At 39.7% G+C, this 130,714-nt stretch overlaps 1 protein-coding gene and 3 pseudogenes across 1 annotated transcript; 1 reads left to right on the top strand and 3 right to left on the bottom strand.

Annotated features, from left to right (window-relative positions):
• Positions 1-27,533: 27,533 nt before the first annotated feature.
• Positions 27,534-48,054, bottom strand: CHRNA9 (cholinergic receptor nicotinic alpha 9 subunit). The gene is made up of 5 exons (XM_077137126.1): positions 47,699-48,054; positions 47,272-47,417; positions 46,167-46,321; positions 35,754-36,286; positions 27,534-28,075 (listed from the first exon to the last, which is right to left on the bottom strand). The coding sequence occupies exons 1-5, from the start codon at positions 47,763-47,765 to the stop codon at positions 27,534-27,536; spliced, it is 1,443 nt and encodes a 480-aa protein (XP_076993241.1). The 5' UTR covers positions 47,766-48,054.
• LOC143663722 (amidophosphoribosyltransferase pseudogene) lies at positions 30,387-33,701 on the top strand (annotated as a pseudogene).
• Positions 48,055-53,244: 5,190 nt separating the features above from the next.
• LOC143663572 (N-alpha-acetyltransferase 10 pseudogene) lies at positions 53,245-53,907 on the bottom strand (annotated as a pseudogene).
• Positions 53,908-57,074: 3,167 nt separating this feature from the next.
• Positions 57,075-58,214, bottom strand: LOC143663377 (uncharacterized; annotated as a pseudogene).
• Positions 58,215-130,714: the final 72,500 nt, after the last annotated feature.

Below are 130,714 nucleotides of genomic sequence, written 5' to 3'. Positions count from 1 at the left end.
GTTCATGGAAGAATTTTTTATTTTTGTACTGTTAATCACAGTTTTAATTTATAAAACAGCTTATTTAATATGCTAGGGCTACTATAAAAAGGTTCCACAAGCCAGAAGGCTTAAAACAACAGAAATTTGTTGTCTCACAGCTCTGGAGTGTATAAATCCGAAATCAAGGTATTGATATGGCCATGCTTTCTCTGAAGTTGGTAAGGTTCTGGCAGTAGCTTGTTGGCAGTCTAGCATTCTTTGGCTTGTGACATGATCCAATCTCTGCTTCCATCACATGGCCGGCTCTGTCTCTTTGCGTCCATATTTCCTCTCTCAAGACACCTGTCATATTGGGTTACAGCCTACCCTAATTCAGTTTGGCCTCATCCTTAACTTACAACATTTTCAAAGACTCTACTTGAATAGGATCATATCACAAACCATGGGCTAAGACTTGAATGTATCTTTTTCTTTTTCTTTAATTAATATTTTTATTGAGAAATCTTCATACACATATAGTCCATACATGGTATACAGTGACTCACATTATCATCACGTAATTGTGTACTGATCACCATCCTCGTTTTTAGAACTTTTGCATCACTCCAGAAAAAGAAACGAAAAGAGAAAATTCACAACATCCCATACTCCTTACCCCACCCTCTCATTGACCACTAGTATTTCCATCTACCCAATTTTTTACCCTTCATCCACCCTCCTATTATTTATTTGTCTTTATCCATATATTTTTTCTACTCATCTGTCCATATCCTGAATGAAAGGAGCATCAGACACAAGGTTTTCACAATCACATGGCCACATTGTAAAAGTTGTACTGTTATGCAATTGTCTTCAAGAATCAAGGCTACTGCAATACAGTTCAACAGTTTTAAGAGCTTCCCTCTAGCCACTCCCAATACAGCATAAACTAGAAAGAGGTATCTATATAATGTGTGAGAATAACCTCCGGGATAACTTCTCGACTCTGTTTGAAATCTCTCAGCCGCTGAAACTTTATTTAGTCTCATTTCTCTCTTCCTCCTTTTGATCAAGAAGGCTTTCTCAATCCCATGATGCCAGGTCCCAGCTCATCCTGGGAGTCCTGTCCCATGTTGCCAGGGAGACTTACACCACTGGGAGTCATATTCCATGTACTGGAAGGACAGAGGGTTTAATGTATCTTTTGAGAAGGCACAATTCAATCCATAGCACAACTTTAACAAGATATAATTCACCTATCATACAATTCACACATTTAAAGTGTACAATTCAATATTTTTTCACAGATATATGCAACCATCACCAAGTCAATTTTAGAACATTTTAATCACCTCAAAAAGAAACTCTGCACCCTTTACTGTCACCATCCCCCCATCTTCTAACCCCTCACCTCCCATCCCTAAAGAACCACTAATCTAATTTCTGTCTCAATTGATTTCCCTATCCTGGACTTTACATCAATTGAAACAGATGGTATGTTGTATTTTGTGACTGGCTTCTTTCATTTATGTTTTCAAGATTCAGCCACATTGTAGTATGTACTTCATTCCTTTTTTTGTGACTGAATAACATTCCACTGTATGACTATATCAAATTTTGTTTATCCATTCATCTATTGATGGCCATTTGGGTTGTCTCCACATTTTGATTATTAAAAAATAATGCTACTATGAAAAAAAAATAATGCTACTATGAACATTCATGTACAAGTTTTTGCTTGAACATATGTTTTCATTTCTCTCGGGTAAATGCAGAGCTACTGGGCCATTTGGTAACTCTATGTTTAATGGTTTGAGGAACTGCCAGACTGTTTTCCAAAGCAGATACACCCTTTTACACTCCCACCTGCAGTAGATGAAAGGTCAGATTTCTCTACATCCTTGCCAACACGTGCTGTTGTCTGAATTTTTAATTATAGCCATCCTAGTGGCTATGAAGTAGTAGCTCATTGTGGTCTTGATTTGTATTTCCCGGATGACTAATGATGTTTTTTGCATATGTTTCTTGGCCATTTATATATCTTCTTTGGAAAACTGTCTATTTAAATTCTTTGCCTGTTTTAAAATTCATGCTTTTTTTTTTTTTTTAAGTATTGAGCTGTAAGAGTTCTTTATATATTCTAAATTTAAGTCCCTTATCGGATCAATGATTTGCCAATATTTCCCCCCATTCCGTAGGTTGTATTTTCACTTTCTTGATGGTGTCCTTTGAAGATCAAGTTCTTAATTTTTAAAATAGCACTGCTTTTTTTTTTTTTTCAGTGTAAGCCCTTCTACTCTTTTTTTTTGCTTGGCTCCCTTCCTTCTCTCCTCTCTTTTTAACCCATATCAGTCAGCACCCCTACCCCACTTACCTTGTTAATACTATAGTATCTATTTTTCCATATTTTCCCCATGTTTATATAATCAATCATTTATGTATATATAGGTTGTCATTGTTCATTTTGCAAAAGTGTAACCATGTTAGATTTTCTGCATCTTGCTTTTCTCAGCCAGACCTTGTAAAAGACCCTCCATTTCAACTGATATAGCTCTAAATCATTTTTTTATTAATTGTATAATATTAATCCTGTAGATCTACCACATTTTAACCAACCATTCTCCTGTTGATAGATACACACTTTGTTTAATGATTCAGACCAGTATGAGAGTTGTTGCAATAGATATTCTTGGACTAGCTCCTGTTATTTCTGTTTCTATGGGTTCAATTCCCAGGAGTGGAATTGCTTGTACAAAGGATATGCTTTTAATTTTAAAAGATATTTCAGAACCTTTAGACCAAAAAGAAAAAGAGAGAAATGAGGCAAAGTAAAGTGTCAGTGGCTGAGAGATTCCAAACAGAGTTGAGAGGTTATCCTGGAGGTTATTCTTACACATTAAGTAGATATCACCTTGTTATTCAAGATGTAGTGGAGAGGCTGGAGGGAACTGCCTGAAAATGTAGAGCTGTGTTCCAGTAGCCATGTTTCTTGAAGATGATTGCATAATGATATAGCTTTTGCAATGTGACTGTGTGATTGTGAAAACCTTGCTTATGATGCTCCTTCTATCTACAGTGTGGAGAGATGAGTAAAAATATGGATTAAAAATAAATAAATAATAGGGGGAACAAATGTTAAAATAAATTTAGTAGCTTGAAATGCTAGTGTTCAATGAAAGGGAGGGTTAAAGAGTATGGTATGTATGAATATTTTTCTTTTTATTTCTTTTTCTGAATTGAAGCAAATGTTCTAAGAAATGATCATGATGATGAATATACAACAATGTGATGATATTGTGAGTTATTGATTATATACCAAGAATGGATTGATCATATGGTTAAAAAAAAAAACAGAAATCAAAGGACCAGCAGATGTTGCCATTTGCCCTCCCAGCTGACATGAGACTTTTTTGAGTCATGGTATCTTTACCTGGAAGCCTTATTTGTACATTTTTAGTCTTAGAACTGTAAACTTGCAACATTAAATTCCCTTTTTAAAAGCCCCCCCCCCCAAAAAAGAAGTTTCAGGTCACTTTCCAAAAATGTAATAAATTCTTTACACTTCCACTAGTGGCGTATGAGAGAAATCCATCCACCCAGAGCCCCCACCCCAATCCCCCATGCTCATTCCCAGCCACAGATGTCATTAGGACTTTTTCAAATATTTGTCACTTGGCTAGGTAACAAGTGAAATCTCATTAATCTGCGTTACCTGGATGAGTTATGTAATTTATGTTTTTCTGTGAGTTGACTTTTCATATTTGGGACAGTGTTTTTGAATAGGTTGTTTACTTTTGGGGAGGGCAGTATGTAAGAGTGCTTGAATATTAGCAAACTAATGGTATATTCAAGTCTTTTTTATAAAATCATTAGGTGTTTTTTTGTTTTGTTTTGTTTTTGCATGGACAGGCACCAGGAATCGAACCCAGGTCTCTGGCATGGATCATTAGGCTATTTTATTAACTATTTTCATTACATTTTTGGTCACTTTAAATGTTAGGTTTTATGTAGTTAAATAAGTTTATCTTTTCTTTGATGGCTTCTGGCTTTTAGGGGTTTTTTTGTTTGTTATTTTTAAAAAATTTCTTCTGCTCTGTAAATGTTGTCTTCTAGATTTTCTTATAGGTTTTATATATTTTTTATTTTGTTTTTTACATTTAAGTCTTCAATCCATCTTGAATTTTTTTTTTTGTATGTTCTAGGGGCCCAGTATTATTCATTTCCCCCAATTGGATAGCCTTTCCCCACTGATTTGAACTATCCCTATTGTGATATATTAAATTTTTAATACTGAGACCTATTTCTAGATTCTCTATCTGTTTCATTGATTTGAGATGAAGTATCTATTTCTAACCCAATCACAATTTTATTTGCTTACTAGAGTCTCCAGTTTCTTCCCAAAAGAAATTATCACATTTTAAAATTCTTTTTCATGTTTTTCTTGGCTGTTCTTTGCTATTTGTTCTTCCATATAAACTTTAAGATTCAAGGTTCCAAGTGAGAGTACACATCTAGCTCAGCCTGAGTCACACGCCTGGGATGGAAAGCCCACTTCCCTTTCTCTTTTTTCATGGTTATTTATTTCTTCACCCTTCCATGACAAAAGCTTTGTTCGTTCATAGGCATCTCAGACCCTCACAACAAAAAAATATCTATTTACTTCTTTTGAGAGAGGTAGGAGGAGGGTTACTTTCTATATCACGAAGATAATTTACACTCCTGGGGTGAATTTGGGAGCACTTCTTACTAAAGCAGCAGGAAAGAAAATACACAAACACTTTTAATCTCTGTTATATCATATTAAGGAAGTTGGATTTTATCCTGCAGATATTTAGTCAGTCATTTAAATGTCTTAGGTGAAAGAGTCACAGGACCAGTTTGGCAGTTGAGAGGATATGGTCTAGAGCTGGAAACAGGAGGCCCAGATAGGGGACAACTTCAACAATCCAGGCAAAGATGATAAAGCTTTAAAATTAGGCAATTGTCAGGGGGTACAGAGGCAATGGATAGATTTGAGAACCCTTAATATCTAGAAATGGCAGGTGATTAGATGACGAAAGAATCCAGAATGACTGCCCTATTTTGCCTGGGTGATGGCGTTGCTGGTGATATTGCTAACTGACACAGGAACACAGGAGGATCTGATTTAGGTGGCAATGGAGATGATGAGCTTAGCTGGAACATGTCAGGTTTGAAGGCCTGCAAGACATTCTAGTAGAGACCCATTGACATGAAGATTGTGTTGGGTCTGAAGCCAAGGGAGATCAAGACTGGACAATGTTTTTGGAAATCATAAGGATGTATAGTCAACCTCACGGGGGGAGGAGAGCTGAGGATGGAACACCAAGGAACACCAACCTTTATGGAATGAAGAGTAATCAAAGCCAGCTGGGGTTATGAGAAAGAGCCATTTAAGAGGCAGGAAGTGGTAATATAGAGTATAAGAGAGAAGAACTTCAAGGAGGAAGTGGTCAGCTGTGTTGAAGGCAGCGGGAGGCCTCAGAGGTATCAAGGGGGATCCAGCAATTAGCCAAACCATGGTGAACGTGGCAAGAGTAGCTTCAGTTGAGTGGGGTTAGAAAAGAAGCCAGTTCTTAAATGGAGAGTAAAAGCAAAATGTGAGGAAGTGGCAAATGTCTTCTTTGTCTCTCCAGAACCACCCTGTACCCTTTATAGTCTTGCTCTCTGTCATGGGAGCATGGACATCAACAGATTCCCAGGACTTTGTTTAGTTTGGATAATTAATGGTAAGTACTGAGCAAAGATGAGAGGGAAGGAAAAGGGAGGTGGGGCATTGATTTTCCTGACTCCCTCCCTGTGGGGCCTGTTGCATTCTCTCAGCAAGAGACCACCATTCTCTCTTGCTGGTAACCATTTTCTCTTACTTCCTCTCAGACCTGGGAGTGGTAGGTAATGGCTTGGCTTTACTAGACTTGGGGTTCTCCACCACGCCTTGTGTTTCTCTACATCCTGCCCACACCTATGTAGATAGTCCATCTGTGTCCTGCTGGAACCTCGAATGACATGAGGAGGGACACTGGCTGAGAAGAGAGAAATATGCAAAGGAAGGAGAGTCACAAGGTTTATTTTTTAAGGGTTGAGGAGGCTTTGAATATATGGACAAGCTCAAGAAGTTTTAACAGCCAGGTCCTATTTCAAAGGTGTGTTCTGAGAGGAAGGAAGAAAAAGGCAGACACAGAGCTCTTTGCTCACCTCTGGGGTTGGTGACATCACAGGTGGCCCCACAAAGGCTGTTCAAGGACGGTTTGGAACCTGCATTTCCAGTTTGGCTAGGACAGTCCATTCATTAGCCAGTTTTGCCCATGGCTGTGTTGGCAACTGTTGGTCTGAGCCATGAGCTCAGAAAAGTTGACACAGAGGCTCAAGAAGGAGAAAGAACAGAGGTCAGGACCTCAACAAATCCAGACACACCTCCATATACCACGTCAGACACAATGAACAAAGTAGCTGGTGTTTCTTCATACTTTGCCAGGCTCTGCAGGATCTGGCCCTGTTCATCTCTCCAACCTCCTTTCCTGCCAGTCTCTGATTTGCTGGCACTGCTCCCCCTCCTCCACCTTTCTCTTTCACAAACCTAATAAGGCCTAGTCTGCTCTTGTGCCTGAGCTCTGACCTTTCTACCAGCCTGGATCCTGAAGCATACATCTCCCAACTCCTAGCCTTGCTAACTCTTTCTCACCATCACATCTCATCTTAAAAGCCACTTCCTCTGCAGGCCGACCACCAGTCCAAAACTGTCCCATTTGCTATGATCCTTCAGAGAACACCAGACTCTTTTTCACTGCAGTTATTGTGTTTTAAAATTTATTGAGCTGGAGAATTTTGTTCAGAAAGTCTAGAATTTCTTACAAGCCTTTGTTTTTTTTTTTTTTTATCATTTTTTTTTATTAATTAAAAAAAGAATTAACAAAACAATTAGAAATCATTCCAATCTACATGTACAATCAGTAATTCTTAATAACATCACATAGTTGCATATTCATCATTTCTTAGTACATTTGCATCGATTTAGAAAAAGAAATAAAAAGACAACAGAATAAGAATTAAAACAATAATAGAAAGAAAAAAAAACAAAAACAAAAAACCTATACCTCACATGCAGCTTCATTCAGTGTTTTAACATAATTGCATTACAATTGGGTAGTATTGTGCTGTCCATTTCTGAGTTTTTATATCCAGTCCCGTTGTACAGTCTGTATCCCTTCATCTCCAATTATCCCTTCTCTTTTTTCTTTTTTTTTTTTTTAATTAACGGAAAAAAAGAAATTAACCCAACATTTAGAGATCATACCATTCTACACATGCAATCATTAATTCTTAACATCATCACATAGATGCATGATCATCATTTCTTAGTACATTTGCATTGGTTTAGAAGAACTAGCAACATAACCGAAAAAGATATAGAATGTTAATATAGAGAAAAAAATAAAAGTAATAATAGTAAAATCAAAACAAAACAAAACAAAACAAAACAAAAACCTATAGCTCAGATGCAGCTTCATTCAGTGTTTTAACATGATTACTTTACAATTAGGTATTATTGTGCTGTCCATTTTTGAGTTTTTGTATCTAGTCCTGTTGCACAGTCTGTATCCCTTCAGCTTCAATTACCCATTGTCTTACCCTGTTTCTAACTCCTGCTGAACTCTGTTACCAATGACATATTTCAAGTTTATTCTCGAATGACCGTTCACATCAGTGGGACCATACAGTATTTGTCCTTTAGTTTTTGGCTGGATTCACTCAGCATAATATTCTCTAGGTCCATCCATGTTATTACATGGTTCATAAGTTTATCTTGTCTTAAAGCTGCATAATATTCCATCGTATGTATATACCACAGTTTGTTTAGCCACTCTTCTGTTGATGGAGATTTTGGCTGTTTCCATCTCTTTGCAATTGTAAATAATGCTGCTATAAACATTGGTGTGCAAATGTCCGTTTGTGTCTTTGCCCTTAAGTCCTTTGAGTAGATACCTAGCAATGGTATTGCTGGGTCGTATGGCAATTCTATATTCAGCTTTTTGAGGAACCGCCAAACTGCCTTCCACAGTGGTTGCACCATTTGACATTCCCACCAACAGTGGATAGGTGTGCCTCTTTCTCCGCATCCTCTCCAGCACTTGTCATTTTCTGTTTTGTTGATAATGGCCATTCTGGTGGGTGTGAGATGATATCTCATTGTGGTTTTGATTTGCATTTCTCTAATGGCCAGGGACATTGAGCATCTCTTCATGTGCCTCTTGGCCATCCGTATTTCCTCTTCTGAGAGGTGTCTGTTCAAGTCTTTTTCCCATTTTGTAATTGGGTTGGCTGTCTTTTTGTTGTTGAGATGAACAATCTCTTTATAAATTCTGGATACTAGACCTTTATCTGATATATCATTTCCAAATATTGTCTCCCATTGTGAAGGCTGTCTTTCTACTTTCTTGATGAAGTTCTTTGATGCACAAAAGTGTTTAATTTTGAGGAGTTCCCATTTATTTATTTCCTTCTTCAGTGCTCTTGCTTTAGGTTTAGGGTCCATAAAACCGCCTCCAGTTGTAAGATCCATAAGATATCTCCCAACATTTTCCTCTAACTGTTTTATGGTCTTAGACCTAATGTTTAGATCTTTGATCCATTTTGAGTTAACTTTTGTATAAGGTGTGAGAGATGGGTCTTCTTTCATTCTTTTGCATATGGATATCCAGTTCTCTAGGCACCATTTATTGAAGAGACTGCTCTGTCCCAGGTGAGTTGGCTTGACTGCCTTATCAAAGATCAAATGTCCATAGATGAGAGGGTCTATATCTGAGCACTCTATTCGATTCCATTGGTCGATATATCTATCTTTATGCCAATACCATGCTGTTTTGACCACTGTGGCTTCATAATATGCCTTAAAGTCAGGCAGCGCGAGACCTCCAGCTTCGTTTTTTTTCCTCAAGATGTTTTTAGCAATTCGGGGCACCCTGCCCTTCCAGATAAATTTGCTTATTGGTTTTTCTATTTCTGAAAAATAAGTTGTTGGGATTTTGATTGGTATTGCATTGAATCTGTAAATCAATTTAGGTAGGATTGACATCTTAACTATATTTAGTCTTCCAATCCATGAACACGGTATGCCCTTCCATCTATTTAGGTCTTCTGTGATTTCTTTTAGCAGTTTTTTGTAGTTTTCTTTATATAGGTTTTTTGTCTCTTTAGTTAAATTTATTCCTAGGTATTTTATTCTTTTAGTTGCAATTGTAAATGGGATTCGTTTCTTGATTTCCCCCTCAGCTTGTTCATTGCTAGTGTATAGAAATGCTACAGATTTTTGAATGTTGATCTTGTAACCTGCTACTTTGCTGTACTCATTTATTAGCTCTAGTAGTTTTGTTGTGGATTTTTCTGGGTTTTCGACATATAGTATCATATCGTCTGCAAACAGTGATAGTTTTACTTCTTCCTTTCCAATTTTGATGCCTTGTATTTCTTTTTCTTGTCTAATTGCTCTGGCTAGAACCTCCAACACAATGTTGAATAATAGTGGTGATAGTGGACATCCTTGTCTTGTTCCTGATCTTAGGGGGAAAGACAAGCCTTTGTTTTTGCTTTTCTCTGTTTTTGTTTGGTTTTTACATCTAAGTCTTTCATCCACCTGAAATGTACTTTTGTCCGTTGTGAAAGGTAGAGCCCCATTCATGGTCTGGGTTCGATGGTGTGTTGGTGCATCCGCTCACAGCTCTTTCTTTCACTCCCTCACTCTCCCACTCACTCATCCATTCAATAATTAATTAATGACTAAAGACCATGTCCCAGGCCCTGTGTTGGGTACAGAGAATGACAGAGCTTCTGAACCCTGGACCTGGTGGTCTCAATATACTTGGGGAATCTGACATATGAATGGAAAAATGACTATACATCAAGGGAGATGCTTTAATGACTCACCACCCTGTATGACTGTTTGCTTCTAGGAAGGCAAGGAATGTGATGTTGTTTTTTAAAATTTGAGTCTTTCACATTCTATAGCACCATGCTTTACCCACTCAAATCAATTAACACATACTTTAGCATTTAACCTCAGTGTAGAATGTATGTTGTTTTCAGCTCTCCCTTTTCTTCAGAGTTCCCAACTCTTGCCCACTTACTAGATATCTCCACTGGATGTCATACAAGTATTTCCAAGATGTCCTAAACAGAATTTTTTCCTCTAAAACCTAGTCCTCCTTAACTCTTCACCTCAATTATCTGGGATAGAAAGCTGAAAATCATTCTCAAGGCCCTTTCCCTGACCTTCAGGTAGACCCAATTACCGTGTTCTATTGATTCTAGGTCATAAATATTTGGTGATCCATATTCTTTTCCACTTTCTTCTTCCTACTATCTTGGGTCAAGCCTTCATTATCACCTCCTTGAACAGATAAAAAGCCTTTCCACAAGTTTCCTTACCTCTCCTCCCTTTTCTCTACAGTCTTATAAACTGCCACAACAAGTGTAATTTCTAAAATACAAATCTAATACTGTCACTCTTCTGCTTAGAATCTTTTTGTGATTCCCAGTGCTTCCAGATTAAGTTCATATTACTTAGCATGGCTCAATAGGACTTCTCAATCTGGCTCTCGACAAATATATACCAATCAAATAATCTAAAATATGGAAAAAGTTATAAACACAGAGATGTGTGTTAGGTTACTATAAAAATTGAAGCAAATTGTATGTCTCAGTAAGAGGGGAACAATCTAGAAAATTATGGGAGAGGCACTCTCAAGAATATGCATCCATTTAAAAATAAATGCTTATGGGTGCACAGGTGGTTCAGTGGTAGAATGCTCGCCTTCCATGCAGGAGACCTGTGTTCGATTCCCGGACCACACGCCTACCAAAAAAAAAAAAAAAAAAAAATGAATAGCACTTACAAAATGGTAAATACATACAGTTACAATTACATAAAACAAAATACATACATATAAAAAGATTGGAAGGAAATATAGCAAATCAATGCTTGTTGCCATGACGGTGGAATTTGGGTAATTTTTGTCTTACTTCTATATCCTACTTTACAGTAGTGTGGTCCTTTCACTGAGGCAGGCACTGTTAGCTGTCTATTAAGTATTACTGCAATTTCTTCTTACTAAGATAATGCTGATTTGGGTGGGGTGGTGGGGAGAGGTAAAAATATTCACCTTCCAAGACTCTCTTGAAGTAGAAGTTGCCATGTGGTCCAGTGCTAGCTAATGATCCGAAGAGAAAGTCATTGATGCACTTTTAGAACCCTCTTTTAAAAACAGAGGGTAGACTGGCATGTCCCTTTGGCCTTTTGTCTCATCTTTTTTCTTCCTATTTGGAATATGGATGCAAAGCCTACGGATGCAGACTTTTTATGATCATGAGACACCAACCCTGAGCTTGTCAGACTACCCTGTAAGAATGGTTGAAAAGAAAGATGGAAAGATTCCTGGACTTTCTAATTTTGGATTTAGTTTTGTGTGAGATAAATGACCATTACCTGGTCACTGGATTTTTTTTTTTTTTTTTTTTTTTTTTTTTAAAGAAGGAAGGATGGAAGGAAGGAAGTGAGGAAGAAAGGGAAACATTTTTAAACATTTTCTTGTTTTATTATATTTTGTTTGTTTGTTTGTTTTTTACATGGGCTGGGGCCGGGAATCGAACCGGGGTCCTCCGGCACGGCAGGCAAGCACTCTTGCCCGCTGAGCCACCGCGGCCCGCCCCTGGTCACTGGATTTTATGTTGTCTGTGGCTGAATGCAACTGTAACTGATAAAATTACTTCTATAATGAAAATAAAATTAAAGAAGAAAAATTGCATTTTCCAAGTTATATTTCCCCAATTTCTTTTCTAGTCTATTTGATGAATAGACCCAGGCCTCTGTTCATCTCAGCTTGGATCACACTCTTTTCTTTCTCAATGGCTTTTGTCTCCTACCCCACTTCTTTCTCTGTCCAAACTCAAATATCACACCCCCTTTAAAAGCTTTCCCAAGTTTTCCAAACCGAAACCGATTCATCCTCATCATTCTCATAGTATTAAACAATGTTTTTACTGGAGAAGTTGAATATTCCCATATACCACCCACCACTAATACCTTCCATTGCTGTGGAACATTTGTGACATTGATGATGGCACTTTTTTGGTAACTATACTATTTTTTTAAAACAGTAGTTACATTTATTACAATTGATGAAAGATTATTAAAGTAGTACTATTTTAATAGTTTATGTGTATTTTTCTCATATGCCATGCTATTATTAGCACTCAGCATTAGTGTTGTACATTTGTTATAATTCATGAATGAACATTCTTATATTATTAACTATAGTCCATCATCTACAATAAGATTCACTATGTTACACCGTCCTATGCTTTATCTCTTAATTTTTATTCTAGTAACATATAGGACCTAAAATCTTCCCTTTTAACCACCTTTATAATTCAGTGATGTTAATTACACTCACAGTAATGTGCTACCATTGCTCCCATCCATTTCCAACCTTACATTCAACCTAAATAGAAATTCTGTACAAAGTAGGCATCCACTCCCCATTCTCTAGCACCAATCTCTCTCCTGGCAGCCTATATTTTAGATTCCAACTTTGTGAGTTTGCTTATTATAATTAGCTCATGTCAGTGAGATGATAATATACTTGTCCTTTTTGTGTTTGGCTTATTTCATTCAGCATAGTGTCCTCAAATTTCATCCATGTTGTCACATGCTTCAGGACTTCATTCCTTTTACAGCTGCATATTATTCTGTTGTATGTATATAGTATATTTTGTTTACTCATTCATTGATTGATGGACACTCAGGTTGCTTCCATCTTTCGGCAATTGTGGATAATGCTGTTATGAACATCACTGTGCAAGCATCTGTTCACATCCCTGTTTTCAGATCTTCTAGGTATATACCAAGTAGTAGGATGGTTGGGTGATAAGGCAATTTTATACTTAGCTTTCTGAGGAACTCCAGCTTCCTTCTTTTTCACAATGTTTTGCTGTTGAGGTCTATTACCCTTCCGAATAAATTTGATAATTGGCTTTTCAATTTCTCCGAAGACACATGTTTGAATTTTGATTGGTGTTGCACTGAATCTGTAGATCAATTTTGGTAGAAGTGATAGCTTAATGAATTTAGCCTTCCAATCCAAGAACACAGAATGTCTTTTCATTTGTTTAGATTTTCTTTCGTGTCGTTTAGCAATGTTTTGTAGTTTTGTGTGCACAGGTCATTTATATCCTTGGTTAAGTTTATTCTTAGATATTTGATTCTTTCAGTTGCTATTATAAATGGAATTTTTCTCTCAACTACCTCCTCAGATAACTTGTTACTAGTGTATAGAAACACCACTGATTTTTGCGTGTTGATCTTCTGTCCCACTACTTTGGTGAACTTGTAGTAGCTCTAGTAGCTTTGTCATGGTATTTTGGGGGGCAGGGTTCTGTCTAAATTAAGGTCATGTTGTCTGCAAATAGTGAAAGTTACTTCTTCATTTTTCATATGGAGGCCTTTTATTTCTTTTTCTTGTTTAACTGCCCTAGCTAGAACTTCTAGCACAATGATGAATGACAGTGGTGGTAGTGGACATCCTTGTCTTGTCTATTTCTTAGAGGGAAAGTGTTCAGCCTCTAACCATTAAGTAAGAGTTAGCTGTGGGTTTTCCTATATGCCCTTTATTATATTGAAGATGTTTCCTTCAGTTCCTACCTTTCAAATGTTTTTATAAAGAAAGGATGCTGATTTCTAGTGCCAGAGCATTAAAGACCTTTTCTCTTTAAAAAAAAAGGATGTTGAATTTGTCAAATTCCTTTTTTGCACCAATTGAGATGATCATGTGGTTTTCCTTTTTGATTTGTTAATGTGGTAATTACATTAATTTATTTTGTTGTGTTGAACCACCCTTGCATGCCTGGAATAAAGCCCACTTGTTCATGGTGTATAATTATTTTAATGTGCTAGTGTATTTGATTTGAAAATACTTTATTAAGGATTTTTGCACCTATATTCATTACAGAGATTTGGTCTGTAGTTTTCTTTTCTTGTAGTATCCTTATGAGGCTTTGGTGTCAGGGTGATATTGGCTTTATAGAATGAGTTATGTAGTGTTCCCTATTCAATTTTTTGGAAGAATTTGAGCAGGAATGGTATTAACTCATTCCTTTTTGGAATGCTTGGTAAAATTCACCTGTAAAACCATCCGGTCCTGGGCTTTTCTTTGTTAGGAGGTTTTCATGACTGATTCAATCTCTTTACTTGTGATTGGTTTGTTAATGTCTCTGTTGCTTCTTGATCCAGAATAGGCTTTTAGTGTGATGCTAAGAACTTGTCTATTTCTTCTAAGTTGTCTATGTTTCTTTTTATACCATCAAATAGCTCTTTAAGCTCACATAATGTCTTCTTGATATCTTTTATCTCTTTATGAATATTCCCTTCATTTCCTTGAATTGATTTAGGAGATTTGTTTGAATATCTTTGATTATTTTTTCCAAATTGTATGTCTCCTCTGAAGTTTTTTTTAAAAACATTTTTATTGTGAAATATAACATATATATAAAGAAGAGAAATAAAAAAGCAATACTTTTCAAAATATACTTCAATAAATAGTTACAGAACAGGTTTCAGAGTTGTTATGGGTCACCATTCCACTATTTCAGATTTTTCCTTTCAGATTTTCAGATTTCCTCCAAAATACTGGAGGCTAGAAGGAATATCAATATAGTGATTCAGTGGTCATATTCCTTTGTTAAATCCTATTATCTCTGTTATACCTCCTCTTTCTCATTTGATCGTTCTCCCAATCTATAGAGGTCTTCAGTCAGTACCCATTCTGACTTTTACATTTTTAGAAGAGGTGTTAACGCTAAGGGATTAGGAGATGTAATTAACTGATAATCTTGGAGAGACTGGTCCCTCTGGGTTTCAGGGCTTGTCTGGTGTAGTAACCATGTAGAAATTACAGGTTCCAGGAGAGCAAATTTAGTTCATGAAATTTTTGTAGAATATCAGTTCAAGTCCTAAGTATTCTTAAGAGTTAACAGGAGTGATGTTGGTTGGGGTTTATCAACCATGGCAATTAGCATTATCTAACTGAAGCTTTCATAAGAGTAGCTTCCAGAATAGCCTCTTGACTCTATTTGATCTCTCTTAGACACTGATGCCTTATTTTATTACATTTCTTTTCCTCCCTTTGGCCAGGAAGACGTTGTTGATCCCCGGTGCCAGACTCATCCCTGGGAGTCACATCCCATGTTGTCAGGTAGATTTTCATACCTGAATGTCATGTCCCATGTGGGGGTGTGTGGGGGGGTGTTAATGATTTTCCTTGCAGAGTTGGGCTTAGAGAGAGAGAGAAAGAGTGGGAGACCACATCTAAGCAATAAATGAGGTTTTCTGGAAGCAACTCTTAGGCCTTGTTATAGGTAGTCTAAGCTTCTCCACTACAGATATAAATTTCATAAGGGCAAGCCTCAAAATCAAGGGCTTGGCCTGTTTTCTTGGGTTGGCTTTCCCAATGGTTGAGAGGGTACCTTGGGTTTCCAAGATGGGAAATTTTAATAGCCATTTTTTTTCCTTTGGACCCTCAAGCATCTCTACCAATACTTTTAAATTATCAGCCCACCATAGTCTGAGATGTATCCAGGTATTACATTAAGCTATACAGAACTATAAGGCCTTGTACCTATTCTGGACTCCAGGAGTTTGAGTTGTTTAAATGAGCTATCCAGACAGGTTGATTTAGATTGTGTATTATAGAAAATTTAGATTCTAGACATAATAAACCTCTCTGCTTTGGTCTCATACAGTTGATGAAGGTCTAGAGTACATACACTCTCATCTTTTACCCTGTATTCTGATTTACCTCAGTCCCAGCCAGACTGGATTTGTTTTTCTCTCTAATTGAGGCTTGATCTCTTTTTGTTACTTTATCTGTTATTATATATAGCTATGCTAACCTTCAGGGCTGCAGCGCTCCATTTCTGGATCTTAGGTGTCATAGAGTTACTCAAAGTTCCAGAGAAATACCAGCTGATACCCATATAGTTCAGTGTAACAGAATCTAGAAATACACTTAAACTGTCAGACAGTTTAAGTCTATATGGCTGCAGTAAGGACTTACAATCTAGGCTTCAATTTTCTTACAAGTATTGTTTGAAAGAAACCTTAGCATATTTGTTCATTTCTGGCTTATTCTGCACAACACATTGTCCCTTAGGTTCATTCAGTTCAATGCATGCCTCTCAACATCCTTCCTTTTTTGCTGCCACACCATATTCTATCACATAAATGTGTCATAGTTTGCCATTCTGCTTCTCAGTCATACCCTTGGGCTCCCTCCATCTACTGGGCATCTTGGGTAATGTCCAAAAATAAACATACCATGTCTTATAGTATCCTCACTTGGTAGTAAAAATAGCAGCACTCTCAACTTTAGACAATATTCGCTGGTCCATTGCAGATGTTTTTTTCTTGGTCCACAGCAACAAAGAACCAACAAACACAGCATCATCAAATATTAAATGAAAACTATTTCTTGGTTCCCAGTGCCTGCCCATGCCAAGAAAAAAAAAACACTACCTCTTATCACATGTCCCTCTCCCCACAAATTAGTTACCCCTAGTAGTGCTGTGGTACTTTTGATGTTTTCCTGTTAACCATTGTCCATAGCATGCATTTTTACTTTCCCCCATACTCCTTCTACTATTGACTCTTTGTGCAATATCAAAACTTTGAAATAGTTCCTGCAAGAACTTAAAATAATTGTAGATTTAATCACTGAGATACTTGGCACAATACATTCCCTTTCAATCATATTTACCTTCAATATGGCAATGTTACTATAATCCCACTAATTGATTATCATTACTTCTATCCATTCTCTTGTATTTAAGTTCAACTTCATTGGGTAAACTTTGCCCCTCTCTAGCTTTTGTGTACCTCTAGGTCAGATATATTCCATCGTGTAACCTCTCAGATTACCTTTAACAGAGTCATAATAGTGAAATCACACAGTATCTGTGTTTTGTGTCTGACTTATCTCACTCAGCATTATGCCTTCAAGGTTCATCCACATTGTTATATGCTTCATTCCACATGTGTTATATGTTATATGCCTCATTTAATTTTAGTGCTGCATAATATTCCATTGTATGTATATAACACATTTTGTTTATCCACTTGACTGTTAATGGACACTTGGATTGTTTCATCTTTGGGCAATTGTGAATAGTGCTGCTATGAACATCAGCGTGCAAATGTCTGTTTATATCACTGCTTTCATCTTTTCTGGGTATTGCCGGCTCACAGGGCAACTCAATATTTAGTTTTCTGCGGAATCACCCAACTGTTTTTGATAGTGGCTTTACCATTACACCTTCCCACCAACATTGACTAAGTGTTCCAATGTCTCCACATGCTGTCCAACATTTGCAGTTTTCTGTTTGTTTAACAGCAGCCATCCTGCAGGTGTGAGGTGATATCTCATGGTCATCTTGATTTGCATTTTCCTTATAGCTAATGAAAATAAGTATCTTTTCATGTGCTTTTTAACCATTTGTATTTGCTCTTCAGAAAAGTAGTTATTCATATCCTCTGCCCATTTTATAATTGTGGTTTTTTTTTGTTCTTTTTGTTGTTGAGCTATATAATTTGAGCTATATAATTTCTTTCTATATATAGGATATCTGATATGTGGTTTCCAAATATTTTCTCCCATTGAATTGGCTGCCTCTTCACCTTATAGGCAAAGTATTTTGAGGTACAGAAGCTCTTGATCTTAAGGAGTTTCCATTTGTTTTAGTTTGCTAAAGTTGCCAGAACAGAACAGCTTTTAAAAAGGGAATATCTTTTTAAAAAGGAATTTATTAAATTGCAAGTTTACATTCCTAAGGGCATGAAAATGTCCAAATTAAGGCACCAACAAGAGGTTACTTTCACTCAAGAAAGGCTAATGCTTCTGGAACATTCTGTCAGCTGGGAAGGCATGTGGCTGGTGTCTCCTGGGGTCTTTGGTTTCTGGACACCTCTCTCAGGTGGAAAAGGCACATGCAGATATCGGCTAGCTTTCTCTCCCAGCTTCTTGTTTCATGAAGCTCCCCTGGGGGCATTTTCCTTCATCTCCAAAGGTCTCTAGTTGTGTGGATTCTGTCAGCACTGAAGCTTTTTCCAAAATGGTTCCTTCTTAAAAGACTGTAGTAAGCAACCCCACTTTGCATGGGTGTAGAAACATCCCCATGGAAACCACCTAAGCAAAAGTTACTACCCATAATTGGATGGGTCACATCTCCATGGAAAGAATGAAAAAGATCACTCCCAGCAATACTGAATGAGGATTGAAGAGCATGGCTTCTCTGGGGTACACAACAGTTTCAAACCAGCACACCATTTATCTACTATTTTCTTTTGCTGTTTGTGCTATAGGTGTAAAGTTTAAGAAGCTCTCTCTTATTACTAGATCTTGAAAATGTTTCCTTGCATTTTCTTCTAGAAAATGTTCTTACATTTAGGTCTTTAATCTATTTTGAATTAATTATTATATACAGTGTAAGGTAGGGGTCCTCTTTCATTCTTTTGGTAGTTGATAACCAATTCTCCCATTTATTTACATATTTATTTATTATTTTCTTTTATCATTAGAGAAGTTGTATGTTTGCAGAAAAATCATGCAGAAAATATGAAGTACCCATATACCTGCCAACAAACGCATAGATTTCCCTATTTTTTTTTTAGTTTTATATGTCTGATAAAAAGGGAAAACTTAGGAGCCCAATGGTATAATAAAATTCAACATTTCAACACATTACTACAATTGCCCAGTTGCCTTTACATTATATTGTGTATAGATGTATTTAGACATATGCATGTAAGTGTGTATGTTATTGTCTCAAATAACAAGAAGTCCAGAGAAAGGCATGCTAGCACAAAGGCAGCTACTCAAGGATGGCATCTGGAAACCGGCACCTTCCCTTTTGGTTCCACTCTCCTTTTTTTTTTTTAAACATTGTTTATTGCGGGATATAATATATATACAAGAAAGCAATGCATTTCAAAGCACACTGCAGCAATTAGTTATAGAAGAGATTTCAGAGTCTGGTATGTGTTACAATTCCACAATTTTAGGCTTTTCCTTCTAGCTGTTCCAAGACACTGGATACTAAAGTATATATTAATATAATGATTCAGCAGTCATACTCATTTGTTAAACCCTACCTTCTCTGTTATAACTCATCTTTCTCCTTTGTTCCTTCTCCCAATCTTTAGGGGTATTGAGGCTATGCCTATTCTAACTTTCTCACGTTTGAAAGGGGTGTCAATAATATGGGATGGGGGATGGAACTAGTTGATGTCCTGGAGAGGCTGTCCCCTTTGAGTTTCAGGACTTATCTGGCCTAGGAATCCATTTAGAGGTTGTAATTTCTGGAAAGTAATCTTAGTGTGTGAAACCTCTCTAGAGTCTCAGATAAAGCCCTAGGTGTTCTTTACAGTTGATAGGAATGATTTTAATAAAAGTAGCCTCCAAAATAGCCTATCAACACTATTTGAACTCTCTTAACCACTGATACCTTATTTTGCTACATTTCTGTTCCTCCTTTTAGTCAGGAAGTACCCATTGCCAGGGAGACTTTCGCCCAAGATGTCATGTCCCACATAGTGAGGAGGGTAATGATTTTACTTGCAGAATTAGCATGCCAATTTATTGAATACTATATTGTCTCAGTTCAGTGGATCTGGTGGCTTTATTGAAATCAATTTCCCATAGATTTGGTCGTCTATCTCTGCAGTCCCAATTCCATTGGTCAATACTTCTGTCTTTGTGCCAGTACCATGCTGGGTTTTTTGTTTGTTTGTTTGTTTTGTCATTCCTGCCTTTTCATTTTAACAAAATTGACTGGAGCTAGGGTTAGGTTTGGAGGGATGCTCTAGCCTAGCTCAAAGCAATTTTTGGAGGGAGCAGAGACATTGTATTCTTTCTTTAGCTACTTCCAGCTAAATTTGGAAAGTTAAGGAGGTGGGGGGGCAAATTGCTCCAAGCTGAGTGGGGGCATCATTAATTGGGTTTTGGTGCATCTTTTGTTGGAATGGGCTGATAACAATGTTTTTGCTGTAGCAGAAGTATGTTTTCAGAATTCTGATGTTTGGTCATGGCTGCTATTGACCTGTGAATAAATCTAGAGAGACATCATAAGAGGCAGGGGGCTAGGAGGAAAATTAATAGGAGCATAATTAAGGGCCCAATGAGGGAGAGCAGCATAGCTCATAAAAGGGGGGAGAAGAATGAAAGAAAATTTGAGAGAAAGACAAAGGAATGAATGATGAAACTAGCTGTTACTCTTGGAGAGTTTAGCATCTTTGGGTTTCAGAGATTCTTTGGCATTGGAACAATTTGGAGATTTTAAGTTTCTGAAAAAAAAACTTAACATGTAAAATTTCATAGAGCATTAGATATTTTTAGGGTTTATATGAATACTGTTGGTTTCCATATTGTAAGAGTAATTTCCAGATAGCCTCTTCACTCGAATTGAAATCTCTTAGCCATTGAAGCTCTATCTCTCTTCTGTCTTATGGTCAGTTTGTCCATGATGTCAGAGCCAGTTTTATTCTTGGAGCTTATGTCTTACCGTGCTAAGGCTGGTTATGCTCCATGGTGCCAGCACTAGTTACACCCTGCAATGTCAGGTCCAGCCATGTTCCACACTGCCAGCACCAGGCTTATATTGCTAGAAATTATGTCCCATGTTAGGGGAAAGTTCAGAGTTTGGCTTAGAGAGTGACCACATTTGAGCAACAGCAGAGATTTCCTGGAGATGGCTCTTAGGCACTAATTTTAAGTAGGTTCAGTTTATTATTATAGAAATGAGTTTCATAAGGGCAAGCCTCAAAATTGAGGTCTTGGCTTATTAAATTGGGAGTACTTGTGTAAAACATTAACTTGTATAAAACATTAAGATTTTGTTCTTTATAGTCCATGTTTCATATTAAACAAAGCTGAATTAGAGCAAAGCAGTACAACTGACACTTTGGCTGATTCTATGATCTGTAGCCTTTTTGGAATGATTAAAACCATGACTAACAACACCATATTATTGCTTAACATTGTACAGATTAGTATTAGAATATAACATCAACAGTGAGAATACTGTGAAATTTTTAGGAATTTATATAATTTTCAAATATATGAATATTTTACTTATTTAAATTTAATTTAGTAACAAGATAGAAAGTTCCTTTGAAAGACTGTAATATTTTAAAGCACTTTTTAATAATAGGTTAAGTTACTTTAGCACTTTTTGCCAGGTGAAAGAATAAATTATTTGTAGCAGTTTTCCATTAACAGTGAGAAGAGTTGTTTTCTGACATAAAGGTCAATACAAACATTAACAAGGATATTTTTCTGATGTAAAACATTCTAGACACAGTTCTTAGATGATTAAGAAAAATTGGTTTTTTAAAATACTTTACATTATGAGCATACTGACAATCCATGTTAATAGAGCACAGATAAAGAAAACTTAATTTTAGTTTTGTATGATACCCAGCTTAACACAAAAGATTTCTTTTTTTTTTAAATATATAATAAACAGACCTATTAAATTTTGGTTAGCACTGATTATGACAGACAGAACTCGCTTTCATAAACTCCTTTATAACTCTCTACAATCATTCTATGACAGACAGAATTCACTTTCATAAACTTCTTCTTTATAACTCTTTATATTCACCTAGAACTTACAGTCAGCAATGACTATGACAAACAAAATTCACTTCCTCCAACTTTCTTCTACTTTATTTATCCACTTGGGGAACAAATAAAATCCATTTCTTTAAACTCTCTATTATCTTCTGTATCCATTCTATCTATAGTTTTTATTTATCCAGCCTGCACATGATTAGAAATAAATTTGATAATAATTCCTGCATAATTCCTTTGAATAATATTCATGAAAAGGAGAACAGATAGAGATATTATAAAATAATAGAGGCAGGGAAGAAATTTACGCTTAGGTTTTAGAATGGAACACAGCCAGGCATTTATATATTTTATATTCAGACCATATAAATGACTATTTTATATATATATAAAATTTTTTCTGTCCAATTTAGCATTATTTTCAGAGGTCCAGAAAGCCCTAAGAGTGTGAGATAGGTCTTCATGATTGGATGTGGAGAGGGGAAAAAGGAGGAAGGAGGCAAGGGGGTGCAGAGAGCTGAGGGGGGGAATTGTAGGGAGGGGGGTGATCAGCCAGGTCAAAAGAGTTTGTGAGAGAGAGAGAAGAGAGAGAAGGAGTGAGAGGTTTTGGTCTTTCATTGAGGAGAAAAATGTGGTAGGTAGTGAAGAACAGAGTGAGGGTTTATTACGGAGCATTCAAAAAGCTTGGACATAGGGTACCTTGTCTCAGTTTGCAGATCACCATAAGAAGTTAATAAGGTCAGTAAGAATTTTAAAACTAAAAGTTCTGTTTTCTGGCCAGTGATTTTGGTTGTCTAGAGGGTATTAGGCCCATGCCACCTTTAGGTGTAGGTCTTTCAGGTGGGGCAATAAGCAACCTATTCCTTTTTAGGAGGAATAGATTGTGATGACCCCTTTATAAGAAAGGAGAGGATAAGGAAATAGAAAAGGGTGAGGAAATGGTGAGAACACATAGTGGAAATATTCTTTGGGGGTCAGATCTCTGAGGAGCAGAGGCAGGCATCCCTATATCTACACAGCAGAAAGAGAGAGAGATTGAGTCACTAAGTGGCTTCCAGGTGTCCCCCAAATCCACCCAGACTAGAAGTGGAGTTGTGATAGTGAGTGAGCCCTTCTGGCAACAGCAAAAACTGAGACCCTGTCCATCAGCTTTCATTGGCTGGGTAAAGAAGGTCTAAAATAGCTATGCTCCTAACAGGTTCTGGCTGAGCTCTCAGATTTTTAGAGAGAGAGAGAGAGAGAGTGGGGCCCCCAGGACCCAAAATGGAACACCCAGTGTGCCTGAGCCCAAACCACTGTGGACCCCGCAGAAGTATTCCATCAAAGTATTTTAGTAAACCCCACAGAAATTCCTCACTCTTACCTTATATAGAAGAGGACTGGTGTGAGCGAAGGGGGTGGCAAAGTGCAAAGAGGGGTGCTCAAGCTGCAGTGGGAAGAGGAAGGATGCAACCAGTTTCAGTCCAATACTCATAACCACACAGTGAGCCAAGGCATAAAAGAGGGCTTATTGTAAGGAGAGAAGGGGAAAAGGGTAAGGGAATACTTTCTTTAAGAAGCTGAAGAAAATGTCCTCTTGCATGGTGATGTGAAATGAAAAGGTGGGGGTGGGGGGTGGGGCTAGAGCTAGGGTTGAATTAGCTGTAGACGTTTGAATGCTGTGGATGTGAGCTGGCATCACATTGAGATGGTTTAAGCCTGTAGACTCAAGCCATTAAGCACGTGGAAACCTGAGTGACCATGCTGGTTCAGGGAATGGAGTGACCTGGAGGCTATTCCTATAGCTCCAAGGGATGAAAACTCAAACCTCAGTCTAAATCTCTACTCCTGGGTTTTGGCCCCATTATGTTAGGCACAGAGACATTAAGGAATCCACGCAGGACAGCAAGTTAAAGTTTAACAGGTTTATTGAAGGGAAAGAAAGCAGGGAGAAAGCAAGTAGGCAGGAGCCAGTGAAACCTGCCAGCAAAAGGAAAGAAAAATGGCTCCCAATACCATGCTGTTTTGACTACTGTGGCTTTATAGAAAGTTTTAAAGTCAGGAAGTGTTACTCTTCCCAGTGTGCTCTACTTTTTCTAAGATATATTGAGCTATTCAGGGTCTCTTTCCCTTCCAAATAAATTTAATTTTTTTTTTTTTTTGCATAGACAGGTACTGGGAATCCAACCCAGGTCTCCAGCATGACAGGTGAGAATTCTGCCACTGAGCCACTGCCACACCACCCCCTTCCAAATAAATTTGATACTAGTTTTCCAAGTCTTCAAAGTAGGCTGGCTGTTCGGATTTTGATTGCTGTTGCATTGAATCTGAATATCAGTTTGGGTAGAATTGACATACTAATGACATTCAACCTTCCTATACATGATCATGGAATGTCTTTCCATCTATTTAGGCCATTTTTAATTTCTTTTAGCAATGTTTTGTAGTTTTTGTGTTAAGTCTTTGACATCCTGGTTAAGCTTATTCCTAGATACCTGAATCTTTTGGTTGCCATTTTGAATGGATTTTTTCCTTAATTGTCTTCTCAGATAGGCCATTTCTTTTGTATAGAAATATTACTCTTTTTTTTTTTTCTCATGGGCAGGCACCAGGAACCAAACCTGGGTCTCTGGCAATGCAGGGGAGAACTCTGCCTGCTAAATATTACTTAACTTTGTACATTAATCTTGTATCCTGCCACTTTGCTGAGTTTGTTTATTATCTCAGGGTTTTCTAAGTATAGGATCATGTAATCTGCAAATGGTGAAAGTTTTACTTCTTTTCCTATTTGGATGCCTTTGATTTCTTTCTCCTGTGCAATTGCTACAGCTAGGACTTCCAGTACAATGTTGAAGAGTAGTGTTGACAATGGGCATCCTTGTCTCATTCCCGATCTTTGGGTGAATGTTTTCAATCTCTCACTGTTAAGTATAATGCTGGTAATGGATTTTTCATATATACCCTTGATGATATTGAGGAAGTTTCCTTTGATTTCTGCTTTTTGAAGTGCTTTTATCAGGAAAGGATGCTGAATTTTGTCTAATGCTTTTTCAGTATCAATTGATAAAATCATGTGATTTTCTTTTTGATTTGTTAATGTACTTTATTGCATTGATTGATTTTTTTGCATCAAACCACCCTTGAATCCTTGGTATAAACTCCACTTCGTCATGATACATAATTCTTTTAATGTGTCATTGTATTGGATTTGCTAGTATTCTGTTGAGAATTTTTGCATCAATTCATTAGAAAGATTGGTCTGTAGTTTTCTTTCTTGTGGCACCTTTATACAATATTAGAGTGAAGTTAGGTTCATAAAATAAGTTATGTAGTATACACTTTTCCTCAATTTTTTAAAAGAGTTTGAGCAGTATTGGTATTAGTTCTTTCGGGGAATGTTTGATAAAATTCCCCTGTGAAGCTATCTGGTCCTGATCACTAATCTTTGTGTTTAAAAAAAAAAATTTTTTTTAATGTTAACAAGCAAACATACAAACATTCTAGACACACAAACATTCTGTACATGGTGTACAATCAGTGGCTCACAATATCATCACATAGTTATGTATTCATCACCATGATCACATTTTTTAACATTTGCATATTTCCAGCAAAATAAAGAAAAAAGAAAAATCTCATGCATGCCATGCCCCTTACCCCGCCTTCTCATTGACCACTGGTATTTCACTCTACTCAATTTATTTTAACCTTTGTCCCCCCTAATATTTGTTTATTTTTAACTGTGGGAAGGTTTTTAATGACTGATTGAATCTCTTTATTTGTTATTGGTTTGTTGAGATCTTCTGTTTCTTCTTGAGTCAGTATAGGTAGTTTCTGTGTTTCTAGGAACTTGTCCATTTCATCTAAGTTGCCTGTTTTGTTGACATATATTTGTTCATAGTATTCTCCTATGATTTTTAAAAATTTCTTCAGGATCCATGGTAATGACCTGCCTCTCATTCCTGATTTTGCTTACTTGGGTCCTCTCTCTTTTTTTCTTTGTCAGCCTAGCTAGGGTTCCTTCAATTTTATTGATTTTCTCAAAGAGTTAACTTTTGGTTTTGTTGATTCTTTCTATTGTTTTTGTTCTCCAGTTCTTTTATTTCTGCTTTATTCCTTGTTATTGTTCTTCTTTTATTTGCTTTGGGGTTAGTATGTTGTTATTTCTCTCATTTTTTCCAGGCAAGCTCTTAACTCCTCAATTTTTACTCATTCTTGTTTTTTTGATATAAGCATTTAGGACAATAAATTTTGACCTTTGCCACATCCCATAAGTTCTGATATGCTGTATTCTAATTATCATTCATGTCCTGATATTTACTGATTTCTCTAACAATTTCTTCTAGTGTGATTTGTTATTTTTTGCTGGTGTCTAGGCATTTAACTCCCTTAATTAGTTTATTTTGGAGATTGCTTTCACTTCTTTTACCTAGGGTTTTCTTGCTGGATGAATTTATTGTCTATCCGTTCTTTGACATTCAGTTCAGTTTTATCTGGACCTCTAACTTAAGTTTTGCTTAACAGAGGAGAATTTTTCAGTTCTTGTTTTCTTGTTTCTTGCCCTGCTTGTGTGGTGCCTTTCCCCCCCACACACTTAGGAGGGTCTACTTAGGTATTATAGACCTCAGCCGGATTTTCCCAGACCAAACTGGCCTCCTATCAGGAGGAAGGAGTCACCTACATCAGTTTTCCCTGAGGGTGAAACCCAGCAGGTTGAAAGACTTTCCTGTGAAGTCTCTGGACTCTGTTTTTCTTATCTTGCCCAGTATGTGGTGCTTGTCTGCCTGCAGGTCCTACCAGCACAAAATGATGCGGTACCTTTAACTTTGGCAGATTCTCCCTGATGGGGGCATGGTGGAGACAGAGGAGAGGTTGTAGGTTGGTTTTAATGGCTTCAAATTACCAAGCCCTGGTGATTGAATTCCTTGAGGGAGGGATTCCACCTGAATTGGGCTTCACTCCTCCCCTGGGGAAGGCACAGGCTCCAGACAAGCCCTCAAACAAGTTTGTTTCTGCCTATGCCTGGGGCAGTTGCAGCCTGAGGAGCCCTGCCACTGTATCCAAAGGCAGTCAGGTCTTTTTAGAAACACAGCCACAAAAACCTCTGTTTCCTTCATTTTTCTTTTTCTATCAGCCCTGCCCTCTTGGCACCGGGACAAGAATGTACGGCCTCTGCTTTGACCAGGTTCACCTGAGCTGGGGGCCTATTTTTAGTAGTCAGAATTTGTTAATTAATTTCACAATTGGCATTTGGTTGGGCTCAGCCCCTGCTGCTGGTAAAGCCTCTTTCCTTCCCCCTCTGGGAAGCAGCCTGTGGGGGAGGGGCGCCAGCCGCTGCCGCTTGGGGAACTCAAGGTTCTGGGGGGCTCGCAGCTGGTCCAGCTGGTCCAGACTGGGGACCACTGTGTGTCCAGTCACTGACATGGCCCCAGGAGCTGTTCTGTACTGTTTCTTGTTATTTAGTAGTTGTTCTGGAGGACGAACTAGAATGCGCACATTGTTAAGCCTCCATCTTGGCCTGGAAGACTATATCTCCTTTTTTTAAAGCATGGTTTAATAGGAACAGAGGTGAAACAACTTGTTTTGTTTTGTTTTGTTGTTTCAAATTTTAATTGTAATGTGGTGTACTTTATGATGTGCACTGTTAAGGAGGAGAATGATTAATAATTTAGAGGTCAGCCACCTATCCCTCAGGCTATAAAATGGGTCCTCTCCTATTTCCTCCATCTTATTTCCTCTCCTTGAAACTGTGGATCTTCTGCTTAATTTAACCTCACAGGTAGCCAGTTACTACCAGCTGGACCACCTAAACACAAAAATCTGGACAGAAATCCGGCTTGGAAGAATATTGGGGTAGAGCACAGATAATTTTAATTATTTATTCCTGGATAGCAAAAATGCCCACTAATTTGCTCTTGCTATTATCAAAATAGTCATCACAAACACCATGATGAAAAAGATCCACATGAAGAATCGGTCTATGACTTTTGCAACCTTCTTCCATTCGCTCCCCTTAGAATGGGTGGCCTTGTAGTCCTTGAGGCACTTGGCAATGTACTCGATATTCCTCGTCAGTGCTTGGTACTGTGCACAGTAGCTATCAGCATCCTGAGGGCTCCCACCCTGGCACCCCAAGTCATTCTTTAGGAGTCTGTTCATTTCCTTCTTTCTGGAAAGATTTTTGTTCCTGGCTGCATTTAGATTAGGCTCTGGGAGTTTGCCATAAACCTTTGTGAGGTGGTCCCGCTCCTTGTTGTGGCTCGGGCTCAGGCAACTCTCGCCCACATCATAGACAAACAAGGCCCTGGACATGTATCTCAGGATGACCACCCTGGCCCAGTGTGGTACTGGCCGGGCCTCAGCCCCACAGAAGTGGATGTTCATCACCATGATGGTCAAGGCAGTGGAGGCTGTGATTAAGGCCATCGTGGCTATGTAGTATTTTCCTGGAAATAAAGTAAGAACAACAAGAAGAATGACAACCAAGTTAGTTTAAAGACTGTCTTGGTGTGTGGCAGGCTGAATTATGTACCCTAACAAAGATGCTTTGAATCTTAATCTCCATTCCTGTGGCCATTTGTGAATAAGATCCCTAAGATCCTACTTAAGTGTGGCCCAAATGAAACAGGGTGAAATCTACTCTTTATTACTGGAGACTTATAAAGAGGAGTTAGAGAAAGCCACAGGAAGGAAGGAGACTGAAGCTGGAAGTCAGTGGAAACCAGAAGAGCAAACACAAGAAAGGGAGATTGCCATGTGACACGAAGCAGAGATGCAAGCGCCAAGGACTGACTGTAGCAAGCAAGTACCAGAATGCTACTAACTTTGAGAAGAAAGTATGGTCTTGCTGATGCCTTGATTTTGGATTTCTAGCCCTCCAAATCATAAGAAAAGTTTGTGATGTTAAGCCAACCCATAGTGCGGTATTTGTTGAAGGATCCTGAAAAGACATCATGTTTGGCTCATAAAGAAAGAAACTCTTTTTCTAAGGAAATAGTATTCTCTAGGGGTTAATAATATAGACTTTTGAATCAAACTTCCTTGGTTCAAATCCCAACTCTTTCACTTACTAGACGTGTAACCTGGAGCAAATTATGACACTGAGGTTCCACTCCCCTCTCTGTAAAGTGGGTATAAAAATAGTATCTAACTCATAGAACTGTGGTAAGACTTAATTAAGAAGAAGCATGTAAAGTTCTCAGCACCATCCCTGGTGCAAAGTTAAAAGGTTTGCAAGTGTTTGCTGGGATCATTATGTAAAAAACCTTTCCATTCTCAAAAAACAAAGAACTTGACCAGTTCTCAGCGTAAGACAGAAGTCCATTCTTACTGGTTAAGATGGGAGACACTGTATCACTGTGAGTCTTTAAAATATGATTGCATAAAGCTAATGTTCATGAAAAAGGAAAGCAAAGGATGTAAACAATAAAAATAAGGATACAAGTCAATTAAATATAGAACAAATAATTAGGAAGATGAAGAAAAACAAAAACAAGTTATTTGAAAAACGTTTCCCACCCATTTATTGTTTGTTTAAAACTCTAAGACACTAAAATTAGATGGCTTTCCTAATATGATAAAAATCCATGTGTCAGAAATCTACATCAAATGTTACATTTAATCCAGAAAATTTAGACTTGCTTCTATAAGATTAGGAATACATTTCATGTGCACTATTCCTTGGCATAATCTAGAAAGTCCAGGCTTATGTTATTGGACCAGAGATGCAGTAAAATTGGAAGTGTGGAGATAAAATTGTCATGATTTTCAGATATTGCATTCATCTACATAGAAAATCCAATAGAATCAACAAACCATTCAAGCTAACAAAAGATTTTGTCAAGAAAATAGACAAAAGATTAATATATAGAAATCTATAGTATTTCTTTACATAGGAATAACTAATAACCTTTTTTTTAAAGCAATAGGCTGATCCCTCAAAAAAAAAGAAGGTTATTAAGAAGGGAAGAAGAATTAAACTAATGGAGGGATATGCCATTATCACAGATGGAAACATTTATTATAAGAAAGCTTATTAATTCTCTCCAAATTAACCTATAATTTCAATGCAATTAAAATCCACTTAGATTTTTCTTTTAAAGAACTAGAAAAATTAACTCAAGACTCATGTAGAAGAATTATGCCCATGCATAGCTAGATAATTTGGAAAAAAAAGAACCCACAGAAAAGAATCAGCTTATCAAAGAAAAATAAATCTGCAAAATCAAAATAACAAAAGAATAGTAGGAACAGGCAAATGACTAATGCAACAGAATAGTGAGCTCAGAATTGAACCCACATATATAAATGGCAGTTGTGGAGGAACCAAAAAGCAAACTAGAAAGTTGCATTATTTAGAAGATGTTGTAGTAGGTACACATAAGACTACGTAAACAAAAAAAAAAGCAAGGTCATGCGTTAATCCAAAAATGTAACATAATAAAATTGGGAAACTTGAAGGGAGCTGGGCAGAAACTGCTGTTTACCTATCCCATGATTATTCATTCTTCCTTTCCTTTTAGAAACAGAACCCTAATTTGTAGCAGGACTGAGTAATTCCAGATAAAAAGCAACATTTCCCAGCCTCCCTTACACCTTTGTATGATCAATGGAATATAAAAGAAAATGATGTGTGACACATCTAACATGTCTCTTTAAAAGGGTAAGGTGTTCCCCTTCTTTCTCCCTTTCTCCGATCCACTGTCTGGAAAACAGACGCAGTGGCTGGAGCTCTAGCAGTCTTCTTGGACCCTAAGGATGAGCACCAGATTCTGGATGGAGGAGAGGAAAGCTGAAGGGCTGGTCCTTGATGATAATGAAGATACTATGCAGCCCAGGTCCACATCTTTAACTTTAGAGAGTACAGGGTTCTATCACAATAGAAGGGAGCAGGGTGCAATCGACAATAATGCAGAAGTTGGCAGGAACCAAGTAAGAAAAGAAAAGCCTTATTTTCCATAGAGGAATTCAATAGATAATGTCTAAAATTTTAAAAATTGAGAAATACCAACATACGAATATTATTTAGAAAAATGAAGATGAGAACCAAAAGAAATGGGTAAAGGACTTTAAAGTGTTGTCAAAGGCAGGGAGAGGTGGAACCGGGGACTGTGACTTTTTTTTTTTCATTTTAAATCTTGTAATGAATTTTACTTTTTATACCATGTACACAAACTACTTTTATTTCAAATACACTTTGAACTAAAAATTTAAAAATTTTTATTGTGTGATCTCATGGCTGGTCTGTTATCTCCAGGTTTATATTCCTTTTCCATTTCAAAGTTACCCTTGATATCCATTTTAGACTTATTTTTCTATTCTAGACATATTCTGGGGAAAATAGCATGCTTTTACTTATTATGTGCTAGTCTAATTTGGTTAGTTAAGCAACTCGGAATTCGTTCATCATTTAAGATATTCCTTAATAAAGTGGCTCTGCTTTTCGAAACATATTTTTAAAATGTTTAAGATTTGGAGCTAAATTTAAGGGTGGGGATTTGATAAAGAATGCCTCCTGCAAGAACTTTTAGAAAATTGCCGTGCAGATGGCAGTGTCATTCATCAGATGCCTGGGTGGTTGAGTAGAGGGAAGTGTGGCTTCAGAAGGGTTCCGGGCAAAGTGAAAGGGCAGGAAGGAGGGGATTAGAGAGGAACAGGTTGCGTAAAGAAGTCTGGGTGGATTACAGTGACATCAGAGAATGAGAGCCAAAGCCCCTGTACTTGTGATTCCTGAGATCCTTGGACAAATGGGTTCACTGCAGTTTCCCCAGGGCCTAGAACAGTACATGTAGTAGATGTTCAATAAATATCTTTGAATGAATGAATGAATAAAAGAATGAATAAAATTTCCCTTCATAAGTTTAACACTCACCAACATCTAAAGACCTTTCCCTTACCTAGGGAAATAGATGCAAGTAACAAATTATGGTTGCTCTGAATTATTCTCAAAATCTATGTGCACCCTCCTTTCAAAGCTAATTTTCATATTATCATGCAAAAAGAACAAATAATGCTTGTGAAACTCCCATGAGACATCTTTGTTCAGAAATTATGCCAGCTTGCTGCTTAATGTTGCCGCTAAACAAGAGAGAGGGACCTTCCAAATGATCCTGCCTCAAGCTGGGTTATGATTGGATGTCACCACTGCCTATTATTTCTGCCTCAGATGAGGTAATAAAAATTCCCAAACAGCTTCTTCCTCCCCACCTCCCACTGCTGGCAGGACCTGTCTCCTGCTGCCTCTAGGACACTGTGCCATCGCCCGCCCTGAGCACAATACCCACCCCCAAAAGGGAGGTGATGGAATTAAACCACACCCAATCACTGGAAGATTTGGAACATCACTGAAAATTGGTATTGTTGGATTGCTGAATGTTGGGAAATCCACCTTCTTCAATGTATTGACTAATAGCCTGGCTTCAGCAGAAAACTTCATGTTCTGTACCGTTGATCCTCATGAGAGCAAAGTACCTGTGCCAGATGAAAGGTTTGACTTTCTTTGCCAGGACCACAAACCAGCAAGCAAAATTCCTGCCTTTCTAAACGTAGTGGATATTGCTGGCCTTGTGAAAGGAGCTCACAATGGGCAGGGGCTGGGAAATGCTTTTTTATCTCATATTAGTGCCTGTGATGTAATTCTTCATCTAACACGGGTCAGGGAAGTGCTGGTGTTGTGACCAGGGATGGGAATACAGCGCCAACATTCAACATGCACAAGGGTGTGGGTCTAGTAAACCATGTCTCTAACGAAGATGATTTAAAGAAATTATATACTTCTAATCTTGGAGTTGGACATACAAGGTATGCTACTACAGTCAATTGTGATTTAGAAAATTGTCAACCTTCTGGTTTTGGAATACTTCATGGGAAAATAGCAGTGGCACATAATAGCGAATTGGTAAATGCTGCTGATTAAGGAAAAAGATTCTCCATCCTGGTATTGGTTTGTCACCAAATTCTGATAATGAAATGATTACCCAATTATTGGCATATACCCCTCCTCAGGAATGAGATGACACCCCAGACTGGGTAGCATGGATTAAAAACTTAATGAAGGAAGCACCTACAGCATACTCCCTGCTTATCATGCTCAGAGATGTTATCTATGCAGTCCAAGATCCTTATGGAAATCACCCTTTATACACTGGCTGTCTTATTCCTGTATCTGATATAAATGAAAAAGGGGAAAAACTCTCAGAAATGGAAGGATGGGTAGTATCTTCAGAATCTAGTAGCTTTTTATCTGTTGGTGCAATATATTACCGTGAAGTCTTGCCCGGAGAAATTGTGAAAGTATCCAGACATAGTGTCCAGACTCTTGGTATTATATCAAGTTTGGAAGGAAATTCAATGCTTTTTGTATATTTGAATATGGTTATTTTGCAAGACCAGATAGTATATTTGAAGACCAAATGGTTTACACAGTAAGATATCATTGTGGTCAGCAGTTGGCAGCTGAAGCACCTGTGGATGCAGATTTGGTCAACACTGTTCCCTCATCTGCTATACCTGCTGCCCCTGGTTTGCAGTAAAGTGCGGGCTTCCATATATGGAAGTGCTGTGTAAAAACTGCTAGGTAGGAAGAAATTTCATTCAGCCCAATATGCAATTAAGACAACTTGGTGTTGCAAAAAAATTTGGAGTATTGTCAGATAATTTTATAGGCGAAAGAATCGTTCTTGTAGATGATTCTATTGTGAGAGGCAACACCATCTCTCCCATAATAAAATTGCTCAAAGAATCTGGTGCAAAAGAGGTACACATTCGCGTAGCCTCACCACCAATTAGATATCCATGCTTCATGGGAATAAACATTCCTTCAAAAGAAGAACTATTGCCTATAAGCCAGAATTTTATCATCTTGCAGAATATTTAGGAGCAAACAGTGTTGTGTATCTGTCAGTAGAAGGACTGGTCTCAGCTCTACAAGAAAGAGCGAAATTCAAAAAACAGAAAGTGGAAAAGCAAGAAATTACGATTCAAGAAAATGGGAATGGTCTGAAATGTTTTGAAAAGAACAGTCATTCTACAGCTTGTCTCACTGGATAATATTCTGTGGAATTGGAATGGTAGCTGGTGGGGGCAAATATGTTTCAAGATATAAAGTTGGTTAAGAAGTCATAGTAATTATGCCTCATTACACATGTAAAATGTGACATGACTGTGTTTACCTCTGTGAGATTTTGGATTTTTCTGAAAAGGTTGCCAAAGTGTGATGTTTTCTTTAATAATCCTAGATAAATATTTTGGTGTTAGCTAGGAATTTGCATGGTCCCTTCTGTTTTATTTAGCAATTTAGTAAAACTTTGAGGTTACCAAAAAAAAAAAAAAAAGAAGAAGAAGAAGAAAATTCCCAAACAACTTTGTGTGGGGAAAATAGTCTTCTGTGTCTATTTCTCAAAGAGGGGTGAGTGTGTTTGTATTGTGTGTTGCTTAGAGAGACATAAAAAGGAAGAACTCTTCAGAGAAACTAGTGTAGTGTGGCTGAATATTGGGTAATATTAGACTCAGTAGAGGCCAGTAGAATATCCCTTTGATGTTGGTCTCTAAGTCTCTTGTGTGGTGGCTTGAAGCTGTTATGCACCCCAGAAAAACATGTTCTTAAACTTTATCCATTCCTATAGATGTGAACCCATTGTGAATAGGACCTTTTGATGAGATTACTTCAGTTAAAATGTAGCATGCCTCAATCAAGATAAATCCTAATCCTATTACTGGAGTCCTTTATAAGCAGAATGAAATTCGGACATAAGCAGAGAAAGCCACAGGAAGCAATAAGCTGAACATCAATGGAACTTGGAAGAAAAGAAAGAATCTAGGAGACACTGCCATGTGCCCTGCCCTGTGATAGTTAAGGGCCAAGGATCACCAACAGCCAGCCCAAGGATGCCATAGTCTGTGGGGAGAAAGCATCATCTTTGATGACATCTTGATTTGGACTTTTTCCAATCATCAAACCATGAGTCAATAAATTCCCATTATTTAACCTAACCCATTTCATGGTGTAAGAAATTAAAATAGTTGGTATTTTGACCTTTCTCCTCATTGCTTACTTGCTTCTGATTCTGGGTTCACATCTATTACAACAGCAAGATGTTGATATAGACGTGTGGGATCTTCCAGGTGCCTTTGGCAGCAGGGAGTTGGTGTTAAAGGCAATAGGAGGGCTCTCAGAACAAGGTAGGTGAAGCAGAGGGAAGTGGGGGTGCTAGCTTCCTCCACACTCCAACCTTGGGAAGAATGTTTCATTATCTCAGATTTTTGAATGTATGGTCTGCTTTAGAATCAACTCAGGTGTGTCTTTAAAATTCAGATTCTCAGATCTTGCCCAAGATTGCTAAATCAAATACCTGGAATGTGGAAATGTGTATTTTAACAAGCAGCTATTATGCATAATAAAACCATATGATTATTCTATTAATAGTAGATGTCAGGCTTAAATATCCAGCTCATCTTTTCTGTCATGTTCGTCACTATTCCCAAGAAGAAAACTCTTGCAATGTGAAAATATAATAATAATCACTATTTACTTGGGGTTTATCATATGCCAGGTTTTCTTCTAAGCCATGACAGAATAAGATGGCAATTTAACTGCAAAACTTTGCAGTTAAAAGGTAAATGATTAGGTAACTTGCCTGAAGTTAATCAAAGAATGTGTGGTAAAGTCAGAGTTCAAATGCAGGTAATTTTTACTTCAAAATCAGAGTCCTTAATCTCTTAGACACAACAGAAAGTATATCAAAATCACCAGGAGGGCTTCTTAAAACAGATTGCCAAACCTCAACTCCAGAGTTTCTAAATCAGTAGGTCCAGGTTGAGGCCTGAGAGTTTGCATTTTCCAAAAGTTCCCAAGTGGTGTTGATGCTATGAGAACCACATTTTGAGAACCACTGCTCTAAATCTAGTGTCTCTCATTGCTCGTCTGTGTAAACCCAGAGACTATAAGACCAGTTTTGTTTCCAACAAGCCACATCCATATTCAAAAATACCAACTGTGGTCACCAAATGAATTATGTGACAGTCAATGCTGAATAGGAAGTTGACCCAGTTGTTATGAGTTTGAAGGTACATATTCATTCCAGGTGCTACAGAACTGGGCTCAAAGTGTAAGATACTTGAACTCACCTATTAGAGGGACATTTTCTGAGGCTGGCATGATCTCTGCCACCATGAGCTGAAATACGGTCATGGCCAACAGGATTGTCACTCCCAAGGAGACCTTTTCCCCAGAGGCAGCTGGGAGGTAGAAACTCAAGGGGGCCAGAAAAGATATGAGGACGCATGGGATGAGGAGGTTGACAATATAGAATGAGGACCGCCTCTTGAGGAGGAGAGTGAATGTCACATCTGGGTAAGGTTCAGAGCAGCAGCCATAGGCGATTACATTCTTCACAGCAGGCATGCCGTGGACCTCCCACTCCACATCTTCGATAAAGTCGGAGAGGTCTCCACTGTCCAGGGCATTGAATATGTCCACCTGATTGCCATTGTAGGTCCAGGAACCAAAGGTCAGGTTGCACTGCTGGTTATCAAAGGGAAAGTAGGTGACATCCACCACACAGGAGCTCTTGGTGATGGCTGGCGCATCCCAGGTGATGAGCCCATCATACCGCAGGACCACATTGGTGTTGACAGGCTCTGAAGATTCATCATCAGCCCTGGAGATCAGACAAAGAAAATGAAAACTGCTTTCTAGAACTCACCATCTTCCTGATCCCAGACAGCTCACGGCCCCATGCCTATCATTTCAGCATCTTTATCATTAGATTACCATTTTCCTTATCACCTTGGCTTGAAAGCTTAGATTCAACTCTAATTCGCCCTTCTCATCCATCTCCTGTAATAGTCAGGGCCAAATTCTCTTGGATTCATTCTTTAAAGCATCTCTCCTCTGGTCCCTCTCTCTGCATTCCTAATGCCACTCTCTTGATCCAAGTATAATGATGTGAGCATCCAGACAAAAAAAGAAATCAGCCTTGTCAGGGCTAAACTCTGACTTAAATTCTTACCTGAGTTTATTAACTCTGGGACCCCAGAATATTAAAATAGTTTTTTGTTGCTGTTGTAAGCATTATACATGTTTATTGTATAAATATCTGGAAAACATAGAGGGCAAAATTCAATCACATATTTTTAGAGATAATCACTTCTTTTATTATACCTTCTTTTTGCTGTATCAACATCTATGCCTCCCCTTTTTGGTTACAGAATTTCAACTTTCTTTGAGGGAAATACTTTTTCGCTACCACCATTGTGGCAGACTGTCGTTCGACATGCCCCAAGCACCTTTGGCCAGGAGTTGTCTATGTGACTTGAACTAGACCCAACTGATTCTGTTTCTCTGGAGTTTACATTTTTAGAAGAGTGACTTAACACCCCAAAGCAGTTGGAAAGAGTTACCGTAATGATTGCCTGTTGGTTCCTAATTGGCCAAACCCAACCAGAATTCAGAGGGCAAGGGGTTCCACTGTCTGAAAACATCACCCCAGCTATTCAGGAATAGTTTGAAGATACCTATACACTATTCATTCACCAAATTGTTTTATTTTTCTGTTTTCTCTGATCACATCACTTGACAACTCATCACTTGCAATGATTTCCTATGGCCTACCATATAGTTCCAAACCTCCTTAATTTAGTATTCTAAATGTTCCATTATCCACTCCAATCCCACACTGTAGCCTGATGTCTTCATTCACACTCTGTCAGGTACGACTAAAACCCCAACAGACTCTGTGAGTTCCTGTTTCTTTATTCAAACACTTTCTTTGAATATTTCCCTTTTCTGCATATGCAAACCTATTCCAGCCTTCCAGACTGAGCTCAAATACCATGTCCTCTGCAAAGCCATCTTGTCTCCCCAGGGAGACTAAATCTCTTCATTTTTGAAGAGTCATGGCACCTTATTTCCATGTTTCAAGGGACTTTCTTATTACCTTGCATTATAGTTATTTAAGTACAGCTCTTATTAGATGGTTTCTTAAGTCAGCGACTAAGTCATAAATCCCTATTTACTCAACACACTGCAATGTATCTTGCACAGAGAATGATTTAACAAAGAATAGTAGGTAGGTAGGTAATTGGGTTGATCGAGTAAATAAAGTTCATTTTCCTTTAGAAAGTGATATAGTATCATAGAAGATTCAAAGAGAGAACTGGGTTCAAACCCTGGCTCAGGTTTTGTGAGTTTAAGCAAGTCACATCTCTGACACTCACCTGTAAAAATAGGTATTTTAATATTTACCTTAATATTTCTTTCTAAATTTTGTGTTAAGTAAATAATTAGCTGTATTAGTTTCCTATAGCTGCTGTAACAAATTACAGCCTTAGTATCTTTAAACAACATGAAGTTATCATCCTGCAGTTCTAGATTTCAGAAGTCCTAAAATGAAACTCTGAGCAAGGCTATGTTCCCTCAGAGGCTCTAGGGGGAATCAGTTTCCTTGCCATTTCCTGCTTCTGGAGACTGCCTGCATTCCAGGGATCCTGGCCCCTTCCTTTATCACTCCAATTTCTGCCTCCTTCATCACATCTCCTACTCTGATTCTGACTCCCTCACTTCCTCTTCTAAGCATCCTTATGATTACATTGGATCACCAGGATAATCTCCCCATCTCCAGGTCTTTAAATTAATCACATCTGCAAAGTCCCTTTTGTTATACAAGGGTAACATATTCACAGGTTTGGGGGATGAGCATATGGACATCATTGGGGTCTATTATTCTATTTACCATGCAAATGTAAAGCCCCAACTTAGTGCTTGACACATAGTAAGTGTTCAATACATGTTAGTTTCTTCTCTTTCTAACTGTGGTTCTACATTCTCAACTAAAATATGAAAAAATTACAGGGACAAAATAAAAAGTGGAGGTTGGGAAGGTTTCAATAATACAACCCTGATAAAATATTTAAATTGTTTTCCTTTTATCTCCTCTTCCTCAGCCACTCAATGACTTCCAGGCAGTCCTTCCACTTTTTCCCTGTTTGATCAAATACTGAGCTGGCTTTGGTCATTTTACACTTAAACATCGTATTAGTTTGCTAAAGCTGCTGGACTGCAATATATCAGAAATGGAATGGCTTTTAAAAAGGAAATTTAATAGCCAAAAGTTTGCAGTTCTAAAGTTGTGCAAATGTCTAAATTAAGGCACCAACAAGTGGTTACCTTCACTCAAGAAAGGCTGATGCTATCTGGAACACTTCTATAAGCTGGGAAGGCACATGGATGGTGTCTGCTGGCCCTTGTTCTCAGTTGCATTGCTTTCCGCTTCTGATGCCAGTGGTGTCCTCTTTAAATGTCTGTGGGCCTTCATTTAGCTTCTCCAGGACACAACTCTGGGTTCTGGCTTGCTTAGCATCTCATGGAAAGGCACATAGCGCTGTCTGCTGAGCTCTGCCTGTGTCTAGGCATCTGCTCTCTCTGTCAGCACTCCAAGCATCACCAAACATCAGTCTCTATCAGCTTTAAAGCAACTCTTCTCCAAGTGTCTACATCTAAGGTTTTGTCAAAATGTTTTAAAGGACTCCAGTAAACTAATTAAGACCCACCTTGAATAGGCAAGGTCACATCTCCATCTAACCAACAATTGCGTGTGCCACATCTTTGTGGAGATAATCTAATCAAAAGGCCACACCCACAGCTGTGAGTGTTACATCCATGAAGATTATCCAATGAAAAGGGGTTCTACTCTACAATATTGAATCAGGATTAAAGAACATGGTTTTTCTGGGGTATATAACACTTTCAAACTAGCACATTCCACCCTAGGGACCCCCAAATGGTATGTTCTTTCCATACACAAAATACATTCATTCTAACACAATATTACAAAAGCCTTAAACAATTTCAGTAACAATGCAAATAAAATACAAAGTCCAAAACAGTACAAAATCTCAACAAAGTCAGCTACAGGCATGGTCTGTTCTAAGACAAAAAATACCCTCTGGCTCTGGACCTGTGAAACTCAGAACAAGTTATCTGTTGCCAATATACAAAGGAAGGACAGTCATAGGATACATGTTTCCACTGCCATAGGGAAGACTCAAAAGGTAAACAGTGGGTCACAGGACTCAAACAGTTCTGAAAACCTGCAGGGCAAACTCCATTGGATTTCAAAGTCTGAGAGACATTTATCCTTTGGGTTTCAGAAATTGGCAATCCCATCCTTTCCAAGGGATGGAAAGGGCCAATGCAGTGGTCTTGCTCTCTCTCCAAACTGTGGGGTGAGTTGCAACACTGGGACGCACTGGGGGAACTACCTTCCTCTCAGCTCCGCCAACTCCAAGCTTCAAGGCACTACTTGGGATCTCTGCCATCTCCTGGACACAAGCTCAATACCTCCAGAACAATGGGGTGTTAATCCCTGGTTTAAGCACTCCACCCTCTCTGAGGCCTGAGGTAGCACAACTCTGAGGTGGCACAACTCTTCCTGAGCAACGAAGCAGAAAGCCTGCTCTCTCCATCCATGGGTTTGCTCTCCTGGCCTGAGATTTGCTGGCTCCAAACCTTAGCTTTCATGGATCTGCCTCTGAAGTCACTTATCCTTCAGTTTGTCCCTTTTCTGTCCCTTATTGTCCAAACTGGCAGTGGTTCTGTTTATACAGATCCCACAACACTCTTGTTGGTATGCAGGGATGATAACCATCAGACAATAGTACTTTCCACAAATCCTTTCTGGATAACTCCATCTCCAAGCCTCACTTGTCCTTTAATGGCTGACTGCTTCCATGTTTGGTTAAATCCTCATGTGGGGCCCTATTCACTGGGGTCTCACCTTCTGGAAGTCCAGAATTTTCCAGATCATTGATTTCTTGCTTTCTTTTTACCCAAAAATTTAGTTCTCAGCTTATCTTTTTCTCTCTCTCATTTTACTATGAGCTGCAATGAGCAACCAGGCTACAATTTCCACATTTAATTGGAAATTTCCTCAGCTAAGTATCCTGTTGTCTTTAAATTCTAACTTCCATTCAACAGCAGTACACAATTCTGCCAAATTCTCTGCCACTTTAAAACATCGGTCACCTTCTTCCCAGTTAGCAGTAACACATTCTTTATTTCTGTATAAAGCCTCTTCAGAGGTATCTTTAGAGTCCACATTTCTACCAATAGCCTCTTCAAAGCAATCTAGGCCTTCTATATCAAGATCCTCACAAATCTTCCAGAATCTTCCTCTTAGCCATTTAAAGAGCTATTCCAACATGTTTAGTATTTGCAAACCATAGCAGAACCCCGCTTCTGTGGTACTAAAATCTGTTTTGGTTTGGTACAACTGTCTGAATGCAATATACTAGAAATGGAACAGCTTTTAAAAAGGGAATTTAATTGTTACAAGCCTGTAGCTGTAAGGCTGTGAAAATGTCCAAATTAAGGCACCAAAAAGAGGTTACTTTCATTCAAGAAAGACTGATGCCATCTGGAACACCACTATCAGCTGGAAAGGCACATGGCTGGCATCTGCTGGTCCTTGTTCCTAGTTCCATTGCTTCCGGTTCCTGATACCAGTGGCATCCTCTTTAAGCATCTGTAGGCCATCACTTAGCTCCTCCAAGACACAACTCTGGGTTCTGACTTGCTTAACATCTCATGGGAAGGCACATGGTGATATCTGCTGGGCCCTGCTTGTGTCTAGGCATCTGCTCTGTCTGTCAGCACTTCCAGCATCTCCAAACATCACTGTCTCAGTTAGCTCTGAAATAACTGTTCTCCAAGCATCTGTATCTGAGGCTTCTTCAAAATGTTTCCCTTTTAAATAACTCCAGTAAACCAATCAAGATTTCTTGGACTGGACAGAGCCACATATTCAATAAACCAAAAAGCCACACCCATAACTGCACACCACATCTTCATGGAGATAATCTAATCAAACGGGATTCTACTGTACAATATTGAATCTGGATCAAAGGACATGGCTTTTCTTGGATACACAACACGTTCAAACTAGCACAAGCATACATATTTTTTCCCAGCATGGACAGTCAGAAATTCATATCCAGGTACTGGAGAGGAGTGGGTTGGTGAAGGAGAAAACAGGGAGTCAGCCAATTTTTTCAGTCACCAGGGGTTACCCGGAATCTCAGCATACATTTTGTGTACTCAATCCTATGATCCCTTCCTTTATCCATTTTCAATGTCTCCATCTTTCATGTGTCTGTTTTATTTCCTCTCTATATCAAAAAAAGTTCTCCTGTTTCTTTTCAAGGCTACCTTCCTTTTTGTGTTGCGGCTTTCCTCCTTGGTCTCCTTCATGATTTTGACCTTTCTTAGTCCCTCTTATTCTCTCTTTTCCTCTAGCCCCTCTTCGATTCTGCTACCAAGTCTTTTCTCCCAACTTCCTTTACTCTCAAGTATTTCCCAGTTCTCTCAGCTCCTTCAGCACACTGCTCTCAAGAGTAATTTGTATGTGCTGCTTTCAATTTCTCATCTCATTTTTATTTCTCAAATTGTATTGAGAAATATAATTTGGCTTCTTCCCAACATGCTCTTTCAAAGATCATTTGTAACTTCGAACAGATTAATCTATAGACCTCTTCTAAGTCTTCAATCTCTTCAATTCTCCTCAAGCACTTCACACCATGAACTGTTCCTAGACATCCTTTTTTCTCTTGGCTTATATGACACAACTTTCTGTGTGTATGTGTGCATATACTCTTGCTGTCTCTTTAACCATTTCTTTCAAGTCTTCTCTATAAATTTCTTAAATGTAGGTTTTCCCCACCTTTATCCTTAGCTATTTTATTTTCTTCCTTGAGTATTCTATGAAGGCTTCCTTGAATAGCTCTATTGGCATCTTGATACCTGACCTTTTTCCCAGGGTTAAGATTTGCTTTGCAGTCCCCTTATTGGGCATCTTCATGAGGCTGTTCCTTGGGTCCCCCAAACTGAACAGGTCCCACACCAAGCCCTTGACCTTTTTCTTCAAACCTGTTTCTCCTCCCTTTTCTTATTTCCAGGCTCATATAAAAGTCTTGCCATCCTCTCAAATATCTATGCTACTTAAGCTAATCTTAAAGCTAAATTCTACACAAATCCTTCTGAATACAATAGGGCACTCAATTTCTCACTAGGTCTAAATTCCAACCATTAAAACTGCCCATTAAAATTCAATATTTAGGGTGCATGGGTGGTTCAGAGGTAGAATGCTCGCCTTCCAGGGGTGGTTCAGAGTTGGAATGCTCTCCTTTCATGCTGGAGACCCTGATTAAATTCCCAGACCATGCACCCTGCCTCCCCCCCAAAAATTCAATCTTTAAAAATGTGTTTAAAATGCAGATTTAAAATTTATGTAGCCCACACTTTTTCTAATCTAAAAATGCTAGGAATCCATGCAGCTTCTTACACTAACCATTTGTACTAACCATATACTAATACTAATCACTCCCAACAGAACCTTTAGTTTCAATTCACTTATCCCTTTACTGATTTGCTAACACAGCCGATGTCTGCTTGAACTACTGTATTACTTAACAGCTTATTATCTCTTGGGAAAACCCAGTGCTCAAGTTACTAGGGAAATTTTCTTTTTTGAGTAGAGCTATCCTCTCTTTAACTTCAACATATGGTTTTGGGTTCTGCTCTCTGGAGCAATTTTCTTCCTTTTCTCTACCCTCTATTTTCTCTGATTGCATAAGACAACCATAGTCTTCCTGCAGAGACTTCTCATCCAAGCTAAGTACCAACAGATTCAACTGCTCCTCATATGAGATGGCTTCCAGGCCCATCATCACCTTGATTTTTGTCTGACACATGTAGCCCCATGAATTCAGGCATAATAAAGAGTCTAGATCCTAAGCATCCTTATTGTATCCTACCTTGACCCTCCTTTCCCTCCTCACTACCAATTAGGAAGCCCATTTTGTGACCTACAAAATTCTGTGCCAGTTTCTGAGAAGTGGTGATATATCTTGGATCAGAAGCTTCTTCAGGGTTAAGAATATCCTGCAGGGTCAAGAATTCAGCTAGAAAGATCAGAGTCAAAGAAATAGCCATGATTGGGATTTCTCCTTTAGATGAGTTCATGTTCTCTCTTCTATTCTTATTTCAGTTGGTTAAAGGAATGCAAATGCCATGCAACCATAGCTATACTTGAGTTCCCTCTAAACAGTGAAACTCTGAAGTTACCGAAAAGGAGAAGACACAGGAGGAAGAGGATCAGACATAGAATTATCCATGTTTGGAAGACAGAAGACTAAAGAACTAATCCAGAGGGACAGGAAAAAGTTGATTGGTCAGTATGGTGAAAAGCCTCTATGTGAGAAAGAGATAGGGCACAGAAATCACAGGGCATCTGTGCTGGCTTAAAAGGATGTATACTTCCTAGAAAAGCCATGTTTTAATCAAAATCCCATTTCATAAAGGTAGAATAAGCCCTATTCAATACTGTATGTTTGAAACTGTAATCAGATCATCTCTCTAGATGATGTGATTTAGTCAAGAGTGGTTGTTAAACTGGATTAGGTGATGACGTCTCCACCCATTTGGGTGGGTCTTGATTGGTTTATTGGAGTCCTATAACAGAGGAAACATTTTGGAGAATGGGAGATTCAGAGAGAGCAGAGAATGCTGCAGCACCACGAAGCAGAGTTCATCAGTCAGCGCTTTGGAGATGAAGAAGGAAAATGCCTCCCGGGGAGCTTCATGAAACAGGAAGCCAGGAGAAGAAGCTAGGACATGACGCTAAGTTTGCCATGTGCCCTTCCAGATGGGAGAGGAACCCTGACCATGTTCACCATGTGCCTTTCCAGATGAGAGAGAAACTCTGACTGTGTTTGCTATGTGCCTTTCCACTTGAGAGAGAAACCCTGAACTTCATCGGCCTTCTTGAACCAAGGTATCTTTCCCTGGATGCCTTAGATTGGACATTTCCATAGACTTGTTTAATTGGGGCATTTTCTCAGCCTTAGAACTGTAAACTAGCAACTTATTAAATTCCCCCTTTTAAAAGCCATTCTGTTTCTGGTGTATTGCATTCCAGTAGCTAGCAAACTGGAACAGCATCTTAAAGTCCATCATCCTAGGAGAAAGGAAGGGAAATGGAACAGAATTTACCAAAACCACAATAGGCTTGTAGGAGCTCAGTAGACTTTCTCTGATAAAGGGGTTCTGGGATAGGCTTAACTTAGGTTGTCATGCCAACTCGCAAACAACTGGTTACTGCTTCAGCCAATCAATGCAGGAGGGAGAGGAAGACCAGAGTTTCATGTGTTCTCCAAGGAGAAGTGTTAAAACTAATGGAATGTTCTAAGATATCTGTGTCAATTGTATTCTCAGATTACTTTCCTGCACTCCATAGATGAGAGAGAGAATGGACAACAGAGCTCATTTCCTCGCATTTTCTCTCTCTCTCTCACAGAGTGAGACAAAGACAGAGAAAGAGAGACAGACAGCAACAGAGAGAAAGAAAATGAGAGAGACAGTCACCATACATGGGGAGGAAGGGTCAACTCGAATAATAAAACACCTGAATATTTTCTTGCTTAAAAAGGGATATGGAAGAATCCTCTGGCTACTTTGAGTGGGAAATAGACAGCAGGATCAGTGCAATGATTCAAGAGGTCATGACCCTTGAGAAACTCTCTGAGCTCCCAAAGAAGTCTCCTAGGCTGCCCTTCATTCACTTTGCTCCTAGCCACAAAAGGACCTTTCTGAAACTTGGGTTCCAGAATGAAAAGAGGGAATAGGTGAAGCAACTGAGCTTGATTTGTGTCAGAATGATCTGGTTCCTTCTCAAGGTGTGGTCCGTGGAATAGCAGCATCAACATCATCTGGACCTTGTGGTGTGCAGACTCTCAGGCCCCACCCCAGACCTACTGAATCAGGAACTTTATTCTAATAAGATGTCTGAGTGATGTGTATGCACATTTCAGTTTGAGAAGCACTGATTAGCTCACATGAATTTTGACCAACCCATTTACACCAGGCCCCTTGCTCTGAGACCAGGAAAAAGCCAACTGGTGGCTTTTGATCTAGTTCCTCCTTCACTTCACAAATCCATAGCCCAGCTTCTGATTTCTGATTTAGTTTGTGTAGTATCATTATTGTTTTTATTTTTTTTAGAGAAGTGGTAGGTTTATAGAAAAATCATGCATAAAATGCAGAGCTCCCATTCCCTCCCTACTAGTAATAACTTGTCTTAGCATGGTACAGTTATTACAATTCATGAAAGAACATTTTAATAACTGTACTATTAACTATAGTCCATCGTTTACAATAGGGTTAACTGTTTGTATCATGTAGTCCTATGTCTTGTTTTGTTTTACAGTATGACTGTTACTGATGCATGACCTTGGTCAAATAAGCCTCCAATTTCTCATCTGTAAAGGGGTACTGTAGAATTGGATATAATAGTCTCCTTCTAGTTCTAAGCTTTTGTGACCTATTATTTCATTATCTAAGATTTTATGACCATTATTTTGGGGCTAAGGAACATGGATTGGTACTTCATATATGTTTTCAACATTTCTTTTTTGTCATGATTAAATTCTGTTAAGTCAACAAATTGAAGCTCATTGCTAACAAACTTCAGTTTGATTTGCACTTACTTGTTGTACAGGACAATGTCTGGCCGCCACACCAGGTCACTGGGGATCCTGATGGAGTCCAGCCCATCATACTGGTCTCGATCCCACTTGAGATACACATCATGCCAGATTTGGCGGATCCATAAATAGGCAGTAAGAATTTGGTTTCTTTCATCCTGCACAACAAATCCAGATGTAACTTTGTCCAGTAGACACCTCAACCAACTGCCCTCTGTCTCTAGAACACTTGTTCTTCAGAGCAGGAATTTCAGAGCCTAATCTGTTTTCAATAAGTGAAAGTTTTTTCATTCTATTCCCTTGATTGACCACCAAGGTCACATTTTTCCTTGTTCGATTCAGTGTTTAAAATGTAAAGTGGAAAAATATTTGTCATTAGATCTTTGCATGGACAACTCAAATTTATCTGAAAAATCAATCAACTAATGATATGCATAAATAAGAAAGTTAGGAAATATCTACAATGTACAGAAGAAAAATCTTTTAAGTTTCTTTGATGTAACGTAGCTTTGTATAAAATACATATAAGCATTTTAAAAATATGCCACCTTAAAAACAGCACCTTTCTAAAAAATTTGAGGTAAAATTTACATAACATAAAATCCACCCTTTAAATCACTTTAAAGTGTAAAATTTAATGGCTTCCAGTACATTCACAATATGATACAATAATCACCACCATCTAATTCCAGAACATTTTCATCACCTCCAAAAGGAACCCCATACCCATTAAGCAGTAACCCCCACTTCCTGCTTCCCCTCCCCAGTCCTTGGCAACTATTAATCTGCTTTCTGTCTCTAAGGATTTACCTATTCTGAACATTTCACATAAGTGGAATGACACGATATGTAATACCACCTTTCTTTACGTACAATATGTGATACCATGACCCAAGAAAGTTACAGTTAATTCCAGGATGGTGTAACATTTAGTGGAATTCATTAATTTTATGGATAGCTTCCCATGGTGTTCTCTTTTCTCACCGGCTTGCACACAGAGCTGTCTGCTCTCATTCCCTCAAACTCCCAGTTGAGACATACCCTTGGGAAAGCACGGTTGTTTTCGTGCTAAGCAACATTCCAAAGAGTCACACCATGTGTTACTTACCATATCCTTTATCTGAGAAAGTGTGATCTGCAACGTGACATTCAGAACCTTATCTGTATCTTCCACTGGACGAAGAGCATTGGAATAATCTTCAAAAAGGTCATTAAACAACTTCTGAGCATATTTTCCATCTGCTGCTTCTACAGCTGCTCAAAAAGAGGGACCTGGATCAACCTTCAGAGGATCAAGGGACACCAGACTGAGCTCTACAATTGGGGCCCACCCAGCATCGGCTAGGGACAAGCTTTGTATAAATGAGAGTTGTTTTCTTTGGCACGCCCTATCCAGATCCACACGAGTCAGTAAGAAGCATGGATATGTCCATGCAGTTGGATCATTTGCTCTGTCTTTCCTAACCCACCACTCACTCCCTACCAAAGAAATGGCCCCAGAAGAGCGGAGATGGTGACATACCCAACCCTCTCACCTCTCAGTCTGGAGGCAGCAAAGTAAATCCAACAAAAGGAGATGCAAGAATGGGGCCAGTTCATCATTTCCCTGAGCGTCTATAAAGTCCCAGTGAGGCAATGATGTCTTCCTCTTCCCTCTGTGAAAGGGAAGCATCTGGACACAAAAACTCCACTCTGACGCAGTCTCACTGTGACAGATGGAGAGCTCAAGCTCGCATTGCACAAAGGACCAAGGTCCTCCCTCCCTCTCCGGTAATCCGAGACTGGCAGTTCCAGCGGCTGAGACTCCTGCAAATCCCAGGTGGGTTTAGGTGTTCTGGGGAAGCCATGCCAGTTGAGAGTCTCTAGCACCACCCCACAGAAGGAGCATCCAGACAAGACCTTTGGCAGAAAAGGGGAAAGGGTCAGGGGAGTACCAGACACCCCAGAAACTCTATCTGCCCAGAATGGGCGCATTCTGCCCTGCAGGAAGCATATTCAACCTGGTCTAGGGACTAAGGGAAGCTAAGCAGACCCAGCCATCCAGAAAGGCCCCTCGGCACTTCTAGCAGCATTTGAAGGGGGAAAGATAAGCAATTCCATTATCTCCAGAACATATTGGTATTTGGATTTCTTCTCTGCCTTGGCTTGTGATCACTTCTTCCAGTGTCCTGCTGGCCATGGACCTTAGGTAGTAAATCTTTGTGTGAGTATATGCATGAGGTGTATGTGTTTTGGATGGAAAAAGAGTATCCACTCCCTTAAGAAGCAGCAACTCTGTGAACTGGATTTGGAATCCAAGACTGGGGTTTGACCACCAGCCCCGATCTTTACCAGCTCTGTAAATCTGTACAAGTTACCTAATCTCTCTGTGCCTTTCTCCTCTACAGACTGGGTAAAAGAATATCCCTTCTCTACTAGAAAGACTGGGATATCATTTGTGAAAACACCTTGTAAATTATATCTAAATATTGGTGATTTTCACTTCTGTTCAGCTTTACAGATACAGAATTTCTACATTTACAAAGCCACCCTGATTTACCAGCTCTATAAAACTGTTCAAAGGCTAACCAAATCTGCATGAATGTGAGTCATAATCAGTGATGATATTGCTAAGAATGATGTCACTTTGCATTCAAATGCTACTTTATATAATTTCATAGTCATTTCTCATAGGTGATCTAATTTTGCTACCACAAAGAATGCTGATTTTCAAAGGCCAAAGTAGTCTGGGAACTCATGTCTATCCCTCCTTTTGCCTAGGGAAACCTCTTTGGAAAACCAAATTATGATCACAAGGCTGCCTAGAATCAGAGCAAAGGAAATTGAATAGCTCTATTTTATCAGGTTACAACTGGCTGATGAGTCACCTTGTCCCTCTCCAGGAATATTTCCCTTGAGTGGAACAGACACTCAAGTCATCAGTTGAGTGTATTTCTTAATGGCCTGTGTCTTTGTGTTGATTGTGAAGACATTAATTTCCCGATGCTTCTCGTCTGATTCACTCAAAAACTGACACAATTCCTGGTGCCTTCACTCAGGCATCCTTCAACAAACCATCCACTCTGGAATCTCAGAGGCTGAAGGTACTTTGGCAATTGAGTTTAAGACCTCAGCTTAGAGATACACAGAGGTTTGTCGGAAGTAGCCATTGGTCAGGGAGAATCCAGACCTTCCGCCCCAGCCCAGCATGCTCACCTCAACACTAACACCTGCTTCTCCTTCTTCTCATTGTTTTTCATCCACATGGCATTTGATGCCAGCTAGAGGGTGACTTCCTTGGGGGCAGTTACTCTCTGCCTTGTATCTATTTTATTGCTCACAGCACTCAGAGCAGCACCTGGTGATAGTTTCTCAGTGAACACTTATTTGCTGGCCACTGTGGTTGTTGCATAAGAAAACCGCCTCTTATGGAATATTATGCTGCTAGACATAATAAAGACAGAATAAAGTTATGAAGTAGGTAACAACATGAATGGACCTTAAGGACATTATGCTGAATGAGATTAACCAGAAATAAAAACACAAATATGTATGGTCTCACTGATATGAACTAACATTAGTGAATGAACTTGGAGAATTTCAGTTAAGAACAGAGACCATCAGGAGATAGAAATAGGGTAGATATTGGGTAATTGGAGCCAAAGGGATATAGATTGTACAACAGGACTGATTGTAAAAATTCAGAAATAGATAGCACAATATTACTTAACTGTAATACAATAATGTTAGTACACTAAATGAAGCTGAATGAGAGAATGATAAAGGGAGGAGGCCTGGGGGCACAAATGAAATCAGAAGGAAAGATAGACAATAAAGACTGAGATGGTATAATCTAGGAATGCCTAGATTGTATAATGATATGACTAAATGTACAAATTTAAAAATGTTTTTGCATAAGGAAGAACAAAGGAATGTCAGTACTGCAGGGTGTTGAAAATTGATGGTAATTCATATTTCAAAACTTTAACTTATGTGTGAGACTAAAGCAAAAAATGTTTATTTGGTACAAAATTTGTATTTTATCTACTGCATTTCCTAATATAACTTATGTGGACAGTTTAATTGAACACCATAGTACCTGGAACCTTGAACAGGGGCATGAGATTTTGTAAATTTGTCCAGAATGATGCCCCAATAAATCCCAGAGTGATTTGAACAGTGAATAAAAAAGTTTTTGCAAAGTCCCCTTGGGGGAATGGTGAGAAAGTGGGAAAATTCAACTTCCCCAAGTGGAGAATTCTTGATATTCTCACAAGGAGTGGGGACAACCAAAGTGATAAGACAAGCCCTCAATCTTGGGGTTTGTTCATATGAAACTTATCCTTCAAAGGATAGGCTAAGCCTACTTAAAATTAGGCCTAAGAATCACCCCCAAGAGAACCTCTTCTGTTGCTCAGATGTAGCCTCTCTCTCTCTTAGACAACACGACAAGCAAACTCACTGCCTTCCCCCTCTCTACGTGGGACATGACTCCCAGGGGTGTGGACCTTCCTGGCAACATGAGACAGAAATCTTAGAATGAGCTGAGACTCAGCATCAAGAGATTGAGAAAACCTTCTCGGCTGAAAGGGGAAGGAGAGAAATGAAAGAAAATAAAGTATCAATGGCTGAGAAATTCCAAACAGAGTCAATAGGTTATCCTAAAGGTTATTCTTAAGCATTATGTAGGTATCACCTTTTTAGTTAAAGTATAATGGAGAGGCTGAGGGAAGTGCCTGAAAATGTAGAGCTGTGTTCTAGTAGCCATGTTTCTTGATGATGATTGTATAATAATATAGCTTTCACAATGTGACTGTGTGATTATGAAAACTTTGTGTCTGATGCTTCTTTTATCTACCTTATCGACAGATGAGTAAAACATATGGATTAAAAATAAATAAACAATAGGGGGAACAAATGTTAAAATAAATTTAGTAGATTGAAATGCTAGTGATCAGTGAAGGGGAGGGGTAAGGGGTATGGTATGTATGAACTTTTTTTCTTTTTCTGAATTTACGCAAATGTTCTAAGAAGTGATAGTGATGATGAACATACAACTATGTGATGATATTGTGAGTTATTGATTATACACCGAGAATGGAATGATCACATGGTAAGAATGTTCGTGTTTGTATGTCTGCCTCTTAGGTAATCATTTCTGCTAACCCATGGTTACTTTTGATCAATTCAGCTCATTCAATTGGTCACTTATGACTTTTAAAAAATGATAACAGTTGGTACCCACCCACCAAAACTTTTGGGGTGCAATTCTACCTTCTAGGGCAAAGATGTTAGTGACTAAAAAGCAAACTCCCCTCAACTTCAGTACTAAACAACTACAGTACTAGGTGTTTTCCCAGGGATTTGTCCACCTTCAGCCCAATCAATTACTGCTGGAGCTAGGGAGCTCCAAACTATACACTTAGAAGAGACCTACAAAATAGTGGTCTCACATCTTGCAGGAAGCTTGAATGGAAAAAGAAATCAGTTGAAAACACTATTTAGGGTTTAGTAAGGCTGGAGAGCAGGAAATATGCTTTAGGCAGATTTTCCAAAGTGCAGAGTCAGACAATGAAAATAATCCAAATAAAACTCAGCAATGCAGAAATTTTACCATCTTGAGTACACCCCAATTTCTGAGTGCCCCAATTAACTGGATCATAGCTATTGAGATAGTCAGGTTAACAGAGCATAAGACGATCTAAGTTTGGAAGGTCATGGTTCTCATGTCAGTAGGTACCTTTCTTGGGATCCAAGAGTGGAAATTCGGAATAGCATCTCACCCTACTTTGTGTGATATCTCCCAAGGGAGTATCTGGCCAGAAAAGAGGGACCCACAGTTCAAGAAATTTCTAGAAAGCACAGTAATCCTTTCAGCATCTGCTTTTTTCAAAAACCAAGAGTTCTTTGTCACAAGTTCTCAGGCATCAAGTATTCTGGCCATTTCAGAGTCGCCAGGAGCCAAGTCCTCCCCCATGAACTAATTTTGAAGTCTGTTTATTCCCAAAATGTGCTGTCAGGACATTACAGGCATTCCATAAGTGTAATATTTTTTTGAAATATAATTCTAATTAAATAAAGAATACGTGTCCAACATTGCTACCTATCATAACCTCCCAAACCCCAACCAGGACCATTTCAGCCAATCCTAAAGAACACTGAGGACAATATATAAGATTCTGCAAAGATTCCATGCACTAGTATAACTTTCCAAAAATCTACAACCTCCAGATGTTCCCTGGACCACATAAATCCTGAAACCTAGAGGGCCCAGCCTCTCCAGAACATCAGATAGTTCCATCTCCCTACCCCATATTAGTGACAGACCCTTCCAACATGAAAAAGTTAGAATAACCATAGGCCAAGCACCCCTAAAGAGAGGAATAGAGAGACCAAAGGTGATGATGGAGTTATACAGAGAAGATGGGATGTATCAAATGAATATGATTACTGAATCATTAAATTGATATCTCTTTTGGTCTCCAGTGTCTTAGAGCTGCTAGAAGTAAAAACCTAAAATTGTGGAATCGTAACCCATGTCAAAATCTGAAATCTGTTCTACAACTAATCATTATGGTGCACTTTGAAATTTATTGCTTGTTTGTGTATATATTATTTTTCACAGAAAAAGAAAGAAAAGCAGTCAACTGTGGTGCTAAAAAAATTTTTTAGCCTTCTAGCTTCTTATATTCTGGAACAGCTAGAAGGAAAAATCTGAGGATCGTGTGGTAGCCCATGACAAACTCTGGAATCTGTCCTGTAACTACGTGTTGAAGAGTGCTTTGAAAACTATTGCTTTTTAATTCTTTGCTTTGTTTATGTTATACTGTACAATAAAAAAGTAAAAATAATAATAATAATACATGTCCATCAGAGAAATATTTTAAAGTATAGAAAAGTACAATGAAGAAAAAGAAAGGTCACAGAAGATTCCAAGCAGGTAGAGATAAAAAGGGTTAACATGGTGACAGGGTTTTTTTGTTTGTTTGTTTGTTTTTCTTTTTTTCTTTTTCTTTCCCAAGGCCACTGGGTGAGCTTTACTGTGAAACCTAGTGGGGTGGGGACGGGGGTAGGCCGGGGCGGGAGAAGAGCTCATGCGGGCCTAGGAGGCCAAGTCGGAAGCCTCTGAGCTGTCCTTGACGTCGGTGCTCTCGATGGTCTTGCTGACCTCGCTGAGGTCCTTGCTGTCCCCACCGCTGTCCTCAGCCGCCAGGCCCTTCTCCTCACGACAGGCCTCCCCCGAACTTGCAAGTGAATTGCCTTTGGTCTCCACCTTGTTCTCGATAGAACCCAGCACCACGTGCCTGCCCTTCTCCTTCAGCTCCAGCTGCCGCCTCAGCTCCTCTGCCATCTGGGTGAGATCCCGCTTCATTGCATAAGCGTCTTCCCCGTCTGCGTAGTATTTGGGTTCCACTTCACTGATCCTCTTCCTGACATGCAGGGAGACGTATTTGGCATTGAAGTTTTCTGTCATGGCTCGGGAGGCCTGGTCCATCAGCTTCTGAGCCAGGCCAAGGCGCCGGTGAGACCACTTCACGGCCAACGATGTGATGTGTCCATGGGGTACATCGTCTGGGTCCTCTTCCATTTTGGCCAGGACATACCCGACGATCTTTCCATTCTCATCCTCAGCAATGTAAGAGAGCTGGGGCCAGGAAAGGCCGTGGTAGAAGTAGTATTTCATCTGGTAGTTCTCGGGGAGGTATAGGAGGTTGCAGTGCTGCATGTTCAGGAGGTCCTCTGGCCTCGCATTGCAGATGTTCATAACCGCGGCGGCGGCGGAGGCGGCAGGAGGGCTGGCGGGGACGGACAGGAGGTGAACCGGCAGTCAGCCGCCGCCACGCTCCGAGGCGACGCCAGTGCCACCGGGGCTGGGGCTGGGGCTGGGGCCGGGCCGTGACAGTGTTTTTTAAAAGCTTGTGCACCTATGTTATCAAAGCACGTGAGATCTGGAAGGTCATAGGCCATTATCAGAACTCGGTCTTGCTTGTTACAGATCATGAACACTTAGAAGTGCAAAGGATGGTTCTAAATATTGCTTTCCTGCTCTCATGAGGTTGAGCTGTAAGTTCATCAGACTCTATCTTGACTGCTTCCTTTTTTTTTTACCTACTCTACCCCTCTGCCCTCCCCTCAGGGTCCCTGATCAACCCATTTGATTGAAGCTGCAGAGAACCCTTGCCCACTGTGGTCAAGCTTTCCCTCACTCCACTCAAAAAGGAAGAGGGCCGAGCCTCCCATTTTTTGGAACAGAGTTTCTTCTGACAAAAAAATTTGGTGAATTATTTTGCTAAAAGACCTTTTCCCTTAGTTGCAGTGGAGGCTAGGGAGGACAAAAGTGTGAAAAGGACAAATACCTTTATTCTTCAACATGTATTTTCTTTTAAACAAAAAATTGTGAAAGTCAAATGTAATGTTTTCTAAAGGGTGGTTGTTGTTTTTTTCACAAATTAATATGACCTGGATATTTCTCCCATTGCACTAAATATAGAATCAGAACATTTTTTAACCAATAAGAGCAATTAGAGACCATCAAGCTACGTTTCCTCATTTTACAGATGAAAAAAATGAGAAGAAAGCAGCTTTCTAAGGAGGCATGTTTTCCAGGGATGGAACCCATTTCTCTAGATCTTCAATAAAAAAAACACAAATACGGTCTGTGAGGAAGAGCAGCAGAAATCTAAAGCCAAGTGTTCCTTTAGGAGAGTGAGGGCACTTTTACATTCAGCTGGTGGTGAGTAGGTTCCATGAGGAGGAAGGTAGAGGGGAAAGGATGCTAACTCGCCACAGGGAGTCAAGACAGAGACCCAGCCTCTGGAGGAGCCCCAGCTCTCAGCAGTCAGAGTTGTCCTGGACACTCAAAACAGTGACATCAGCTAAATAATGCCTCACAACACATTGAAATCTCAGGAGATGACCCAATGTGTTTCCATGTCTGCGGATCTATTACATTGCTACTTTCTAAAGTTGCAGATTCATTCTGGGTATGTGTCTTGAAACAAAAAATTTGAAGTTCCTTTAAAGGAGTGGTCTCCAAATCCTTTCACCCTGGACCTCAAGTATCTGTATTAGCCATTCATTTTGGTTTCCTAAGCTTCTCAAGCAAATACCATGCAATGGTTTGGCTTAAACAATGAGAATTTATTTTCTCACAGTTTTAAGGCTAAGAGAAAGGCCAAACTAAGGCATCATCAAGGTGATGCTTTCTCCCCAAAGACTGTGACATTCTGGGGTGGCTGCTAGTGATCCCTGGTCCTTAGCTTGTCACATGCAAGGCACATGGCAGCCTCTTCAGGCTCTCCCTTCTCTTTCAGGTTCCGTTGATTTCAACTTCTGGCTATTCTCTTTGTGGCTTTCTCTTTGTCTGTCTGAATTTCATTCCACTTCTAAAGGACTCCTGTAATAGGATTAAGACCCGTCCTGATTGAGGTGAGCCCACACTTTAATGAAGTAACTTCAACAACAGGTCCTACTTACAATGGGTTCATACCCACAGTGATGGATTAAGTTTAAGAACATGTTTCTCTGGGGTACATATAGCTTAAAGCCACCACACCATCTCTTCTAGTTTGCTAGCTGCTGGAATGTGATGTACCAGAAACAGAACAGCTTTTAAAAAGGGAATTTATTAAGTTGCTACTTTACAGTTAAAATATCCAAAATCAAGCAAGGCTATTAAAATGCCCAATCTAAAGGCATCCAGGGAAAGATACCTTGGTTCAAGAAGGCTGATAACATTCAGAGTTTCTCTCTCAGCTGGAAAGGCACATGACGAGATCTGCTAGCTTTCTCTTCAATGGCTTCCCTGGGGCTCGGTCCGTTTTGGTGGCTCTGTAGATTCTGATGGTTCTAATGGCTCTAAAGTTTTTTCCAAAATGGTTCCCACTTAAAGGGCTCCAGTAAGCAACTCCACCTCGAATGGGTGAAGACACATCTCCATGGAAACTATCTAACCAAAAGTTACCACCCATAATTGGGGGAGTTGCATCTCCATGGAAACAATCAAAATGCTCCCACCAAGCATTTATTGAATGAAGATGAAAGAACTTGGCTTTTCTGGGGTACACAGCAGATTCAGACTGGCACACCATCCAAACCAGAGTTGGGATGAGAGGATGCTGGAATGCTAAGTCATGCCAAAAGCAGTACCCATCAAGTCAATGCTCTTTAAATGTTTTTGTTTTAGATTCTATCTGTTTTCTTAATAAAAAATAGCAGCATTGACATACCATTTAAGAGCAGAGACTCTGGAGCCAAACTGTTTAGATTCAAATCCCAGCCTTGCCACTTACTAGCTGTGTAACTTTGGACAAATTACTTAACCTCTCTCTGCCTCGGTTTATTCATCTGTAAAATACAGATAACTATAATAATACCTACATCTTAGAGTTGTTTTTAGACTAAATTGGTTACTATATGTGAAACCTAAGAACAATACTTGACCATGAAAAGTGATCATTAGAGAGGGAAAAATGCACCCAAGTAGTTAAAAGAAAAAAAAGAGCATGTGACCTGTAACCACAATTCTACTATTTCTCTCTCTCTTAATGACAGATATGACTAGAAAATAATTGTCTTCTCTGACAAGCTGCTTATACTATGGGTGGGAGAATGTTCTGACATTTTGCTCTTTATATTAAAATTTTAAAATTTCTGTCAATCCACAGTGGGTTTACTTGTTATTAATTTATTTATTTTTCCTAGTTAGAAACATTTTATTTAAATATGCCAAGTAAAAACCCATGTTTTCATACCATAGGATGTTAATATATTCAACAAAAATTTATCTTACTGCTGTGAATTTATGGAGCGTAATAATCCGGATCCATTTTGATTAATGGTTGAAGTGCTATTCCTAGGTTACAGACACCACAAATCCCTTATAATAATGTAAACAAAATAACTTTTCCCCAAAAGGTAAACTTGAGAACTTCAGTCTATCCTTTCAGGACTTGTACTTCTGCATAGACTTCCTGATGGGGAACGACTTATTTTTGGAGATGGTGATCTGGACTTGGATCTGATTCTTGGTCATGAAATAGACCCGAATTTGGATCTTGATCTTGACTGGGATTGGAAATACGTCTACCCTTTTATAGAACCAGACCTAAGTAGTCTGAGTGAAGCAGATCTTGGTCTACAAAGAGATGCAGATTTTGATCCTCGAGGAGGTGCTGATCTTGACCTCTGCCCTCTGCTCCTCCTGCGTGAGCGAGAGTATCTCCTTCCTCTGGAATTCAAATGCGATCTAGATCATGACCTTGCAAGTTTGCAGGTTGACCCTCTTTGGCCCGTGGTCTTGAAAATCTAGATAATATAGACGTAGCTATAGCCAATCACTGCATCTAGATGTTTTCTTCAACCTAACAATGATCAAACTGACAGCCAAATGAGCCAGGTGAGGCTTGACTGACACAAGAAGATTTTTCTAGTTGGAAATATAGTCAATCTGGTATTCCTCTTTCTAAACCGGTGCAGGCCCTAATTGTAAGTCAAATTTACTGTTATGGTGCTCACCATCTCAAATTTTCTGCCCTTTAAAAAATAAGGTGAAGCTAGGCGTAGGCGACTCGTGGGTTTCTGGCCTCTTATGTTGATCACCTCAACGTCTAGAAGGATCTTAATCGTCAGATTTGCAAGATTCTTCAGCATGATATCACAAGGCTCATGACATTCTGAATCAAGGAGACTGACCCAAAGAAGAAGCCTGCTTGTTCAGCACCAGTTATAGCGATGACAATCATAAGCATAATGTCCCTTTTCACCACACTCATAGCCTCTATCGCTGGGACCAAAGGGATGTCAGGCAGGTGGTCTATCAAAACGAGACCTGTGAAGCATGCCTGTTGATAGTTCAACTCTCACTCGTGAACCACAGATCACCTTCCCAGCCAGTCCTCTAGTTGCCTCTTCTGCATCTCTGGGATTTTCAAATTCCATAAAGGCAAATCCTGGAGGATTTCTTGCAATCCACACAGTTCTTAAAAGACCATAATAACTGAAAGCCCTTTCTAACTCTCTTTTGCCAGCACCAGTTCCCAGGATAACAGCATACACCTTGGTCTCACCCATAACGTGACATGACTGGCTCGCGTGCTCTGCTGTTTAAGTTCACGATGCCCAGGTTACGCCTGAAGAGAAAGCTGTAGCACACTCCCACCTCTCAACGGTCCTAGCAGCACACTCTATTTATTTATTTTTTGTAATGTCTTTTTAAACCTCTTGTCCACGTTGTGAGAGTTAGCTTTGCGAAGTCTGTCACAAGGGTTGACAAACTTTTTCTGCAAAGGACCAGATAGCAAATATTTTCGGCTTTGCAGGCCATACACAATTCCGTATCTTTGCTGTTGTAACATGAAAAGTAGCCACAGCAATACATAAATGAATGAGCATGCCTCCATTCTAATATAACTTTATATGTAGAACTAGGCCATGGGCCATAGATTGCTGACCTTGATCTAGGTCATTGAATCCATAAATCCATTCATTCAGGCTCAAGCAAACTGCAGTTAGTGTCATTGTCCCCAGATGAAAAATAAGTAAAACCCCTGAAGGGAAAAAACTCAGGATGAACCAGCTTGATCTGGGCAGATACATAATGAGGCTCAGAAAAAAAGAGATGATATTCAGCTTGTTAAATTCAAACTGTCTTCCAGAGCAATGGACTTCCGTACTAAATTCCTAGAGAGAGGGGAGCTGAAATGCATAGAAGGAGCCTTTCCAATGAAGAGCCAGGGGCACTCAGAAACTGGAGAGCTTATGGCAGGCTTGTTCAATGGCTAGAAGCTGGCACGCTTCCTCACATTTGCACAGTGACCATTACAAAGATGTGGACAAATAATTAGAGTCCACCCCCCAAAAGGTGATCTAGCCAGGTCCATTTGGCTAAGAGAAATGCAGGTTAAATCAGAACAAAAGGGATTCAGCAAGGGAAGGAAGAACGTATGAACAGGAACAGTGGGTGTATTAGTTTGTAAAGCTGCTAGAATGCAATATGCTTTTATAGAGGGAATTTATTAAGTTACAAGTTTACAGTTCTAAGTCATAAAAATGGCCAAACTAAGGCATCCAGAGGAGCATACCTTGATTCAAGAAAGGCCAATGGGTCCCAAACACCTCTATCAGCTGGGAAACTACATGGCGATATCTGCTAGCTTTTTCTCCTGGCTTCTCATTTCAAATGACTTCCTCAGGGTGGTTGGGGGGGGGTGGGGGGTTCTTTCTGCATCTCCAAAGGTCTCTCTCCATGTCAGCTGTGAAGCTTTTTCCAAAATAGTTCCCTCTTAAAGGACTGCAGTAAGTGGATTAAGACCCACCTTGAATGGCTAGAAACGCATCTCCATGGAAACCACCTAATCAAAAAATCCTACCCACAATTGGGTGGGTCACATTTCCATGAAAACAACTTAATAAAAAAGATCCCACCCAACAATATTGAATCAGGATTAAAGAATCTGGCTTTTCTGGGTACACAACAGTTTCAAACCAGCACAGTAGGCTACATATCTTAGTGCTGTGGCACAGCCACTGACGTTTTCCCAGGATAGTGATACTCTCTTTCATCAAAATGTGACCACTCTGGTCATGGGGCTACCTCCTCTTTTTTGCAACTACACATTATGGTGTCTCACCTTTCCCCAAGCTGCTGTGGCAATGTTACAGGTGTGCAGTGGACTGGGAGACTCTCCAGGAATCAAACCCGGGTCTCCCGCATGGAAGGCGAGCATTCTACCACTGAACCACCTGTGCACCCTGGGAGACACATTTTAGTGAAACCCTTCAGAATACTCTCATTTGGTGCTTCTGAGCATCATGAAGGGGATGCCCAAATCTTAAACATTTCTAACCATGATTTAAAACAGGTCGAACTTCTAGATGTTGTCCTCAACTCCTCTCTCTCATCACACATCCATCAGTCAATGAATCATGGGTACTCTACTTTCAAAGCAGCCACTTCTCATATCCTTCTCCACTGTCATCCATTGTAAACCATCACAGATTCTCATCTGCACCACCAGGCTTGCCTCTTAATGGTAAATTTTATGCACTATTCTCCATATAAGTATGCCAGTGGATGAATCCTATCACCACTCTACTTAGCTCTCTCTAATGGATTCTCATCTCACTTAGAGTAAAAACCAGAAGATGTACCAGGAACTATGAGGCCCTATATGATCTTGCTGAGAAGTCAGGGACATAACTAGCAGCTACTTCCCAGCCCTTGTCTATCATTGTCTATTGCAGACAGATATTTCAGTATGTTTCCATTCTACAAGTTGGGGGAGATGTTAGGTCTAAGGAAAAGCCTGCCCTTGCCTTAAATCCTTCCAGCTGCTTACCAGGGTGGGAACTCTTAGTGGCAAGGCCCCCTCCCCCTGGGATCACAGGGATCACCCTTGGCAGCACAGATTTGTCTCTCCTCTCCTATCCAAAGTATGGAGCTGCCATTCACTAACTTTGACATGAGCAGTGGGCTGCCCTGGGAGACCAGCTATAATGCAATCTCTTCCCCTGCTCTTTTGACCCTTTGTGCTGTGTAAGTAATATAAAGCAGTCATTTGCTGAAAGTTTCTGTTGCGCCTGAGCCTGTGTTCCCATGGCACACCATATCGTATCATGTTTCACAGCTCTCGTCTCTGGCTTTCCATCTCTAACATTCTCCCCTCATTCAATCCACTCCAGCCACGCTGGCCTTCTTGCTATTCTACAAACATACTATGCCACTCTGCTCAAGGTCTTTGTATTGTCTGGTCCCTCTGCCTTGCCCCATATCCCCTTGACTCCCTCTTCCTTTCTTCTTGTTTCAGCTCAAATGCCACCTTATCAAAAGGCCCTTCTCTGATGACCCAATGTAAAGAAACACTCTACTCCTTTCCAACCATCTTCCCTGCTTTACTTTTTTTTTTGCATGGGCAGGCACTGGGAATCAAACCCGGGCCTCTGGCATGGTAGGGAAGAATTCTGCCTGCTGAGCCACCATGGCCCAACCCCCTGCTTTGCACTTATGATGAAGTGATGTGTGTATGTATGCATGTATACTGGTTTGTTTATTGTATCTCTTACCACTAAAAATTAAGTTCCATGAGAGTGGGGACTTTGACATGTCCTCTGCTGAATTCCAAGAAGTTATTGATTGAATAAATGAGTGATATCTAGAATGATAAAACAAATCTAAGGAATTAAAAAGGCAGGGAAAATAAGGGAAATGTCTGCTTTTAGAAAAGGAGTGGTGGATACATTCCCTATGATTCTTCAACTTACCAGAAATTTTTTAGCACTTATGGCCAGAATATTATTTACAGCCCTGCATTGTTAGTCTACTACTTTATTATATTTAACCCATGCCAAAGCAAAATTCCTTGAGTATAAGGACCATCAATTGCAAATGTTCAAAAAAAATGATCATGGTGATGAATACACAACTATGTGATGATATTGTGAGCCCTTGATGGCATACCATTTGTGGAATGTTTGTATGTTTGTTTGTTGAAGTTTGACAATAAAAATATTTATTTTAAAAAAAGGGATCATCATTTATAGTTCTCTAAATAGAGCCAGTGCCTTATACATCGTCTTCAGCTCAAGAAGAACTACTGCCCAGATCAATTAACAGCATCTGCCGTGGAGGCAGGAGGAGGGCATGGAGCCTCTGTCCCATGGCCCCACTCACCTAAGACAACGGGAAAAACGTAAAGCCATGGAAGTGGTTCTCACACAGGCCCAGGTTCAAATCCTGGGGCCGGCAACTTGACAGATACGTGAGCTTGGGCAAGTCACATAATTTCTCTGAGTCTGTTTATTCATTTGTAAACATGAGGGTTATTGTGAAGATTAAAGAGAAAATAGATAAAGTGTCTAATACAGACTTGGCTCATGTCAGGTACTCAATACATGTTACTGTATTTCCCTGGCTAAACATAGAGGCTCCAGTAGTCAGTAAACTCCCTCTTTGGTAAAAACAGACTCAGTAAGTCCCCAGTAGGAGAGTCAAGTTCATGAAGACACATGAGCAGGTGCAAGGGACATGCCGTTTTCTGGGTCAGGAGAATTGCTGATACATGATACAGGCTATCCGATATGTCCAGGCAAGTGATCCCGAGGACCTTAATGGGCTCTGATGTCTGTGTTTTGTCAGAGGGCGCATACTGTTTTCCCTGAGGCTCCATAAGGGAGTATATTTGAAAGTCATAAAACTTTACATGATTGTATAGGATGAGTCTCTCCCGGCGCCCTCTTATTTCTGGAGTCTTTCTTCACCAAATGCTAAGGAGCCCCTGTTCCTGAGACCCTTCTTTTTTTTTCTTCTTTTTAATATTTTTTATTATATACAGTGAACAGACATACACACATTCTTGATATACAAACATTCTTGACATGGTTACAATCAATGGTTCACAATGTCATCACATAGTTGTGTATTCATCACCATGATCATTTTTTTGAACATTAGCATCTCTCCAGCAAAAGAAAGAAAAAAAAGAAAAAACTCATACATGCCATACCCCTTGCCACTACCTTTCATTGCCTGAGACCCTTTTTGCATACCTTATCAGGTCACTTGCTTCTTGTGGATTTTCTGAACTTTTCCTTTGCTCTTGAATTTCTCACCCCAGTATTTTCTCACCCCACTGGCTTTCCTTCCTCGTTTCATAGCATCTTATGTGGTTATGATTGCACATTTTCTTCACATTCGCAGTCATCATCCCTCTGATGACAATGCAAGAGTTAGGCATGTGACAAGCCTGGGAGGAGGCAGGAGGGACCCTCTGGTTAGTTACATGTGTGCTCGAGGTTGTTCATCCTCACAAAGAGGAGCGAGGAACTGCGGGGGCAGCACCGTGCAAACCAAACCGCCACCCTTCTCAGGTGTGAGGACACCCCCTACAGATGTGAATCCTTTGAGAAGCAGCCTGTCCTCGTGAGCCCCATCCTCCCTTATCCTACCGTTTGCGCTCTTCTGCCCTGGTGTGGGTAAGGAGAAATGAAAGGGCACTTGAAATTGGAAGAGAAGCAAGACCGGACATTCTCACCTCCCCACCTCCCAGCGCGTGTCCTCATGGTCTGAGAGTCTCATCCTTCCAGGCCCATTTAGCAAAGAGCAGCTCAGCATGACCCAGGTATTTAGGGACCCCTCTTCTTGAGAAGCCTGTTCGGGAGGAAGAGAAAGGAAGGTTCGTCCCTGGGAAAAGAGTCCCGAAAAGTAAAACAGGATCTTATGCCCATTTTCCCCTGCTCAGGGGCACTTTTTTTTTTTTTTTAATAGCATGTCATTTTATTAGTGGCCTCCCCAACATAAAAAATGGTACCATACATGAGAAGTTTGATAAAATATTTCCCCATTCTCCTACAACTGCACATGGTCATCAAAATATAATTTTAATGAATAGCAGAGGGAAACAGAGGGCTAAAAGCAGTATCCGAAACAATCTTAGACTTTAATTCAGAATATCATTTGAAGATGCTCAGGGTAGGGAAAATTCATTCTGAATTCATTTTTTTTACATTAAAATGTTTTTATTTTATAAGAAAATCTCACAGACATAGAAGTAGAGATGTTAGTACAATGAACTCCCACATACCCTTCAGCAATATTAAATAATTAACAAGTTTTACCATATTCACTTGGTCTTTCCCTTCTATTTTTTTCTCTGCTGAAATATTTTAAGGCAAATCCTAGACATCATATATCTGAACTCATTTTTGAGAAGGATGGAGTTGGGGTGGTAGTCAATGTACCTTTCATTGGATGGAGGAGTGAGAGAAAGCTGCCAGGAAAGTCCCCTCAATCTGAAGCTGCATTAGCTTTTTTTGCTTTTTTGCTTTTTAGATTTAAAAAAAAATTTTTTTTAAATACCAAAAAATACCAAACAAACGCAAACATTCCTATTTTGATCATTCCATTCTACACATATAATCAGTAATTCACAATATCATCACATAGTTGCATATTCATCATCATGATCATTTCTTAGAGCATTTGCATCTATTCAGAAAAAGAAATAAAACGAAAACAGCAAAAAAAATTTATACATACCATACCCCTTACCCCTCCCTTCCATTGATCACTAGCATTTCAAACTAAGTTTATTTTAGAATTTGTTCCCCCTATTATTTATTTTTATTCCATATGTTCTACTCGTATGTTAACAAGGTAGATAAAAGGAGCATCAGACACAAGGTTTTCATAATCACACAGTCACATTGTGAAAGCTATATTATTATACAATCATCTTCAAGAAACATGGTTATTGGGACACAGCTCTGCATTCTCAGGCAGTTCCCTCCAGCCTCTCCATTACATCTTGAATACAAGGTGATATTTACTTAATTCATAAGAATAACCTCCAGGATAACCTCTTAACTCTGTTTAGAATCTCTTAGCCATTGACACTTTGTCTCATTTCACTCTTCCCCCTTTTGGTCGAGAAAGCTTTCTCAATCCCTTGATGCTAAGTCTCAGCTCATTCTAGGATTTCTGTCCCATGTTGCCAGGAAGGTCCACACCCCTGGGAGTCATGTCCCACATAGACAGGGGGAGGGAGGTGAGTTTGCTTGTTGTGTTGGCTGGAGAGAAAGGCCACAATTGAGCAACAAAAAAGGCTCTCTTAGGGGTGATGCTTAGACCTAATTTCAAGTAGGCTTGACCCATCCTTTGTGAGGTCAAGTTTCATATGAGCAAACCCCAAGATTGGAGGCTCAGCTACAGCTTTGGTTCTCCTCACTGCTTGTGAGAATATCAAGAATTCAACTTGGGGAAGTTGAATTTTCCCCTTTTCTCACCATTCCCCAAAGAGGGTTTTGCAAATACTTTTTATTCACTGTTCAAATCACTCTGGGATTTATCAGGGCATCACTCTGAACAAAACAACAAAATCTCATGTCCTACCCAAGGTTCCATGTACTTATGATGTTCAATTAAGCTGTCTACATAAGTTATACTAGGAAATGCACTATCAAAATATAAATTTTGTACCAAGTAAACATTTTTTGCTTTACTCTCACACATAAGTTGAAATTTTAAAATATTAATTACCATCTATTTTCAGCACCCTGCAATAATGACATTCCTTTGTTCTTCCTCATGCAAAAACATTTTTTTAATTTGTACATTTAGTCACTATCATCATACGCTCTAGGCATTCCTAGATTATACCATCTCAATCTTTATTGTCTTTCTTTCTGATTTTATTTGTGCCCCCAGCCCTCCTCCCTCTATCAGTCTCACATTCAGCTTCATTCAGTGTTTTAACATAATTGTATTACAGTTAGTTAGTATTGTGCTGTCCATTTCTGAGTTTTTACATTCAGTCCTGCTTTATGCAGTAGCTTTTAATGGAAGACAAGATCCATCTCCCTGGGGATCTGTTAGCATATGGGCATCTTATTTTTAATGGGGAATGCATTGAAGATTGCCCCGGAATTAGTGAAGGGGATACTAGTGTGTATGGAGTTGATGAAAATGAGAATATTAAGATTGGATAATAAAAGGCCATATGGGGAATTCTTGATATTCTCACAAGCAGTGGGGACAACCAAAGCAATAGGCTGAGCCCCCAATCTTGGGGTTTGTTCACATGAAACTTAACCCCACAAAGGATGGGTCAAGCCTACTTGAAATTAGGCCTGGGAGTCACCCCCAAGAGAACCTCTTTTGTTGCTCAGATGTGGCCTCTCTCTCCAGCCAACACAACAAGCAGACTCACCACCCTCCCCCTGTCTACGTGGGACATGACTCCCAGGGGTGTGGACCTTCCTGGCGACATGGGACAGAAATCCTAGAATGAGCTGGGACTCAGCATCAAGGGATTGATAAAACCTTCTTGACCAAAAGCGGGAAGAGTGAAAAGAGACAAAATAAAGTGTCAATGGCTGAGAGATTCCAAACAGAGTTGAGAGGTTATCTTGGAGGTTATTCTTATGCATTAAACAGATATCACCTTGTTAGTCAAGGTGTAATGGAGAGACTGGAGGGAACTGCCTGAAAATGTAGAGCTGTGTTCCAGTAGCCACATCTCTTGAAGATGATTGCATGATGATATAGCTTTCACAGTGTGACTGTGTGATTGTGAAAACCTTGTGTCTGATGCTCCTTTTATCTACCATATCAACAGATGAGTAAAACAAAGGAATAAAAATAAATAATAGGGGAACAAATATTAAAATAAATTTAGATTGAAATGCTAGTGATCAATGAAAGGGAGGGGTAAGGGGTATGGTATGTATGAGTTTTTTTCTCTTGTCTTTTTATTCTTTTTCTGAATTGATGCAAATGTTCTAAGAAATGATCATGATGAAGAATATGCAACTATGTGATGATATTGTGAATTATTGATTACATATATAAAACAGAATGATTATAAGTTAAGATGTTTATGTTTGCTTGTTGCTATATTTTATTCTAACTAAAAAAAATTTTTTTTTTAAAAAAAGGCCATATGGGATAAGACCCAGCTTCAAATACATGAAGGACTTAGAGAGGGAAGCAGATTCATTTGGTACACTCCTGGGCTGAATAAAGAACAATGTATGAAGAGTACAGGACATCAGGTGTTGGCATCATGAACAGGTCCACTCCTAACCACTTTTAAATGTTCTCTTCTCAATTTTTTTTCTCACCTATCATTGCCATTGACTTAGTCCCCGTAACCTGATACGAATGAGAAGAGACTGGGTGAACCACAGAAGGGACAAGGTGTGGGGCAGGAGGGAAACAGTTACTGACCAAATACCAAACGGGTCAGGGGTTAGGCCCACAGGTACATTAGCTCTTTTTGGTAACTTTCAGAGCCATATCAGAGCCTGAGAGAAAAGGAAAGTAAAAACCAACACTGTCTTTATTTTAAATTTTTTTATTTTGTTCATCAATAATTTTTTGCATTTATTTTGATTTTTAAAAAATATTGCATTAAAATATTATCAATCTTCTATAGATAAGAACTGAGTCCTTTGGTGCCCTCTTAATTTTGCAGTTGAGGTAACTGCCTCACTTGCCTCACCCTAGCTCTAGCTTCGACTCTTTTAACCTTCACAAAGACCCCATGTGGTAGATTTTATTATTTTCATTACGCAGAGGAGAAAGCAAAGCTTACAAAGACCATGTGCTTTGTCCGCAGCCACATAACTGGTAAATGGAGAAGCCAGGATTTAGACCTAAATGCATTGCCTCTCACATTCATGAGTCTTCTATACTGGGGATTGTCAAAGTACAGCCCACGGTTCAATGTTTTTGTAAATGAAGTTTTATTGAAACAGTTAGTTCTGCCCATTATTTTAGCTAGGTCTGCTTTTGCATCACAATGCAGAGTTATTGCAAAAGATACTTGCAAAACTTAAAATATTACTATCTGGCCTGTTACAGAAAAAGTTTGCTAATCCCTTTTCTATAACATAAATATTAGTAGAAATTTCTGGGGAGAAAACTATTTCTCCTCACCTTTGGTTCTGAATTCAAAGCCCATTTAGGGATATGAGTGATTTGATTTATCACTGCTGATATTGCCAGTCAACTCATCTGGTTGATGGTTTCTTTAGGAAAAAAAGTCTGGAAGCTATAAAAGAATCTAAAAGAACCAAAGTCTGTTTCTTGAATACAGAATTCCTCCAAAAAGCACTGGAAGAAATAATGGAATTTTCAACCACATACAAGAAAAAAAAAACATAGGTCCTTCTTCCAAGGGTTCAGGAAAATGACTCTTGTGTGGGAAACTCTGATGGCGCCTTAAGCTTTTCCAGCTTGCCCAAGACATCTGTTTTGTTGTTGTTGTTGTTGTTTTTTATTTTAAAATTACTTTTACAAATAATCTCAATAGACATAATTGTTAATATTTATTGAATGCTCACTACATGCTCATCAGTGTGCTAGGAAAACCAGACAAATATTATATCCTCGATGGGTCATTTCCCTAAGCTTCCATGACAGTAAATTGGAGTGGTTAGAGGGAAGTACCTGAAACTGTAGAGCTGTGGTCCAGTAGCCTTGCTTCTGGAAGACGATGGTATAATGATTTAGGTTTTAACAATGTGACTGTGTCAGTGTGAAAACCTTGTGTTTGATGCTCCTTTTATCCAGGGTATTGGACAGATGAGTAAAAAATGTGGATAAAAAAGAAACAAATAATAGGGAGATAAAGATTAAAATAGAATTGCATACATGGAAATGCTAGAACTCAGTGAGAGGGAGGGGTAGGGGTTTAGTATGCATGAGTTTTTTTCCTTTTTCTTTTTATTTCTTTTTCTGGAGTGATGCAAATGTTGGAAGAAATGATCCATGGTGATGAATATACATCCATGTGATGATATTGTGGCCACTGATTGTACAGCATGTACGGATTGTTTGTATGTTAAGAATTATCAATAAAAACATAAAGCAAACAGATTTTAGACACAATTTCTTTAGCTCTAACAAAGCCAGAGACCTTCCCGCTACCAGCCACCAGGTGTCTCTGTAAACTCCCTGCAACAGGCTGCTGAAGATAACGTCATCTGTGGATACTGTTTTCAACCTGCTCTAAAGAGATCACGCAAAAAACAGTTTGAAATGAAATCATCGCAAATATCAGTTCTACAGAGATCCATCCATTTAGCCAGGATTTCTGACAAAAGCTAAATGCTTGGTACAATAAAATCTATTTGCAGATTTAAACTAAGAAATGGATTATTAGAATCAGTTTTGTCATAAGCAATATACTTTCCAGAATGTTCCTGCTTTATTCTTTTTCCAATCCCTTAGCCAGATCAATTTCTAACAGCACAATTCTCCAAAACCAAAACAGAGTCTTTCAGGGCAGCGTTGGAGAAACTAATTTGACTCCTAGTTTGAAAGACTACATCCCATTCACTCCTTCAGGGCAGCCAATTTTGAAAACCGTATTCAAATCATTTGCTCATGTTAAAAAATAAATGCTTGAGATCCCATGGCCAAGGTCGAGGAAATCAAGCAATGGGAAAGTTGTACCATTCTCCAAAAACAAGTTTACTTATGCTTGTTATCATCCTTTCCCTTCATGCCACACCCCACCCTCAAATGAAAAATACTTCAGCAAACAGGCTATTTCCTCTGACCTTAATTGTTCTCTAAGTTGATTCTGCAAACAAGCCCTTCATTCACAATCCTGGAAGAACTGTAGGTCCTTCTTCTAAGGGTTCAGGAAAATGACTCTTATGTGGAGACCTCCGTGCTGGGCTCCTTAAGCTTTTCCAGCTTGCCCAAGACATCTGTTTTCGTTGTTGTTGTTTTCCATTTTTAAATTACTACTACAAATAATCTCAATTGGCATAATTGTTAATATTCATTGAGTGCTCACTACATGCTCATCAGTGTTCTAAAAAAACCAGACAAATGCTATGTCTTCGACAAGTCATTTCTCTAAGCTTCCATGACAGTAAAACTCTCCTGCCCTTTCTGGGCAACTCCTCTTCTACCCCCTTCCTCATGTTGAATTCCTCAAGCCTCTGTTCCAGGCCCTCTTCTCTTGGTCAATGTAGCAGAAAATCTTAGCAGTTAAAATGAAACTTCAAACTGTAAGAAAAGAGGGACCAATGGTGAGTTTCAAGATGATAAATTAAGTGCATGTCACAAAGAGGAATACTAACTGTAGATTCTCATCTGAAGGTAGATGAATTCTTGATATTAGTGTTTCTCAACTTTAATTTGAGAAACTTTAACCTAATAAGAGGGGGATCTTATTAAAATGTGAATTTTGAGTCCACCTCATTTGGGGTGAGTTTCTACGTTCTAATAGGCTCTCACACGATACTGATGATGCTTGTCTATGGGCTACATTTTATCAGTAAGGTTCTAGCTAACCCCATAATTATAAGGAGGTGCTGATAAAACATACCTAGTATTTTAGAGTAGGCTACAAGCTGAAAACGCTAATGAAGGTGAAGTCAGATTCTGCAGAAGCTGTCTGGTTGACTGAAGCAGAGGAGGAACTTCTTTCTGACTTCTGAACTCTTCACTTTCAGCTTTTAAAACCACCAACTGATTGGATGAGATTGCTGAAGACAATCTCCTTTGTTGATTGTAGATGCAATCAAGTGATTATATATGCAAATCAATCTGTGGAATATGCAAATCAATCTGTGGAATAAGCTCACAGTAGCAATCAGGCCAGTGCTTGTTTGACCAAACAACTGAACTCCATAACTTGGCCAAACTGACACATGGACTTAACTATTACTTCCAAGTTGTCAATTAGATTAATGTATAATAATGGCTGACCTGTGAAATGAAGAATGTAGATTATGAAAAATTTAAAGAACACATACCTCCAGCTTCCAAAACTCAAAATGTATTTGAAGGCACAGGGATTAAAATTCCATGGCATCACAAGTGAGATTTATATATTAAAAAAGGGCTCAACCTAAAGGCTATTTACGCAGGTTGGAATTGCTAGGTCCATCATCCTCACTAAAAATCAATTATTTGATAACCTAGAAGTTGCAACTTTGGCCAGTCTGACATTTTTTTTTCTCTTTATTTGCTGTATGGTGGGGGTCACATTTCATTCTTTTTCCGTGTGACTATCCCATTATTGCAGCACCATTTGTGGAATTATTTTTTTAAGGGGGGTGAGGAAGTGCACGAGTTGGGAATCGAACCTGGGTCTCCCGCATGGCAGGCAAGAATTCTACTACTGAACCACCCTTGCACCCCCTAGTCTGACATTTTCATGTGTAGGGGAGGAGGAGGGAGAGTGGTCTGTATGATTACTGCAGCTCAAAACTGATCTAAAAGTAGGAAACCCAGAAAAGCATAAAATAAAAGCAATAAAAATATGGATAACACTGGAGTCAATGGAGAAAAATCTTAAATCTGTGATAGTAGCAATTTTAAATTCAGTTTTACATAACGATTTCTGTAATCATTGTGATAATTATTATATTTGTCAGTTTTTTAAGATGTTTAATTTGCTTAAGTAAATCCACTGTGTTAGAGTTGTAATTTTAATTAAATGAATAGAAGAACTCAATTTAGTCTTGCAAATAATGCTTAAATGTTTGGGGGAAATTATTTTCTTAAATTTATGAGTTTTGCTGTATAAGTTATATACATGCTGGGTCAATAGAGAAATGCTGACTTTAATATTTAAATGAATGTTAATTGCTTAATAAATTTGTGAGACTGATTAACTAGACATTGAACAAAGTATAAATAGTAATGAATATCTTCTTCTCAAACAAAGCACCTCACACAAAAAAGGGTCTTTTAAATTCCTTATCCAAATGCTCTCCCCTGTGGATTTCATCCAGTTGCACAGCTTTAAATACTATCTATATTGTTTAAATGATAAGGTCACCATGGAACTTACCTCTAAATTCCAGACTCTCATCTGACTGACCACTGGACATTCCCAATTGCATGTTTCACGGGTACCTCACTTAACACATCCAAAACCAAACATGATTTTTTTTAATTGTGGAAAATTTTAAACATACTCAAAAGTAGAGAGAATAGTGTAGTGAATTCCCAAATAAGCAACACTCACTTTCAGCAATTATCAACTCATGACTCATCTCCCATTTACCCCTCTTCTGTTAATTTGAAGTAAATGCCAGCCATTATATCTTTTCACCCATAAACACGTATCCATAAAAGATAAGGATTTTTTAAAAACATAACCACCATACCGTTATGTCATCCCCCCATTAACAGTGATTCCTTAGTCTCATCAAATGATCAATCAAGTTCAAAATACCTAATTGTTTCACGAATGTCATAAATATTTTGTTTTGCTCAGCTTCAACATTTTGATTGACTCAAGACCCAGATCAGGTCTATACATTATAACTGATTGTTATATCCCATATAAAATCAGGTCTATCCATGTAACTGATTGATATGTCCTTCGTGTTACTTTTCGTCCATAGGGTTCCCCTCTTATCTTTTTTCTATTTCCTTGCAATGTATTTGTGGAAGAATCCAGATGATTTGTCCAGTAGTGTCTCCAACTGTCTGGATTTTGGTAATTGCATCCCTATGGTGCTGGGGGTTTTGTTCATCCTTTTTTATGCTGTCTTTTGTCTGACAGCCTAGGCATGGTGTTCCAATAGTCACATCTAAGTTGAGGTCTGCTGACTGCTACACCATCAGCCTCCTGTGGGTGTGGAGACCCAGGCCCCCCCAAGGCTGCCCTCTTCCCCCAATCCCATGGCTCAATCAGTTATTCAGTCAAGCATCTCTCTTGGTGCTGGTGTTCTCTATCGCTGAGCTCCTAGGCTGACAAACGTTGAGGGCACGGGACCAGAGCTGTTCTGGAAGGATTCACTGGAGAAGGGAAGGCTGGGGACTTCCTGGAGGAAGTGACATTTGAGCCATGCTGGTGGAAGTGGGTTAGATAGGCAAGGGTATGGTATGTCCCCTTGAACTCTGTCCTGAGGGCCATGGGGAGCCACTGCAGGGCTTTCAGCAGGGGCATGACTTGGTTGTTTCTTGACTAAAGACTATCCTCTCGGGAAAGAGCAGAAGATGACTGAATGAGTGAAGTGGGTGAGACTGAGGGCAGGAAGCCCGGGGAGGGGCCTGGGCAGGAATCCAGGGCCTAAACCAGGCCCCTTGCCCTCCCAGCTCCAGTCTTCCTCAATTGTCCCTTTCGTCCTTCTCCTTCCCTTCCTCATCCCCGCACCCTGCCACTATTGCTGTCACCAAAAAGGAACAAGGTAAAAAGCTCTGCGAGGAGTAGCAGGACCCATCTCCTGTATCCTGTCTGTAGAGTGGGAGAAGATGGGGAGCCCAGGTCTGGAGCCCCCATAGGCTGTCCTGGAGAAGCTAGATTAGATCAGGTGGGCTCCAGTGGCAACATTTAAATTATCCCTCTTCCCACCCTGGCCTCCACAATAAAGGTCTCCGCCATCTGCAGGTACAAGCTAGAAAGATGAGTTTCTTTTCTCTCTCCCATCCAATTGCAGGTAGAGCCCATTTCTATGACCACGGCTGTGACAACTAGTCTCCCTGCATACTCTCTTTTTATCCCCCATATCCTCTTGAACTCTTCCAAGTCATTCATCACACAGCAGCCAGAGGAGAAATCTGAAAACCTAAGTCAGATCATGTCCCACTTCTGCCTAAAACCCTCCAGGCCTCCCACTGCATTTAAATAAAGTCCTTGCCATGGCCTTCAAGGCTAGCATGATCTAACCCCTGCCTGCCCCCAACTGTGTTGTCCATGGCTGTCTCCCCGGACTCCTGCTGCTGCCTCCCTGACGTCCTCTTAGTGTACTAAATGCAATCTCCCTCCTGCGCAGGACTTTGCAATTCTTTTTTCCCTCAAAGGTATTTTCCTCAATTTTTGCATGTCTATTTGTGAATCTATGTGCGTAACGATCATGGATTGTAAATGCCATGAGAGCAGAGACAGTTTGCCCCAAAGTTACCGTACTATTCCCATTCACAGACAAGGACACAGCCTTAGATTAGCTTTAAATGACACGTCCATGTTACAGAGCTTAGACAGAACCAGGGTCTCTCATCCATAAGCACATGCTCATTGTATTCTAAATTCAGAACCAGTAATTTGTTTTATGTTTGGTTTTTTTTTTTCCAAATTTATTGTTTTTATTTATTTATTTTTAGTATTTTTATTGTAAACAATGAACTGACATACCAACATTCTTGACATACAAACATTCCCGACATGGCCACAATCAATGGCTCACAATATGATCACACAGTTATGTATTCATCACCATGACCGTTCTCTTGAACATTTGCACGTCTCCAGGAAAAGAAAGAAAAAAGAAGCAACTCATACATGCCATACCCCTTACCACTCCTTTCATTGGCCACCAGTATTTCAATCTACTCACTTAATTTTAACCTTTGTTCTCCCTATTATTTGTTTCTTTTTTTTCCATATTTTTTACTCATCTGTCCATACCGTTGTTAAAAGGAGCATCAGACCCAAGGTTTTCATAATCAAACAGACACATTGCGAAAGCTGTAGCTTTACACAATCATCTTCAAGAAACATGGCTACTGGAACACAGCTCTAGCATTTCAGGCACTTCCCTCTAACCACTTAATACACCTTAAACTAAAAGGGGATATCTATATAATGCATAAGAATAACTTCCAGGATAACCTCTCCACTCTGTTTGGAATCTCTCAGCCATTGACGCTTTACTTTTTCTCATTTCTCTCTTTCCCCTTTCAGTCGAGAAGTTTTTCTTAATCCCTTGATGCTTATAAGTCCCAGCTCATTCTAGGATTTTTGACCCACACTGCCAGGAATGTTTACACATAGAGAGGCAGAGGGCAGTTGGTTTGTTTGCCATGTTGGCTGAATAAAGAGAGGCCACATCTGAGCAACAGAAGAGGTTCTCTGGGTGTGATTCTTAGGCCTAATTTTAAGGAGGCTTAGCCTATCCTTTGTGGGGATAAGTTCCATTGGAACAAATGCCAAGATTGAGGGCTCGGCCTATTGATTTGGTTGTCCCTCCTGCTTGCGAGAAATATCAGAAATTCTCCAAATGGGGAAGTTGAATTTTCCCCTTATCTCCCCATTCTCCCAAGGGGACTTTGCAAATACTTATTCATTCATTGTTCAAATCACTGTGGGATTTATCGGGGCAAGTGATTTGTTCTTTTTAATATTTTTTATTGAGAAATCACACACATACAGTCCATCCATAGTGTACAATCAGTGGCTCACAATGTCATCACATAGTTGTGTATTTATTACCATGATCATTCTTAGAACATTTGCATCACTCCAGAAAAGAAAGAAAAAAGAAACTCATTAACATCCCATACCCCTTTCCCCTTCCTCTAATTGACTGTTAGTATTTCAACCCACCCAATTTTTTTTATCCCTTATCCCCCCTAATATTTATTTATTATCCTTTTTTTTTTTACTCACCTGTTCATACCCTGGACAAAAGGAACAACAGACACAAGGTTTTCATAATCACACAGTCACATTGTAAAAGCTACAATATATACAATTGCCTTCAGGAATCAAGGCTACTGGAACACAGTTGAACAGTTTCAGGTACTTCCCTTTTGCCACTCTAATACACCATAAACTAAAAAGGGATATCTATATAATGCATAAGAATAACCTCCAGGATAATCTCTTGTCTCTCTTTGAAATCTCTCAGCCACTGAAACTTTATTTTGTCTCATTTCTCTCCTTCCCTTTTGGTCAAAAAGGCTTTCTCAATCCTATGATGCCAGGTCCCGACTCATCTGGGGAGTCCAGACAAAGTGATTTCTAATGCTAAATCATAATGCTGCTCTGTTAGTCAGCTGTGCTTTAAAAACACAAAAGTCATGGATTCACAGAAACTCCTAGGGTATGCTCAAAAAGAAGATTTGGGTTAAATCTTTAAATACTTCTTCATTAAAGGACCATCATGAAAATATGTACCTATAATTTAGAACTTAATATATATTTCATGTCACCTGACCTTGACAAAATCCATGGACCAATAAGGAAATGAAGGCTCTGCAAAGTTATGCTTCTTAACTATTTTACTTGAAGAGGCAGCATAATATAGTAGTTAAGAGCTTCTAAGAAAATTCTGGACCCAGACTTCTGGGTTCAAACCTAGGAGATTCCATTTCTTAGTGGCCCAGGATAAGTACTTTAAACTCTCTGTGTCTCTGCTTTCTCATGCCTGAAGGAGGAATAGGAATGGACATACGATGAGGTCCTTTATCTGAGGGTTAAGAGCTTGAAACAAGTGACCATATCTCTAAAAGCAGGCAGCAAAGTTTTCATTAAGGATTTGCTCATCTAATACAGATAAACACCTATTAATAGTGGAATCAGTATTTCATTCCAGGACTTTAGGCTCTCATCTCATTTTTACAAGATCAGATCACTGCCCCTGGAATGTGGCTTCAACTTGATAACATTTTTTACCCTCCAGGCTCAGTGTGTGCTTCTTTTCACCAAGTAATTGAAAATCCCAACTGCAGGCGCAGGTCTATTTATAGCTGGAGAAATTAGTGTTATTTAGCTGGAGCTATTTTTTTTGCATGGGCAGGCTGGAGCTTTTTTTTACAACCTGCAGTCCATTATTGTAAGAGCATCCACATTTACATTGCAATGTTGTTTCTAGCACCCTGTAGTAGTTACTCAAAACAATGTTTTCATTGAATGCCCACAGAGAGAAAAGCCTGACGGAGGTTTCTTCTACTAGAAACCAACTGTCTTCCCAGAACTCAGACACCCACATACCAACCAGTTACTGGACAGCTCTGCTTGCAGGTAGAGGCATTTTAGACATGGCCAAAATTTAACTCACCATCCTCCCTGACCTCTAACCCACCATGTGTTCCTGACTGTGATGATTGGAGCCACCATTCCCCAGTCACCCATGTGAAAACCTGGTAATTGTCCTAGATTCTCCTCAAGCACCCACTACAAATCCATCTGTCACCAGGTTCCATCAATCCTGTCTCCTAAACCCATGCCACCCTTCTCCTCATCCCCAACACTCAAAAAGGCAGTGCAATCTGAACTATTACAAACTTATTCCTCCTCCAGTCCCTCCCTCACATTGTCATTTCCATAGATCTTATTGAAATCCTATCACATCACACCCCTTTCCCATTTGAAACCCTTGCCGTTTCCCTGTCCACATAGGGTCTCGTCCCTCCTACAACACAGCCTACGAGGTCCTTCAGATTCTCAACTCTGCCTTCCTCACCAGGTTCTTCTCCTGCCATACAAGGTGGATTTGTTGCTCTCTTCATGCCTTGAGAACAAAATGTACAATGCTTTGTACTTTGTTGTTCCCACAGCCTGGAATACTGTCCCCGCCTTGCCCAGCTGGTGAACAACTTCTCCTCTTTCAAGACTCAGTTTGAGAATCTCCAAATCCATCAAGTTTTTTCTGTACCTTCCTCCTCCAAGTTCTTGAGATTCTGTATGCACGCTTACATTACAATGCCTATCCTATTGTTTAACAGTTTACATGTTTGTCTCTCCAACTGATGCTGTTTGTCCTGATATCCCCAGTGGCTGGCATTCAAGAAGTGCCTAAAAAGTGCTCACAAAACTCACGAATGTTTTGGCAAGTGCCAGGTCAGTCTGGCCTCCTGCCAAGCTGCACTCCCCAGACAGTCTTGGCTGCCTCCCCCAAGGACTGGCAGGCATTGTCTCCACTGCTGAGAGGCACAGTGAGTACTTTGGGTCTTAACCTCACTGTCTGCTTCAAGGTGCCAAAGGTGGGTCCCTAAGCAGCAGCCTTAAGAGGAAGGTGAAAGAAACCCAAGATGTAAATGCACTTGGCAGAGAAGCCAGCTGCTTGTTCAATTCATCAAGTGCATCAGTGTCCCAGCTCATCAGAAACGGAAGCTGCTACAGAACAGGTGTGCTGTGTTTTGGCATCAGAGCTGACAGTTTCCAGTCAGAAGGGAAGAAGCTAAGTGAATTGAGATTCCACTTTTGACCCAAATGCAGTATAACAGTCAAGATAAGAAGGTGCTCAAGATTCTAAGCTCCTGGAGAAAAGAGGTTGTTTTTAACTTACTTTAGGGGGCAAGACTCGGCCGGGGTGGATGGGGGTCTGAGGTGACATTTGAGGAATTCAATCCTTAATCAGTTTTTTTTTAATGAGAATAAAATGTTTCCTTTAGAATTAAATCTATTTCTCAGTTTCCCGGTACAAACAAGCCCTGGAAGGTAAATTCACTCATACTGCAAATATTTATTGAATGACAGGCAGAGTGACATTGTGTTTACAGAAGAATTAACACATTTCTCTTCCAGGTGCTTATGGGCTATTTGGAGAAAAAAAAAAGACAAACTTCTAAGAATAATAAAAGAGTTAAACAAGTAATGCAAGGAGAATAGGCCTCATAGAGATGAGAATAGGTGGAGCGCTCACTTGACAGGTTAGACCAACAAAACAGTGGATGTGGGGGCATCTTGCTAGAAAAAAAAGAAAGAACAATCTTGGGAATTTTGGATTTGACTTTCTCATTCCAGCCTTTTTTAACTAGCAACCTTGGGCACCTCAGTTTTCTCACTGGTAAAATAAAAATAATATTATCTACCCCATGGGCTCCATATATAATACAAAGCCACAAACCTGGTGGAGACTACCAGGTCCTAAGTCCCTGTGATAAGCCCTGTGGCACAAAGATGCCCAGAGAAGGGTCCTGTCCCCAAGAGATATATAGGAGAAGGGCTCAGTAAAAGTCAGTCCCTCCCTTCCTTTAGGCTCCCAGGTGCTTGTAATTTTAAAGGAGGTGTAGTTGGACCCATGGAATCATTACTAAGTGGACTAGTAAGCTGCGGATTCAGAGATCTGCCAATTAAGTTCTTCAGCATCCACTCTGGAAGGTTCCTGATCTCCTGCCCCTCTTCCCACAAGGAAATGTGTTTGCCTTTCCCAGTGCCAGAGTTCCTGATTTTCAGCCACTCCTTTGAGCTTTGATGACTCTAGGGAAGACAAAGTGTAAAGGCAGTAAACACTCGGGCAACCACTATTATTACTTAGAACACCTGCTGTTTACTTTAAGTCACTTGACTTTTTTTTTTTTGCAAAAGATGATTCCCACGAGGAGCAGGAATTGGGTGGGTTCTGACCCAATCTACTGGCCGAAATGCCTTTAGTTCTTTGCTGAATAATATCATCAAAGTCAACAAAGCCTATTGGCTGTGAATGGTGGGCTGAGAACAATGCATCCTAAACCTTCTGCAAACAAGTAGTAAAGGAAGCATCTCCCTTGAGGCTAGGAGACATTTGTAACCCAGCCCACCATCCACAGCCCATCAGGCTGGGCCGGGGGTTTCTTAGCCCTGATTCCATTTTTCAGTGTTTCCTCCTGATTTAAAGCTGGTCGGCTTAGCAGGATTATCTATAATGACAGTAAATGGTTCACACGATGAGGTGGTAATCCTTTCACGTCTTCAGCTGCAATTCGTTGTGTAAATAAAGCCTTGCCCTTCAGAATTCAGTCGTGGACTCTCCGCAAAGCTGTTAAACTAGACTTTTCTGGGTTATTTTGCTTTTTTTGTTTGTTTGTTTTTCCAGTTTCCCATACCTATGCAGAGACTTGAATGTCTCTCTTTCCTCTCTGTGGCAATCCTACTTAAATCTAATGCTCACTTGCCCATCAACAACAAATCTCAGGCCACTACTTGTCTCGCGGGTCACTTATAACTCACGTCCCATAACAAAAGCAGGGTGAGAAATCGTGGTTTCCCTTAGCAGGAGTCTGCTTTCGCAAGGGTTCATCGTCTACATTTTCCTTGAGACACTCATGCACACTCCAGCAACGATGGAAATGAGCATGATTTCCCAAACACGTTGCCTAGAAACCACTCTCTGTTTCTGAAACTAATTTAAACATGAAAATCCACCTCCTGACTCATGCCAGGAATGCATGTCATGGTTTTCTCAGTATTTTACTTTCTTTTTCTTTCAGATTACAAAATAATGCACACTCATTGCAGAACATTCGAAAAATATAATGGTCCAGAAAGTGAAAAATCTCCCATAAACTCCCTACCAGAAGTAACCATTGTTGTCATTCGGGGATATTTTTTCCCAGGCTTTTTTCCCCCTATGCGTTTGTAACATAATTGAGATTACATGGATCTTTCTTTTTCCAAATAGCATATTGTCAGCATTTCCCAATCTGGTTAAAACTTTCAAAAACAATTTGATTTTTTAATGGTAGCCTTATATTACAGTCCATTGTCCATTATTTACTTAACCATTCCCATAATACTACACATTTAGGTTGCTTCCAATCTCTTACCATTATAATAAATGTTGTGATGATCGTATTAGAACAAAATATTTATCATGTCTCTATTTCCTCAGGATAGAATCATAAGTTTCAAGAGTCTAAACATTTTAAGTCATTTAAAAAAATGATTGAATAATAGGTGTTTCAGATTTTTTTTAGAAAAGTTCAAAAGTACATTTCTCTCTCTCTCTCTCTCTTCTTCCGAGTACCACTCTGTAGTGGTAAGTACTACCACCTCAGAAGTTTCTAGAAGTTTTCTATGAATACAGAAGCAGGAACATATCACTTGTTTATTTGACACTATACATTGTTCTTTAACGTATTATTTGTACTTATTATATCTTGGACATATTTCCACATCAATTGAAATTGATCCATTCTTTTTAGAAGGTGTGCAGTATTCCATCAGATGACATATTTCATTTATTCACCCAGGACAGAACCTCTTACTGCATTTGATACATATCTAGTGACCTGGATTCCCAGCAGTGGATCTGATCTATACTACTCCATCCATACACCATGCTTTTGCTGGCATGAGGGAGCAGGCTGTGGCAATAGTGATAGCCTTACCTGGTCAGAATTAGTCAGATTTATGGTCTAATCCAGCAATCTCCAAACATTTCTGATCTCCACACTTATTGATTAAAATATTGAGTGTGTGCATACACACATACACACCTATTTATTTATATTTTTTATTCATAAATTATATAGATATATTACTGTACAAAAATATTATTATTTACATGATAGAATATACACACTAAAGTAGACATGGCAATGGGTTGAATTAAAGATAAAATAAATCACATTAAAATCATTCATTTTATTTATTGTTGATGAAAAGACATTTCATTCTTTTTGAATTTTCTCTTTTGATAAGAGCAATGTGATTGAACGTTTCATTATTTCAAACAAATATTGGTTTCACATCTTGCATTACAGTTATTCAAGAGTCTGGTTCTAAGTTCATTTTATTTCAATACTTGATGTTAAGGGCTGTCATGGCAGGAAATGATCCTCACAAATATTTGTAGATCCAAGTGGAAGAAATGTTGCCTTCCACACGTAGAGTCCTGCTCATCAATGATGCATTTTTTTGCTTGTTTTCAGAAATTCACTTGTGCTTGTATTATTCAGTTTATCTTTGATCCATGGTTACTTTGAAGAAATCTTTTAAAACTAGTGATTCATTTTAGAAATTTTAGCTTGATTGAAAGTAAATAATATATGCCATAAATCCACTTAACCAGGCATATATCCAAAACCAGAAGCCCGGTTTTCCACTGCCAAACTTCTCCTCTGATAGCTCCACCCTCTCAGTCACTCCGGCCAGAAATCTCGTGGTTCTTTGATACCTCCCGTCCTTCTCTCAGCTCCTCATGGAATTCATCAGCAAATCCCAGTTGCTCTCCCTTCAGGACAAACCCAGAATCTGTGGTTTCCTGATCCTCCTGTGACAGTCCTGGTCTAAGCCACCACCATCTCTCTCCTCCAGTGTTGCAGTGTCACTCTGACTGGTCACCCCACTTCTGCCCTTTCCCCTCAGCCACATCTCAGCAGCATGTATGAGCCTTTTAAAAGTCGTACTTTCTCTCTTTTGAATATTTACTTGGAAAAATGTAAATGTACAGAAAAGCTGCAAGAATAAGAATAGTATTTGAAAAACACCCAAAATTCCTTTACCCAAGTTCACCCATAGTTAACATTTAATCCTTTTGTTTTATCATCCATCTTCATCTGTGATGGTTAGGTTCATGTGTCAACTTGGTCAGGTGATGGTGCCCAGTTGTCTGGTCAGGCAAGCAGTGGCCTATCTATTACTGTGAGGACATTTCATGGACTTAAATCATCAGTCAGTTGCTTGCATCTATCGTTGATGACATCTACGATCAATGAAGGGGAGCATCTTCCAGAATGAGAGATGTTTAACCCAATTAGTTGAAGGCTTTCAAGGGAGAGGTGACCGCTTCAATAATCAGAAGAGAGAACTTTCATCTCTACTTCAGCCAGAGAGCCTCTCCTGGGGAATTCATCCAAGTCCTTCATTGGCGTTACCAGTTTGCAGCCAGCCCTATGGAATTTGGACTCATTCATCCCCACAGTTGCATGAGACACTTCGATAAAATCTGATACTATTCACAGATATTTCCTGTTGTTTCTGTTTCCCTAGACAACTCTGACTACTACTTTATCTATCCATCCATCTATATATCTGTCTATATATCTTTCTATCTATTGATCTTATCTATCATCTATCTTACTTATCTGTCTGTATATAAGGAATATGTCCTTTACATATGGCTCTTTATATGTAAATACAAACATATAAATGGCTCTTTACCCCTAAATACTTCAGTGTATAATTCCTAAGAATAAGAATATCCTCTTACATAACCACACTACAATTACCAACCTCAATAAACACAACATTAATACAGTAATTTTATCTAACCTACCATCCATTTTCCTATTTTTGACCCAATCCTGTGTGACATTTTATTTCCTTTAGTAGTGGATCCAGTCTAAGAAGAGGGCCAGGTCTTTGTATTTAGTTGTTATAACTTTTTATTCTCTTTTAATTTAGAACATTTTACACAGCCTGGCTTTACTTTTACTGTGATACTGACATTTGTGAAGAACATTTATCCCTTCTTCATTTTTTTCAAGTAGAAATTTCCTCCTTTTTTTTTTTTTTTTTTCATGTTTCCTCATCATTTGGTTCAGATTATGCATTCGTGGCCAGAACATTACATAAGTGATGTGTCCTTCTCAGGGTATCACAGCTGGAGGCCGCCAGTCCATCTGCCCTTTATGGGTGGCATAAATTTTGATCACCCTGCTAAGGTGTTGTCTGGCTTCTCTACTGCTTAGTTACTATTTTTTTCCCCTTGCAACGAATAAAAACTTTGTGGGAAGGGACTTTTAGACCATGCAAACTCCTCATCAAAATTTCCACTTAGTTTTAGCAACCACTGACAATTCTTGCTTTAGCCCTTCTTACTCGGATGCTTACGCATGTTGAGTTTGCAACTCCAGCACATCTTGCACATTCACCAGTTAACTCTTGGTGTGCTACTATAAGCAGGATCCCTCTCCCCTCCTCATCTATTTATTATCCAAATGGATGCAAGGATAACTATTTTTCAATACTTTACAATTCATTGCTGCCTTTAATTATGTGGAGCCTCAAATTGCGCCATATTTGGCCAGTGGTAACCTCTTCATGCAGGCTTCTAGGTCCTGGTTCTAAATACCACATCATGTAACTCCTCTGCACTAAAGCTTCCAGCCTCACCATCTCCAAACAAAGAACCCATTTCTGGCCCTGGTATTACAGACATCCCTGCAAGAAATAGCCTATTGCCCTGAACAGCTTCTGGATACAAGGAAGGATTCGGGCTGAAAATCAGAGGGTGAAGAGGTCTCTGTTAAAGATAATGAAGTTCTTCTATATGTGCTGGCTCAATCACTGCACCCTCCCAAGGACCAGACACTGTGCACTGGACATGGAGACCCAAGTTAGAGTGCTGGAAAGGGGCAGACTAGTCAGGCAGACAGATGGCTTAACGGACAATGAAAAAGAGGCAGTGGAGCATAGTGACTGCTCTGCCTGGATTGAAATCAGTTCTTCCACTTCATAGTTCTAAGACTTTGGCAAGTTGCATAATCTGGCTGATGCCTCAGTTTTCCCCATCTATAAACTGGGAATAATTATGGCACCTGTATCTCACAGCACTGCTGTACTAATGATTAAATAAATTAGTATGTATAAAGTACTTAAACCAGTGTCTGACACACAATGAGCGCTCAATAAATGCTAGCTGTTATTATAATAAAATGTTGTAAGTAGATATACTGTGAAAATCTGAGAGAGGAGGCTATAATTGGCTGGGAGTTTTGAAGGATGTATAGAATGTGGCAGATTAGAAAGAGGAAAAGAAGAAGGCTTCCCAGCCGATTGGAGACCTATGGCCAAGGAGACAACATTTCATTTCATTTCATTCAATAAATATGAATGCACCCTTGCAGACAGAAGTGAGAAAGGTAAGAGGACTGTTTGTATATATCTCTCAATATATTACTTCAGCTCAGATGGGAAGGGCTCTCTACAACTGATTCCACTTTCCTGGGCTCTCATAGACCTCACCAGGCCCACCTGATTTATTGTTTCCCAGGCCTAGGCATGGAGGAACTAGGGAGCCATCCCAGGGCCTGGCTTCAGCTGATGAAGGGATAGGGCAGGAGTCATGAACACAAATGCAGAAAATAACCAGAATGAGTGAAAAGGCAAATAACAAGACAACAGAGAGTAGTGGGGACTTTGGTTGCTGGTGATCTCATGGCCAACTCAAGGCACTCAAATTCAGTTTTTGAAATCCCTACACCAGCAAGTGTGATGTTAAAAGTAATTAATAACTGTTATGGCAAGGGCACCAACCAGTCAGAACAACAGCAGAACAAAAAACAAGCATTGGTGCAGACAGGCTGAACGCACTCATGTACCTTGGCCAAACCACCATTGAGACTCTGGACTTAACCAGCTGGTCTCCAAGATGCCACCACTGCAGTAAAGTCAGAACAGAAACACCAGATATCAAAACCAGGATTATAAGCAGCACCAGCCACAGTACCTGTGCCTGGAAAGTACTCAATAAACATTTGTTGAGTGAAGACGTACCATGGTTAGAAATACAGACTCTGGGGCCAGACAACAATGGTCTGGAATCCTGGCTATGCCATGAATTGGCTGTGTGGTCTTAAGCAAGTTACTCTAACTCTCTGTGCTCAAGTCGCCTTAGGTGTAAAGTGGGGATAATAGTAGTTGTGAAGATTAAATTAGATAATGTGTATTAGAACAGTGCATGACACATAGTGATCACTTAATAAAAGTTAGCTAACGATATTGGCTAGATAGCATTCAATAGAGATGTTTTGGAGGGTGCATGCCAAAGCAGGCAGTCACTAGAGTTGACATAGAAGCTCTAGTTCGCTAGTCACACAGAAGGAGTCCAAAAACCCTGGCCGGCCCCAAGAGAGCAACTGTTCTCACTTAACTGATGCCAGACTGACAGGTTTTCCCCAGAGTTCCAGATACACTCCGTCTTGCTCAAGAACTTTCTGGATGCCTTCCCTTTTATTCATTTATTATTATTCTTTTGTGTTTATGATTTACATGGTAAAAGGAATTAAATATATATTTTTCACATCATCATATAGCTGTGTGTTTATCACAATCAACTTTTTTCTTTTTTATGAAAAATAACATATGTACAAAAAAGCAACAAATTTCCAAGCACATCACAACAACTATTTGTAGAACAGATTTCAGAGTTTTATATGGGTTACAATTCCACAATTTTAGGTTTTAACTTCTAGCTGCTCTAAGATACTGGAGACTAAAAAGAAATATCAATATAATGATTCAGCAGTCATACTCATTTGTTAAACCCTACTTTCTCTGAATATCTCCACCATCACCTTTGATCTCTCTCCCACTCTTTTGGGGTATTTGGGCTATGCCCATTCTAACTTTTTCATGTTGGAAGGGGCTGTCAATAATATGGGATATGAGGATGGAACTAGTTGATGCGCTGGAGAGGTTGAGCCCTCTGGGTGTCAGGACTTATTTGCCCTAGGAACCATCAGGGAGTTGTAGGTTTCTGGGAAGTTATCCTAGTGCATAGAACCTTTGTGGATACTTTCCCTCTTGATTCTAGTTTTGGTCTTCCTGACCCTGAGGAGCCTTCCCACTCAGTAGAAAGATGTTATTCCAGATGTTACAACTGAGAGGGCCTGTACCCCATGAGCCAGTCTCCAGGGAGCCTCTCCCAGGTCAAGAGTAAAGCTCAGCCCCAGAATGAGGGCCCAACAGGCATGCAGGTTGGTGCCTCATTTCCTATTTTGTCCCCTCCTGTCACCATATGGCATGTCCGCTATATCATACAGAGCTAGAAAAATAATACCTCATGGCCATGGCGACCAGTCAGCAAACAGGTTTGATAACTGGCCACAGGAAACAGACAAGGTGACTTTTTGTTTGCAGGTTAGCTATTTACTCAGGCACAGATGCTAGTAGTTGGCTGTTAGTGAGGAAGTTAAACAATGGCGGGTGATGTTTTTTAAAGCCTTGGAGTGGGGGTGGGGATGTTGTCTCAAACACAGTGAATCTCAACAACTCTAACAAGGCTCCTGTCTGGTCTGTGGTTAATCCAGGTGGCTTTAAAATCCCCATTGCCTCAAGATTCGAGCACTCAGAGCAGATACTCTCTTTATCAATTGGCTGCATTAGCTCCCGTCCCAGCCAAAGAAGAAGTAGTGGAGCCACTACTCAACTGATTGCAGCTACTTACACTGGATATAAACAAGTACTTTACCACTGTGCTTCTTTGGGAGTCACTTCAGACCGCCTGCTTCCGGAGTTCAGTGAGAAAACAAAGTGGATCTTCCAGTCAAAGACTCCATCTCTGGCCAGTTCCTGAAGTTCTCCTGAAGTTCAGCCAGTTCTGTTGAAGAGTGGCAAGGTTAAAGGATAACGGGGTGGGTCAGAGAATTGGTTATCTACCCTTAATTATCCACAGCATTTAATAGCCACATGGAAAGGGAAAAGTATACATTTATTTTCTATTTAACTGCTTGATTATAGATGCCACGACACTGCTACATAAAGTCCTATTGTCAGAGTAGGAAAGGACGCAGAGGGTCAAGTTCAATAACCTCATTTTAAGAAAGTGAGGCCCTGGAAGTTAAAGCAGTTCTCTCAAGGCCATAAAAGTGCTAATGGCAGAGCCTAGTTTTGAGTCTAAAATGTTTTCCCTTGCAACACTGTCATTTCCTCCACTGCAGGGAAGAAAAGCAAGAGCCTGTTTTCATTATTGAGATCTGATCCTTCTTGGGACTAAACATTTCTGCAACTACAGCAGCGGGTTTTTGGAGAAGATTGCTCATATTCCTCAAAATTCATTCTCCCATTCTTTAGTAACAGAACCCAAATATTAGCAGGGCACATGGTTTCTCAGAAAAAAATTCCACATTTCCCAGTATGCTTTACAATGAATTCATGCTTCAGTTTTTGTCAATAGGATATAAGGGAGGACACTTAGTGCATTCCAGAACTAAGGTGTACTTTTCTCCAGCCCTTTCCTCCTGACCATTAATTGGAATTCTGGCTCAAGGACTGAAGCTGGAGCAGCCATCTTGGGCAAGAAGATAGAAGCCATGTGTTGAGGAGAGTAGAACAATAAGATAGAAGGAAATGCTCGGAGAGCCCCATGCCCATCCTGGGTTACCTCTGTTTTCATGGTAGATTAACACATTTTAATCTTTTTGTTATTTTGGGTTTTCAGTCATAAGCAAATAGTCTAATTCTAATCACATGGGCAGTGAACTTATTTTGAACACTTTCTTGCAGAATTGCTTGGAAAGAAATATAAAAGTTTCATTTCCTGGATCTAGTTACCTACTTAAAGCGAAGGGTCTATTCCATAGAGAAAGCTGGGTGCCAGGGAAGCCCCCTCCCTACCCATCACAAAAAAATGACCACTTCACTTCCTGCCAATTTGAGTTCATTTGGTTTACTAAAAGTTTGTTTTTTTAAAAAAACAAATGTTCCCTGGGAAGGCTAAGCTCTTTAGCCGTTCACACCTGAGAATCAGAACATCCTCTACTGATCTGTAAGGAATTTGAGGAAGGGGAGGGGTTACCATGAGGTTACCCTTCACAAGCAGGAGAGTGGGGAAGGAAGGACCCACTCCACTGAGGAGAGGAGGCAGGGCCAGTGGGGTTCATATATATTAGTTCAAGCTTCCCTGACAAGGGTCATCCCCTTCTTCCAGTACACTTTTTTCTTTTAATATATATATTATTAGAGAAGTTGTAGGTTTACAGAAAATGCAGAGAATCTAATAACCCCCTATTATTAATACCTTGCATTAGTGTGGTACCTTTGTTACAATTGATGAATATTATTATAAATGTACTATTAACTACAGTCCATATATTACCTTAGGGTTCACTGTGTTATACAGTCCTATTTTGCTGTTTTTAATTTTTGTTCTAGTAACATGATACAACCTAGAATTCTCACTTTCTGCTATCTCTGTTTCACATACGTTTTATTAAAATAGACTTTAAACTGAAATGCATATTTTTACTCAGCTGTGTCTTAAGCAATAAGACTTATGAAAGACAGGTTTGGTGTGAGTTGTGTGTATGTACATATTATTATTATTATTATTAAAAGTGTCTGTATCACCAAAAAACCCTCTTGCTACCACCATTGGTATGCACATCACACTTGGAAAGGCATTGCATTCTTTCATTAAATCCTCCCAATGACCCAGTGAAAAGGTAATGTTATCCCCATGCTGTAGATGAAGGAACTGAGGCTTAGAGACGTTAAATCATTTCCTCAAGAGCTTTTACCAGAGCTGGGATTGAAACCACGGTTCACTTGATGTAAAAGGCAGTGGCCCTTGCTTCCTGCCCAGGAGAAGGAAGGCAGAGACTCCTAAAATGAAAGAAGAGAGAAAGGAAGGCAGATCACCCCCATGCTGGAGTTAGAGGACGTTAATCCTAACTCCCCATCCTACGTGAACGTCTCCCCTTCTTTGCTCCCTCACTTTCTCCCTTTTCTTCTTGGTCTTTAATTTCTAAGAATGTCTCTCTGTCATCAAAATAGAATAATATTCCAGAATGCATTAAATAAAAGCTGTCAACTCCATGTCAAGAATAAATCTCCCTTTGGGAAAGTTTATCTCTTCTAAAATGATGATAAAGAAATTCAGCTTTGGTAGTTCTGGCTGCACTGGGAGAAAGGAGGAACTCAAGTTTATGGAGAATATGACAAATCTTCAGGAAGCTGAGCAAAGTGCTAATCATATTGAACCCAGAGGACTGGAGGTAATAGAAACCTTACTGTTTTCCTTAAGTGGCTGCTCCAACCTGAGAATCAATGTGATCAGGTGTGGTGGAAAAGGAACGCCCCAGACTCTTCCACTTACCAGCTGTTTGACCTTGGGCCAACCTTTTAACCTCTCTGAGCTTCAATTTCCTCATCTGTAAATCAGGATAACACTTCCTGCCTCAGGAGGTTAATATAAACACTAAAGGAGTGTGAAAACACATTTACTTATTTATTTCAATTGCTGGGAGAATAAAAAGGGCTTTCCTGTTCAGAACCCAATCAGCTCAAAGTATTAGTAGCCCTTGGTAAATATTGACTTTTCTTTCTGGAAGCTTCACTTAAAAAATAAACAAACAACAAAACAAAACAGTAAGGTGAAAGAGCAATTCCTAAAGTAAAAGGAAACTGTTCAATTCTGAACTATCCCTGACCCCAAAGTCGCACTTCACACTATGTTTCCTCTTTCCTAATATTCTAGCCCGGCGGGCATGTCCCCTTGTTTCTGCCCCTGGGCCCCACAGGAAGAGCAAACAGGATGAGTTTTTGCCCAAATTAGTTTCACTTCCTCTCAGCCACCCCAGGGTCTCAGTGATGGAGAAATGCTCTCCATGGCGCCGAGGGCTGCATTTCTGTTTTAATCAGTACGAGGCAGGCAGGAGACTTAAAATCAGAGACACTGGTGGTCTGATGAACATTCCAGCTGCCAGCTACATGAGGCGCTCTTCATATTCTCTTATCTTCCTCCCTAACCCCAAATCCTGTAGGTGTCTGTGCTCCCATTAACAAAGCCATCTCTTAGCGCCGTGGTGAGGAACGGTTCTTCTGAATGAAGTGAAGCAACCTTCGACTGCTGGCTGACGTACGTGCTATGATGTCACCAAGAAGTCTAATGAAAACCAAATGTCCCCGTCCTTCTCAGAGCCAGGGCTGTTCCCTTCAGCTCTTTTCCATCCTCCTGCTCCAAGAGGAGCACAGACACAATGTCTGTAAGACTGCAGGTGGCCTTAGGAGCATCCTTCTCTTTGCCTCATCAACATTCTGTTTTTATATCCTCTCCTGCTCCTGTCTAGAGAATGGCGTCCAATCACCATTTTGTGGAAAGAGCTTGACTGGCTAAGGGGAAAGGATACTACTTTTATTACAGCTTGAATATAGACATCTGGGGTGCCCTCACCCCCAAACCATCCAACACACCACTGATGTGTAAACAGCTCCATCTTGAACAACTCCTCCTTTTTTGAGGATTTCATTTGTCTAATCAGCCTAGTGCTGAGGGAGTTTGGAGCTGTCAGACATCCATTCATAGCTGAGAAAAAGAGTAAGAAATATATTAAAAGAACTGTTAGCAGTCATTTTGCGCCAACCAACTCACATTTCTCTTATGTCTTAAAAGCTGGCCATTGATTTTGAACGGGGTTTTTTGCTGATGCTGTTGGAAAATATTTTATTTCACTTAGTGAAAATAAAGATGAACCGCCTCTCTGAAGAGGCAGAAGGTAAGAGACATTTGAGGAAAAAAGGAAAGTTAATACAATTTTGTTTGAGGTTTGACGACACTCAGTGTCCTAGAGCATTGGTTTGGGAATTGGCTGCTTTCCTCTTTGACATTATGGAATAATATGAATGAATATAGAAGTCATTAATATAAAAGAATAACCTGGGTACATGTGGGAAAAGAAAAGAATTTGCTGGGTATGAAAAAAAGAACACATTTAAATAAACAGAAACATGAACCCCTCTGTCTGCCTACTAAACTGTAGCTCCTCCTCTACTCTGTAACATACTTCCCAGTTACTCAAGGTCCTTCAGTGTAAAAATCACTTTAAGACTTATTTTTCAGATTGATCTCGTCTTTCAGGCAGCTCAGCCCTCCCCATGTTTATCTGCCATCTGTCTCTTCCACAACCCCGGCTCCCTCAGACTTCAGAGAGCTGTACTTGTCTTGATATCGTGTGTCAACTGTAGGAACTTCGGATGATCTGATGCAGGTTTATAATCTTTTAAACATGCCCACTTTCTTTCCTTGTTTTCCTGGATCCATTCCAACCCACCCTCCGCACCCAGATATTCCCATCTCTGGCAGTTTTATCTACAATCTTTACTTGCTTTCTCCTCCTTATAAGGCCAGCTTTGTAGCATCTCTGAAGTTGCATAATGTGGAAATGGTGGAAAGGTCACCAGGTTTAGGTCAAAATCCCGACTTTTTAATTCCTATCTGTATGATTTTGATCAAGTTACTTGTTATATATTATGTATGTTATGTATAATAACTATAATACTACCTGATAGGACTTTTCAGGTAATTAAATGACAAAAAGTGTACACAATATTTATGGCACAAGAGCTCATTAAATAGTAGTTCCTTTCCACTTTCCTTCTGACCCCCCAAATTTTGTTGGCTTAATGAGATCTTAGAGGACTCTTTGTCACAGACCACACTAAATAAATATTGTGACATTATTATGACACGAATTTCATTCATCATTCCGATAACACAATAATGTGTCACTTTGGGCACCTGTCCCAAGGGAGGTAGCCACACCTGCTTGTGTAGGTCATTTTCATAACCAGGGCTTCTACCCTCACGTAAAACAGCAGGCTCTGCTCAGAGTGAAACCATCAAAATCCTCAATGGTTTCACGCTAGCAGCAGAAAGCTTCTGTGGCACCCTGAGAACTGGGAAGTTCTTAATCTCACTTCCATTCGGGGATCTACCAAGAAGGTGTCTGAGTGCTGTCCACTCAAGTATGGCCGTCAAAGACAGGGCGGGGTTGAAAAAGAGGTGAGTGGGTGGCAGAGCAGCCTGTGAGCCTCAGATGCAGAGCCCTGGGGTATGGTGGCCCATAACGAACCATTTGCACAAACCAGTTCTTAGCCTGGTGACATCTGGAAATGGCACCCTAGAGACACACAACACACAGGGTTTTTCCGTGTTCCTTGTACCATAAGGAAGATCATGCCTCATCTCAGCCCTAAATGCAATTGTTTGATGCTACCCTACAGTAGGTACCATTTACGAGAAAAAGCAACTCACAAAGTCAAGAGTTTTCTTTTCCTGTATTCCTCAGTTCCAACGTTTCTCGGTTTAAGCCAAGTATCACAGAACCAATTGCAAACAGAGATGTATAAGTTAAGATATGGTTGAGTTATCTGTAAAAAAAAAAAAAAAAAAGCTGTAAAAAAGAGACACAAAAACGGAAGTTCATTTTTCTGCTAGAACAGTCTGAGCATAAGCTTTCCAGAAGTGGTTCATGGATCGATGACATTGGGAACTGCTGTGGGTTGAATTGCATCCTTCAAAATGTTATGTTCAAGTCATAATCCCTGGTACCTGTGAATGTGTTCTTTTTTGGAAGTAGTGCATTTGCAGATGGAATCAAGGTAGGATGAGTTCATTCTGGAATATGGTGAGCCCAAACTAAGCCAATGGCTAGTATCCTTATAAGAAGAGGGAAATTTGAACACAAAGACACACAGGGGAGAAGGCCATGTGAAGATGGAGGCAGAAATTGGAGTGATGAAGCCAAAACGAAGGAATGCCTCAGGTTACCTAAAGCTACCAGAAGCTAGGTGAGAGGCATGGAACAGACTTTTCCTTTAAAACTCAAAGGGAGCATGGCCCTGATGACACTTTGATTAAGCACTTCTGGCCTTCAGAACTGTAAGAGAATAAATTTCTATTGTTTTAAGCCAATCTATTTGTGGTGCTTTGTTTTGGCAGCCTGGAGAAACAAATACAGGCATTTCATTTCCTTCTATCTATTTACTCCTTTTAAATACATATTTTCCATCTTGTGATATCAGATGGCTGCTCCAGCTCCCACCATTACATTGACATTCCAGCCAGCAGAGAGAAGAAAAAGAGCAATGTGCATATCAGTTTCACTGTCATCACATTATCCAGAACACAGTCACATGGCCATGCCTAGCTGCCAGGGAGGCTGGGGAAACTTAGACCTAGGCGGGCAATTATGAGTCCAGCTGGGACATGACTATAGAAGAAGGGAGAATGTATACTGGGGAGGACAGCTAGCTGTCTCCACACAAAGGGCCAGGCAGGAATTTAAATTGGTGAAGTCTGGCAGATGTTAGAATGCATGCATAATTCATGTGGGTGGGAGAGCCTGAAACAAACTGGAAAGCCCCACTCTAAGGGGGAGCTACTTTTACCCTAGATCACACCATCACACAGAAATTCAGGCTGAATGCTTAAGCTGCTGGTTTTCAAGATAAGCCAGAAATCCACAGTTCTTAAAATATGAAGTCTCCCGATTTTAAAATTTGGCTCAAAAAAATAATTGTTTAGCATCATATCGACCAAACATTTCTGTGGAATGGATATGGCCCCAATAACTGACCATTTGGGGCTCTATCTTAGATTCAATGTGCATGAACGTGTCAACTGTGTTTAATGCCTGAAGAGCAAAACTTGAAATCCAAAATGAGAGAAAAATGGCAAATAGGGCTCAGTAAGGAGCTGTGTTCAACACAAACCCTTTCAAATAAACAATTTATTTGGCTTGCTAATTGAGCTGTGAAGCAAGAGAAAATCATGAGTTGAGCTTGGATTTCTTCATCTTTCATCAACATCCCCCAGATGTTACATTTCACTTTTATCTATGAAATAATAGTAATTCCTGTCTGGGTTACAGTGGTAGGATAGTTCGCTAACCAGATAAATAAGTTGGAGGAAATGCTCAGCCTTCGTTTTTTCCTGTGTAAGATGGAGATGATATGCATGGCGTGACAGCCATGAAAAGGTATCACTCGGGTCTCCCACTGTCACCCCAAAAGCCACTCTTTTGGGTCCACGAGGGCCACATTCACCAAGAGGCTGCATTGCCTGTGGCCCCCATCTAATGTCCGAGCACGGAAGGGGGACTTGGCTCAAGGGCTCTTCATCAACCTGGCCTGCCACAGGTTTCCTCTAACTCTATTGCATTCTGGGAGTCTTCTGACCCAATCACCCCTCTGTCCTTCCTTCCTTTCACAATGTCAGAATTGTCCTCCCCGCTTTCTCCTTTAGCCTCCATGGGCTTTACCCCTCGTAAATCTCCTGTACCTCTAATCCCATCTTGCATCTGCTCCTCAGTGGGCCCAAACTAACACATGAGGCTGATGATAAGAACCGCAGTTATGGGAACAGTTGTGTGTACAGATTGCTTGCACAATTGTGGTTCTGAGGAGAGAAATAGATCCCCTGACTGCAACAAAATATGATAATAATAATGGCTAACTTTACCGTGCATTTACTGGGTTAGTACTGGGCCTTACAGCCTTACAAGGATTGCCCTCACAAATATCCTAATGGTGAGTGGAAAACTGTTATTCTCTAGGTTTTACAGATCCAGAACTAGTTAAATAACCTGCTTAAACTGAGGTCAGGCTCAGGTTAGAACCACTAGATTCAAATCTAAGTTCATCCAGCTCCAAAGCCCAAGTGCTCAAACATAATTCATGTAGTCCCTTCCCAATATCTCCTGTATCAAATATACCACATAGTATCCTCATCATTTTTGCTATTTATGAATAGCACCTGTACAATTATTTGCTTAACATTTTTTATAGATTACATGAGTTCAAAAACTTGAAAATATTTACTGCAAAAAGAAACTTATAATCCCTAAAGTAAATGAGAAATTGCCATCAAGTAAAGGTAATCCTAAAAATAATTGCAATAAAAACAAAACAATATTATCAAATTTTATGTGGACAACAACATCACATTTAACTAGACACTTGTCTGAAGTCTGCACTCTTTTTTTAAAAACGGAAAAAAGCCGATTAGCAAGTGGCAGACGTTAAAGATGTATGAGTTTCAAACAAAGCTTTTTTATTGAGAAACCCAGAAAGGCTGCAAAAAATTTAAAAGGGATTACTTTCTTCGTGTGACTCAATATTCTTTAGTACTGTGTTCCCCTCTTCCTAAAACTCTCTTGAGTGGCTACGCTTTGGGAAATAATGGCTGATGTGCAAGCAAGGAGTGCTCATTTGGATAAAAAAACAATTTTTTTTTTCACAGAAAGCGCCCCCCTAAAGAAGAGAACATCAGCTTTGTCACTTTTGGTCTCAGCAGGTTCTCAGCGCACACAACAACTGTAGCCTCCAGTTTATCTGGAGGGTGCAATCTTTTGAAAAGTAAAACAAACTGGAGCCTGCAGCATGAGTGAACCCGGCTTTTGGGGCAGGTGTATCCGGTAGAAAAACAAAACATGGCTCTGTGGTTAGGCTGCCTAGCACAGTTGAGTTCAGCACATTCACAAATCAGCCTGCCTAGGAGAAGGCTCAACCACACACATAGAGGTGGGGCCTGTTGTCAAAACCTCCATCCTCTTTGGGTTCAGAAAATAGTGCCAATCTGGAGATGAACAGCTTCGAGGGAAAACGGTGGGTCACACCACCTGCCTGGCACCACACTATCCCTTTTCTAGCCATGGACTTCATGTTAGCTCTGGAGACAAGAGAGAAAAGCACCACAGCAGATCACACAGCTTTATTGCTGTGTGAACACATTTCAAGAAAACCGTACCCCTAGTCTACAGGATTTAATTCTAAAAGCTGTCATCTGGCCACTCTGTAAATTGGGCTGTTCTTTGAACCCAGCAAGGAGGTAGAGAAGGGTTACCGCCAGCCCTCCTTTCTGCTCTGAATTCCCACATTGATTTCAGTTACAGATCATTTTTATCTGGTTAAGTGAGTGGTTGGCAAATTTCATTGGACCTATAGGTAGACAAAGGACTGGTTTGCTTAATGGGGAAATGTTTCAGATTCTGCCTTCATTCTCAAAAAATCCGAATCTTGTGTCCATTTTGCAGATGGGAACTCAGAGGCACTAGTAGCTGAAATGAGTCAATGAATGCTGACAGTGGGTCTATAAGAGACTCCTCATCCTGCACTTCCTCAGTGCTCTGGATTTCCAGCATATCACTCTTTTACATCCATCCCCGTCCCTAGAAGACATACAGAAAGGAGGAGGAGGAGTAATTGACATTTATCAAGTGGTAAACACCTTAAAGGCCTCATCCCATTTAATGCTAAAACCCCTTTGGAGTATAAATATTTATCCTCCCCTCTTTGTCAATGAGGAATTGGGAGCCCAAAGAGGTTAATTGCCAAAGCCCACCCAAAGTAAGGAGTCAGGTTATCTGTGGTGGATTAAACTGTGCACCCCAGTTTGGACATGTTTTGGTCTTGGTCTGCATTCTAGTAGCTATGGACCCATTGTAAATAAGATCTCTTAAAGATGTCACTTCAGTTAAGGTGTGGCCCAACTGAATCAGGTTGAACTTTAATCGGGACTACTGGATTCCTTTATAAGCACAGTGAAAGTCAGAGAGAAAAGCCATGGGTAAGAGCCAGAAGCTGGAGGTCAAGGGAACCTGGAGGAGAAAGGAGAAGACACTGCCATGCGTGTTGCCATGTGATGGAAAAGCTAAGGAACCCCAAAGATTGCTGGCCAGCCAGAAGATACCCACCCTGGGCGGAAGCAAGCCTTCTAGCCTCTGAAACCATGGTCCAGGGACCCACCTGGAGCTTGTAGGTTTCTGGAAAGTTTCTCTAGTTCATGGGACCCTTGTGGAATTTTATATATTGCCCTAGTGTTCTTTAGGATTGGCTGGAATGGTTTTGGTTAGGATTTGGCAAGTTATGATAGGTAGTGATGTCTAACTGAGGCTTGAGTAAGAGTGACCTCCAGAATAGCCTCTTGACTCTATTAGAACTCTCTCAGCCATTGATATTTATTAGTTACCCTTCTTTTCCCCCTTTTGGTCAGGATGGAATTGTTGGCCCCACAATGCCAGGCCGAACTCATCCCTGGGAGTCATCTCCCACGCCTCCAGGAAGACATTCACCCGTGGATGTCATGTCCCATGTAGAGGGAAGGGCAATGATTTCACTTGCAGAGTCAGGCTCAGAGAGTGAGTCCACATCTGAGCAACAAAAAAGGTCCTCTAGGGGTAACTCTTAGACATACCTATAGTTTGGCTAAGCTTCTCTGCTACTTACATAAGCTTCACAACAATAATCCTCAAGATCAAGGGCTTGGCCTATTGATTTGTGTGTCCCTAATGTGCGACACAGTATCAGGGGATTCCTTGATGGTAAAGTTTCATAGTTACATATTTTTTCTCCTATCCCTCAAGGGAGTTTGCCAATATGCTTTGATTATCTGCTTAATATATTCTAGGATGTATCCAGGTGGATGCTTTCTATTTTCTTCTTTACACCCTTCTGTATTTTCAAGACATCCTGGAATGAACCTGTATTTCTTTCTAAGTTAAAAAAAATTATTTCAAAAGAGACTATAAAGGACACCTGAAAAAAAAATGGAAATGTTTTTAACATTTTTCAATGTTTTAAAATTAATTTTTAATGTTGACTTAATTGGTAGAATGTTTAGGTCTTGGAAAATGAAGATAGAGGATGAATTAATGCTCAACCACGTGGTACAGTGGCACGATGTTGTAGAGGTTTGTTAGAGGGATGTTAGTGAAGACTCCAGCAGTCATGGTGGGCTTCTTGGAGGTGGTAGAGCTCAAAGTAGACATGAGAAGATGTCTTTTCCAATTGTCTGGTAACATTCATGTCACACACACACATACACACTCACACTCACACTGCTTTGACCTCAGTACAGGCCAGAGCGCTGCTCCAGGTGCTGAGGGAATAAAGAAACAATCCCTAAGTTCAGTTTTCTGCCTCAGTGGGGAAATTACAAACATAGGCAGATGATCTTTCAGGTGATTTTTAGTTCAATAAATCTTAATATAGCAGCACATGTAGGGTTCAGTGGGAGCACAGACAAAACACATTGGCCCATCTTGGGGTTCAGATCAGCTTCCTGGAAGCAGAGAGTTTTTGAGCTGAGGCTTGAGTGATGACTTGCCTAAAGAGGTAGGAGGCCACAACAGCATTAGTAAAGGAGCAGAGGTGTGAAAAGATAGGTGTATGCAATTAACAAAGTAGTTTGGTATTATGGAAAAAATGCCTGAGTTGTCCTGTGAAGGGGAGGGATGGTAGAACTGGAAAACCTGCCTGGAGGACAGAGAGGATGATTCATCTGGAGCAGGAGATTGAGGCAAGGTCTTGGAGAGCTAAATGTGCTCAACTTTTTTTTTGGTTTCAATAATGGGAATTCATTGGCTCACAGTTTTGAGGTTAGGAGAAGTCCAAAATCAAAAGAATACTTTCTCCCAGAATGTGCTCAACTTTTTGTCGGGAAAGCAGCAGGGAGCCAGTGAAGGGATTTGATCTGGGAGTGATGTGGTCAAATTTGTGCTTTGAAAAGTAGAGCACCAGCATAAAAGGAAGTGCCTTAATTCCAGGAAAAGGCCATATGCTTTTTTTTTTTCAAAATGGTTTCATTCACATACCATGCAATCCACTCAAAGCACACAATCAATGGCTTTGGGTATAATCTCATAGTTATGCAGTCATTACCACAATCAATATGAGAACATATTCATTACACTGAAAAAAAATCTCATACCCCTTACACTCTCCTGTTATTAATGCTTAGCTTTGGTATAGTGCCTTTGTTACAATTGATAAAGGAATCTTACAATGTCACTGTTAATTATAATCCTTATTTTGCATTAATTGAACTTTTTCCCATATACTACCCTATTATTAATATCTTGCCATAGTGATGTACATTTGTTCTAGTTCATGTAAGAACTTTTTTATATTTGAACAATTAATCAGTCACTGTCCACTCTGTCCCATGTTTTATCTCTAGCTTTCTTTCTAATGACATACATGACTCTAGCCTTCCTCTTTGTAGTCACATTCACAGTCAGCATTGTGAGTTACACTTAAAGTACTGTTACCATCACATAGTATTGTACTATCCATTTCCAAATATTTGCAATCAGTGTTATTAAACGATTCCATACAAATTAAGCATCAGCCCCCCAAGGACATAGGCTTTTGACCTAGGGCAGTGGCCACAACAAGGCCGAAGTGAGGTCATTCGAGCATCTCACTAATACTGTATCTCAGAAGACTATATGTCACTAGGGGGTTTGTTTCATAGAAGGAGACCTGGCTGCCTACGGTGGATGTCCCTATCAGCCATCCTACCATCCATCCTTTATACAGACGTGCTTGTCCAGCAGCTATTCACCTGCGCAATGCCTTTAACCCAGCTGAATCAACATCTATTTGGAAGATAAGGGCAAAAAATATGTCATTATCCATTTAGCTGGGGATAAAAGGCAGGAATAAAATGCTGAATATGCCAATTCACTAATTCCACTTTACCACTTCTTCCCAAAACATTCAGTTCAGAAGCTGGATGGCGCAGGTCATGCATTAACTGGCATTCCCAAAGCAAAGCTCTGATAACATCAGCATCCTGCTCAGGATCTCCCAGTGATTCACCGCAGCCTTCCAGTAAAGCCCCAATTACATGGTCTAATGTTTAGGGCTGTCCTGTCCCAGGTCTAATCTCCATTCACAGTCTCACCTCTGATGACTGGTAGATTGGTTATCATGCCCAGGCAGTCACACCCTCCCTCTAACAAGATTGTCCATTCACATCCTTTGCCCTGTGGCTTACAGCACCCCACCACCACCACCCCCACCCCCACAGGGGAGAGCTATGTTCCTGCTCCAATGGTTTGGGGGCTCTTCCACAGAACTTGCTTTGACCAATAAAATGCAATCAGACCCAAGCTATGCCTGTCCTAGCAGAAAACTTAGATGCTTGGGTGAATTGGCTCTGTGCTTCTTGTATGGAGAGCCAGGTGGTGAGAAAGAAGAGTGTGGGACCCTCTCACAAAGATCTTTTTACTTTTCGAGTAACAAGACAACAGCTGCCTCTTCTGAAACTTTTTCTTGAAAGTCCAGATTTTACACTCTGCTGTAGTGTGAAATTGTTTCATTTTAGGCAATGAGCAGTCTGTGTTTCTGCAGGATTTATTAAGTCATGTGATTTGGGATGCCTATATCACAGACCAATGGGTTTCTTCAAATCTTAACTCAGCATTTTAAAGAAGGTGTCTTAAGAAACTATCTTGCTTCCAGTAGCATGTTGAAGATGATTGTATAATGATATAGCTTTTGCAATGTGACTGTGTTTATGAAAACCTTGTGTCTGATGCTTCTTTTATCTACTTTATGGACAGATGAATAGAACATTTGGATTAAAAATAAATAAATAATGGAGGAACAAATGTTGAAATGAATTTAGCAGATTGAAATGCTAGTGATCAATGAAAGGGAGGGGTAGGGGGTATTGTATGCATGAATTTTTTTTTCTGTTTTCTTTTTATTTCTTTTTCTGAGTTGATGCAAACATTCTAAGAAATGATCATGATGATGAATATACAACTATGTGATAAAAAAAGAATGTTCATATCATAGGTTGATTGAGTTTATTAATAAAAATTAAAAAAAAAAAGAAGAAGCTATCTTGCTTTATTACTACCATGTAGCAGGGTAGGAACTAAATCTCAACAGCTGGAGCCAGACTATCTTTGAGTGTGAACTGTCTTCGTTTGGGCAATAGCTTTTTAGGTCATTTGGGATAGAAAGCAAGATCCTGAGTCAAGGGAAAACAGGAGGGGCAAAAAATGAGAAAAATCTAAACTGTTCTGCTTTAGAAATACATGAGAATGGAGGGGTAGACGGAGAGAATTAAGACATAAGGAGAGTGGAAGAAAAAGAATAGAGAGCACAAGATTAAGTAAAGGTCAGGAGGCTGGAATGCAGCTAGGTTGAAGCACAGACTTCCCTTTGTCACCACCCACCCTACTCCCCATATCTGTTCTCCCCTTCTCACTCCATCTGGGCACGTGACCTCCCCCCCACAAGAGACTACATTTCCCAGGCTCCGCTGCTGCCAGTGTGAACATGTGACTACATGGGCTACCTGGACTCTGTAAAGGCCAGGAGAGAAGAGGGAGAGGTCTATGGAGAGATTGATATTATTCAGAATAGTTAGGGTCTGAGAATGTCTTTTTTAACCAATTTTTATTTTCTGCAGTCTGAGTTTTTCTCTGCAGCCCCACAGCTGCTAGATTAGTTTTAAGGTAGTCAGGGCAGGGAGGAAGCAGGTGGGGGCACACAAGGAGCAAAGGCCAGAAGCTTGGTCAAGAAAAAGCAGAACAGTCTTGGTCAATAGGAATCAAGGAAAGTAACTGTGTCCCTAGCTGGGCCAGCAGAGTACAGAGTAGGGAGACCACATGCTGGCCTGTCCATAAACTGAAATAACTCCATGGAAGCAGGAGCACTGAGCCAAATGTTACCATGACAACATGAGCTCATTCAAATTCACAGAAATCTCAGGGAGGACCTGGATTTTGCACAGAATATAGAATGGAGGGATGATCCAACCCAGTCTAGGTCAAAGGGGACAAGATGACCCCAATTGACACTGGACCAAAGCATAAACTGATTAATCCAAGAAGGGAGAAATGTGTAAAGGTTAAATTTGATTATTCTTGAATCAGACTGCGTGAGTTTCAATTTCTCTTCTACCGTCTACAACCATATAGCTTTGGGAAAGTTACTTAAACTCTCTCTAAGCCTCAGTTTTCTTATCTGTAAATTGGGTATAATAATAATATCTACCTCTTAGCTTGTGATGGTTAATTTTGTGTCCACCAGGCCAGGCTATGGTGCCCAGTTGTTTGGTCAAACACTAGCCTAGATGTCCCTGTGAAGATATTTTGTAGATGTGATTAGCATCTACAATTGGTTGATTTTAAGTTAAAGAGATTACCAATGTTAGTATGGGTGAGCCTCATCCAATCATTTGAAGCTTCAAGAACAAAAACTGGGGTTTCCTAGATAAGAAGAACTTCTGCCTCAAGACTGCATCATCGTCTGAGTTTCCAGCTTATTGGCCTCCCGTTCAAATGTTGGAATAAAGACTTCAATATTGTAACCAAGAAATTAAGACTTAAAAAATCGTTACGATGAGTGAATCATTATATAACTGTCCTTTTCTTACTTTCTAACATATTGTAGACTAGGCAAAAAGAAATACCTGAAATTACTGAAAATCACTGAATTGCAGATTATAAAAATTTCTTGACTGGCCCTTTTTGTGCCCCCTTATCCTGTTTTACAACTTTAGTCTTAACATTCAGACAAACTCCTCATATTAATGAAGGAGCTTGAGTCAACCCAGAATTAATCACCAGCTACAGTGTTTATACTTATTATGGTAATGGTTATTGTAACTTATTTCTAGTTTAGCTCCACTCCTTTACATTTGTAAATTGTAGTTACCTGTATTGTAATGGTTATCCTAGCTTAGTTCTAGCTTAGCTCTGTCCCCTTATATTTATAAATTGTAGATATTTTCCCCCATTGTATAAGTTGTCTTTTTACTTTCATGATGAAGTGCTTTGATGCACAAAAATTTTTCACTTTGATGAAGTTCCATTGATCTGTTTTTCTTTTGTTGTTCACACTTTTGGTGTGAAGTCTAAGAAAGCATTATTTAACACAGGTCCTGAAGATGCTTCCTATGCTTTCTTCTAGGAATTTAGTAGTTTTGGTTCTTTTATTAAAGTCTTTGAATTTAATTGTTGTATATTGTGTGACGTAGGGGTCTGTATTAGTCAGGTTTCTCTAGGGAAACAGAACCAACAGGAGATATCTGCAAATAGTATGAGATTTTATAAACCTGTCTCATGAAACTGTGGAGATACATGAGTCCAAATTCTGTAAGGCAGGCTGCAAGCCAGCACTCCGATGAAGAACTTCAGTGAATTCCTCAGAGAGGTTGGCTGGCTGAAGAAGAAATGAAATTTCTTTCCTGACTGCTGAAGTCCTCACCTCTCTCTTTCTTTTTTCTTTTAATATTTTTATTGTAAACACTTAACATACAAACATGTATTCTTGACATAAAAAACACTCCATACATGGTGTACAATCAATGGCTCATAATATCATCACATAGTTGCATATTCATCACCATGATCACTTTTTGAACATTTGCATTACTCCAGCAAAAGAAATAAAAAGAAAGATGAAAAAACTCATACACACCATATCCCTCACCTCTCCCTCTCATTGACCACTAGTGTTTCCATCTACCCAATTTATTTTACCCTTTGTCCCCTCTATTATTTATTTATTTATATCCATATATTTCACTCATCTGCCCATGCCCTAGATAAAAAGAACATCGGACACAAAGTTCTTACAATCACACAGTCACATTGTAAACATTATATCTTTATACAATTGTCTTAAAGAATCTAGGCGGCTGGAATACAGCTCAACAGTTTCAGGTACTTCCCTCTAGCCACTACAATACACCGTAAATTAAAAAGGGCTGACTGTTTAATTGAGATGATCATGTGTGGTTTTTTTTCCCTTCTTTCTGTTAGTATGGTGTAATATATTAAGTGGTTTTCTTATGCCGAACCACCCTTTTATATTTAGGATAAAGCCCACTTGATCATGGTGTATAATTCCTTGAACGTATTGCCAGAGTCTGCTTGCTAGTATTTTCCCCCTTTGGGTGCATGGTCCAGGAATCGAACCCAGGTCTCTTGCATGGAAGACATGTTTGCTAATATTTTGCTGAGGATTTTTCCATTTACATTCGTAAGGGCTATTGGTCTGTAATTTTCTTTTCTTTTGGTGTCTTTGTGGGGCTTTGCTATTAAGGTGATGTCAGTCTCATACAATGAGTTAGGAGGTTCCTCCTCTTGGAAGAGGTTGAGCAGGATAGCCATTAATCCTCTTGGAGTGTTTAGTAAAATTCACTAGTGAAGCTATCTGGTTCTGGGCTTTTCTTTGTTGGATAGTTTTTCTTTTTAATTTTTTAAAATTAGTCATTCAATCTCTTTAATTGTTCTTACAGATCTTCAACTTCTTTTTGAGTCAGTGCAGGTAGTTTATGTGTTTCTAGGAATTTGTCCATTTCATCTAGCTTATCTAATTCTTTAGATTATAGTTGTTCACTGTATCCTCTTAAAATCTTTTTTATTTCTGTGGAGTCTGTAATGCCACTCACTCATTTCTGTTTTAGTTTCTGCATCCTCTTTCTTTGTTAGTCTAGTTAAAGATTTGAAAATTTTATTGATCTTTTCAAACAACAAAATTTTGGTTTCATTAATTCTGTTTTTTTTTTATTTGTCATTTCACTTTTCTCCTACTCTAATCTTTATTTCCTTCCTTCTTAAGGAAAGAAATCTTAAAGTTTGGATTTAGTTTGCTCTTCTTTTTCTAGTTCTTGCAGTTTTGAGGTTAGGTCTCTGATTTGAAGTCTGTTTTCTTTTCTAATGTAAGAATTTAAAGCTATACATGTCCCTCTCGGCACTCCCTTTGCTGCAACCCATAATTTTTAATATGCTGTGTTTTCATTTCATTTCCTCAAGATATTTCCTAATTTCTCTTGTGATTTCTTCTTTGACCCATTGTTGGTGAAAAGTGGTTTGTTAATTTCCACGTATATATTTGTGAATTTTCCAGTTCTCCCATATATTGGTTTCTAGCTTCATTCCACTGTGAGCAGAGAAGATACATTGCATGATTTCAATATTTTTACATTTATGAGACTTGTTTTGTGACCTAACATATTATCTATCCTACAGAATGATGCATATACAGGAGAAGAATGTGTATCCTGCTACTATTGGGTGAAGTGTTTTATACAGACATGTATAAACATATTATACATATATTAGATCTAATCGGTTAATAGTATCGTTCAAGTCTTATATTTCCTTATTGATCTTCTGTCTAAATGATCTATCCATTATTGCAAGTGGTATATTGAAGTCTCTTACTATTAATGTAGAACCATCTAATTCTCCCTTCAAATTATCAAGATTGCTTCATATATTGTGTGGATATTTATTTATAATTATTGTGTCTTCTTGTCATATTCACCCCTTTATCAGTATATTGTATCTTTCTTTGTCCCTTGTAACAGTTTTTTACTTAAAGCCTATTTTATCTGATGTTAGTACAGCCAACTCACTCTCTTTTTAGTTACTATTTGCATGGAATACTCCTTTCCATCTTTTCACTTTCAATCTACTTATATTTTGATTTAAGGTAAGTCTCTTGTAAGCAGTATATAATTGGTTCCTGCTTTTTGTTTTAATCCACTCTGCCAATCTCTGCCTTTTGACCAAAATATAACAATCACATTTGATACCAACTTAATTTGCTAGCATACACATGCACTATTCCCATCCCTCCAACCCCCACTTTTTTGTTGTACTTGTTACAAATTATGTCTTTGTACATAGTATGGCCAAAACTATAGATTTATCATAAATTTTGTATGCACTTACATTTTAGAACCTGTAATAAGTTAAAAGTGAAGTTACATACAAAAAAAATGCAATACAACATTGCTAGCATTTGTAATTGACCATATAGTTACCTTTGAGGAACCTCTTTTTTCTTTATGTAAGTTCTTTCCACTGTCTAATGCCCTTTCCTTTGCCTGAAGCACTCCGTTTAGCATTGTGGAGTCTAGTGGTGATGAACTCCCTCAGCTTTTACTTATCTGGAATGTCTTAATCTCTTCCTCATTTTTGAAAGACAATCTCATGGATATAAAATTTTTGGTTGGCAATTGTTTTTATTTAGCACTTTAAATCTTTCGTACTACTGTCTTCTTGCTACCATAGTTTCTGAAGAGGAACTGGAACTTAATCTTACTGGGACCCCCTTTTATATAACATCTTGCTTTGCACTTGCAGCTTTCAGAAACCTATCCGTAAGAAGGTAAAATAAATTGAGTAAATTGAAATACTAGTGGTCAATGAGATGGAGGGGTAAAAGGTATGAGATGCATGACTTTTTTCCTTTTTCTTTTTATTTCTTTTTTTGGAGTGATGCAAATGTTCTAAAAATGATCATGGTGATGAACACACAACTATGTGATGATATTGTGAGCCATGTGTGTATACCATGTATGGACTGTATGTGTGTGCAGACTTCTCAAATAAAAAAAAGAAAGAAGAAACCTATCCTTGTCCTTGGAATTTGTCCGGGCCCAGTTTGCCTCAAGTTTATTCCATTTGGAGTTTGTTAGGATTCTTGAATGTATATGTTCATATCTTTCATTAAATTTTGGAAGTTTTATGCTATTATTTCTTTGAAAATTTCTTCTGCCTCTTTCTCTCTTTCTTCTCTTTCTGGAAATCCAATTGTGCATGTGTTAGTAAACTTGAAGGTATCCCACAGATCTTTCAGGGAAGTGATTGCTTCTTTCATTCTTTTTTCTTTCTGTTCCACAGCCTGCATCATTTCAATGGTCTTATCTTCAAGTCCACTGATTCTTTCTTTTGCCAGTTCCTATCTGCTTTTGAAACCCTGTAGGGAATTTTTCATTTCATTTATTCTGGCCTTCAACTCCAGTATTTCTCTTTGGTTTCTTTTTAAAATTTCCATCTCTTTAATTGAGATTCTCACATGGTTCATAAGTTGTTTACATGATATCCTTTAGTTCTTTCTCCAAATCTTTTTTTTTGTCTCCTTGAGCATAAAGAAAAAATTTTTAAATATCTTTGTCCAGTAAGTCCAAAGTCTGGTCTTCTTTGCTGATGGTTTCTGGATTTTTACCTTGTTCCTTTGGATGGACCATTTCCTGTTTCTTTGTTGTCTTGTAATCATTTGTTGTTTACCATACATTTTAATATTTTAAAGTGTTGACTCTGGTATTTAGTCCCTGAGTTGTCTGTTCCTTAAGTTTATATACACATGGTGATATGACAGAGATCTCCAGAAGTGCCAGGAGCTAACAGAAACAAACCAACCAAAGCAAAAAACTCCTATCGGTCTTTGCAAAATGGCTCTGCATTGGCTGGTGCTCTCATGCAGTTTTTAGTACTCCTATCAAGAGGCATAAGTGAAGTACAGGTTCCTGTCTATCTTTTTTTGAACCTGTGGCTTGTCCTAAGTGTGAGCTGGCTCATGTTCTTAGAAGGAATTCCCTTATTTACTGTAATGTCCCCTCTACTACCCATGAAATAGACTTTTTCCCATTTTGGGTTGCTCTATCATATTTCTAAAAGCAGGTGATCCTTTGCCCAATCCTTTTTGGCATAATCATTTCTTACATGGCTTTAGCTGTCAAGACCCATCATGAATGAGCATAGACACATCTCCATGGAAACCACCCAATCAGAAGTTCCCACCCTCAGTTGGGTGGGTCACATTTCCATGGAAACAACTAATCAAAAAGATCCCACCTAAACAATAGGTCGTCCCCCACAAGTGTGGATTAAAATTGAAAGAACATGATTTTTCTGAGGTACACAACAGTCTCAAACCAGCACAACCAGTAATGAAATTGATTAATTGAAATGATTAGAAAAGGCCTCCCAAGAAGATGTAACTCCAGCTGAAACCCATAGGAATAGAAGGAATTAACCTCGTGAAAAGCCAGGGAAGGGTGTCCCAAAGTGAGGAGGCAATTGGAACAGAGGCACTGAGGTGGGCCCAGGCATGGCATGGACCAGGTGAGAAACCCACATGGCCCCTATGGAGTGGGCTGAGATGAGGTCAGAGAAAGAAGCAGGCATCTTGAAGGCCAACAAAGAAAGTCCTTGAATCCTGTGTCGTTCCCTCTCCTGTAAAATTAGGATGACATTGACCCCAATTTCCCTCGTTATTCTGGGGAGCCCTTGAGATAATCCAAAGTGAAATGGCTGGATCAGCCAACACCCCCTCAGAGCTTTCCATGAGTCACACAACATCTCATTTAAACCTCTCAATTGCCTTATGTGATGCATACTTCTAGGGTCCCCATTTCTCAGAGGGATTAAGAAATTTGCTTAAGGTCACATAGGCAGTACACAACAAAGATGGGGGTTCAGATGAGGCTAGCTGATTCCAAAGTCCTTTCATTTGACCACCACCCTTTTCTACCTCCTGTCTAATGGATGAAGCAAAAATTATTTCAAATCAAATCCACCCACCTCCCCAGTTGCTCCTGGGACATATTATCTGTGCTTCTTCCCTGAGGCAGAACAAGCTCTCCAAGGAAGAGGAAGAGAATTTAGAATCCAAAAGCAGCAGATAAAAGCTGCATGACCTGAGGAAGCCACTTAGCCCTAATTTTCTAACCATTAGACCAGCATAACCATGGCAACTCACTGCCTCGGCTTGCCGGTTGAAGAATCCAGCAGTGAAAATAAGCCCAAATCAATGAAAGTAGGAGAGGTGTTCCCTTCTCTCTAAGTGAAGCTAATTCCTCATCCCCTGTACCCTGAGGCACTAAAAGCAGTCCCTGCAGGGCAGACCAGAGCCGCCAGCCCACAGGGACTCCATGTCCCTTTGCATGGGCAAAAGCTCTTTCTTTGCCCTCCTGAGCCCATCCTCCGCCTCTCTGAGCCTCAGCTGACTTATGCCCCTTCCACAGGAACAGAAAGAACATTCTAAAGGTGGGGACTCAGGCTTTGGCTGTATTCACTTTCTGAAAAGCACCCCCACCAGTCAGGCAGGATTTCCTTCCCAATTTCAAGGAGGTGAGAAAAAGGGGGGAGATTCTGTTTGGGGTGATGGTAAAGTCTTGGTAACGGATAGCAGTGATGGTTGCACAACCTTGGGAATGTAATTAACACCACTGAATTGTTTTTTTGAAAATGGTTAAAATGGGAGATTTTAGGTTGTACATTTCCAAAAAAAAAAGTGGGTACGGGGTGTGTATGTGTGAGGGAAACAGAACTGTACAACACAAAGATTGAACCTTAGTGTAAGCTATGAACTATAGTTAAGAGTATAATTGTAATAATACAGTTTCATCAGTTGTCACAAATGTACCTCATTAATGCAAAATGTTAATAATAGGGGAACCAGTTGGGGAAGTGGTGTATGAGAATTCTGTACTTTCTTCATGGTTTTCTATAAACCTACAACTTCTCCAACTAAAAACAAAAAGGAGGGAGAATTGGCAGAGGATTGTGCCAAGACTTTTCTACTTGCACACTCACTCTTGTTTTCACTCCCTTTGCCCTTTCTCCAATAGCTTGAACTCATGATCTCCTCCTCGCCCTGCTTTGGCTTCAAGTATTTGGAATACAGGGTTTTCCTGCTCCAGCCAGGTGTGTCAGGGCAATCTGAGCCCTGCCTCCACCAACTGCCGCCAGAAAGGATCTCAGCAGCTTTCTGTCCTGTTTTATTTAAAGCTTTCACTCAATTCACCAAGACCTTACTTGGGGTTGGGAAAAATTTCAACATCTTGTGGGCAAAGTGTATTCAGTGTATTCAGTGCACTATGGACAACCTGTTTTAGACCAAGTAGGGTATGTTACGTTAAATAGTGACCCCCCAAAATGTATATCCAACTGGAACCTGTGAGTGAGAACTTATTTGGAAATAAGGTCTTTTCAGATGTAGTCAAGTCAAAATGAGTTCATTTTGAGTTAGGGTCTACTTGTACATCAATGTTCACAATAGCCAAAATGTTAAACAACTTAAGTGTCCATCTACAGATGACTAGACAAGCTAAATGGGGAACATGTATATAAAGCAATATTATTTAGCCATAACAAGAAATGAAGTTCTGATATATGCCACAATATAAATGACCCTTAAAGACATCATGTTGAGTAAAATAAGCTAGACACAAAAGGACAAATACTATATGATTCCACTTACATGAAACATCAAGAAAAGGCAAATTCTTAGTTACAGAAAGTAGATAAGAGGTTACCAGGTATGCTGACTTGAAGCTATTAGGTACCCCAGAAAAGCCATGTCCTTTAATCTTCATTCATTATTGCTGGGTGGCATTTTTTTATGGTTTCCATGGGGATGTGACCCACCCAATTGTGGGTGGTAACTTTTGATTAGATGGTTTCCATGGAGATGTGTCTCCACCCATTCAGGGTGGACTTGCTTACAGGAGCCCTTTAAGAGGGAACCATTTTGGAAAAAGCTTTACAGCCTAGAGAAATGATAGAAGCTTCAGAGCCCACAGAAAATTTCACAGCAGAGCTGACACACACCAGAGCTGGGCAGGTGGAGAACAGAGACAGATGCTTTGGAACCCAGCAGACATCGCCATGAGATGTTAAGCAAGCCAGAATCTGGAGAGGGAGATGCCAGCCATGTGACTGCCCAGCTGACAAAGGTGTTCCTAACCCATGGACCTTCCTTGAATTAAGGTAACCTCTTGTTGGTGCCTTAATTTGGGCATTTTCATTGCCTTAGAACTGTAAACTTGTAACTTACTAAATTCGGTTTTTTAAAATCTGTTCCAGTTCTGGTATATTGCATTCCAGCAGCTAGAAAACTAATGCACCAGGGAAAAAGGGAGAGGAGAAAGGTTGCTTGGTGAAGATAGAGTATGCAAGACAGAGAAGTTTGGACACAGACCCGCCTCAGGAAGAGGGTATGTAAAGAGGTAGGTAGAAATTGGAGTGATGACGGCTCCAGCCAAGGAGCACCAAGGATGGCCTGCCAACAACACAAGCTGGAAGAAGCTTCCCCTATAGCCTTCTGGGAGGGCAAGGCCCTGCCAGACACCAGCTTTTAGCTTCTAGAACTGTGAGATAATAAATTTCTGTTGCTTTAAGTCACCCAGCTTGTGGCACTTTGTTATAGAAGGAAACTCACATATGCTGCATCTTCCCACCCACTTTATTTCACTCCCACCAGACTGAGGATGTCTCGGAAATTATCTCCGTATGACCCAGCTGTGTCCTAAGTGTGTTATATGCATTATCTCATTTAAACTTCATAAGTACATTATGAGGTAGGCACTTTTTTATTTTTTGATGTGGGCACTTTTATTATCCCCATTTTATAGAAAATGGAACTGGTGTTTAGAAAGGTTAATAACTTGCCCATTAAGCTCAGATCATCTGACCCCATAGTTTCTACTTTCCCAGATAATGCCCACTGACCAAAGGAAGGGTCTAGTTCCTTTCTGTGGCCATTATACCAAAGTTCACTTTGTGTTCAGAATTGATTTGTCAACAGAGAGGTGATGTGGGTAACATCGTGTCATGGGGACTCTTACACACGTACTGTAAAATGGTCACAGCTATCTCTGTGAATGGAAAATATTAACTGGCCCTATGCTAGCTACATACGCCTGATGGAAATGCAGGCTCTGACTGACTCATACAGACTGTAGACATCTAATGGTGGCAGCAGCCTCCTCTTTTGATGTGGCTTCCCTCTCAAGCTTATCTTGCCAAACTGCTAGAAAGAAAGTTCCTTCCATTTGACAAAATTCCTACTTATCTTGGTGACAGCACTAGGGAGGGAGGAAAGACAAAGGAAAGGAAACAGAGCAAGCGGGTAAGCTTACAAACTGTAGGTTATAAGGACTATGGGTTTCACGAACCCGAAAAATCTGACACTCTGTCACTCATGTTTGACAGATGGAAAATATGTGAAGGGTCGATGGTTCGCCTTGAGCTGTGTTCATAATACAACAAACACAAATGCTGCTAGGAAAAAAAACACCATGAGAATCTTATCAGAAGAAGTGAGAAGGTTACTTGTTGAGATTTCTTTTTCAGCATCACACTAAAGCCTTCCATTGGCCTCAGCTCTAGCATGATTAGGGCACTTTGTTTCCTCCCACAACATCATATTTTCCTCTGGACATGGCACCTCCCCAAGGAGAAGGATGCCATTCCATGCTCTGCTGTTTCCCCACTAGCAGAATAACACTCAGCCCATACAGTGGCTCAGTACTCCTTTGATGAATAACTCATGAAATTCTGAAACCTAGAAGAAAGGCTAAAGAATCTCGAAATCAAACCTGTTTTCTCCTGGGAGACACCTACCCTTAGCTTAAAAAACTACAGATGCTGCCACTTGGGAGCAGAAGCTGCAGTGGAGATTAAATGGGATCTGTAGAGAGAGTCCTAAAATGAAAAATATGTTTCTATGTACAATGGTCAATTCGACATAGGACATGGGCTATGGAGGTACTGCTCTAAATTTTCATTGCAAATTTTTTTTTAGGTTAACAACATTTCTGTTTCCTGGGTCTGAACAGGAGACTTACATCCCCACCTGATACAATCAAACCTGAGGTTAGAAGTTCGGGGAGAGTGTGGTCAGGGCCTCATTGTATCCTATACGGAGAGCTTCTGTCATAGCATTGTTGAAGCCTTGGAGATGTCCCCACAATACATAGCATTTCTCTTCCCACCCAGGTTCTGAAGAAGTTCAAAAATAAAGGAGAAGGGAAGAGAACCCTGGAACCCAAGCTCACACCTTTATTACCGATAAAGATTGGTGAGAGGACACAGCTTAAAATGAGCCCTAAATGAGCTTGCTTCTTGAACCCCAGAATTAGGTGGATTTCCCACCCCAACACAGAGGGACCTGATCTGAGAAGATGAAAGAACAGAGGGGAATACACACTGCTCTTGGCCACACCTGGTCCCAAGAGAATAAAGAAAACTTGGCTGAATATGCCTCATTGTTTTCCCTAAATTTACCGATTAGATAAGTCACACCACTCCCAGGGTGTGAAGGTATAAAAGACAGAGAGAAACCATTATCCTTTATTACTCAAACTCCCTTCAGAGAAAGAATGTATCTGGAGTGGGAAAGAAGTGTTTCCTACTGGTATGCATCTATCTAAAATTTAATCACTTGAATAAAAAGTTTGTTTATATATTTACCTCCCACTTATAACCCTAAGCACTTCACGAATGGGACTGTGTTTTGTTTCTCTTTGTCAAAGTCTTGGACTTAGAAGGCATGCAAATGTTTGCTGAGTGAATATGGACCTGGAGTTCAGACAGATCTGCATTCAAATCTTCTTTTCTGCCAATTATTAGCTATGGACACTTGAGCAAGTTATTTACCCAGAGATTGCAAACTGATGGTTCACAAACCACATTCAGCTCAGACATGATCAGTTTGGCCTAAACAATGTAGGTCCACCAACGACTCAGAAGTTTGTAAATTAGTTGACACCATTTTATGATGGAGGAGATTTCACATATAAATCTGGATTTCTGGCTTCTTTTGAAAACTTAAAAGACCTGATGTCATAGATGGATTGCACTAAAGGCCTCGATTCTTCACCCCTCCCTTAGTCCATGCTGCTTGCAGAGTCACTTTAAAGTTCTTCCCATAAAGACTTGGAGTCTATGTCCCCACCCTTTGTCTCTGGATTGGCCTTGTGACTTACCTTGGCCAAATATAATGTGAGAATGATAGTGTGCCAATTATGAGCCTGGACCTAAAACATCTTGCATACTTCTGCTCTCTCTGTCTCTTAGAAACCTGCCAAGTCCCCATGTGAATGAAGTTGGGCAAACCTGCTGGAGGGTGAGCGGCCATAGGGAACAAAGCCAAGTTGTTTTGGCCAAGGCCCAAGATATGTGAAAGAGCCTACCCAAGATCAGCAAAGACAACCCACAGCTAACCCACAGCTGACCACAGTCTAGTGTATCCAGACAGGACTAGAAGGACTGTAGATTCATGGACAATAATCAATAGATTCATGGACAATAATCTGTAGATTCATGGACAACAATCAATAGATTCATGGACAATAATCTGTAGATTCATGGACAATAATCAATACCTACATTTGAAATCACCGAGTCTTTGTTACTTAGTTACTGCAATAACTAACTAATTTTGCATTTCCCCATTGTTCCTGCCACTCTCTATTGTCTCTGACAGTATTGCTGAGTGAAAATTGCTATTATCAGTCTTGAGCTGCTGTTTGTCTCACAGTTAAGAGGAAAGTAAAGTGTTTTTACGAGCATGAATATCAAGATTTTTATACCAAAAGAGAGAGATGTATGCCAAGAAAAATGGGAGAGTATGTTTTTCTTTGTGGAAGAATAAAATACCTTGTATCAACCACATATACACACTTGACCTTTATATGACAGTTTGAGTTCTTGAGTTCACCCCTCTCAGCCTCTGTTTTTACTGTAAGTGAGGTTAGATACTTAGCAGATATTTTAAGAATTGAGTTAACTTTAGTAGCATAACATAGTAGTTAATGCATAAACTCTGAAGCCGCATTTACTGACTGTAAATCCATGTAGTGCCAGCACTGTCTCTGATGGGTGGGCAGTAAAACCACCTTAGTCCCTTTCCCCCATAAGAATTACTTCAAGTCTTTATATTGTGCCAGTAATTCCAATAAGAAAGGAATTACAATTCTAGAAATATCCTAAGAACTGTTAGGGACTAAAACAAAGTCAATCTGCTAAGGACTAAATAACTTGACAAGAATGATCAATTATTTATACCTTCTGATCAAGGTATAACTCCTTCTGAAGATAGTCCAAAGAAACAATACAAAGGCAAAACCACATAGATATTTATAATATTTTTCCTGCAATAGAATATTTGCCATTAAATAAATATCACCATAGAAAATTATGGACATTGGTTCAGAAGTTAATGTTAAACAAACAAACAAAAAAACCACATAAAATAATATATACAGATGAATTGTAACTCCAGAAAATATAGCTACACATTGAAAATGGTTAAAAGAGATTATAGGATCACATAAATAGTCACTACCCTAAATTTATGGGATTTTAATAAAATTGTTAACAGGTATCCTACAATTTTAAAATTGGAAAAGGTAGATCATTATACAAACCATCATAAAAATGTAAGTATTTGTAGGGTATTACTCAAAAGGTATCACAATATTTAATTTTATTGGAATGTATTAATATAATTTAAAGTATTGGTATGTTTCATCAGTAGACCTGAGAACAAGTTATTACACAAATAGAAGAATTGCTTTCGTAAAATCTGAAATTTGCATGATGTAATGGGCTGAATTGTGCCACCACCATCTCCCCCACCCCCCAAAAAAAGTTATGTTTAAAGTACCTTCGAATGTGACCTTATTGGGACATTACAGATGGAATTAGGCAAGTTAAAATGCAGTCATATGGGGCAATGCGACAGTCGCTCAGTGGCAGAATTCTTGTCTGTCATGCTATAGACCCTGGTTTGATTCCTGATGCCTGCCCATGCGAAAAAAAAGCAATCATACTTACTTCTGGCCTCCAGAATGGAATTTATAAAGGAATAAATTATCTTGTTTTAGATTTTTAAAAAAAGGCAGTCATACTGGAGGAGGCTGGGCCCTCAATCCAATATGATTGATGTCCTTATGAGAAGGACACTAGTAGACAGAGAAAGAAGGAGGCCATCTGATGAAGTCAGAAATTGAGTTATTCCACAAGTCAAAGAGTACCAAGAATTGCAAGGAAGACACCACATGAACTCTACAGAGAGTAGAGGAAGCATGGCCCTGCCAACACCTTGATTTGGACTTCTAACCTCCAGAACAGTGAGACAATAAGTTTCTGTTGTTTTAAAGCACCCAGTTTATGGTACTTTGTAACGGCAGCTGGAGGAAATGAAGACACACGCTTAAGCTCAAGGCCTTCCCCTCACTTGGATTCCCATACTCCTATTCATCCCTCTTTAAAGTCAGAAACTGAACAGAACAAAATTCCAACACCTCCAGCTCCAAATCAGACCATGGTCAGTGGAAATATGCAAAGGCTCCGCTTCCACCAATTATTCTTTAATTAGGACAGGATGCTGTGACAGCCAGCCAGGTAGACCAACATCATTGCAGTCTTTCCAAGATTTTCAATCCTGGCTCCATGCTATCTGATGGAACATTCACATCCAGTGTGCTATGTTCACACAGTTTTCAGCAGGTTCACCTATAGTTGCATGTGGAAGGACCATCTCCAGCCCCCTGGATGTCACCACCAAGCAGAGGTCCCTCCTTCCCTCCAACATTCTTCCAGAAGAGGGAGAGGCAGGGATTAATGTGGGTGTGGGTGCTTTTCAGGTTTATATCAATAATGGGTGAGGTGGGAGCTGAATGAAAAAAGCTTAATTGATGACTGTGTGGGACTCTTCCCAGATCTTGCCAGTTAAATGTAGACTCTCATTTCCCTATTTGTAAAATGGGTTAATTCTTTTTGCCCTTCATTAGAATTTCATGTATCTTCTGTGCATATTATATGTCAGATCTCTTGCTAAGCTCTTAACAAGCATTTATCTCACTTAATCCTCATGAAAACCCTATGAGAAAAGCATCTATATTTTCCTCCGTTTTATAGTTGAGAAAATAGGGGCTCAGAGAAACTACATAATTTGCCTACAATCACACAGCTAGCTATGATCCATCTGATGATACTAAAACCTGTCTTTTAACTTTTGTACCACATGCCCTTGATGTAAATTTAAAATATCGTAGGAAAGCATGTTAAATACACAAAAAAAGCTAGAAGACACTTCTATTAGAAGAATGAAAAGAAAAGACAGTTGCATCTTAGTATTCTTGCAGTACTGGGTTCCAAAATAAGCTTCAACTTTGAAACACTCTTCCTGCTTGTAGCATCTAAAGAAGAAAAATGAAAAAAAAATTTTTTTTAATTGCTCTTAGGCCCTGCGGCTCTGAAACGCCTCCCAGTACCAGACGCCTAGAGCTCCTGCCAGGTCCTGGGCTTCCTACCTCCGAAGTGGCAGAAAACAAGCCTCTCTGGCCTGGCCCATGCGTGCCTTGACCCCATTGGCCCAAACTCCAACTTTGTCATCCAGAGTGACAGTCCAGAGGTGCACAAGCAAAGAGCAGGACACCGGAAAGGGCAGCCCCAGGGTGGTTGTGAGTCTGTAAAGGCAAGAACTCTCTTTATCCCTGAACCAGCAAGCACTATTTTGCCCAAGGTACTGTGGAAATAAAAAGGATTAAGACAAGGTCCCTGCCCTTGAGGAGCCCTTAGGCTGGTAGGTGAAACAGCCACAGCAGTGTCTTTCTAGAGGACTCCAAGGCATAGCCTGATCTAGGAATTGGATATTGAACGCAGATTCAGGCAAAAGAATCCATGTCCTTTGTCTGGTAACAACATTGCTACTGACCCCACAGAAATAAACAAGATCATAAAAGGATACTATGAACAACTCTATGCCAAAAAATTAGAGAATTTACATGAAAATGTACAATTTCCTAGAAATACATGAACAACCTATACTGATGAGAAGAAACAGAAGAGTCAACAAACCAATCACAAGTCAGAGAATGAATCAGTCATCTAAAACCTCCCAAAAAGTGAAGCCAGGACTATGGTGAATTCTACCAATCATGCCAAGAAAAATTAATACCAATCTTGCTCAAATTTTTCTGAAAAACTTAAGAGGAGGAAATACTTCTTAACTCATTTTATGAAGCCAACAGCACCCTAATACCAAAGCCAAACAAAGATACTGCAAGAAAAGATAATTACAGTCCAATTTCTCTACCAAATGTAGAAGCAAAAATCCTCAGCCAAATATTTGCAAACTTAATCCAACATTAAAAGCATTATACAGCATGATAAAAGTGGATTTTATCCCAGGCATGCAAGAGTGGTTCAACAGAAGAAAATCAAGTAATGTATATACCACATCAACACGTTGAAGGAGAAAAGTCACATGATCATCTTGATTGATGCAGAAAAAGCATTTGATAAAATTCAGGATCCTTTCTTGATGAAAACACTTCAAAAGAAAGGAACAGAAGGAAACTTTCTCAACATGATAAAGGGTATATTTGAAAAACCCACCGCTAACATCATAGTCAATGGTGTAGGACTGAAAATTTTCCCTCTAAGACCTGAAACAAGACAAGGTTGCCTCTGTCATCACTGTTACTCCACACTGTACAGGAAGTTACAGTCAGAGCAATTAGGCAAGGCAAGGAAAAGGCATTCAAATTGGAAAGGAAAAAGTAACACTTTCAGTATTTGCAGATGACTTGATCTTTAAAAATCCCCAAAATCTGCAACAAAGCAACCAACAACTAACAAACTGCAAAGTAGTGGGATACAAGATCCATACACAAAAACAAGTAGTGTTTCCATACACTAGTGATGGGAAATCTGAGGGGGAAATCAAAAAAGAAATTCCATTTACAACAGCATCTAAAAGAGGCAATTATCTAGGAATACATTTAACCAAAGATGTAAAGGACATGTATTCAGAAAACTATAAAATATTGCTAAAGGACTAAAGAAGACCTAAACAAATGGAAGGACACCCATGTTCATGGATTGGAAGACTAAATATTAAGATGTCAATCTACCCAAATTGATTTACAGAGTCAACACAATCCCAATCAAAATTCCGACAGCCTATTCTGAAGAAACAGAGAAGTCAATTATCAAATTTTGGCCCTGAAAAGACAAAAGCATCTTGAAAAAGCAGAACACAATTAGAGGACTCACATTTCCTGACTTTGAAGCATATTACAAAGCTACAGTGATCAAAATAATGTGGTACTGATATAAAGATGGACATATTGAACAATAGAATCGAATTGCAAGTTCAGAAATAGACCTGTACATTTATGGTCAATTGATCCTGACAAGGAAACCAAGTCCAATCAATTGGGAAAGAACAGACTCTTCAGCAAATGCTGCTGGCAGAACTGGATATCCATATTCAAAACAATGAAATCTCTTTCTCACACCTTATACAAAAGTTAACCCAGGGTGTATGGGTGGTTCAGGGGTAGAATGCTCACCTTCCGTGAGACCTGGGTTTGATTCCCAGACCATGCACCACTCCCCAACCCCCCCCAAAAGAAGTTAACTTACAATGGATCAAAAACCTAAATATAAGAACCAGGACCATGAAACTCCTAGAAGTATATATACAGAAGCATCTTCAAGTTCTTGTGGTAGGCAGTAGTTTCTTAGACCAGACACCCAAAGCACAATCACTGAAAGAAAAAAATAGATACATGGGACCTCCTCAAAACTGAAGTCATTTTTGCTTCAAAGGACTTTGTCAAGAATGTGAAAAGGCAGCCTGTTTAATGGGAGAAAATATTTGGAAACCACATAACCAATAAGGGTTTAATATGCAGAATATATAAAGAAATCCTACATCTCAACAATAAGAAGACAAACAACCCAATTAAAAAATGGGCAAAACACTTGACTGGACATTTTTCCAAAGAGGAAATACAAATGGCTACAAAACATATGAAAAAATGCTCAACATCACTAGCTATTAGGGAAATACAAGTCAAAACTGCAATGATATCACTTTACACCTACTAGAATGACAATTATAAATAAACAGAAAACTACAAGTGTTCAAGAGGATGTGGAAAAATGAGAACACATTCATTGCTGGTGGGAATGTAAAATGGTACAGCTGCTGTGGAAGAATAGTCTGGCAGTTCCTCAAGAAACTAAGTATAGAACTGCCATATGATCTGGCAATCCCACTAATAGGCATATACTCAGAAGAACCCAAAAGCAGGGACATGAACAGACATTTGCACACCAATGTTCACAGTGGCATTATTCATGATTGTCAAAAGTGGAAATAACCCAAGTGTCCAATAACTGGTGAATAAATAAAATATGATGGATACATAAGGTGGGCTATTATAGACGAGTTTGTACCTGAAAGAAGAACTAAAGTCCTGATACATGTGACAACATGGATGAACCTTGAGGACATTAGGTTGAGTGAAATAAGACGCACACAAAACATCGAATATTGTATGATTCACTAATATGAACTAAATATAATGAGCAAACTCAAGGAGTTACTATCTAGAATACAAGTTACCAGAAATTACAGTGAGGGTAGAGAATGGGGAGCTGATGTTTAATTTGTACAGAATTTTTAATAAGGTTGATTGTAAATGTTTGGAAATGAACAGAGTTGATGGTAGCACACTATTGTGAATGTAATTAACAATGCTGAATCATTTGTGTGATTGTGAGTGAAAGGCGAAGTTTAGGGTCATTTATGTCACTAGAAGGAAAGCTAAAGGATGATACACGGGGCTGTATAACATAGTAAACCCTGGCATGGTCAGTAATACAAATATAAGTATGTTCTTCTGTGAACTAGAACAAATGTATATTATTATTACAAGATGTTACTAATAGGGTGATATATGGGAAAAATATATCTAATACAAACTACAGACTATAGTTAACAGTAATATAATATTCTTCCATCAAATGTAACAAAGGTACCAGACCAATGCTAAGTATCAATAATAGCGGGGTATAAAAGGTACGGGAAGTTTCTTTTTGGTACAATGAAAATGTTCTAAAATTGATTGCGCTGATGAAAGCACAATTTGATGATTATACTGGGAGCCATTGATTGTACATGTTGGGTTATTGCATGGTATGTGAATAAAACTTTTTTAAAAAGAAAAAAAAATTGCTCTTAGTTCATGGAACGTGCAGTTCTCTCATACCCAGCTCAGAGCAACAGAAGGGACCTTCACGTCATAAAGACCAACCCTCTTTTCATAATTGACAACACAGCTGGGTTAGAAGAGGGTCATGGCAAGGCCATCCATGGGGTTCCGATCCAAGTCTGACTGCCAGACCTCATTTAGTTCTCTCCTGGCACCAGCCACTCTGTTAACATAGTTCTTGGAAACTGAAAATTTCACCTGTCTCCCCTGGTCCCTTCCTCTCTCTCCCACCCGACAAACTCCACCCTACCACATCCTCAGGCCCTTGGTCATCATCAAGCTTTCGGTACTTGTCGGGCGACGTGCTCTCACAGAGCTCGGCATGCAGGTGCAGGAAGATCTGCAGATGCAAGCTTTGAGGAACTGGGGAGAGATCCCCCCCCACTGGAGCTGGTTTCTGCCCACTGCTCTCCAGACAGCAGAAAGGGGTGGGGGGTGGTCCCACATTTGAAGGCAACAGGAGACAAGATCTCTGCAGAACTGGCCAAGAATTACATCTCCAATATTTGCAGATTCATAGAGTAGCAAAGAAATGAAATATAAGTAAACAAAATAAAGCACTCTATAGAAATACAGCTATTGAAAACCCTATTCTTTAAAATCTGAACTACACCAAAAGTGAAAATTCTCTATTGAACAAACTCCAATCAAGCTTTTGCCTCTACTTTTCTGCGGAAACTTCTCTCGATAAGGCCAATTCTCAGTTCTCTTCCTACTTGAATCAGCAGCAGCATTTGAGACTGTTGAACACAGGGGCAGTCCCTAGCTAATGACAGTAATGTCATTCAGCCAAGGATGCATCAGTGCTCCGGTAATAAAGTTTCGGTAGTTAACACTAAAATGGACCGGCATTCTTTGTAGTTGTTGGAAATATATTCATACCTAAGTTAACTGTGTATAGGTCCATCTATGAAATAGGTTTAGTTCTTCTCAACTAAGATTTTTTATTGTCTTCAGCAAGTACCAAGTTTTAAGTCTGCATAGAGCACTTCCAAGACGGCTTAAGCCTTAGATATAATAGTGTCAACTCCTATCCATAGCCCTGCCACTTGGTGAGTCTCCAGTATGCATCAGGAACTGTATAACCCAGTAGTTAAGGTCACAGACTCTTCTAGACCCTCTCTACCTGTGTTCAAAATCTGCCTTTTTGGCTTACCAAGCTTAGAGAACAAGAGAATACAAATCATGTATGGCTCCCCCGAGCAGAGGCATAAGTTACGCACTGCATAAAAGTGCTCAGCCAAGAGAACAGAGGCAGTTGCAGCTCTGCCCAGGACGCTCTCCCCACGCCGTGTGTCCAGTGCAGGGTGATTTCTACCTGCAGGAGGGGGCTCATGAGATGCATCTCTACAGAGGGGGTGACTTCCTATATCTACACAAAGGTGCAATAGTTAAGCATCAACTCTGAAATGGGGGCCTCTGGCTTCAATATAATTTGACCATGAAATCAGAGTTACATTCAGAAGCCCGGGGCCTAGAACACCAAAATATTTGTTGAATGGATGAATATAAAACAATACGAGAACAAAATATAAATGCTGAATGTTGTAGAATAAAGCAGTGCTTCTCCAAGCATGGTCCAGGAACACCTGGCACTCTCCAAGACTCTTTTGAGCACGAGGTCAAAACTATTTTTATAATAACACTAAGGCTCTACTTGTCTTTTTCATTCTCATTCTCTCCAAGTGTGCAAAGTTCAAAAAGTTCAACAATATAATTTCAGATTCTACACCATAACTAACCTTTAAGAAACTACAACTTATAAATTATCAGATTACCATATAAGAAGAATATTTGCAGGTATCTGAAAAGGGTATTAAGTATTTCTCTAACTACATATCTGTGTGATGCCAACTTTTCTTCAGATATTGATCCAAAACAAACCAACTGCACAAGTCTAAATGCAGAAGCAGATTGTATTAGTTTCCTGGCTGCTATGACAAATATCACAGAATGGGTTGGCTTAACAACAGGAATTTATTGGCTCATAGTTTTGAGGCTTAGAGCAGTCCAAAGTCAGGTGTCAGCCAGGCGATGCTTAGTCCTGAAGCCTGTGGCATTCTGGCATTAGATGCCAGCAATCCTTGGGTTCTTCAGATTTCCCATCACATGATCATGTCCTCTCCTTTCAATTCTTTCACTTCCATGTTCCATTAACTCCCAGCTTCTTGCTCCTTTACATGGCTTTGTCTTCAAAAAGCCCCCAGGAATAAGATCAAGCCCCAACCTTATTCAATTGGGGCACAACTTCACTAAAAATAACATCATCAAAAGATCCTATTTACTATATATAGGTTCATACTTGCAGAAATAGATTAAGATCAAGAACTGTTTTTTTTTCTGGGATACGTAACTCAAGAATCCAGCCATTTAACATTACGTTAGACATTAAGGAGATTTCCAAAAATATAAACAATGCTGCTCTTTTCACTAAATATTTTGTTTAGGAAAATATAGTCATCTAATATTATGTTAGACGCAAAAGAGATTTTCAAAAATATAAAACAATGCTGCTCTTTTCTCTAAATATTTTACTTAGGAAAATTGAGTTATTTTTCTTTTAAAGATGTAAATGTGTTAGGCTAACATTTAATGTTTCATTACTGTTATTTTAATGAATCCATATGTAAACATTTTTTAATTTATCAGTTTTAATTATAATACAGTTAATATTGATAGCTACAACCCACATTCACAAAAGTCTTTGGGTTTCTTGATAATTTTTAAGAGCATAAGGTGGTCCCAGACTAAAATGTTTTAGAACTACAAGTATAAAGCAGACTAGATTATCAGAATTACCCAAAAACTTTGTAAATAATATAGATTCTGATTTAGCAGAGCTGGGATGGGGCTCTGAGAGTTTGTAATATCTCTCCCAGTTTTTGTGATCCTCCGCTACTAGTAGAAACAATAAATATAATAGTAAGTAGGGGAAATACAAGATCAAAACGAATCGCAACTGTCAGAAAATGCTTCAGTTATGCAACAAACATATATGGAGTACAAACTATGTCCCACTCATCAGTGGGAACAAACACTAATGGACAAGACACAGGTTTGGTCTTTTAGAAACTCACAGACCTGCGGGAGAGTCAGAGAAGGCCACAATTCCAAGTGTGATGGGCTGTGATGGGGGTTACAGGGTGCTGCGGGAGAACTTGCTGGTCTGAAGGATGGTTAGGATCTGGAGAACCCAGGAGAAAGAGGAGACAGGGACAGTACGAGTGATGGCCTAGAAGCAGAAGGCCCTGATACCTGTGCTGACCAGCTCTGCAGGGTGGAGGGCTGGCTGGAGAACCTCATCTAATGATGATGTCAGATAGGTCGGGAGCAGGGAGACAGATGATGGAGTTGAACCCCAGTGAAAGAGCCACTTGGAGTCCAATGTGTGGTCACACACGAAAAAGGATATGCTTTAGGATGACAATTCTGGTGGCATAATGGAAGACAGCTTGGAGTGTGTGGAGCTAAAAGAATGGGACACCTCCTAATTGGCAATTCGCATCATGTGATTCTGGAGGCCACCCAGGCCAGGCAAGAAGATAAGCAAGAAGGCGCATGCCCAGGGCCTGAAAGAAATTAAATAACCTGTGAACATCAGACGAGAGCATAAAAGAAATGTAATAAACCCTCCCTGAACTCTCTATGCCCTTTTTGTTTGGATTTCACAAATCATTTCATAGCAGCAGCTCTTGAAATTTTAGGGTCATGAACCCTTTTGAGAATCTGATGAAAGCTTTGTACATTCTCTTCACACACATACACAAAAATGAATTAAAGCAAAAATTGCGTGTGAGCAGGCAGGATTTTTCTCTACCCTCATGCCCCCTTACTCTCATATCTTTTTCTCCTTTCTAAAGAAGCATCCTTTGATAACAGTGGTGGGGGTGGGGAGAAAAAACATTATTTAAACATAATAAGGCATCATCTTTTTCTTGTAAGAGGTAGTAAATATTAGCAACCAAAAGGCTAGGGGTAGAAATTCCATTCTGAGATCCAAGAAGCCCCTTCCTGAGGAGCCAAAAGGAATCCATGCAAGGTAGGAAAAAGGGGCACCTTCAAGTTTGGTGGCAGAGGAGGGGAGAGGAGAACTGGATCCCGTACGTTTTGACGAAGGCCTGATGGGGAGATTGAAGAGCTGTACTTGGTGAGTAAGAGAGAATGCCTAGTAATGTGGCTTTCTTCTGGAAGTAGACTGTACCTTTACATCCATCAGACATGGTAGCCATAATCAAGGACAGCTCGGCCTCTTCACTTCTCTCAGTTTCTCGCCAGCCCTCTTCTTCCGCAGCATTTGGGACTTGGCTGCCTCTGATCAGGGCTGCTGGTCACAGTTGTGCAGGCTGCCCACTGACCAAGGTCCAGGTAAGGGGCCAGTGGAAACTGAAACCCAGCCTGTGCCCAGCACTCTGTGGGCTGGTAGGTGTCATTTTCTAATTCTCAAAAAGGGTGTCCTGCAGCGCTGTGCAGCCTAATACTCAGTTCTTTCTCTTCTCCTGGCTCCTCCTCTTCGTGCCTTCTCCGAGGCAGAGAAATGTGATCTTTCATAAGTCTCCACAATAGAAGGCGGGCTGGGAAGGCTTCCCCTCTTTCCTCCCTCCCTCTTCATTCTGTCCTCCCTCACCCTCTCCCACACGGACATTACATTCTCAGAGACAGCAGACTGAGGTAGAAGGAGAAAAATTATACCACAAGTGTTCTTTTTCTAGCAATAACAGAAAAAAAGAAAGCACACTGACACAGTCAGAAGACAGCAGCCACTTCCCCTCCCCGCAGCCCAAGCTTCGAGCTAGGAGGAAGGTTGTAAAAGGGGCAGCCCATAAGTGGTTCCTGAATAACAGCCACAGAATTTACACCACAGGAGGTCTCTGCCTTCTCACAGGGCAGGTGGGGTGCACAGGCTTGGCCAGGCTCCAGTTCACACACCCGCGGTGGCCTCAGAGGTAGATCTTCCCCCAAGCACGCCCCAGCATATGTCCTGCCACCAAAATTCACCCCAAGCCCCTGCTGGCTTCATTTCCTCCCCTCTACCTTGAGAGCAGCTTTGAAAGTGTGCAGAATGTGAGTGGCGACCCCACTTGCAAGCCTGCCCGGTGCATGGAGCATGGTCCTCTCCTCCCCCAGAGGGGCCCCAGATAGGACTTTTCCTGAAGCCCATGTTGGGTCTGCTCCTTCTAGTCTCATTCCTGCTAGCTTGATAGGAACCAAAGTGTTCACCTGGGACTAGAGGACTTTTTACTTTCAAGAGATCATCATCATCAAAATAACGATGGACATTTATGGTGAGTTTATTTTGTGCCAGACACAGGACCAAGCCCTTTCCATTTAAAACCTCATTTAATTCTCACAAGCACCTCAAGGAGGTATTACTGTCTCCATCTCATAGTTAAAGAAACAGAGCTTGGCCGGGGTCACTTGCTCCCATCAACTCCTGCAACCCATCAGAATTATCTATTTCCTCCCCTAATACACTTAAAAAAATTTTTTTTTCAGACATTTTTTGGGGATTAGATGTCAAAATTGTTTTGTAGCCTTTCTCCAAGGGAATGGCCCTCTGGTTCATTTCAAAGATTTACACACGATAGGGCATTTTATAGGAAAAGAGAATGGCCAGATAATCACTGTTAGACTAGACACAGAAAGAAAAGCATGTCTGGCTAAAGGTTAACATGATAGTAGCCAGACAGTCAGCTGATCAAGCCTTTTAATCAAGGCCACCGAATTTCTTCCGAAAAGGAGGTTGTGAATTATACCACATACACAAAGTTTCTGTCCCAGGCCAAGTTTGGGATAATTTTTCTCTTTAATGCTGTTAAGGTGAACATCACATTATACTGATGGTTTTAATTTCCCAGCTGCTTAAAACAAACACCATCCATCCAATGGGTTGACTTAACAACAGGAATTTACTGGCTCACAGTTTGAGAAGCTAGAAGGTTTGTTTCCTCCCTGGGTTGGTATCCTCTGGCTGGCCCACAATCTTTGGGGTGCCTTGGCTTTTCCATCATATGGCCATGCATGTGGCAATGTCGTCTCCTTTCTCCTCCAGGTTCTGTTGACTTCTGACTTCTGACTGCGCCCCTTGGCTTCTCTCCCTGTATCCAATTTCCTTTGCCTATAAGGACTTCAACTGTAGTGTATTAAGACCCACACTTATTCACTTTGGGCACGCCTTAATCAATAACATCATCAAAGGTTCTATTTACAATGGGTTCACACCCACAGAGCCAGCAGTTGGAACCCGAACATGTCTTGTGGGAGCCATGACTCAATTATCAACACTGAAATAGTACATTACCATTACAATTTAATTATGTAACAGTCACACATAATCATGGTATCACAGCAATCACTGGAGGACAGAGAAAATCAGGATCTCTTATATGCTTGGCCTAAAACAGGCGCTTAATGTTTATTGAGTAAATGAATAAGCGAATGAATGAACTTTTCAAACAGAGAAGAAATGAGTGAACTAGATCAATGCTACTCAAAATGCAGTCTGCAGACCAGAGCAGGTCTCCAAACCGTTACTGGACCATAGCAAGATAAGTTCAGAATTGGAGAATAAGGATTCAGAAAGTTTTATAGCAGTTAGACAGTCTAATAGCATCTAATAATACAATATAGGGGCTTGCATTTTATATATCCTCGTGTCATAAAAAATTTTATTTTTTTCTATTATGTCTTTGTCCTCTTTTTTCTAGGAATTCATTGTGTTTTTTAAAATATTGGTCTGAAAAAAAATATTGGTCTGCAATGATCGGAAATTAAAAGTAAAAATTAAAAAAACTTGTCCTTTTCCATAGCCATTTAATCAAATGATCATCCACTGATTGGAAAGGGCTTACTTCTTTATCTCATGAGAAGTTCCATTCCTGAAAAAATATTTCCTGGCAGAGAAAGGGATCTTGCAGCTCTCTTCCCCTCCCCCACCCCCACCCCCTAGCCCCCACACAAGCATTTTAGCCAGTCAAATCTAACAACCTACTTAAGATAACTAGTCTGTTTTGAAGGGGAGGGAAATAAAAAGTGTCCTTTCAGAGCTCCTCATCTAAACTTTCTGCGAGCCTTGCGATGGCTGGGAGGCACCGCAGGCTGTGAGCACTTCTCCCCCAAACTTCAGGTCAAACTGGGAAAGAATCAGAGAAGTTAGCATCAAAGCTGAGCAAAATCCGAGGCTCTGTGTTGTGGCAGGATGGGGTTTTACTCCCCGTCCCTCTCTCCTTTCCTTCCTCCCCACTGCCCCCTCCCAGCTCTTCCTGGGAGGAAGTCTTTGGTACGATGGAGAAAAATGATTATAAGAGAACAACAATGCATAGAAGTTCTGTTCTGACAGGTGGCTCCTAGTAGCAAGGAAAAGAGGTGTTTGTTTCATAGCTGTTTCACTCTGGATGATATGAAGCATGTAAGCTGCCTCCAAGGACAAACGGAATCTGGTAGATCACCTTCAAGGTGGAGCCAACCCTGTGGGAAGGACAGACAAGGTAGAAAAAGACCTAAGGGGTGGGGGGCAGGCAGGGCAGTGCACAGGGACTAGCAGAGAGAGCAGAGATGAATGGATGATCGTTAAATTCTGTAATGAACTTTCAGCTGACTGATAAGAAAATAAAGAAATCTCTAAATTTTACATCTGTCATACTAAGATTTTCTTTCTGATCCTGGATGGTCCCTGACAGGTCCTCCCAGCATTCACCAGTGTGACTAAGGAGCTGGAGTATGGAACTAAACTGGTGGAACCATCACTGGAAATGTGATATGTGGGAGCACAGGACTGGACCCAGACTTCCTGGGATTGAATCTGGACCCTGACACATGCTAGGTGTCGGCACTTGGGTAAATTTCCACATCTGTAAAGTGGGGATGAAAATAGTACCTTTATCCTGGAGGCTTGTAAGAAGTAAATGAATGAATAAATGTAAAACATGTAGTGCCAGATATATCCAAGGTTGTTTTATGGTTCTAAGAAAGGATTTAAGCAAGTATAAATATATTATATGTATATATGTATACATGCATATATATATGCAAACCTACCCATAAGCGTGCACACTTTCCAGTACAAAGTCCAATAGAAGTATAATGAACAAACGTAGTTAATTATGTCACAGTTACACATAAACATGGTATCACAGCAATCACTGGAGGATAGAGAAAGTCAAGATCTATATGCTTGACTTAAAACAGGTGCTTCGTGTTTATTGAGTAAATGAAGGAGCAAATGAATGAACTTTTCCAAACAGAGAAGAAATGAGTGAACTATATCAATGCTACTCAAAATGCAGTCCACAGGCCAGAGCAGGTCTCCAAACTGTTACTGGACCATAGCAAGATAAAGTCAGAAATGGAGAATAAACATTCAGAAAGTTTTATAGCAGTTAGACTTCCAAAAACAATCTGGTATGGCTACCACAAAACCATGACATGCAACAACATAGGAGTACATATTTTCACTGGCATGCTGACGTGAAAAGCTGTTGGCGATATAAGTGAAAAGAGCAGCTTGCAAATCAGATTGTACCACACAACCGTATTTTTGTAAAAATGCACACATAAGGGTAGAAGAAAATATTTGGAAAGATAGATACAAATAATGATGTAGCAACAGTTCCCAGAGTGATTTTGTATTATTGTCTCTTGCTTCATTGTATTTTCTAATCCTTTCAACGATCAGCATGCAATATTTGTATAATTGTTTAGGACTGATTAAAAAATACGTATCTGTATAATGGATCTCTTTCCTTTATGATTCCTTTAACTGGTTCCCACCAGGCTGGGCCACAGATTTCCCTTCAAAGCATCTGGACGGAGGGATGGGAGAGCAACCCCGAAGTCCCCGTAAACCCACAGCGTGCCAGCCCTGAGAGTTCAGGGCTCACAGCTGGCCTGTTGAGCTTGTTTGTAATAACTGGCTGTAGTTCTGTGTTCTCCTGCTCTATTGCTGCTGGTTTCATAGGCTGGCCTTTGCCTCTGATTTTTAAATTTGATTTGTGTGTGTTTGTTTGTTTGTTTTAAGTTTCATTGAGCGTTAAACATAAAACAATGTCCAAATCTTGAGATCGAAGGCTGGAAGTTCTGAGGCCTGAAGGAAGAGCACAAGCCTTGACTTTGCCTGAGCCAGCTGTGTGTCCCTGGGCAATTTGGAGAGCGTGGGGTTAAATCAAATCCTCTCCACGGCCTTCTTGTTCGACTCCAAAAATGTGACTCTAACATATAATAGAGAAGCAGAAGAAAAATTTCAGACCGTGTTAATTTAGACATTAAACCCTCAATGGAAGTATGCACACTACAGAAGGAGAGAAAGAATTAGTTTGGGTTTGCGTGAAGTACCGAGATAATTAAGGCAAATATGGTTGGGGACCTGGATTTACAGACAATTTCCTGCTTTCAGACTTTTCCATTTGCTGAACAGAGATACAATCTATGTCTGCTTAACTCACTTTGTTTCTAGCCTTTGCTATTACCTACAATGCTACTAAGAACATTCTCGTACAGGTCTTCCAGTAAATGTATGCAGGGGTATCTCTGGGCATGAAATTTCTGGGTCAAGAGTAAATGAACAGTCAATGCAGCTAAGTAATGCAAAATATTATGCCAATTTATACTCCTATATAAGAGCTGCTGAGCAGACAATCACATAGTGATGGGTCTAATAAAAAAAATGTGTCTTGGTTATAAGGATGATAACAGTGCTTAGAACTGGAAACGTCATTTCTGGTCAGTGTGTCACCTGGGCAAGTCATGTCACCTTCCTGGACCTCATCTTTCCCACTTTGACTTTACAGAGAAATCCTGAGCCTCATAGGAGAGCAAGGTAAAATGGAAAAGGGTGAGTTTGGAGCCAAGAGATCTGAGCATAAAACCCAGTTCTGCCAGGCTGAGCCTTAGCTTCCTTGCCAGCAAAATGAGCCAGATAATAATAACCCACAGCTTTGTTACCAGATCACATAAAATACCCATACAGTACTTCACAAACTATAGAGTGCTAAGCAAATACTGGCAATTATTATAATAAGAAATGGAAAAGTGCTTTGGAAAAATCTTAAGTGCGATGCGAATGAGCGTGTAGAGCGATGATAGTGAAGACTGATTCATTCAAGCAATAGGGTTCAACATTTACGTGGGCACAGATGCTGGAGAATCAGCAGGTAAAATGGGTACCTGACTACAGAGAGAAGTGATAATGATAAAGAGGGAGAGGGGATGTATAAGTGAACATGGACAGTGATTTATTTGGGACACTGAAAACTTTAAAAAATACATGTATCTTCAGTCAAAATCATCAATAAATCTTCAGTTCCCCGAGACCACAGCTATACCAGGCAACAACTGCCCTTGGGTTAACACTAGTGACTCGCTCATAAATTTCAGTCAGTATAAAAGCTTCACAGACAGACTGGGGCCCCTTACTATGCTCCATTTAAACAGCACAACCATAAATGCAACATGTTCACCTGTGTCAACTGCTGGGCTCTGGAGTGCTGCAAACTTCCTTCTTCTCAAACCCGTGCTTCCGCGTGCACACTCAGCCTGCGGATTCTCAGAATCTCTCCACACAGCCCACAGCGCTGCTTTGCGTCCTTCTAGACACTGAATTCTAGTCATTTCCTTCCTTTACTCCAGAATCCGTTCGAAACCACTTGCCTGTGTAAGGCCCCGGCACCACCCTGCTTCTGTGAGTGAAGTTACTTTTCTGTCCCAGTATTTGCTAAACCGTCCCCTGAAATGGACTTCATTCATTTCCGCCAGGCGGAGAGGCTGGAACCCACCAC

The sequence above is a fragment of the Tamandua tetradactyla genome, chromosome 19 (assembly GCF_023851605.1).
Source record: "Tamandua tetradactyla isolate mTamTet1 chromosome 19, mTamTet1.pri, whole genome shotgun sequence".
NCBI lineage: Eukaryota > Metazoa > Chordata > Mammalia > Pilosa > Myrmecophagidae > Tamandua > Tamandua tetradactyla.
Note: the sequence above shows the minus strand (reverse complement) of the source record. Positions and strands in the feature narration are given on the sequence as shown.

Bases quoted from the DNA above. Each gene is read 5' to 3' on its own strand.
- CHRNA9 (XM_077137126.1), bottom strand. From the start codon at position 47,765: ATGATGAACTGGCCCCATTCTTGCATCTCCTTTTGTTGGATTTACTTT. The intron at 46,322-47,271 runs GTAAGTAACACA...TTTGTTGTGCAG, and splicing joins TTTCTCAGATAAAGGATATG to GATGAAAGAAACCAAATTCT. The intron at 28,076-35,753 runs GTGAGTTCAAGT...CTTTATTTCCAG, and splicing joins AGAAAATGTCCCTCTAATAG to GAAAATACTACATAGCCACG.